The following is a 133,434-nucleotide window of genomic DNA, read 5'->3' as shown; positions in this document are numbered from 1 at the left end:
GCAGCTTTACCTAGAATCTGTTGTTTAGAAGTTCCTAGTGCTGAGTTTAATCCATTGGACAGGGTGTAAGTGGTATGTTGTAGCTGTCTCACAGTGTTCTCCTTAGTAGTTTCTTGTAGGTGGGGATCAATGCTTAGTGACACTGTCATGTTGAAAGTACCCATCACCATCAGATATGTTGGGCATTGTGGGCATAACCACAATGCCACTAGTCTTAGAAAATGCAAAGGCACATTTTAAGACTATTTTAAAACTAGCAACACCTGAACTGTTTCGTCATGCAACAAAGTCTTTGAAGGTGATATAAAGAACCCCTTTTTAAAACACTAGGCATGTTTCTGGTCAGCCCGAGGGCTTGTTTTGTAAAAAAGACTTCCTGAGTCTCTTCTTTTTCTCACCCGTCTATTTGCACCTTTCACATGCAGACACAATTGTGTGAAAAACCTCAAATGCAAGCGTGGCCGTCACGGGTGAGAGATCCGGACAGGCTCAAATCAAAACAGTGTCAGGCTGGCTGAGAGAGGCAGGCAGAGCAGTGGTGGGCGGCTGTGAGCCAGTGCCATCATCACTGCTTCTGTTGAGGAATGAATAGACAGCTCTCTTCCTGTTGTGAAAGATCTTGACAGCTTTCAGATAACAATTCAGGATGCTTCCACAGCATTTACAGGATGATATTACAAGGACAGGGAAGCGAACAAGACCCCCTCTGCCCATCACGCACATGTATTACAGAATGCAAAGGAAATCTTTGCATAATTAACACTGTTATCATCTCTTATCGGTTTGCAAATTCTGACGTGGGAACCAATACAGATGTGATCATTGTTTCCTGCAAATGTAATTTTAAGCACTGTGTTTTATTTGAATATTTGTCCCAGCATACCGACAGCCAGTTAAATGTGGTAAATGCATAGTATAACAATGGGAAAAGCATGGGAAAATGCAAGCACCCTGTGCTAAACATTTATAAGGGAGAGAAGCTGGTAGGCGTTTGAGCCTGCATGTTACAGCTCCCTTCCTTCCTGGGCCATTCTTCTCACCTTGTCAACTCTCCCAGTGCTGCATGTGTTATGAAACCCTTTGAGTTTCCTCCTAAGTCTTGGGTCCACTTCAGGTCCTGTGTTTGTTTCTCCCCCCATGAGGGGAACAACAGTCCTTATGTACGTTCCGAGTGTGCGTGACGCGCGACTGCATTACTCTTCCTGCAGCCAAAAACCGGAGCTAAACTGCAGTCTGCACTTTGTTTGATTGCCAGTCTAACACTGTTGTCTGCACTGTTTTTTATTGTACTTTTAATTCAGTTGAACTGCACCTGATGTTCTTTAGCCATTTAATTTAAGGAAACATCTGTAAAGTTTAAGCAAGCATGCCGCACCTCTGAGAGTCTTTTGTGCATTTGAATATTTGTGTAATTAAATATCGGTTGCATTTCTTACCACGCCTTGTCCCCGTTCTACACCCCTGGCTAAAGTGACTCTCTCTGGTTGACTGTCTGCTTTTGGAATCCAGGCTATTACACTGTGACTCAGCTTGGCACAGGTTTCAACACACCACTAAACTGCTGTCAAAGTGTCAATGTGTTTCAGGATCTGGATGCAGGACAATAGAGACGATGGGCACTGCTCAGTAATGTTCATTATGAGCTCTGCAGATGGCTTCCTAATGTCTGACTGCCTTGTACAGGGATGGGATGAAGCACGCCCCGAAATGACATTCCACAATTCGTGTTCAATAAACGCACGGTTAGCAGGTGCATGCAGTTTCGTGGCTTTGAGTGTTTATTTCAAGTGTAGAAGAAGATTGTATCCTCACAAACACATCAGTGTCATATGTCCATTTTTTTCTTTGTTTTCTCTGCTTGCCTTGTGCAGTTTTTCCTAGTTTACTTCCTTGCATTCAAAATGACCTGCATAAAGCTTCATTTTATATCCGCTCCAATCAGAATCGTGGTTCCCCTGGATATACAGCTCTGTATTGAGCCTGCAGCCACATTGAGGTGAGACCTTCTACAATGTGCTCTGCACCTTCCTCGCAATAGAAAGAATCATTATCACCCAGTCTGTACATCAAATGAGAAGCGAAATGTAGGAGCAAAACCCAAACAGAACCAGATGTATAACAAAATGAGAGATATACTTTATGTAATAGCAATCTAATATAGATTGGGGCAGCAGTGTGGAGTAGTGGTATAGGGCTCTGGAATCTTGACCGGAGGGTCGTGGGTTCAAATCCCGGTGGGGACACTGCTGCTGTACCCTTGAGCAAGGTACTTTACCTAGATTGCTCCAGTAAAAACCCAACTGTATAAATGGGTAATTGTATGTAAAAATAATGTGATATCTTGTAACAATTGTAAGTTGTCAGCTAAGAAATAAATAATAATAATAATAGATCTTTCAAAGCTCTGTAATATAAGTAAACACAATTAGATATTTTTTTCTTACAGTAATTTAAAAACTGTAGGAATACATTCTATTTTTTCGTCCCCCAACACCAAAATCATGTGATATACAGCAGGTTTAAAGTGTGAGCTACATATGGCAGGGGGTTCTGTTTGAGTTTTGAGATATATATATATATATATATATATATATATATATATATATATATATATGGTAACGTAAGCTCTTCAGGCTGAACTCATGTCTTCCTTTCTTTTCACACATTTCCACAGATCCAGCGCTGTTTTCTAAACACTGCTCATTGTGTGCTTCATCCTGTCGCACTCCTCAGCGATTTAACCATTTAAACACTTAATCCTACCTGCTCCTCTGCGGTCGCCACGGAAACCGGGAGGTGTAAACACAGGCACAGATGGTTGGCTGGATGAAGGTGTTTTAGCCATTGTTCAGTTTCACGCTTTGGGGATATGGAATGCTGCCAGACCTCGTGTTGAAGTGTGTTCCATTTTACCTCTGCACTGTCAGAAAGGACCTGTGCATTTAATAGATAACAACAAGCCCTCAAATGACACGAGGCTTCTGGCTGCTCAGCTAATCAATGCATTTGAAAGTTTTATAATCTGTTTAGAAATGGGTGGGAGTTGCTTGCACACTCGTGAAAATGTGTTGTTATTGACCTGTTTTTTTGTTTTTTTTACTGTGCAGAATCTAGTATGCTGTTTATGGTTATATAATACTTTATTTAGTCTGGAGGCTTAAACTCCTGCATGTAGGGTTCTATTGCATTGATCTAAGTACTGCTGGATCAGAATACTGCTGCTGTGTGAACAATTCAGCAAGTTCCCTTCCTGAGATGCATGTTCTGAAAGACAAAAATACACCAAAGACTCGCATACACTGTCACAGGAGCATGACCCTGCTACACAAAGTGCTGTAAAGTGGCACAAGCATGACTCCTATGGAAAAAAAAGATATGAACTATCATAATTATTTCTCTAAAATATACAAAATGGATGTTTAAAAGCATGTTTATTTATTTATGCATGTATGTATGCATGTATTTATTTATTTATTTAGTAATTTACTGGTCCAGGTCATTCTCTTTGTGCTGTTTTGTTGTTTTTGGGAGTCTTTTATCCATCATCAGTCATTGGCGTCGATGCTAATCTTAATGATTTCTTCCCTGCCTGTGTGATGCATGTTCTTCACGAGACCCCCAGGCTGCAGTCCCTGCTTATCCTCTGAGGGTGGGAGAGGGGTTTGGATCGTTTGCTGGGAAATCACTTTGTGTTTTTAGACAGTTATTACATACCTTGTTTGAATTATTAACGCATTAGTGTAAAACAAACCGGAGCCCATCACAGCCACAAGTTTATTTTTTACTATATTTCAGATATAATTAATGTGTACTTGTTTTGTTTGTCACTGGTTTTAATGAAATGTATATATAATCCACTGCAGGCCACTGCATATAATCAACTGCAGGCTTGTTTTTATACAATGTATATGTATGGAAATCCTTTAGGGGCAAGACTTTAGACAGTCGAGTCTATGGTCTAATAAACCATACAGTATATTCTTCATCTTAGTTTATTTCTACGCTACACCATCACGGTTATTAAAACACAGAGCTTCTTAGTGATTGAACTGCCCAGGCTTGTTTTCATACAATCTGTTGATTTTAAACAGGAGCATCTCTGGTTTTCCCACACACGAGCCATCGATTTCCTGGACAATAAATCTGCTCTGGAACCCTCGCATGCTTGGAATAGGGTTCTGAAGGGTAATGGAACTGTGCTTGTGTATTCTGTACCACCGCTATGCAATAGTGTGTACGTAGAGGTACTGACTAGAACACAGAACACAGAACTCAGAACACAGAACTCCTAATAAAAGAAGAAACTCTTACACTGGGTTCCGTTCAAAACAGCTCTTTTGAACGCAGCCTGCCAAACCTTTCTCTCTGAAAAGCAGTCTGCTGTGTTTAATGCCCTTGACAGTTTGAAGGATATATCTGTGGGCCGTGACAGCTATTTATAGGTTCCTCATCTAAGAATCATTAATGCACAGAGGGTGCATTTAGCTGCTGCAGAAAACAGTTGTACCGTTGGGCAAAAGTTTGCTGTGTTATAACTGGTTAAAATTCTCTGCATGAAAGGAAAATGATATACATGTATATAAAAATGGTTCTATATAATTAGGATTATGGTAAGCTCCAATGTAGTCATGTAATAAATATATCAGAGGTTTGATCTGCACGTGGGTGTGTATCTTGGCAGCGTGGTTGGAGCTGTGATCCAAGAGATCATAGCATCAAACCTCAGACAAGCCACTGGCTCTGTGTGAGTTCCCTTGCAGCCATTCGCTTGATCTCCCTTTGCAAAAAAAACCAAACATTTATTTCAAGTTTTGAAATATACTTGGTCTCTTAGGGGCTCCATCCACAATGATCCTCTGTTAAAAAGTAAACTGAACTACTAACAGTGTAAAACCCCTCCGAGCTCCATTAGCTTGAACAGCTACAACCTCACTGCTGAACATCTAGCTGAGAAAGAACAGCGACACAGCACTGACAAGATAAAGACATCTGCAATTTTGAAAGATCTGACGTTTTAAAAGGCTACGGGTTTCTAATCGCAATCTAATCCACTATTAGCATGAACTAATTGAATTTTCACTTGTTTACACTCTGTCAAAATTAGCGGTGCTGTTATTTCAACTACAGGGAGTTGGAGGGGTAATATACAACTGTTACTGTGGGATCGTTGCTTGGCTACTTTTCCGTGAGGACTTCCAGCGAGTGTCAGCTGTCCAGGGTGCTGAACTCGTCCCTCCTACAGTCCATTTCATTGTGTTGAAAAGTGTGTCTCTGAATATAGAGAGCATGTTCTCTTTGTGTCCACACCAGTGTACTGCACAGTAAACTCCGGTGATGCAGGTGTCTCCCTTTTAAAATCCTTGGAGTCCTGCTTGTTATGTTCTGGTACGATAGAAAATAGTTTTTTGACCCTTGCCTGTATCTGTCTCGCATGAATCGTGTGTTTATGTAAACAAACTTGAGCTTCGTGCAATGTTAGATGACATGTCATTTTATTTATTCATGTTAGTGTGGGCAAATAAAACACTTTCTTAAATAGCATTTCAGCTGCCTGTGTTTTGTGTGTAAATAACAATTTTATTGGCCTGTTTTCTGATGGTAGTTATAGCAACAGCCTCCAAGCACAGGACAACTAGGGGTGTCGTGAGTGAGACCTTCTGCTCCTGGCTTCCTTCTGTAGGCACAGCAGATCTCTAGATAACGATTCCGACATGCCTCTTCCAAACCCCACCTGGGCTTGCTTCCTTCAGAGATGAGTGAGGGATGGCTGAACAGTTAGAGAAAGCCAGATGCACACCCTGTGCTGGGATTATTTACACACGGAGATCCAGCTGCCGAGGGTTTAAATTTAACACACCAATTAGATCCAATCAGCGGCACAATTCTGTTAATTAAGGGTTAATCAAATGCATTTGAAAACAAAGCTGTAAACAAATCCTGTACCTGCTAGCATCCCGTCACAGTTTTATATAAAAAATAAATACAATATGTAATTAAAGATCATGTCACTGGCTGCGAATAAGTTGTATTAGTTACAATGGGCAATGTTGTATTGAAAATGGCAATGTAATTAACATAACCCATTTTTAGGGACATGCAATAGGGTATATGTCATTTAGGAGTAAAATTCAAATATGAAATGGGTGTAATTGCAGAAAGTGTGATTATAACATGTTTCTTTTCACCTTGCTAAATCCTGCCTTCTCATTACAGCACAGTGGTAAATATTTTCAGTTAATTATTAAACATAGACTGCACTGGCACACAGCAGGGACATAATGCACTGAGGTAAGATAGAAGTAGTTGCCTTGCCGATCATTGGACGTATTGTTTATCGAAGGTCAAATACGATACTAGCGATTCGATTAACAATCTGATCTGCTATTGGAAGAGCCTAAAACATGCTTGATGTTTATGTGATTTGATCTGAGGTTAAAGTGAGTTCCCTGCCAGAACCTTCGCTTTGTTTAATCATCGTTGAGAAGAAAGCCCTGGCAGCTCTATAGCTATTACAAAGTATATCTCCGCCAGTGCCGTGAACTTGGATTGCATTGAGGCCTCCGCCAATGCTTTGGCTGATATCCAGGAAACTAATTCCCCATTCCCTGCTTATTTCCAAGGTGTGGTCTCCTGTGATGAACCTGGCTGTCAGGATGAACCCACAGGTGTGTTATTGGTTTCAAGTCCATGATCTTGGCAGTGCTGGGGGTATTTGGTCTGTTGACGGAGTGACAGGTTCAGGAGGTGCTGTACAAAAGCAAGTATAATGTTTAAAAACAAAAGACAGCAGAGTGGAGATGTGTGTCAGCTTGCATTAAACATGGTGTTGATGCACACAGGCTTGGTGAAGGTTGGATTGACCACCAAACCTCAACCGGTGCCTCGCCCACATCAAAGATCTCTTTTCATATCTGTCACCAGCATGGCTGCGGATTGCTGTGATCCACACTTGCTGGATTGCTAAGTTTGTGCAGAACCCACTGGATTTCTGATACAGAAACATCCAGCTGACTTTGTCAACATGCACTGCTTCACAGTGCATACTGGGCTAGCTTCTCAGCATGTACAGTATAGTCAGTGTGAAGCCCTGCATGTTGACAAAGCCTCCTTCCCCAAGTGAAACAGCAATGATGATTCAAGAGGAGCTCTTTTGGTCAGTTCTCAAGGGCTTGGGTCACTTGACACAGCTCTGAAAGGGAACTATCATTGCTCAGGTGATGCTCTTAACAAACGTGCTAATACTATACTAGCACAGGTAAATTATCACACTGGAGAATACAGAGGGTTAACACGTGGGGTGGAGGAGGGTCGGGAGGCTGTTGTGCCTTTATCAGCATCACAGGATTATCTGAAGAGAAGAGAACTAGTATAAACAAAAGCTTCAGTGACCTGCAGCGATCATGTAGGTTTTTTATTGTAAATATTTTTTTTATCCTTTTTAAAAAAAAAAAAAAATCTGCTCACAGCAGCTGTCGGCATACTGATCCATTGTATTAAATTCTATGACTCGTGCCAGCTGATACTTCTACTGTATACCGTATATTGTGATTTATCAAATTGTATCATTTCTGCAGAATTGTTTGTAGTATATCGGCACACATTCTGCAGGAGCCTGGATATTGCTCGCTGGGTATCTGTATCCAGAACCCCTGGTCTCATAAAGAGTTAACTGTCCTGCTGAGCCAGCCCCTCAGTCTGCTCCAGATCACAGCCTCTCCAGACAAACCTCAGAACCATCTGTATCCAGAACCCCCGGTCTCATAAAGAGTTAACTGTCCTGCTTAGCCAGCCCCTCAGTCTGCTCCAGATCACAGCCTTTCCAGACAAACCTCAGAACCATCTGTATCCAGAACCCCCGGTCTCATAAAGAGTTAACTGTCTCATAAATGATCAGAACCTCATGAATGATCAGGAAGTCACCCACACTTACATCATTGAAATCGAATTGTGATTTCTGGCTGCATTTGTCACTGCGCTATGTATGACATATAAGGCACTGCTGCAAGCAAAAAAAAAATGCTTTGCTGATGACAAAAACAGTGCTTTTATTACCTTACTATCATGCCTTTAAGAAAAATGACACATTTTGTATGGAAGCTTACAAGCCTTGAATTAAACAAGTAGCAATTCACACGTTTTTAACATTAGCCATGAATACATCAAGCTGCAATTATAAACAATTACGCTTAGGTTAGAATTCAGAGAAACTGTTTATTTTAAGTAATAAAATAGCAGACACAGGTCTATTAGCCAGTGGCCAAAAAGCAAAGCTGGGTGTGCCAGAGCTGGCGAAGTGATTGAAATCGAGGAAGTACTACTGCACAGTATATATCTCTTAAAGGACGCTCTCATTCTGGGCTTGCAATTAAACACTTTCTATACTTGTCCTTCCCGAAGTGAACTGCATCCTGAACATGCTACAGGTGAGCCAGGTCAGGCACACAGAGAGAAGCTCATGGGGCATTAGCCAGCCGCTAAGGGTGTTGAAAGAGAGGGAGAAACCCCTAGAGCTAAAACTGCCTGTGAGGGGACAGGGGACATTAACAAACAAAACCAGCAGAGGAGACCTGCTTCCTGCAAAGACAAGTAAACAGGGACCAATAAAATATACTTCAGCATTGAAATAAACTCGCATGTCTTTTAAATATCTCGTCCTCATCAGTATACAAACTCTTCAGCAGATTAAGCATTAGGAGGAGTTTGCAGCCTCGTGCTTTCTGAGTTTGTGATCATTATGTCAGCAGTGTTAGGCTGAAAGTTGTTGGACTTGAAATGTAATGTAGGTGTTAATTTGTGATTTAGCCTGTGGAATCCAACTGCTATTATAGTCCTAGCGACCCCAATGAATGTCTGAAAAGTAGGGTGGCATGTCTTAGTAACTTGTTTCATTATTCTCAGAGGAGTAATGGCATGTATATGTGCTGTACTTGCATTTTTTATGCATATTTTATAAAATGTTCTCCTTCTTGTAGGTGAACATTTTCACCGTTGCTTTCAAACTTTATTTCCCAGAGCTTCAGTTTTGTATATTTTATTTCATTAATATAATTGAGGATGTTCTCAAAGATCTTTAATCATAAATAATAATCATTAGAAATGGAAAAGGCAGCCAGTGAAGTTACTTAACCAGAAATCTTGACAGCAGTCTTTCTGAAGTTGTTTCTTATTAGTTTTATGTGTTTTTCCATTACAGAAACACAATGCCATCCTACTGAGGCTTTGAAGTGAAGAGGTTTGAAAACACTGGCCAAGGTGTTAAGGGTACGGCAATCTCAATCTGTATTAAACGAGTCACACTTGTAATTGCCTGGCCTTTAAGGATATTTGGTTTAGGATGAAGGGGAGTATGATTTCACATGAACTGGTACAGAGCGCTCCCTGTACACACCTTGGGAACTTCCCTCCAGATGAGACGCTGTGCCTTCATGATACACATGCAGAGTTTTGTTTGCTAAATATTCGTCTTGTTTCTCTGTACTTTAATTGTGTGGCTGATGATAACATGGCAGGGGCGAGTATGATTTACAGCACGAATGATGTGATAATTATAGCCTGGCATGATTCAGGAGCTAGTTAGCCTGTTTTACAGAGCAGACAGGCCTATTCCCTTCGCAAACATCTGTTCAGCTCACTCCGATTGGCTGGAAGGTAGTGAGGGGTGGGGAAAGGAAAGCAATGAATACACCCGAGACAGCTTTACAATCTTGTTAGACTGCTGTTATGAAAACAGGGCTCTGTAAGATAGATATATTTAAGTGTTAGCAATATTACTTTGTTTTTACACATGGTTGATAATGAATTTTATTAACGTGATCAATGTGAAGCTAGGTGGCACGGTAAATGAAAGCACAAATATACATAAAATAACCCAAAATGAGTCAGTGGGAATGTCCTGAAACACCTTTCCCCTTCACAGAGGGAAGTCGTTTTTTGCTGTCCAGTTCACTATGGTGTGTGCGAAGCTGAATCCCAAACACCAGAACAGTAGAAAGTATATGCGTTTACAAGGTCTTTAATGTTTCGAAGGAATGTAATGGAAACAAAAGCTACAGTAAGCTGCCATCTGCAGTCTAAATGCACTCTGCTTTATTTCCCATATGTACCTGCACACAGCATGCTTGTTTGTTTGTTTTGTACGTCATTGTTACACCTGTAACTTGACCTTTTGACCTGTACTATACCCAGTGATCTCTTAATAACTGGTTACTGACCGTTTAACCAGTAAGTGTAGGTCGAGAGCAGCTACATTGTTTTAATGGACCTCCATTCTGAAGTGTATCCAGATTGCTCTGGGTAAAGGTGACCACAATGTTGACAGCTTGCTTATTTGTCTTTATTGTTTTATAAGAGGGAAGGCTTTTTAATTGTGTTGTGTTACATTAATGTGTGATTTTAATTAAGTTGAGTCATGTACCCTCATTGCCCGAGCTGCCTTGTGTCTTTATCAGTTTAAAAATACCGTGGCTATTACAGCATTCTTTATTAAGTCATTATGGTGATTAAACACTGATATGAATCTTGTTTCTGCTGACAACACCTCCTCTTCAGGCTCTGTTCAGTGATTTATTGTACTGCTGTTATTAGCACTCCAGGGATAATGAGAATAAACACTGCCGCGTCTTTCCCTGAGTTATCAAGCCAAGCCTTTCTCTTTTATAGGTACCTGTCTGGCTGGGGTCTGAATGGGATGGTGCACCAAGTTAGCTCCGAGGGGACACATGCAATCGAAGCATTAGCCGGGGAAATGGGCATGTAAATAGCATAGCGACTGGGAAAGGAATATAGCAGTTATATATTTCATTGTATATAAAAAAAAAACAAATATCGAAAACATCCATTGTACTCCCAAAATACTTCACAATTACGCCTTTTGGCAACAATGGCATTTCTCATTTATTCTTCATGCTCCGGAACTGTATCACCCAGTGTAATTACATGGTAAGACCATGGCACAGTGTGACCTTGCCCAATGGCACACCGGTAATCACCTTGTGAGACCATGAGCTCTTGAGTTCCCCAGTGATGGTCATGCATGAGGCTCTAATACGGTGTGGTATTACTACCGTGGTGTGTTTGTCTTTTCTAATGGGTTGCATCTCAGTTTACTTGTGCATGGTCCACATAGAGTCTTGATTTACTTTATATAGTGTTGTTTTGCCTCCCTTGAACCTCAAGTACTTTGATTTATCTTCTTAGTATGTGGACTGTGGGGGGTGTCAGATTTGTAGTGCCATCTCCGTGGCTTTCTTTTCTAAATTCTTGGTTTGTATTATGCTGGTTTCAGCTGCTCTTCCAGTGGCTGTCTAGTCAGGTCTCAGGAGGTGGTTCTTTACCTGGCCCCCTAGACAATATTAAAACAAATCTAAAAAAAAACTCAGCGTAAAGGGAATAAAACGTTTCAGCCGTAAAAAGCTAAAGAAAAAAGAAAGATTGTGTTTTGGGAATCGTTTGCCTTCAGTAGGTATTGGACGTGTGAAGCCCGGAGATCTCGTGTGAAACCCTCTTTAGTATCTATCGCTTGTTCTAGAACTCAAGCTAATTGCTATTTGAAGCTTTCAGAAGAGCTGTCTTTAATCTCAGGCCTGAGGTGTAGCCTGTGTTCCTCGGCGTTGCCAAGCCAAGGGGAGCAGCATTTCTGGCACCTCCTCCTTTCTCTCTTGTTTCTAAATGGTTTCTGTTTACCATGCATTGCCGTGATTGTACTGTACATTCGCAGTGCTTAACTCTGTGCTTTACCATGCTTGCTTACTGCACCTCACCATGCTGCACTGCACCTTGCCATGCCATGCTGCATCTTGCCGTGCTTTTACCACGTATATACTGCAGTAAATATTGAATCCGGTTCGTCTCAAAGCAGGCGTGAGAGTGACTGCAGGGCAGCAGACACACACACACGAAACCTGTTCTTGTGAACACCGCAGATTTCTTTTTTTCTTTTTCTTGAACCTTTAAAGCACTTGTTATAAAATGAATAAAAAATGCCAGCCTACAACAAAAGTAGATTTTGGGAGAAAAAAACAACATACAGTATGCTTGTGTGTATTTCTTCCATATAGACTCACTTATAGCACAGTGGTAATCAATGTATATGGGATAGATTCATAGTTTGCTAAAGAAGAACCTACTCAGTATTAAGCTTGGTACATATTTCGAAAAGCTTCATCGTAAATCAGTTTTAGCGAGTGCAGTTAGGTGAGTCGAGCGAGCCCCCCCCGAAGGATCAGTGAAGCCTAGGGTGTCGCTTTTATTAACAGGGCGCCGAACAGAAGTTGCTTGTCATGTTTATTAACGGACGACGAATTCCAGAACTAAAGCCCCAGCACACAGTCATTTCACCTTTTCTCATTTGAGGTGTCGTCGTTTACTCCAGTGTTAATTAATTTTCCTCTAAACAGGCAGCTTTTTTTATTTAAATGAGATGGAGTCTTCATTAGCACACCTGTGCTTCACTCTCTCGTTAAAAAACTGGAATGCTGTACATTTTAGCATCCGCAGACAACGACTCTGTTACCAAATATTGAACAAGGCAGCACTGTGTTAATTAATGTTATAACAAGAAAGTGATTCAGTCTTGGCTGATTTGCATAACCTGTGCAAAACAAATCTACAGCGCTGGTCTGATTTGCAAGATTTCTCCCAAGCGTGCTTCTGGTGCTCCCAAACTGATACCCCCTGCTGTGCTGCTGCTGCTATTTTTTTTCCTTAAAGGCTTTTTGACACCATGTCAATTGCTGGGTGTATTCACAAAACCCGAAGCACTGCTATGAAGAATGTTTTATGAAGGAACACCTCCGTGTAAATCAAGTTTGAAGTTCATGAAAGCTCTTTTCAATTGTGTAGAATTTTTTTTTTTCAAAGCACTGTTGTTGAACCAAAGAGAATGTTTGCTCTTAGAAACACTCTTTTAAAAAAACAATCCTTCTTTAAACTATGGCCTATTATAACAAGACCACCTTTAGAAACAACACATCCATGTAAAAAAAATATTTTACAAAATTACAAACGCTACTGTTGATTTGAGGGAAACAATGATGTTTGGAATTCCCCAAGTCTCCTCTCTGTCCCTCCCCCCCCCCCCTCTCTCTCTCTCTCTCTCTCTCTCTCTCTCTCTCTTGCTCTCTCACTCTCTTGCTCTCTCTCTCTTGCTCTCTCTCTCCTACACATAAAGAACAGGGGCGGTGTCTGTTTAAAAATAAAATCTTGTTTCTAAATCTTTTTTCTAGATATGCTCTGCTGAATACACAGCTTTTTCCAGGCCTTAGAAGGGGCATCGGGGTATCAGTTGAAGTCTGCCTGATATCTGGTGGCCACTGCTTTTAAAAGCCATTATAGTTAATTACTTCCTCTGATGTGCTTGTTTTGAAAGTGTTTATTTAATGAGGAGGTTTGGCATTCCAGATAAGCCATCCACTGAACATGCCACGCAGAGGGTTTGGATATCCCAAGAGGGGTTCACATGGGTTTCTTATGGGGGCGAGTTCTATACCTGAACAGTACACTGATAATGAACACAGACCCTTTCCAGTCAAGCATCTTCTTTTATGACTCCATTATTGTGTAATTTGCTAATGAGGTCCAGTTCAGTGGTTTGTGCTTTCGGTAATAAGCTCCTAAACAGGACCCAGGTGGAAATAAAGGAGACGGCTTTCCTGGTCTCCTGAGGAAGGGATGTGTCTACCTGGCCCCTGGTGTGCAGGCAAATATAACCACTGTGCTTCTGGCATGGTTTCAGAACATCTGTGCTTGATGAGAGCCTGCCCTGCACTGAATGAGCAGAGAGACCGAGCGGCCCGATGCCAGCTGGGTACTGGAATAGTGGAGTAGTGGAGTGCTGGAGTAGTGGAGTAGTGGAGTACTGGAGTAGTGCAGTACTGCAGCCCTTCAGCAGCAGGGAACGGGACATGCAGTACAGCACAGGACAGGTTGCACTTCCTTCAGGAGTGAAGCTCCACAAGAACATCCAGGCATGACATAGTATCTGTGGTATAGATACAGCAATCCAATTTCAATCTACCCGTAATAGCAACTTTTGCAGTCTGATAGTAACTTTAAGGTTTGATTTTTACGTGTAGGTTTTGGGGTAAAATCGTGCTTTGAAGTCAGCATTAGGTTTGTGCTCAGATGCTCCTGGTGCATTTGACTATCGACAGTGCGCAACTGACTGAACAAGGGACAACAAGGTAATGTGAGGTAAAGGAAAGTAAATGGTGCAGACACATTGTAATGCTGAGAAGATTAAACACGTGAGCCCCCTCTTACTGGCAGGTGGATTGAGACGCAGTCTCTTTAAAGCCAATGCTGCCGATCTCTTAAATAAACTCCCTTTCAGAAAGAGGTGGAAAGCCATGGCTGTTTTGTTTGTTTTTTGACAAAAGGGTGTTGTTTCAGTTCTGATCTTTTCGTGTTCATTTGAAACTAAATTGTCTGTGAGCAATTCGCAGAGCCCTAGGGTAATGGTCTGGAACGGCTAGTTAAAAAAAAAAAAAAAATACGAGTCATACTTAGGAATTTTTAAGGCTAGTTTCTTTCCAGACTGTATATTATTGACTCTAATTTAGGTTTTATGTATTTCCTAATTTGTTAAAAAAAAAAAAAAAAAACACCTTCCTATTGTTTCTTCCCATACTGTGCCTAACTCTGACGTGTCTAGATTGAATTACTCACTGAGTGTTTCTGCAGCAAATACCAGAAGGCTGAATTCCATCCTGCTGGTATGTCCTTTATTCTGAATGCACGAATCAAGGCAGTAGCAGGAATCAAGTAATGACCTTTTAGATTAGTACAAAAGATCCTGATGCTGTTAACAAACACCTGACCAGAACATCCAGCCCTTTCAAACACCTGACCAGAAAATCCAGCCCTTTCAAACACTCTGACTAGCCTGGGGTCACGACCTTTCACCTCATTCTGAAAATGACTGAAAGTTTGTTGTGTAGGAGTAAAACAGACGTTTGTAACGTCATTCAAAAAATAAAAAGTTAGGAGCACACTAACTGCACAAATAAAAAAGTGAAACTTTGCATTCCTTGCTTTTACCGTGGCCTGTGACCATCTCCAATACTTGATATATAAATAAGGAAACCGTGAAAGACTACAATACAATAAAACAGCCATTTAGCCACCATACAAATACATATACAATGTTTGTCCATCCACATGAGTTTTTGCCAACGACAATTTGCTCATTTGTATTTGTTTAGATTAGTTTTCAGAAATGGATAGTGCCTCTTCATGCTCAGTGAAATGCTCACTGAACCAAGGGGATGACTGGCGCTTCATCCACAAACCATGCACGTCAAGCAAGGTAATAGTTCTGACATTCTGCAAATTAGCAGGACAATTTACATCAGAGTGTTTAGACATCCTGTGTGCCGTCCTGTCCTCACTGAGGGGTGAGGAGGTTGCTGTGATAAAGCAGGCTGAGCCGGTAGGCAGGTATTCCAAACAAGTCCTCCACTTTCCTTCCCATTCAAAACAAGCAGTCAACATATCATAAACTGAATTATGCAAAGCCTCCCCTTACGCTCCACTCGTCCATACAGTGGTCATCCATCAGTGACACTACCATTGAATAGGTAAAAGAGTTTGTTGCTGATACATCAAGTGCGCTCCATGTTAGACATTTCTAAATACATGCCATTTCTCTCTTAAAGAGCGAGTAGCTTGGAATTGCAGTGTCTCATTTTTACTGTTCTCTCGCCTTTTGATAACGGGTGGAATCATTCAGAGTGGCTGTTACTGTAATTTCTCAAATCCAAGCTTGTATTAAAGGTGGGATCAGCAGATGCTCTGTACTTCTTTTTGCCTGCTATATATATATGAAATCAGAAAGTCCTACAGGAGTAAGCAGCAGCACCATCTAGTGCACAGCAGGGTATTGACAGAAACATGTAAATAAACTTGAGCCATCCATTCATGTTACAGGGGTTTAGAACAGACAGTAGGAAGCACTTCTTTGCACAGAGTTAAACGTGCATGGGATAGTCTGCCAGGTGACGTAGTAGGATCTCAAACACTCGCTCAGGAGGGGAGAATGGGGTTCTAAAAAGAGACAAGTCTTCTCGTTCCGAAACCTTTCTTATGTTTGTATACTAGAAGTGAAGAGCCGCCCCAGTACTGAAATCACAGACTTCAAAAACCAATCAAATAAGCCATTGCAATAAGAACCACTAGCAATGATTGCAAACTTCTCCATGCAAGGGAACATTTAAAAAACTACTGTGTGTACAGGATTGCATTGTTAAATGAATCATTCCCAGGGTTTAGCGTGATCATTCTTCTTCAATGCTTATATTAAACCGCTCTGTGATTTACTGTGCTTGCCTATGCTGTACCATGCTTTCACTACACTGTGCCTTGTCAGGGACTCGGTGACGTCACAAAGAGTAGCATAACAGTACAATCCTTGCTGGATGAATGTGTGAGAGGTTATAAAGGAAAACAGAGCGGAAATGAGCTGTGAACGTGTAGAACTGGGTGCTCTGTTATTCCAAAGCACATGAAACATTCATCTCATAAAAAAAAAAAAAACATACATTCAGAATGTCGGCAGGAACGATTTAACAGTTCATAATTCATGAGCACCCTCTCATCTCACCCAAGGAGGCTAATTAACGCATAATTAAAAGCATAATTCTGATGATTTATAATTTTAAATGAGAGCGAGGTAAAGAGAGAGTTCATCTACAGAGCTCATGTGGTGATGCAAGCAGGTATGGGAGACGAGCGCTTTTTTTCACTGCTGCTGCTGCTGTTGTTGCCTCTACTCTCCTGTTTTCAACTTGCCCCAGATCTGCTCATCATGTAGGTTGCTGGAAATATGATAACCCCTTTATCTGTTAATAGCATTTCCAATGTAATCACTAGGTCCCCTCGTGTTGATGTTCTTTTTACATTGATCAAAGATCTGCAGTTGAAAATGCTGTTAAAAAGATCTGTACCACACAAATGATTCATTGAGTTAAAACTGCTTCCTGGCTCCCTGGCACTTCCAATGTCCCTTGCTCCGATGTTCTTGGACAATGGGAGCCGGATTGTTTAAACCGTATAAATCTGTAGTGTGACACGACAAAACATGTGGTTGAAGGTCATAATACAACCATCATAACATGTCAAACACCAGACAATTTGACATGGGAGCATTGTACTATGATACATGAAATAAATAAATAAAATACGATATCGCATTCTAACCTTCTACCAATCTCTCCTGACCCCGGACACAATAAATCAAAGAGAATGAAAGAGAAGCTGCACTTTGTAACTTTAAGTACAGAAACAGAGACTTCAGGGTCTGAAGGAAGGTCCTCTCTTGCTTGTTCCACCAGCAGAAGGTGTGCTGATGCAATTCTCAGCCCAGCACATGTTCCGAGCGTGGCAGTCTTCCAAATCAATTATTTCACCCTCGCTATGATTTCAATTCTACTGCACTCTCTCTGGAGCTGTGAAGAGATACACATCATTTGCATCCCGTTTTTGCTTCACAGGATTTTTAAATGTGCAAAATCGAAATGAATTTGCATCAAACTCACAGCTTTGCGCTTATAGGATGAATTTGCCTTTTTTTTCTCTGAAAGTATCCTTTGTATAAGAATTAAAGAAGCCTGTCTTTAAATTGTACTGATTCCCACAGAAACCATGTCTGCATAGAGACACATGCATGAAGGCAAACACACTCCTGCCTTCGGGAATAGAGTGAGAATACGAGAGATTTTCTTCTTGTGAAGGCGGCACTAAAAATAGGATGCAGGATCTTTATTAACACTCTGGTTCACAGCTACAGTCTGTACTAACAATACTGGGACGGTGTACTTGGTAAAGTGCTGCGACATTTCTGAGAAGACACAACCTGGCTGCAGCACAGGAGCTGTCTAATATAAACGATGAGCATTGTCAATGGCTGGTGTGGTAAGGCTGTGTAATTAGCACACGTTCATTTTGTATTTGTGTATCAGTTTATTTATGCAAGGTCTTCTTCTGATTGGAGGGTCTGTTACCGGACTGTCCTGGCCTTCCTGAGTTTACACCAAACCACCCACTTTCCACGACGCAGCCACAAGCCCACCACCCCACCACCCACAGGTGCCTTCATGTCACCTGCCCATCCCAATGCATTTACCAGAACCCCGAGATGTAGTTAGTTATAACCTAATGAAATTCACTCCAGCCCCATTTCTTATTATCATTTTATTTTTTATAATGTAAGGATTCCTTGACTTTGTGTAAAATGCTCTTGGACGTTTCAGTGGTGGTGGGGTGGTTAAAGATTTGTGCTTGAATGATTCTCTGGCGTCTGGCATGGGAATCTCAAAATGAGCCGACATTTTCAATGCCTGGATTTTTTATAAAAAAGACAGCCAGCTGTTTAAAAGATGTACAGAGAATTCCAAGAAAAAAAAAACTGTTGGGAAAGCTATAATTTGGTGAGGTTTTCGTCACATTGCTTAATTGTTACTCTTTGAACTAGAACACGTATGACTTTTTTTTTTCATATGGGCTGAGATGCTATTCTAGTACTTATCCATATATTATAAAACAATAACTAATGAGATAAACATAAATAATGTTGTTTTTTTTTTTTTTTTTTTACATTTTATGCAGTGTTGTCTTTAAATAAATGCAATCCTTTAATTTCCTTTCCTCATTTTTTATGGGTTTACACGTTGAAGAAAATTGCAGAAAGCTATAACAAAAACAAAGTGTGAGTGTGCGGTTAGAGGGGCTTTGCACATGGGCAACAGCTGGCACAGAAGCCCTCTGGTTTAATCATTGCCCTCGGTGGAAACTGCGTAATGGTGGAGCCCATAGAGCTCCAGAAAGCTGGGGAGAAAGACAAGCTGGCCTGGGCCCTCGCCCAATCCACCCTGCCTTCCTCTCTCCTGAAGAAGGATTTCTTTGGGCTGGTCACGCCTCCTGCCCTCCATGGCTCGGAGGTTTTGCAGCCGCTTTGGTAGGGTGGGAATGTGGAAGATGCTTGCGCCGCTGACTTGGGGCTGTTTCCTGTGGCTGCCTTGGCTTCTTCCTCCCTGCATCGGCTCTGCTCAGTCTCATGGGCTGGATTCCTAGAGCCATGGCTTCCAAGGTCACATGACACCTGGCTGCCTCCCCCACTAGTAGAAGGAGAGTTTCCACTTTCATGAGAATCTGTAGAAGTAAGTAAATAACATGAATAATGTGAAAGACTATTCATTTAAAAAGAAAAAAAATCTACCAAAAATATTTATTAAAATGATTTAATTTACCGCTCTTCGTGTGTTGATTATTGGAACTGGTCCCAGCTCCAGAGTCACAGGAACTGCTAGGTGACGGATTTTCTAAGTTTGTGAATGTATGTGATGATCTAGCAATACTGGAAATCGCTGAGGATGATGCAGTACGTTTAAGTTTCTGTTATACAAAAACCCCACACAAGCAAGTTATTTTACAAAAGTCTTATGCAATATCATGATTTCTATAGTAGTTCTATAGCACTTGTGAGTACGTTTCAGATATTCCACGAAAAATTTCCCTGAATTTTGAACATCACAAATTTAAGATACTCATTTCTACAATCATTTGTTTTAAATACATGAATACCCGCGCTGGTGTCTAGCCTGTAGGAAATCCCTAAACACCGAACTGCTCCCTTGCCTCGACCAGCATTTGCACACCATCCCAGACAAAGCTTCTACTTACAGAATGTGGGCAGCAGGGCTCTGATAAAGCACCGTATTTCATCCAGGAAGCTTTAATATTCAGGTTGGCAGAGAGTGGATGCGGCTGTTTTTGCTGTAAAGGCTCCTGCTGGTTCCCTGTCATGCCAATAAAGAGGAAAGCAAGCTGGAGCTGTCCTCTGTCTTTGGCCTTCTTGTTGGGCATTGAACAGAGTGGGAACCACCTGGTGAACCAACAAAGAGCAACTAAAGGTCAGCAAGGTCAAACAAGGTGCTCTGCAGCAAGCACACCCCCTGTTCTTTATAGCCAAAAGAACCTCCTAATAAATCACCATGCATCCTTTCAGCAGGTCTGAGCCAATGGTTCCATATCAGCCCCTGCCATTCGTTCACTAAACTATATCAATCACAAGACCCATGGTAGGCTTTGAACCCAACTGTGGATCTTGTGGACATAGGTCAGCCTAAAACCAGCCATCAGTAAACAACAGTTCCCTACTTATTTCTTCTTGTAAGTTTATCCTCAAAGAGCCCGGCAATGGGGAATACCACTCTTCCCAGGAACTTATCCGGTATTCCCAGTCTGTTTGAGTGGTGCATGACAGTCAGCTTTAAGGTGTTTTTCCTGGAGTTGTCCAGGACAGGGGGCAGGCGGATGGTACACTCCTCGTTCCACTTGGGCTCAACGGTCTTCTCTGCCACAGTGGTCCTGTATTTCTCTTTGCCCAGCTGGATGATGGTGTAGGGATTGCTGTACCCGTTTTTGCCCTTCGCCCTGAGTCCCTTAGCTCTCAGCACAGTAACATTAATGTGAGTCGGTGACCACCGCTGCTCCTCCTCCAAAACATCCAGCCCAGTGTCAGTGCGAGCACGAGTCTCGTGTTCCATGCTGCACGCCCTGGCGGAAACCGTCTGCTGACACAGGAAGTGAATGGGGACAGTACTTCCTTCAAACTTTGTGGTTGGATAAATGGGCTTCTCCCGAGTCAAAGAAAAATGAAGGTCTGCAAAGCAAAAAGATCAACAGGAAAATCTAAGGTACTTTGTTGTGACATCAACAACAATCACGATCTTAGTCCAGAAATGCTGATGTCATAAATATGTCATAATGACAAAGAGAGAATTACATCATATACTCATCACAGAAGGAATGATAACCAGTGATTTATGTGAAGCATTTTTATAAACAAATGCTCCCTATATTACTTTCATAATTTACTCGGGTTTTCCATCAACTCCTGTTGTTTTGAAAGGTGACAAACCCACGTTAATAAACTAGAACCCTATTTAAAATAAACATAGAAGCTAAGTCAAGCAGACTAACATTTCAGTGTTGAAGACTGTAGCTGCAGTGTTTGTGTCCTTGATCTCAGAATGTATGCTGCCACTCTGAAAAATGCATATTGACATAGTAGAAGGTTAAGCGTGCTTTAATAGATCTGCATCGATATCAGATATGATTGCCTGTATATCAACCTGGCTGAAAAGCTGTGGGCTCGGTGTGCTAAATAAAGGAAGCAGGGTATAGAAAGGGGTCTGTGATGCCGTATATAAGCTAGAGGGCTGGCAGGCTTGCTGAGGAAGGTGTCTTCCTCTCAGTCTTGGGAGTGTGATCGGCTCTGGATCTTGAACACTTGGTGTTGCAGCTTCTTATCCGAGTGGGCTTCTGACACCGGAACAACGCTGTTGTGATGGATGATGATACACAAGTTTCAGGCAGAAGAGAAGCAAAATGAGCGTTTAGCTGTGAGTGTGAATTGCCTTTCGCACCAGACAGATTTTCTGATCCCATTACAGCTCCAGCTAGCAAAATTTCAGCGCAAGTTTCTCGGCGCTTGTGTCGACTGCACATGCTCCCCGTGCCTAATGAGCGTGCATTAGCCAAGGGAGTAGCAGTAATTAGAGGAAGCGTCAGAATGCAGGACAGATGGCGTGTAAACGCAAGTGTTTGGGGCTCACGCATTATCCCGTGCTTCCAGATCCTTCAGACTTCTCAAAGGAAAGAAGAACTAATTAGAAGTTTACAGAAGTTCCACATGAATGAAAATCACTAGGATGGTCGGCCATCCAACTGTAGTTCTCATATCCTTTATAGATACATACATAATGGGATATAATATATTGGCTTATTAATCGTTTATTTGTCTATATTAATACATTACGTTAATAGGCAGGCCTAGTGCTGAAACTGGTGTGGTGTTTTTGTTGTGTCATATGATGGCATCGTAAGAAAGAGAAAGAAAAACTACATCCTCAAACTCAATCTGTCTCAATTTCTTCTCTAAAAGCACAGGCACTTTTGTCCACATGGGGCAACACACCTTAACATCAGCCCTTCCAGCACATCCTATAAATAAAATCCTGTAGTGTTGCTCATAGTTAGTTAGTTTCCGCAATGCCTCCAGCAGAGGGAAGGCGCTCTGTGAAGCCGGGAGGGGGTCTGACACGCAGACAGGCAGCAGGGCAATGTGCAGCTTTCTGACAGACTGTGCAATGAGTCCGCGAGGCCCTTGTGAGAAGCTAATCCGAGTTGCTTCAATAGGTTCTGCTTCAACACCTTCACACTCTCCTCAGGGTTGAGTGGAGAAAAGTATCCCAAGACCGTGTCCCTACCGTACTTCCCTTGCACTTCTCTCCAAGCAGCAAAGAGTTTGCAAAGTGATAACTATTTAAGTACATGGAAGAAAGAGACGCAAGTCTAATTGTATTTTGTATCATTGTTCTTGTTATTGCCTATGTGCCTGGAGTGTCTTTCTCTCTCTCACACACATAAAAGACACACACACCTGTAGTGCCCCAGGCCAGGTACATCCTCTCTCTCTCTCTCTCTCTCTCTCTCTCTCTCTCTCTCTCTCTCTCTCTCTCTCTCTCTCTCTCTCTCTCCTCCCTCCCCCCCCCCCCCCCCCCCCCTCTCTCTCTCTCTCTCTCTCTCTCTCTCTCTCTCTCTCTCTCTCTCTCTCTCTCTCTCTCTCTCTCTCTCACACACACATACACACCTGTAGTGCCCCAGGCCAGATACATCCTCTCTCTCTCTCTCTCTCTCTCTCTCTCTCTCTCTCTCTCTCTCCTTCCCCCCCCCTCTCTCTCTCTCTCTCTCTCTCTCTCTCTCTCTCTCTCTCTCTCTCTCCAGGTACATCCTACCCTCCATCCTGAGAGGCTCAATGGCCGGGGTTATAAAGGTGAGGCTGATCTCTTTATTTAGTCCTCTTTCCTCGCATCAAAGCACTTGGCTGATCCCCGCTTGTCAGGGGCGCTAATCCAGCTAATGTGCTGGGAGGGAAGGACAATGTGGGTCTTTCTTCAGGGTTCCTCCGTCATTGTTCAGCCTGGCAGGGTTTGGGGGAAAAGTCTGTTTACTGTCTGAACATTCTCAGCGCAGCTTTTAACAACTCAATGCCCCCTCAAAGCAATCCAAAGAAGATGTTGCTGCATGTATGCATCACCTAGCTTCTACAAGAGCAAAAAATACAAGAAAATGGCAGCGACAACAGCAAATGAAAATACTAAGAAATATAACATTCAGGATTTAGGTGGCAAACACAGTCACTATGTGCAAAGGCAAAAACATGAGCTTTAAGAGCAATCAAACTGTTAATAAATCTAAAAACGTTACTCCATAAACACTTCACTGAATATCTCACGCGCGCATGCATTTATGGATATAATGATCATTAGACGTATTTGATGTTGTCAAAGAAAAAAATAACAGAGCCTAATCTTTTCAAATTTGCATTTGAGAGAGATATTTGTGAGCTGGTGACAAGCTAAGCCCAGAGGTATAGAGGCGTTCGAGTGGAAGGAATCAAAGGAACCGCAATGTGTCATCGCTTCTGTCAGTAACCTACTGATTGCACGGTTACAATTCACTTTCACATCAGAAACGTGTCTCAGGAGGTTCATTTAAAAAAAAAACTAAAGTGAAGAATGCTGAGCCTTAAAATAATTAAATCCCACAAGATATAAAAACAGTTTTGTAGTCAAGATATCGAGGTCGCTTTTCCAAGCTTCTGTCCAGCATCATGTTGCAAAGTGTATTGAGAAATGTATTGTATTGAGAAATGTAATGAATTGAGAAATGTAATGAATTGAGAAATGTATTGTATTGAGAAATGACGATTTCTTTGTTCGTTTTAGAGAACTGGAATGATGTAAGTAGAGCACTGGTGCTTTTTAGGCCATGGCAAAATATTTTTAGTCCATTTTTACACGTTTGCGAGAATTAAAAACAGTCAATTGGCTTGATTTCGAATGTAGGCCAACACTGCAACCTCCCATTCCACTGAGACATGAAAGCCCACAGCCCTAACTCTATCCCTAACCATTTCCCTGACTGACAATATGAATGCTGTACACTGCTGTAATACTACCATAGAATCAACCTGCTTTAATACTGCCATAGAATCAACCTGCTTTAATACTGCCATAGAATCAACCTGCTTTAATACTACCATAGAATCAAACTGCTTTAATACTACCACAGAATCAAACTGCTTTAATACTGCCATAGAATCAACCTGCTTTAATACTACCACAGAATCAACCTGCTTTAATACTACCATAGAATCAACCTGCTTTAATACTGCCATAGAATCAACCTGCTTTAATACTGCCATAGAATCAACCTGCTTTAATACTACCATAGAATCAACCTGCTTTAATACTACCATAGAATCAACCTGCTTTAATACTGCCATAGAATCAACCTGCTTTAATACTGCCATAGAATCAACCTGCTTTAATACTACCATAGAATCAACCTGCTTTAATACTGCCATAGAATCAACCTGCTTTAATACTACCATAGAATCAACCTGCTTTAATACTACCATAGAATCAACCTGCTTTAATACTGCCATAGAATCAACCTGCTTTAATACTACCATAGAATCAACCTGCTTTAATACTACCATAGAATCAACCTGCTTTAATACTACCATAGAGTCAACCTGCTTTAATACTGCCATAGAATCAACCTGCTTTAATACTGCCATAGAATCAACCTGCTTTAATACTACCATAGAATCAACCTGCTTTAATACTACCATAGAATCAACCTGCTTTAATACTGCCATAGAATCAACCTGCTTTAATACTACCATAGAATCAACCCCACCATCTACACGACGTCATGTCACATAAACATTAAAAAAAAAAAAAAAAAAAAGTTTTACTTTTTTTTTTTTTTTTTTTGGACACTTCTCGCACCCCCCCCCCCCTTTGGATTGCTTCACGCCCCCCCTGTTGAGAACCACTATGTAAATGTGATGGATTAGCTACTACAACACTTCATATTAGCTGCTCATGTATAGTTTACTTTGAGTTGTTGTGATCACACGTTTTTGAAGATTCTGATCAATGTGAATTAAAAATTGCTAAATGACAAGCTTGGTTTCTTCTCACCCAAACTAAGCTGTATTAATAACAGTCAAAGTTGTTATAATAGTGGAACACACTAGTGGAGGCTTTGAGTACATTGTTGCTGCTCATAACATCGATATATATGGTAACTCCTGAATGTGTCCAAGACTTTTGCACAGCAGTGTATCTCTAGCTATACAATCCCTGACAGATGTTCTACTTCCCCTGTTTTCACTACTGAGTCCCATATTAGAGCTGAGCTTTTCCACTTTTCTCTCCAGACTACCCAGCTCAGTACCAGCACCTGCGCGGCCAGGGGGAGCAGCCAGCTTCCAGAGCTGGGGTCTCAGAGCTCCGACAGTGCTGCCCTGGCACCTCAGCTGCCAGCCAGCCTCTCGGAAGAGAAGGTGTGGGCAGAAACTGATAATGAAGGTTCTGAGGTGGTCCTCGCGACAGATTGTTTGCTTTGGGCCTTCCGAGACACTGTAGAGAGGCATGCTGAATACAGCCCCCCTCCCCACACACACACACACCGCACCCCCCTCACAAACACTCCCGCCTCGGGGTCTGCCTCCACAGCTCAGTACAAGGAGGTATTTTCACGCCACGCTCACCCCAATCAGCACACGAGCTTCGTTTGGTAAAGCTCGTTAGTATTGGTCGTATTGTGCCTGGTGAGAGATCCTGATTAGTTTAGATTTTTTTTAAGGTTTTTTTTTTTTGTTCTCTCAAGCGTTTTTAAAAGGTGTCTGTAAGTGAAAAGGCCGGGACATAACCCTGTTCAGAGTACGAGATTAAAATGACTTGTCTGTTTAGTTTGTAGTTATTTTTTTTAATGTTTTTTCACTACTTTAGATTTCAACCCATTGAATAAAAGATACAGAGAAAGCTGAAAAAAAGTTTTACACAATTATCCTATTGGAATTATTATTTCTTAAAAGTCAGCTGTACTTTAGCTGATTTTTAAATAATAATAATAATAATAATAATAATAATAATAATAATAATAATAATAATAATAATAATAATAATAATAATAATCATCATCATCTTGATGGAGTAGTATGATTTTTCTCATCTTTTGAAAACACACACACCCATTGAACCATCAATTAAGGTTAGATGACAACATCCCAGGTCATGGAGGTGGTAGTCAAATCTCATAATGACATTCAGTAAAATATCCCTGTAGCTCTGCAGCAGCTCTGGTCATGCTGCAATTTAACCAAATAAACAACTCAACTGGAGTCTATTTGGTTAGTCCCAACTAACCACATTCCAACTCTGAATTCCAGTGCAGCCTGCAGATTTCTACAGGGGTTGAATGTCCTTGTATCTGGAAGTCATGGATTAAACAGAACAAAAGCTTTTTAAAGCAGGAAGTTTACATGGCTTTGGCTCTGATTTCCAGACAGGGGTCTGTGCAGAAAGGCAATCCTTTCAGAGTAATAGCAGGGCTCAGCTGAAGACCAGTTAAAGTGGGCTGCACATTGTTTCACGCTCAAGGACTCTGGACTGGATTGGGTGAGCCGTGCTCCAGTAAACAGCTAGCACATTGCTACCGAACCAGAGGGGAGCACCACCTTAGTGCTTGTATGAGAGGAAGTGCTGGGGCTCTACCTCCTGTTATTACTGCTTGTGCAGATTCAGTTACAGTGTTAGCCCACTAAGCAAACAGCACGGTGGGTCAAGCTATATCCTCCGTCTTTATGACTGTGTCCTATTGAATTAAGTGCCAGCTTTTTCAGGGCTAATTACGTAATTAATGGCCAATCTGTTTATACAGTCATTTTCATCTTAAATAATTTGCTGTTTTAAATTATTTATCTTTAAAACAAAAGAAAAACAAAAATAATGTTTTTTAAAAAACCTTCGCAATTGACCCCATGAACCCTGAAAGAATAATAATTTTTTTAAAAATCCTTAAAAGTAATTGATTCCAATCAGCGTATCATCATGCTGCTTCATTTGCTGAAAACCATATGCAGGGGCATCTGTCTCGGCTGACTCTGGGAGCTGCTTCCCAGTCTACACAAACAGGCATATCTAATGAAAACCGTCCAGTTTGAAATTGCACAGCCATCTGTTAGCCTCTACTTCGATGGCCCACAAAGCGTCTTTGGCAGTTTCGTCACTGTGTACCTCTCCCTCCCTCACTGGCGAGTCATGCAAAAGTTAACAACTGGCAGCCAAATACTTGACACATTTCACTTTACTGCACTGGATCGCATGAAGTAAGCAGCTTTCTTTAAAACAGTTCATTAAACGAGAAGTGTCCTTGCAGCACCCGATCCAAACCAGAGAATGGGGGAGCTCCTCTCTGAAAATGAGAAGATCGAAAGTATTCCGTGACGGAAGACGTATCGGTAATGATGCCCGGTTGCTACGCATGGCCTCCGTGTTTTATGGATCTAGAGTGCAGCTCATCATGCAGGCAGAATAGCTGGTGGGCCTGCAGTGCATTGGTCATCATTTTATAGAACAGCTTGTAGCAAGGATTACACTGTGATAATACCAGAGGAGGAGAGATCTGGGGTAGGGGGTTTCAGGGACTCAATCACAGCAGGGGTGGCAGTAGGAGTTCCTCACACATTTCGTCTTTAACCCTTTCTTTACCGTAGACCCGTGCATAAAGGGATACTGCTGCTACAGAATTGAGACAAAAGCTTTGCTCTGGTCACAACCCCTTGCCTATATCTGTTCAATTGAACACAGGATTAGTGATTTGATCACTGAATCAGCATTTGCCCTATGGATCGAAGAGTTTCTAATTTCCTTAAGACTTTTGCCTCCAGATAGACCATGAATTGAACTGGGAGCTAACAGGTACTGATGGGATTGCCAAAGTTAGCTGCAGAGAGAGAATATATACATACATACATACATACATACATGGATGGAGAGCTCAAGCATCACATTTTGGACTCAATTTCATTCATAACCAATCTCAGTTCCCCAAACTATGCTGAGCTGCTTAAATTAATAGCAGTGAAGGTTAATACCACCACTGGAATAAGAGCTGACTGGTGGGGTGTTTACAGGGCATTAGTTTGACACGTATTTAATCCACTAGTTTATTAAAATGTCCTATCGATGCCCAGTTAGCGTGTCCCTTTGAAATGGAAGGAGAAACCATGAGAGCACGCTAATTGAAGGAGGTAATGTGTCCCACTTGGTCTCATTAAAAGATAAAGATGCCACCCTTTATTTGAAGGCCTCCACATTAGCAGTGTGTTCCTGGGATTTCCTGCAGGCCCCTATTGTGTGCAGTCCTCATGAAAGAGCTGCTGTGGGGCTGAAGACCTCTAATCTGGATGCCAGCACTGAAAAGGGACTGGGCTGCTTTATACTGTTCCCATCAGTATGGGGCTATTCACCAGCTAACACCATTAGACACAGAGCGGTTCACTCTACCAATTATCAGTCTTTTTCTTTCCTTTTGGGGGATTAGTCAGGAGCACCAGTAGCAGTGTCATCTTTAAAGAGAAAAGAAAAGTGCTTTACAAACATTTACTGAGTAAATCGATTTTTGTATTTTTGAATACTGCTGTGAGGCAATAGGCTGATGGATTCTGGAGCACAATCAGATTGCCTTAGGTAAGGGATAGTCATATATTACATCATCACTGGAGGCCAATGGTGCGTGTGCGTGTGCGTGTGCGTGTGTGTGTGCATGTGCGTGTGCGTGCGTGTGCACGTGTGTGTGTCATCGCCCAGAAAAACAATTACATTTTGTAAAGAACGTTTTGAATAAATAACCTTATTTAAAAATTGATACATTATTACTTTCAGTCGCACACCCCTTCACTTTCCTCCCATCACCTGATTAGAACCCTGGACTCCAAAATGAATAGAAAGGCCCTGAGCCCACCAGACTTCATCCCTCCCCCCTCAAAGGCTGGCTAATCTGCTAGAGTTTGCACATCAGAGGTTTTCACGGCTAATTTTCAGTTTGTTTTTCCATGGCTCTAAAGGAGCCTTCTTGGGAGTACAGAATCCTGTACTTCATCTCTCAGTACTGGGGTGTAATTAAAAAGCGATTAAGTAGCTCTGTCTGATGAATGCATTCTTAAGAGCCACATGCTGAGGTGGTGTTGGGCCCGGCATGGAGTTTTTAATTGATTCGGATTAATTAGTGGGCAGATTTAAAAACAGTCACAGTTGTTAAAAACTTGTCACCAGAAGGCCTAAATCTTTATAACACGTTTTTTTTTTCTTTTTCCTCTCAACATGAAGAATTAACTATTGATGAAGATATTTTATTAGAAGGAGCCTCTTATAACCTGGGTGTACAATATAAAGAATAGTTCTCTTCTAGTATTAGCATTAACAAACCCATTAAAATAATAAATAAATAAAATGGCTGGAGCTGGAGTGCTTTGCTGTCATTTGCAATGAGTTTAAGGTGCTGTTGTGGACGGCCCAAAGGTTTGAGTTTAACCAGTTCTAGTCACATAAGGTAACTACAGTGGTGTTGAAGTATAGGAGCTCATTGTGAGATGCCCTGTGTTGCTCACTGCACCACTCTCTTACCTATTTTAGCAGGGTTTGCTTTCTTCAGCAGTGCTTGTAGACCGGGGCATCTTGTTCACTTGTCTTGAAAGGGTACGTCTCATAAGTGATGGAATTGTATTGTGCACTGTTCCATTGCTGTCTGGATAACCGGGTGAAAACAATGCTCTTCAGTGACATGCTGCGATCCAAATAAATCATGCAATTATCATTCAGAACTGCTTTTACTGCACTGGCTGGCGTCCAACTTATTTAGCTTCTCAGTGATTAACACGCTGTGACCAATAAGAGTCTCTGCACGCTTTTAATAAAGTCTTCATTATCAACATCACACAATCCTGGATGGAATATGCGTACGTGTTTGAGTGAGAGGAATGGGAGGAAAAGCAAAAGATAAAGTTCAATTAGAAGAGTGCATAACCTAATTACCATGTACTTTAACCATGTCTACACCTCTGATGATTAATTAACAGGTGCTTAACAGACACCAACCAGGGACATAGTTAAAGTGCCCTTTGGTGTCCATTCCCTGTTAGGATTACAGATACCCGACGCTTGTGCGTCAGTTTTCTATCTCGCTGTGCTACAGCTCACCCTACTAGCCAGGCAACTACAGGACTGGCCTTTGTCCTCCAAAATTTTAATACTAAAATCCACAGTTCTGAGTGCTACCACAGCAGCCGTGCAAAGTGGCCGCATACCTTCCTGTGTAGAATACTGTATGAGATGCATAGTAAGTTCTGATACTACCGGTGAATAGCAATCCATTTCCTCTGGAGAATCCTTTTTCAGTTTTCACGGAAGGGTTTTAATTAACTACCTAATTGTTCAATAACAACCTACGAGTTGTGCGGGGTGTTAATTAACCTTTCGAGCTCTTAGTTGGAAGTGTTAGCCCGCCGAGCTTCACCCTGTTCTCCCACTACAAGATTTAAAACCAACCTGGCAGGTAGCTTCGTTCCTGTGTGGCAGCACCCAATAGCCCCGGGGCAAGGAAGCCATAACACTCTCAGTGAAAGAAGTGCTGGCAGTAAGAGGCTCTGTCAGATTCTAGAGAACGGGGTAGGCTTGCAAAATCTGTTCAATACAGAACGCAATGCATAACGCAATTCATGAACCTTTTGCATCCGTTTGGAATGGGTAGGAATGCAACTTTGATTGGGCTAGTGTCCATAAGGGTGTATTTAACAAACTATTTTAAGAGTAGGGCTAACCCTTTGAAATACTGGATTGTCAAGTCAGGCATTTTTCTGAGCTGTAAGCGCCTTCTTGCTTGCATTTGCTTCAGAGCTGGAATTAGCAGCATAATGAAGCAGCAACTGTGTAATTCATTTATGCCTGTTCGGAACTCAGGATGCCTGTGCAGCTGCTTGAGTCATTACACCTGTGCTGTGACCTCTGACTGCAGGGCGTGCAATGTGCAAGGAGCCGCCTCACCCCTGACAGATGAGAAAGGAATTCTTTATAATGCGTGGATTTACTTAGTCAGTCGTTTCTGACTTGGTTAATACCTGTGGAGTTTATAATCCCCTCTTTATAATCTTTTCATTGTGTTATTCTGCATGCAATCTTCACAAAACCACCGCACAATTCTGCCACTGTATGATGAGTTGTCAGTCTCTGCTTGGGAGAGGCCCGAGACTGAATGGCAGCAGTGCTATGTATGAGTCAGGATTGAGGTTTGCATTGGCAAAAACAATTCCTAGCTGAAAGTCACCTCTATCATCAATTTGACTGAGAATTGCCCACTTTAAAAACAAACACCTAAATACAAAAGACATGACAAGGAAAATACCCAGCTGGTCTAATGAAGTCACACACACACAAGAAGTAGCTCACTATTGTTTTTATTTACAAAAGTTGAAACACTTCAACGTGTCTAATATTTACATTACCCAGACAGTTCTTTATATGAATGATCACATTTGAAATGTTCAGTGTCATTTCTCAATGACGTAGGTACTGTCTTTTTTAGATTTGATTTGGGCACAGGAAAGACTGATAAATAGATGGATGGTTTGCAGAAAGAGGGTTGCATTGCCAGTGGTACTTATACATGAGAGTGACATGTACAGGATAAATTACGGTAACAATGTACCAGCACTGAAGAGCTTATCCATCATGAATAATGCAATTGATAACATTGTAAAACAGCTGAGCAATAGTTTTACATTGACAGGTAGCTTCACTATTAACAGTGTCATGTCAGATCTTATATATATATATATATATATATATATATATATATATATATATATATATATATATTATATACAGTGTATTTTGATTCATTGCACCGCTCAAGTAGAATAGCTTACAATATACTGTACATATAAAGCTTCTAAGTAATATTTAACAAGATAACAGGACTACAGTGTTATTTTTTCACAGGCGTGGATTTTGTTTGCTCTCTGTTAACCACATGAACAGACAGGTACTTTCCACTTTTCCCAAAGCCTCTAAATTCTCACTGGGTTTGAAGATGAAGGAGCCGGACAGGGAGCTACCTGCATTCCCTCTGCCCAGTCCCACCTGGGAAATGCAAACACAGCGTCTCTGCCACAGGCACGTTAAACAAGCCAGCGCTGAGCAGAGCAGGCAATGGCCCAGCTGGTAGACCCAGAGCAGCAGGATGGGAGTCTCGGGACTCCGTGTGACAAGGGCAAGGAGCTCCACCAGCAGCGGGAGCTTGCACGCTAAGAGAGGGGCGAGCGCCAGCGCCGGAAACAAGGCAAAGGAATGCTTGCGAGGCCTCCTGGTGAAGACAGGGCTTTCCTGAGAGGCCTGGGTCCTGGCTGGGCCAGTCTGATACTTCTGATATAAAAACATGTGGATACAGAGGCAGAACATGTAGGTGAAGAACAGGGTTCCAAAATAGAGCACGAGGACATATCCCGGGCGTTCCAGAATGGAGCTGGAGGAGAGCCTGGGAGTGAAGTAAAGGACACGGAACTCCAAGTAGCAGGCTGTGTATTCACAGGACGTGAGCACCAGGAAGAGAGAGAACAGAAACCCCACGGCCTTTTGCTGTTTCCAGACTGGCTCTGCCCCCTCCAGCGAGCTAAGCATCATGGGCAGGAAGTAGTTCAGATGGGAGAGGATGCTGGTGAGACTGGAGGACTCTGGGGAGACAGGGAGTGACGTCAGCCCAGCACTGTGGTTGTTGCCTTCTGATGATGCGCTCCACACCGTGTCTGGAATTACAGAATTGACAAAACATGTTTATTGCCCCTGACCTTACCTATGGCCTTCCCTAGCTCATTTGCACACCTACATGTGAAAGAAAGAGTCATTTTAATAATAGGACGTTTCAGGACCCAGTTTTGGCAAGATGTGCTTTTTATTATTTTGAATCTAAATGTGATCTTTTGGAACTGGAACTCTTAAGGAATGAAACTAGAAATCCATAAACTTCTCTTAAGACCTTCTGCAGTGTTTGTTTCTAGTTCTGTATAATTAACAGTGGCGCACACTTGGAACTGGAGCAATAGGGGTTGCAAACTAGCCAGAGCTTTATTGGCCAATTAAACAAGTTATACTCCACCCCTCTGGCAGAAGGAAGCTGTTCTCTAATGCTCAGTCCAGGTGGTGTCGCACTAGAAGGTGCAGACAGAATAGTTAAACGTTCGGTGTCTGGACTCCTAATGATATACCCGCTCCAGTACAGAGGCACACCTGCTGCGGTGGCTGGGGTGGGGGTAGAGCGATGCTTGACTCACGGTTATGTGTTGTAGCCATCGTGTTGCTGTACACTCCCACGGAGGATGCATTCAGGAACAGGGAATTGAGCAGAAGCAGCAAGGCAGCCAATCCCTGCAGAGGATACTGCTGTGCTGCCATCAGCTGGTGCAGCCTTCCCATGAGCCCCCTGTCCCTGTCTGAGGCCCAGGCCAGTCCGAGGAAGAACGAGGCGGTGAACAGCGCCATGGCGACCGAAGAGAGAGCCAGCAGTGCCAGAGACACTGGAAACCAAGAGGAAACATGTCTTTCATTATTATTTACTGTGTTGTTATAGCAACAGGCTTCAGGGCCTCCAGACTATTTCAAGGGGTGATTATATTCAAATTATTATTTATTTCTTAGCAGACGCCCTTGTCCAGGGCGACTTACAATTGTTACAAGATATCTCATTATTTTTACATACAGTTACCCATTTATACAGTTGGGTTTTTACTGGAGCAATCTAGGTAAAGTACCTTGCTCAAGGGTACAGCAGCAGTGTCCCCTACCAGGGATTGAACCCACAACCCTCCGGTCAAGAGCCCAGAGCCCTAACCACTTCTTAGTCCACAAAACACTTTGACTACATAGCTGTTCAGACTTAGAAGTCCCTTCAGTTTTACTCTGATCTCATGACTGAGCTGTGAAGGTATTGAAGTCAAAATTAGGCCACCGGAGGGACTGAGTGAAGAGTGAGCTGATATTCCACAAGGGTGATTTTTCAGCATGTAATATCCGTGCATGTAACACAGTTTTGCAGCGAAACCCCATTGTAATTCATACAGTTATTTGGTAAGAGAGTTACAGTGTTTTTGGTCTTTATTGTCCTGTGTATTATCTGAGCATGAGTTTACTTACGTGCTTTAAATCCCAGCGTGTTTTGCTCCATAATAGAATGATGCTCTAGGTAGAGGTGCACAGTCCAGGAAACCAAAAGGTACCACAAGAGCCCTGAAACACAACGCAGAACGCAGTCAGGGCAGAAAGAACAAGAACCAGGAAGTATGAGGCTACCATATTTATGACCGATAATACACTGAATAGCTCTGTTTATTTTCTGTTATCCTTCTCTAGTAAATTCAGCTCTGTGTGAAGCATGTCGTTCACACCACCAACAGAGAACTGGAAGATTAACTTTATGTAACGGCCAAAGTCTCAAGCCAGCCGCTGCAATTTTTAGACTGCAAAGAGCCAAGGCTGGCTGGAAGGAGAAGGCTGTTCATTGAAGTTTGCATTTGAGGGCTTCATTAGTTCAGTTTAGTTTGCTGTGGCTGGCATTGCAGCAGGTGCAGTGGTGTGCTGGCCCCCCTCAGATATTGTGATAATACAGAGATCAGACAGTGAAAGGATTCTCACCAACAGAAGGCGCTGTCCTCTTTAGAGTGACACGGAGGCGTTGGCGAGTGCTCTCGTTTAGGTGAGCTTCGGAGGCCAAAGCCAGCAGCTTGTCAGATACCTGTGGAAAGGGATTGCAGTGTTACTAGAGGGGAGATGCAAGACCAACCACTATCTTCTGTGTATACAGCAGGCATTTATCTGAGCACCACGTCCCGGGATCTGTGAGCAAGTAATGTAACGTTCTCTCTACGATTCTGTCTTCAACACATGGGATCACTTACACGTCTGAATATTAAAAACACAATTCGAAATTCGCATTGCTGTCATTTCAATGATTGCAGTTACATTGCACAAAAGATAACGCAAATTGTCATTCGTGTTATTTTTGTCTAAAAGGAAAAAAAAAATACCATTTGCAAATCAGAAAAACAAATAAACACCTTCAGACTACTCTTGACCCCCAGATTGTTTATTTCCCATTTCAAATTTGAATGTCTAAAAAAGAAAAACCCTTTCAAATGACATTTTGGAGGAAATGTTTTTTTTGTTTTCATTTTACAAATCTTCTTTACAGGTTTAGTTTCGTTTAGTTTATTCACTTTGTGCCCGTAGGCAGGGCCAGCACAGGTACGTTTAAATAGTGCAGCTCTAATACAAAGAGAGACCTGAACACTTCACACTCAATAAATTAACAATAAATAATTCCAAACAGTTACTATGCATGAAAACAAGAAAATATTTACCAAATGAACCAAGTTTTTCCCTGGCATCGACGCTCCCATTGGCTTATAAATAGGATCTCTCATTTTCCACAGGCAGAATCTCCCACAGGCTTCGTACGACTCAAAGAAAGCTTAAAGGCAGGAGTGATGCAAAGGGCCCTGATCCTGAGGACCCTGAAGCTGCTCAAGATGTGCTGGTGCTGTGAAACTCTGAAGTGATGCCTCTCCAGTCCGGGGAGTGAATTCATACTGCTGCTGCTGCTGCTGCTGCTGCCCCTAATCATTGCCTCTGATCATCATTATTTTCCAGTTAGTGAACAATCAGCAAGTGTTAAGTGGATCAGATTGCTCAATGCGTACCCTTTATTATAGGCTGTAATACATTGATAAAGGCAATGAGGAGTTTTGAGATTGTAAATCAATCCTGCCTTTGTGTTTTTCATGTAGGGATGAAAGTGATTTGATTGGGTAGAAGGTGAAAGACACTCTCTGATCGAATCTATTACAGCAGAACCAGTGATACTATTCGTGTAAATGTGTTTCTGGAATCTCCTTTCATGAAATCCACATTGTGCTTCCAAAATAATGAAACAATAATCTGTTTGGTTTTTTTTTAAACATATTTATTCATTTTTACATATTGTTTAATATACAGATTGGGACACAAACACAAGAAGTTGTAATAATGCATTCCAATATATATATATATATATATATATTACTAAAAAAATGCTTTTACTGTACTTTATAACTGCTCTTATCTGTAATGTGATACTGTGCACTGGGATATTTTGCAATGTGATACTTCATATTGTGATAGTTTGTAACTGTAAGTCGCCCTGGATAAGGGTGTCTGCTAAGACATAAATACTAATATATATGTATAACTATTATAAAGATGGAACTGAACATCAACAAATAGGTGATTTACATAGCAATGAAATACTAATTTACCATGCAGAATAAAGCAGAATAAATGGTCTATAAAATCTCAAATTGGAAGTATTATCTTTGAAAGGTGCTTGTGACAGGATGACTCTAATCCTTTCACAGGCACTAACAGGCAGTGCTAGCCAGATGATTGAAGGTCAGCTTTGAAGGGCCCGCAGTTAGTGTGATTGGCAGCAGGGCCCATGCAGATCAAAGGACCCTGCTCTAGTTGAGAGAGGGCGTCTCTGTCTTGTATCTGATCATGTAGGAAGGACTCTAATCCTCTCCAGTCCACTCCACTCTGCTTCTTCCACTGTGCCTGTTGAAAGAACTCTTCCTCTGATGAGCTGCTGTTCTGCATCCTCCGTTAATGAATTACAAGCTGAAACATCTACTCCCCTTTCACTGCCTGACTTCCAGAGTTTCTGTGCTGATCCGTTCTGTGCACTATTCTTGCTGTTAGAATGACTGATAATATGTACTACAGTATGTCTTATTACATTTAAACAGTGTTGTGTACAATACAATGTAAAGAGCTGTTAACTGTGGTGTGTAACTTTGCAGCCTGTTTTATTATGATACCGTGTTACCCTGTACAGTAAGTGACAGGGGGATAGTTCAGCTATAACAGGATATCTTGGTAACGTACCTCGATGCATATCCAGCATGCATAGCTCGGTTTGCTTTGGAACGCTAGTTTTACAGCCTGCTGTTACACAATTAGCCGATAATGTCTTGAAATGAGAGCGCTGGGTTTGTTTTGGCACACGTCACAGAAAGCACAGTAATTAAACAGGCCGTAGTTGCAATTTCACGGCCCTTCATTTTTCTTTGTATTTTTGTTTGTTAGAGGAATTCCTTCTTGCCCTCTTGCTAACGCATGTCAGCTTTGCGAGCTCTTAATTACAGGAGTGGTCTTGTTACTTGGGGGAGTTGTTTGTTTTTTTATATCTCACTGACTGCCCTTACTGTACCTCTGTTACCTGGATAATGGGAGGCTATTAAAAATGCACATTGTGGTAAACTTGTACTTGTAGGAGTAGTGTGTCCTGATTCAGGGCATTTAAAATATGGTAACACTGCCAGCTACGCAAAGAGAGAGATTTCTCAGAGGACCTTCCTCAGTATGTAGAAGCACAACTACAGTTTGACTGCCAGGCAGGCAATGCCCATAAGATTACTGTCGGATTTCTGCAGGGTAAATTTGCATCCCCCCACATGCTTTTCCTATGGTTATACTATGCATTTACCATAGTTTACTGCGGTTTGCCAGTATGAGACAGTCAGTAAACCACGACACAGTGCTGATGTTGATTGCCTCGTGTTCATGGAAAGCAATGACTGGTGATGATGTGGGACCATGTTCTGACACTCTGCGGGAGTGTTAGACATGGAAAGCAATGCCTGGTGATGATGTGGGACCATGTTCTGACACAGCGGGAGAGTTAGACATGGAAAGCAATGACTGGTGATGATGTGGGACCATGTTCTGACACAGCGGGAGAGTTAGACATGGAAAGCAATGACTGGTGATGATGTGGGACCATGTTCTGACACAGCGGGAGAGTTAGACATGGAAAGCAATGACTGGTGATGATGTGGGATCATGTTCTGACACAGCGGGAGAGTTAGACATGGAAAGCAATGACTGCTGATGATGTGGGATCATGTTCTGACACTCTGTGGGAGAGTTAGACATGGAAAGCAATGACTGGTGATGATGTGGGACCATGTTCTGACACTGCGGGAGAGTTAGACATGGAAAGCAATGCCTGGTGATGATGTGGGACCATGTTCTGACACAGCGGGAGAGTTAGACATGGAAAGCAATGACTGGTGATGATGTGGGACCATGTTCTGACACTCTGCGGGAGAGTTAGACATGGAAAGCAATGACTGCTGATGATGTGGGACCATGTTCTGACACAGCAGGAGAGTTAGACATGGAAAGCAATGACTGCTGATGATGTGGGACCATGTTCTGACACAGTGGGAGAGTTAGACATGGAAAGCAATACCTGGTGATGATGTGGGACCATGTTCTGACACTCTGCGGGAGAGTTAGACATGGAAAGCAATGACTGCTGATGATGTGGGACCATGTTCTGACACTCTGCAGGAGAGTTAGACATGGAAAGCAATGCCTGGTGATGATGTGGGACCATGTTCTGACACTCTGCAGGAGAGTTAGACATGGAAAGCAATGACTGCTGATGATGTGGGACCATGTTCTGACACTCTGCAGGAATGTTAGACATGGAAAGCAATGACTGCTGATGATGTGGGACCATGTTCTGACACTCTGCAGGAATGTTAGACATGGAAAGCAATGACTGCTGATGATGTGGGACCATGTTCTGACACTCTGCAGGAGAGTTAGACATGGATTTGCTGTGTTGCCAGTGTGTACCTGGCATGGTCTGGGAATGAAGAGTGAAATTAGGGTTGACTGTGTTAGCTTAAGCTTAACCACCATTAGAAAAAAAAAAAAAAAGCAATCGCTGTTCTCCTACCACTGCTACAACCATCTGAAAACAGATAACATTAGCATTGCTTTAAAATCGTTAGCAGATCTAATAGCAGCACATTCAAGGCAAGGCGTGCTGAATCCATTTATTAGCTTGATGCCTGCGAGAGTCAATGGTTTTGTTTTTTTGTGCAGGTTTGGGAAATTGGCCTCCTGGTTGTGAATCTGTGAGAGTCGACGGGTCTTTGTGCCTTTTGAATCACTGCAGGCAACCGACAAGACTTCTTAAAAACCAAAAAAAACTCCAGATGATATGAGCAGCGTTCAGATTGACAGCCTGCCTAATCTGATCAACACAAAGGCCTGTCACTATTGAACACTGACATGCTTTGATAGCATTTAATTACTGTAACTGCCTCCAGTATGCAATTTAAAAAAGTATCCGATTTTCAAGCTGTGATATCGCTACGACAATTATCTCCGGTGTAATTATTATTATTATATAGTAAACTGCTGCCTGACAAGGTGGTAAAGGATTGAAAATACATCACTTTACACGGCAGCAATAGTGACAAATATTTTCCTTAGTTCAGACTTCAAATGCATGTTCGTCCACGTGTTAAGTTCCATTGCTGAAGTGTGTTTAAAATAAATGTGTTTAGCTTTATGTTACACATTCAGAAAGAAGAAACGTAATGCACTGAACTGAAATGAAGTGTTTCCCAGTGTCTTCACTGAAGCATTTGTCATGGGCTCTTTCAGTATCGCTACGTGCTCTACCCATAAAATAAAACACGAGGAGCGTTTTTGAAAATCAGCATCAAGCTTTTCATTCCTTTTATTCTATTCTTTTGAAAGAGCAGCTTCTCATGTACTAACACTGAGGCGGTTTATTGCAGTCCTGTCGCTGCTAGGTCAATAGCCCCAGGTATTTGAGGGCTGCAGATTTATGGCAAGGTGTCTGTTAAATATATCCTAATAGCCGCACTCACTTCCTGCTGCAGCCGCGCTGTACAGGCCTGAAGCCTGGGCAGTGAGCCGCTCCTGTCTGGCTCAGGACACTAAGGGGAGACGGGTGTGGAGTTCTGGGCAGTGTATTACAGCCAGGGAGCCATAAAAGAGAACCATTTACTACCTGGAGAGAACAGCATAAACATTGACAAGAAGAGCCCTAGAAAGACTGGGCTTGTACTTATGTATTGTTGTGTTATTTTGACTGAAAGCAAGCGCTGGGTGAGCCAGAGAGAAGCTGAGGAGCTGGGGTTGAGACACTGGCCTGGGCTTGGGCTGGCTCTAATGATCTATTCCAGATAGCTGCCTCCTCATTTAGAGTCCCAGTGTTTGTTATTGTAGTAGAGTAGCTACCTCCTTATCACCCTGAGCTATTGCCTCTTTAATGAACTATCAGACCTGGGTAACGAGCACTGAGTCTCCTAATGTGTTTATACTCTCTCTCTCCCTCTCTCTCTCCCCCTCTCTCTCTCTCTCTGTGGCCTGTAGTCCTGGTAAAGGGGGTACTGGGACCACTCAAGGTGCTGAATAAAGAGGACCCCTTCCGTTATCTCCCTGAGAAACAGGGCTGACCACCCCATTGTCCAGCCAGCTTTGATCCCTCTAGTTTACCTGCCCGCTGAGCCCAAAGCTGGTTTGTCTGACACCTAATGTGTTGACAGGTGTCAGGTAGGGGGCTCTCTTACTGTTTACAGGAACAAGGAGAGAGCCCCCCCACCCCCACCCCCCTGCCTTCAGCCCCTGGGGTCTTCCTGAGATGGCATATGTTTACAGCATGGTTATGAAGGGGATCGGCTCAGGGTTTCAGCCCTCATGAGTATTTTTTTTAAAATAAGTTTATTTTTGTTTCCGGTCCATTCATTGGTATGTCCAGAGAAGAAATGTCCCGCTGGTAATTGATGAGAAAATTATAAAAAAAAAAGTTTTATCAGAATCTGGGGAGCTGAGCTTCAAGCTTGGAGGAAATATAGGACCTGTATTAAATGCTTGCTTCACTTTTCTTTTGTAGATGCTTTTATAGAGGTCTTCATTTCTGCATCTGAGAATAATCACACTTTGTATTCCAATTCGCACTGCAGCAAACATTTTATCCTGTTATTTTATTAGCATACTTTCTTTCCTCTTTGATAAAAGACGCAATCAGAACCATTGAGCTGCACTCTGCATGTTTCACCACCTCCAGTTTACAATGTTGTCTTTCTCTGGTCCTAAGATAGTCGTCTGTGTGTGTATTGATGTGTACCTCAGAAGAGGGACCCACTGAAATGTATCTCTGAGAATGGTGACTCCCCTGGAAACTAGACTCTCTCTGTAAATATTGAAAGAAAGAACGACAACACTGAGTGTGAGGGAGGAGGGGAGGGAGGTGGAGAGGAACAACAAACAAACACAAGCTCGGAGAGGCTCTTGGGATCTAAAGTGCTTTTACAGATTGGATTTGGGAAAGGCGCACACATGTCAGTTTTGCCGCTGTGCCCTAACACTTCCATTGCATCGCCGCCGCTGGAGCAGCTGGGGAGGGTGGGTTTCACAAGCCTCTTCTCTGGAAGCTGTGCCAAGCAGAGAGGCTGGCATCCAAATAAGCAGCTATGTGCAGTAAACAGTAGGGAGATGGATCTCTAGCAAGGGGAGGCTTGGTCTCCACAATGCCGCTCGACGATGCTGGGGTTTAATGCCACTGAGTTTCCAGACTGTCCTGGCTCAAAAACACTAGGGCACGCCAGGGGCCATGTTCACAAAGCATTTACCTCTGTGCTAACTTAACACCATTCCGCTTCGAAAAAGAAAACTAATCACTGATGCTGGAATGCTTCAAAACTCAAGGGCTTACATGGTGATGTCATTATGACCCTGAGTTGTTTCTTGTTCAGCAGTTGTTTGTTTGTTTTTTCTCATTTTTACAAAAAGGGGTGCAAACTTCTCATGGTGCTAAATTCTTTTTGAATATGGACCTTGACCAGTGAAACCATTCAGTTGTGCAGAACGCTGAGGATTGTAAATATACAAGCTCACATCCACCCAGCCTGGGGAGCTTTGCTTTGTCAGATCTCTTCACCTTGTCAGATCCCTTCACCTTGTCAGATCCCTTCACCTTGTCAGATCCCTTCGCCTTGTCAGATCCCTTCACCTTGTCAGATCCCTTCACCTTGTCAGATCCCTTCACCTTGTCACGCTGCTTGTCTGAAAGGACAGCCCTTTTCCAAACTCATTTGTGTGATATTATGATCCTGTAAATCCAGCACATGCGCATGTTCCAATAAAGGCAGGGATTGCTGTCAAAAGAGACCGACCCAACCGCACACCTGACATGCTGCTCTCCGCTGCTGAAGAGGCACGTGGTGCAAAGTGTTACAAGTCCAATTTCTGATTAGAAACCTCCAAGCGACTCGAGTGACCAATCGGCCGGACCCTCTCTCGGGATCCTGAGACCACATCTATTCTGTGCTTGGAAGCTGAAGCAGGATCTCGTCTAGCTGAGCCCAGCAGGGATGCTGTTTGAACTCTCAAGCTGGCTCTTCCTTTAATGGGAGGCTCACTTGTTGCTCCTTCTTCTCTTGGGTTTTTACTTTGCAGGCTGGGATGTACAGGGTTAACAGCAGCAGTGATCTCACCTGCACCTGAGATATTCTAGCAATGTCAGCTCTGTCCATTGCCTTGGGCACAAGAAAACATCCAGTATGGGGCAACTCCAATGTTTCATCGCTCTAAAGATCTCCCTCATTGTCATTTTCACGCAGTCAAAGCGCAGGAGTGCTGGCAGATTAATGCACAATGTGTTTCTTTTTAATATTTACATGTTATTTAAGAGGATTTAGCTCGGGGCATTGTGTGACACATAAGTGGAAGTATGCTCATTATTTTCTTCAATTCTTAAATTGTCAAGTTTAAATCTGACAAGCAGCTCTTTTGAGCCCTTAATTTTTTGCTATGAGTTTAATAAGACATACCTGAGCTTGTTACCCATAGGCTGGCACTAATCCAGCGCATATTAAAACCTGCAATGGGTGAAACTGCTATGCAATAAGAGTTTTATTTGCATCCCTGTTGCACTTATAAAATACTGCATAAAGTGCTGCAGAAAAGGGCCAATCTGGTTCATGTAGGCTCTTCATGGCAGGTAGTGTCCATTACAAATAACACTACTAATAATAAAATCCAAAACGTTTCCACCAGTCGTTAACTAACTCTTCTATCTACGCCTGTTCGTTTTGCAAAGCTTTTTCCAGCTCAACAGCTACGTTTTATATTTCAAGTGCGCTCATTTTGTAACGTTAACATGATTTTTAGGTCCTTTTAAAAAAAAAACAGGAATCCGTTAAAGAATGCAAGAAACGCTTTGAAAATAAGACCCCTTCTATCTATAGGAAAAAAATCATGAGTCTTCCCAAAGTCTAACAGTGTACACTGCTCTCTAGTGGATGCGATCAGAACTGTAGCCATTCAGGTTAACACGCAGTTCTAACCCTGTTCCGCAGCCTGTAACTCGACTGCTCTGCTGGCCGCATGGGACGTTACCAACGCGACGTGATTCTGTCGAGCTTGTCTGTTGTTCTGGCCTGGCGGAGCGGGGCGCTGTCAGACATGGGGATCGGGTTTGACAGCAATCGTTTCCTGCAGGCTATGTTTTAACATTATCACCTTTCACCTCCGACCCCAACAGGAAAAAGGTCTCGCTTCCATCAGTGATCATTTAACTTCTTTCTAAACGCCCGGTCGTAGTGCCGCTCAGTCTAAACCCATTTGCAAAGTAAACGTTTGTTTTTCAAGGTGGCACGCTGCTTATGTAAGGTAGACACTTGTGTGAATGAAGACTGTAAAACACAAAGAGACGAGCAGGATGTGCCCAGATGGAGCACTAACACATTAATAAAGGCACTATTCGAGCATATGCATCAACTACAAAGAGCAGTATCAAGTTAGGAAAACCCAATCAGACATGTGGGTCTGCTGCGGGACTGTTAACACACCAGGGAGTGAAAGTTTAATGTGCTGTGTTGTTTAAAACATGCCCTCCTATAATCACACACATACTTACTGTGGTATTCTCACAGTGTTCTTATCACTGTGATCTAAACCCTGCATTAGCAGTGTACAGTACTACACTTCATGCACACTGCTGCTGTTCAATGCCATTGCCTGCTATAGGGCTTTTTTATTTTCCTTTGGCCACTGGCATTCTCTTTAAATCAATGCAAGACAGGTGAATCCAGTTTGCACATATTTGTAAAATGCATGCAGAACCATATTTCTATAAGTGCTGTTAAAATAGAGCTGCTTTGAACTCCTATAACTTATAATTACCATTTCATAATCCCAGCTCCAGTGTAATTCAGAGCAGTCAAGTCTGTGTTATTTAGTGTGAGGCTCAAGGATTTAGGATCAGTCCGTCTCACCAGTAAAAGAAATGCGGTGTTCAGGAATCTCCCTCATTCTGAGGTTTTGGGCACGATCTGTGCCAGTTAACTTCTTCCGAGTTTGTAACGTCATTCGACAGTTTCAGTTCACTGCGGAAAATGCTGCAAGACGATCCACCCCACCCACCCCACCCACCCCACCCACCCCATGAGCGAGGCCTCAGCCTGGTTAACTCTGCTCCCAGCCGGCCCCTCTTTTCCTGCTGACTGGTAAAGCTGAGCCCTCCTCTGGAAGGAGGTGTGATGGGAAGGTGCTCCCAGGTGGCTGCTAAGTGCCATGGGAACCTGGTGACATCATGGCGAGGGTGGCGACCCTCGGCACACATTAGGCCAGGGCAGGTATTGTTCCCGCTTGTCAAACAACCATTTAATAAATGATCCCTTTAAGCCGGCTCAGTGACTCCTTTTGGAAAGACACCACTTTCACCTCCCGGCTCCCAGATTAAACAGGGCGAGGGGCAGGGGGGGAAACGGAATGGGAAGCGAGTCATTAATATCGGATCAGGTGCTGGTCATCCTGCAGGTGGGGGGAGGGGGGTCTCTTAATTGCCCTTGAAATCTTTTCCTTCTGTTCATTTGCAGATGTTTCTTTCACCAGCGCTCCCTTCATCTTCACCCGCATGGAACAGGCGGGTCTCGGAACTAGCCTGTGTGTGTGTGTGTGTCAGTGTTGTGTGTGTGTGTGTGTCAGTGTGTGTGTATGTGTGTGTGTGTGTCAGTGTGTGTGTGTGTGTCAGTGTGTGTGTGTGTGTGTGTGTGTGTGTGTCAGTGTGTGTGTCAGTGTGTGTGTCAGTGTGTGTGTGTGTGTGTGTGTGTGTGTGTGTCAGTGTGTGTGTGTGTGTGTGTGTGTGTGTGTGTGTGTGTCAGTGTGTGTGTGTGTGTGTGTGTCAGTGTGTGTGTCAGTGTTAGTGTGTGTGTGTGTCTGTGTGTGTCAGTGTCAGTGTGTGTGTGTGTGTGTGTGTGTGTCAGTGTGTGTGTGTCAGTGTGTGTGTCAGTGTGTGTGTGTGTGTGTGTGTCAGTGTGTGTGTGTGTGTGTCAGTGTGTGTGTGTGTGTGTGTGTGTCAGTGTGTGTGTGTGTGTGTGTCAGTGTGTGTGTGTGTGTGTGTGTGTGCGTGTGTGTGTCAGTGTGTGTGTGTGTGTGTGTGTGTGCGTGTGTGTGTTTGTGTGTCAGTGTGTGTGTGTGAGATGTCTTTGGATGAACAGCAGCATCAGGCTCCTCGGTGCTCCCTCGCTGTTTTTCTGCCTGGCTCTCCAGAGCCCCTCCACTGGGTGCTAGCTAGTCCCTGACCTCCCTCAGTCTGTAATTAAGCCCCCTTGTAAAGCAGAGGGGGGATAACAGCACAAATAGACGAAGCTCCATTAAGGCTCTCCCTTTAAGAGAGTTCTGCTGTCCGGAGGCTTGACCTGCGCTGTTCAACACTGTTTTGTGTTTGACTTCCCTGAATTGTTCCCACGCGGTCTGGAATACAGCCCTGGAGCCCTGGAGTCGTCGTGGTTGAGCAGTGCTCCATTGTTATGTGACAACCTCAAGACAAATCGCTCCTGTTGCAGTTTGATTTGCACGCGGTTTAAAAGAATCGTTCTCAGCATTCAGCCACTTCTTCTGACCCTGTGTCCTGTATCCTGTATAACTTCTGTTCTGACAAGCCTGCTCTTTGCCAGCTGTGGAAAGCAGTGATGCGCTCTCCTCCCCATGTGTGGATCTCTGCTGCCCTCTACTGGACAGGTGCATTAGCTATAAAAAAATACCCAATGAAAAAAAATATATAAATATGGATTATTGACTGGTGTTTTTCATCGTGGGCAGTACTGTGATGCTTGTTTGAATCAGCTGTGGGATATTTCTTTCTTACTAACCTGTCTGGGCTATGCATGGACTGGGAGCATTTCCGTTACCACCCGCATGTAATTCAAATCAGTATTTATTGCACGAATCCCAGTGAAATGAATAGTGGGTTGATGCTCACTGTAATAAAGCAGGGTGTGTACCATCTGGGTTGATTATCACCTTAAATACTTTATTCTACTGAGAACACTTTACTTGCAGTGCAGCGTGGTAGTATTAATATTATAATGATTATTATAATTATTATGATTATGTATGTTCAGAAGAGGCAGCTACAGAATTCAGTTCCGTTATCAATAACTATTACATTATTATTATTATTATTATTATTATTATTATTATTATTATTATTATTATTATACACATTTACAACCAGTACCGCTTTATACCACAAGGTGGCAGGTCAGTCCAACAATGTCACTGTCTACTGTGTTTAGACCTTGTGCAATTTGCACCAGCTGTTTCACACGTAATGGAAACGATCCAGCCCTGAATAAGGCAATCGTCTATGGAGATGATGATTTAAAAAACTGACTGGGCATCAGAAAACATCTGTTAACATTAATAAGTAATTGTTGTACTATTTAAAAGAATATATATATATATTTTTAAAAGTTTTATAATAAAGTATTAACACGGTACTACAGTTTTTTAGACTCTAAAGTGTAAAATAAAGCTGCTTACTATTGTGATTCAAAGGCTAGGACCTTGATTCAATGGCTTGTTGGTAAGCCTCCCCTGTTAATTCATATGGGTATAGAATTATGCATGCGAGTGTTGAGCAGCAAAGTGGAATTCATATTGATCTCACCCTAGGGACAGGATTAGGATTGAATGTCCATCGTGTGTGGCACATGTGCTTTGAATATTATACTCTCCTGGCTGTGCCCAATGAAAACAGCAGCTCCCACAGGGCAAACAGCAGCATCGCCAGTCCCAGGACTGCCGGGAGACACAGAGCTCCGGGCGTGCTCTTGAAAAGTTCTTCAGAAAAGCAGGTCTAAGATCCTTTTGAAGTTTGTACTTAAAAGATCAGAAGATCTTGAGAGCATTTTAAGAGCCTCACTTCACAAGGCGCTTCAGGAGATCCTAAATACCCTTTCTGGAACTTTCTGGAAGGCTTGAACGTGTAGCCCAGCTCCTGGATTGAAAGGATGGGACTCTTCATCGGCTGTACTTTTTTAAGCATGATTGAAATCTCCATTTCCACACAGGGTAAAGGTCAGTTTAAAGGAACGCTGTGGATCGCTGGTTCGGTGTGAAAGTATCCACCGAGACGCTGCTCAGAGGGGTTCACACACACAGAACCAGCTAAAACACGGACTACTCACTGTGTCCCTTCCAGACTGTTCAGCTGAATGAACAGATCCACTTGTAGTCTGCACATGGAGGCAGCACTGACCTTGCACTGTAGAGGCATTGCTTCAGACAGTCTAGCACAATAATGGCACAGAGAGGGGAACAACAGCAGAGTGCTGGAGGAGGCTACTGGGCAGTCAGTTAGCACCACACTAATGTCTCGCCCACACCATGCTGTGGCAGCTAGTTTCCTTAAGCAATGCCAGTTTAATGAGAGGGAGAGGCAGTGCTGTTTCATTGCATGTTTTCTAACATCACAGGGTGTGTTTCTCCTTTCTGAAGTAACTGGAACATAATGACACTTCAGTTAAACGCAGGCTCAAACCCTGCATTTCCCCCGATAGTTTTTGCATAGGTGACTAAGGTAGTTATTTTGACCTTGCGTGTTGAAACATCAGCTCTGCTTCTATACCTCAAGGCTTTTCCTGTAAAATATTATCAGTGAAACAGACACGCCAAGCTGAGGCAGGACGGTTCTAATTGGCCATTGTGACATTTAAATATGCAAATGAGTGTTCCGTTTCATTACTGAGGCTATGGAAACAAGATTCCATGATGTCACCGTTGTGAGGACGTCTGTTCTCATTTAACACCATGCTCCCCCTAACTCCCCTCCCTTTTTATTTAGAGGCTCAGTGCTTCTGTACCTGGGATCAGCCCATGCAGCAGCCCACAGTGAATCATGCCGTCTCGACTTGCAGACTGTGGGAATGCAATTCAGAAAGAGGTCTCCTCTGAATATTAAAACACACTGCAGTCTAACTGCCCCACGGATTCCATTAGAATGTTATTACAGTGATCTCAAATTGAACAGACCACTTAGTGCTTGTGCAGCCACCCTTCAGTGCTGTATTACCTTCCCTAACTGTACGCTTCGGTTATTCTTTTTCTGCTTTGCTATCCAACAGCTAGTCTGTGTCTGTGATACCATCTGATAAAGCCTACAGCTCTGGAACAATGCGTTACACAAAGCCCACTAGATAAGGAAGCTATGTGTGAACTACTGTACAGTATTATAGGGTTTGTCTACAGGCATTGGGGCTATATCTGCACGCTGGACATCCCAGAATGTGGGTGGCACAGTTTCACACAAATTCCTAAAAAATCCTTCATACCTCATCTAAACTTGATTCACAGGGAGAGGCGCTTATTGTAAGGTCTCGCCTACAGATGAACTGAAATCGAAACTGCAACAAAAAAGGAAACTGCCCTTTGCTGTGCTTTTATATTATTATTATTATTATTATTTATTTCTTAGCAGACGCCCTTATCCAGGGCGACTTACAATCGTAGGCAAAAACATTTCAAGCGTTACAATACAAGTAATACAAGAAGAGCAAGTAAAGTACAAGTTTGACAAACCACAATTCAATAATACAGCAGGTAATAGTGATAGTTACATCAGGATATGATTAAATAGTGATAGTTACATCAGGATGTGATTAAATACAAAGTACTACAGGTTAAAAACTTGGCAGATTACAGTATTCTGAAGTACAGGATTAAATGTAGTAAAATAGGGGCTGATAAGAGCAAAATAAAGAGCAAAATAAAGCACATTTACATGAAGGGTGATAGTGTCCCAGGATACAAACAGAGGAGTTCTACAGGTGCTCATTGAAGAGGTGAGTCTTAAGGAGGCGCCGGAATGTGGTCAGGGACTGGGCAGTCCTGACCACATTCCGGCGCCTCCTTAAGACTCACCTCTTCAAAGAGCACTTTGCTGTGCTTGTATAGGGTATATTACTGTCTGTGTGACCTTGGGGGAGTCATGCAGCTTGGCTTGTGGGGTTAGAAACCAGACCCCGGAAGGAAATTACATTTTAAAATCCAGATTCTTTTTTTCCCACACGTGGGATTTCAAGATATGTTTGCAGACACATTTTTGAGAAGTCTCAAATTTCACGATGCAGTATCTGTGAAACCTAGTTGATTTTAGAGGTCTCAGATTCCATGATGCAGTATCTGTGAAACCTAGTTGTTGTCTTTTTTTTTTTTTTTAATATAACCAGTTTACAGTCAGTAGATGATTTTGATAGAGCTTTGATCAATACAAGACTGTTTTTGAGGCACTTATGAATAGGATTACAAGGGAGTTGTGTTACTCTCAATCACAAACTCAACGGTAAAAGCATCAAGTCGAGTAAATGAATATTTTGTCTTATGCATTTACGAGAGAGAGAGAGAGAGAGAGAGAGAGAGAGAGAGAGAGAGAGAGAGAGAGAGAGAGAGAGAGAGAGAGAGAGAGAGAGAGAGAGAGAGAGAGAGAGAGATTGAGATTCTACAATAGCTATTGAACAGACCTGCCCTCAAAGCCCTGCCTCTTGTCTCCATCAATTCTGGGCATGTTTGAGGGTGAGTTCAGATTCAATAACACTGATCCTGTTTTGAAAGAGCATTCTGAACTGTCTGAAACGATAAGCCTGGGGCCCGTGTAACAGAAGAAAACAATGTGATTTAAAAAGCTGAAGTTTCTAATAATAATAATAATAATAATAATAATAATAATAATAATAATAATAATAATAATAATAATAAGGGCTCTAAACTAGGTTTTGTAATTGTTTGCATGTTTCTGTCCAAGCCATTGATGTCTCATCGTTTCAACCCATTTGATTACAATTAGAATGTTTAAACAAAGTTATAGTTTCTGGTAAAACCAGGTGCCCCGTCTCTGCAGTGAAGGCAAAATCCGATCCTGGTTTTTCCGTTTAAGCAGTTGGGTGGCGCTCCAGTTCTTCCTTAGAAAATGTCCAAGTCCTGGTTTTGCAACTCTCCCAGCCGCTGTTAGCATGAGAATGGGGAGCTTAGAGGGACCGGCGCTTGGAAAGCCAGTTCGTTGTAGGAACACGCACACTGTGTGACCGAGTCAGAGAAAGGAGTTTAAATCGCAGAGAGGGAATCGAGAAAATCTACACAGCAGTGACTCGCTCCGAAAAAAAAAGAAAAACTCTCCTGTCTTTTATACCAGGAATACATTTTAGGAAGGTAGCAGATTTCTAAATCTGCAGAATACAGGAATACACAGCGGCACAGCGATCTGCAATTTAACATGGTACGTGTAACGTTATTTTAAATTAATTGAATTTATATAAATAGTTTGAGCGCTGTGCATCAGCAATGACAATGGTACAGCACTACAGTCTTGCACGGCACCCGCGATTAGCAGATATATTCGTTAATTTAAGTCTTAAGATGTTTTTTGTTGTAGTAGTAATAAAGTTTTTTTTTTTTAAGTGGATAGGAGAAAATACTACTTTAAACTGATCGCTATTTACTTCGATTCGCTACAGTCGACCGGTCAGCGTGTGAAGAAGTGATTGTACATTATATACAGCAGGTATTAATAATTGTATTTAAAATGGAATTTGCACACAGTTTCATTCCTGGCCGTGTTTTCTTGCTAAATACTTTCCATTGGTTCCCGGGATATACACTTCATTCATGCCATGTTTGTGAATACCCTACATAAATCAACCACGGTGCGTATTGATACTCACAAGCCCGTCATTTCAAACTTTTTCAGAAGTACATTATGGGTAACTAACTGTACACTAATTCCCGTCAAACGAAGCCTGAAATAATAATAGTAATAATCATACTTTGGGAAAATGAACACTTTTGAAATTGGACTACTTGTTTTTAATGTAATTCTTGACTTATAACAAACAGTACCGCTACCTTTCTTTTGACCGTTTAGTTTGCTGGTGACGACACGACCCACCACCGTCCAAAGCAGCGCTGCGTTTTTGAATCTGTTCTGGAGTTCTGGTCCAGTATTCGACTGGCGCTCGATTTGCACAGAGTGGTTAGCTGGTCAGCTGTGTCCAACTTTAAAACAAAGCCCAAGTTCTGCTCAGTCGATTGCATGGCTTTCTCCACGGTGACGCTGATTCACGATGATCCAGTCTGGTTAATAAAAGATAAAACTACAGTACAGTACCAAGTGCTGCATGCAGCGCGCAGATTGAGGGGAATTACACTGCAACTAATGTGATTATCTCCGAATCGATCTATTTCTGTGTATCGGGTAGTACAGTAGCACCCTGCTTTTGAGTAATGACTGCAGGTATGCACCAGATCGGCACTGTGCTGTAGGAAGTATACCCAGCGCACAGATTATGTGTGTTCACCAGATGTGATGATGCAAGTCCAAACTCTGTGGATGAGGAAGCAGTGCTGTGTTGTACAGTACTACAGCACAGGGCTTTGGGTTAGGCTGTATCTGGAACAGGGTGCTTGTGTGGGTTTCATTCCCTTTGTTCGTCTTGCTTTGTAATTCAAAGGGGCTGCTCCAACCCCCTCTCGGAAGAAGCAGCAGCAGCAGAGATTTTGTCAGAACTGGATGAAAAGCCTCAGCCTGCGTTTCAGACAGCTGGGACAGTGCTTCATATCTCCTGTGTGAGTTCTGGGGTGGCTGGGTTCAAGCCCAGTTCAGATTCTGAAGAGTCTTGTCTTTAGAGAAGATAAAGAAGTGTAGCACACCACCACGAGGGGCTCTGTGTTAATGTGAGGGGCTTTCTAAACATTAACCAAGCCATTCACTCCCAGGACTGCCTCTTATTACAGTCTCTACAGCTTCCATTGTGAATCACTGTTAACCGAAAGGTATTGTGCCTGTGCTCTGTGCAGAGGGCTCTCACTGCAATAGAAATGCACATTTCAGATGAACTCAGTACGGTATCTAATCAAGTGAAAGAAAGGGAACATAGTCCAGTAACTCTGACTCGGAGGAGGTCTCTTGCTTACATGTGATTGTTTCTCAAAGCAGGGTGCAGTTTGTCTTTTCAGTTGCATCCAGGGGGTGAGGGGGGGAGCACACCCTGCCCATTGCCCCCCACCCCCTCCTGGAGTGCACGCTGACAGCATGCCACTCACAGCACATTGAAGGGTGTGAGTAAACCCTGTCAGAGCAGCTGAGGTGTGTGAATGAGTAATCTGAATGATACACGGGCCCCGGGGCCCCTCCTGAGACCTCTCTGGAGACTCAATCTGCTGCAATCAGGAGCCGTCAGTCTTTAGACAGGTGAGCTCCCTGGCCCTGCAGTCCTGAAGACTGACACATTGAAACCCATTTGAAATGACTGAATTCCATGACAGGCAATCATAGCTGGGATGGGCAAGAAGCGCCCACTGTAGTGTATGTCCTTCCAGCTCCCCTTCCCAGGGAGGAGGATGGGCTTCATTACCAGCTTGGGCAGCATGGGTTACATTGAGCCCCTGTGTTTGGTGCTGATGTCTGACCAGCTTGGGCAGCATGGGTTACATTGAGCCCCTGTGTTTGGTGCTGATGTCTGAGCAGCTTGGGCAGCATGGGTTACAGTGAGCCCCTGTGTTTGGTGCTGATGTCTGAGCAGCTTGGGTAGCATGGGTTACATTGAGCCCCTGTGTTTGGTGCTGATGTCTGAGCAGCTTGGGCAGCATGGGTTACAGTGAGCCCCTGTGTTTGGTGCTGATGTCTGAGCAGCTTGGGTAGCATGGGTTACATTGAGCCCCTGTGTTTGGTGCTGATGTCTGAGCAGCTTGGGCAGCATGGGTTACAGTGAGCCCCTGTGTTTGGTGCTGATGTCTGAGCAGCTTGGGTAGCATGGGTTACAGTGAGCCCCTGTGTTTGTTTAACTTTTTCAATATGAACTGATATGAATCACCGTGCTGTTGTGGGATTTGTTTTGACTCATTGATCCCGTTCAGTGTGTTGCGTCAGTTCCTAGCGGATTATTCAGTATGTGCATGGTGTAGCACAGTTATTAAAAGCACTCGATTTGCTCTGTGCGACCCCTGACTTTTATTTCCCCTGCATAATAAATCTAGAACACGAGTGTGTTATGATGTGGTGGAACTCAAAGGCTTTGGAGTGTTGCAATCCACAGGCGCTAGCAGTGTCTGTGAGGACAGAATTAAAAGCAGATCTCTGAATCTCTGAAGAGAATTGCAGTTAGAGCCTACAGTCCAGCTTCCTGCTCTCGCTGGCCGTTCAGCCTTTCTTTATTGTGACTAATGACTGCATCTGCCCTGCCTTCTGCTGAAGGTACTGTGCAAGCTACCATATGAGAAACTTCCAAACAGAAATCCAGACCTGCATAGCCCTAGAGCCTACAGGGACGGAAATAAGACTCCCATTGCATAGCAGTTTGATCCATTGCTGGATTTACTATGAGTTTAATAACAAGTGCCTGAGCTTGTTGCCTATACACTGTGGCTAATCAAGCTAGTAGTAAAACCCGGAGTGGGTGAAAGTGCTATGCAATAGGAGTCTTGTTGCCATCCCTGGCCTAATATTGAGCCTTTATTTACAAAAAAAAAAGCAAAATTCAATTGAATTTGTGTTCCGAGCGTCTTATGATTGTTCCCACGGAAACTGCATGTAAAAACTATTCAGTTCAGGGTGTGTACTTGGCTTTATTTCGTGGGATTCCAGGTAAACTGTGTGTTTGCTGGATTGAGGAGGCCTTTGCTTTTATTTTCTTTGTAAGGGTTGGAGGAGGGCGGTGTAGCTCCTTTATCCATAGGCATTGCTCTATTTCTTACACTTGCCGTTGTATTGTAGTCTTCCTGTGCAGTACCCCAAGCCGTGCAATTACTGGGACAAAAGACAACAAGTTGTTTACACCCAACGGCCATTGAGATTGTTCAGTGGAGCTGCTGACAGTAAATGTGTTGTGTGCCTGGGCTGGACAGACCCTTTTGGGTTACACCATGTCATGTGTTCTAACCTGGGCAGATGGTAGGTAAGAATGACGTGACATTTTACTAAGAGGCAATGATAACTTGCTAAGTTTTGCAAAGTCTCCAGGCTGCAGGTGCAGAGTGAGCAGCGTGCTTGGTGGCCCTTGCCTGTGCAGTGCTGCAGTAGCCGGTGTGCACGCTTCTGTGTCCAGGCCTCTCTCAGACTAGGTGGTCTCCAGCCAGCCGCTACACAGAGCGCCCGCACTGTCCTTTGTACATTTCAGACACAACCATGTGCCGTTTTTCTTTAGATATTCCAGAACGTGGAACAAAACAAGACGGCAGCATTCTCCCCCGGCGCCCGTCGGTAACCATAGAGACAGGAGGCCCCTTTAACATTGCTGACCCTACAGATTACACGCTGGTCCAGCGCGGACACTGGCAGCTCTGGGGAAGCAGTGTTGAGACCCCCCCACCCCCAGGGGATCAGAGACCCTGTCAGCCCCCCAGTGATGGAGTGGTTTGTGGAGCAGGCTGCCTGCAGGTTCCATTTGTCCTGTATTGATGGAATGAGATCCCTGATAACTGTGTGAGGAGACGTGCTTCTCTAGTCCTCACTTTCTCAGAGCTGTGTCAGTCCACAAAGCCCTGGTTTCTCTACTTCAGTAAGCACCTCGGTGGGATCTCACTCCTGTTCTGACCTGAGCTAATTAAGGAATGATTGATGAGTGAAATGCTCTACAGCTTAATTCGCTTGTTCTTTACAGTACACCTGCTCATTCCCATACACCAGCGTTGGTTCATGCCATTGTATTTGTGTGGCTGAAACTGTGCATTCAGAGCCGTCTCTTATAAAAGTTTCCCATTGTAAAAGCATAGGAAAGTGTAATGAAGCACAGTGAAAGCATGGTAAAACATTGGTAAGCATATTAATAAACATGGCAAACCAGGGTAAACTATGGTAAATGCAGAGAGTAGCCATGAGGATAGTATGTATAAATAGCCCTACTCTGTTGCAGTCAAATGCTGTTCCGTGAAAGAAACGCTCCCGATTGTTTGAGTGAGAACTGTTCTCGCTGGATATCTATATCCCCCAGTCTTCCTGTTTTACTATACAGTATTCAAACTCAATATAGTCTCACACATACAGTGTTGTATTAACCAGTGCCAGTTTCTCATTGAATACTCAGCAAAACCTGACTTTAATTTAACTTGAAGTCTAAACCCGTGGCTCCAAGACTGAAACTGTTGCCATTACATAACTGATATCAAAAACACCATTGGGACGTTGAGTCCTACAATACATTTGTATGAGTCGTTTGTGATTTGTTTGGTCTGATTAACAGATCTATTTAACTTTGATTCATTTTAGTGCAAAATCCATTCTAAACCAGTCCTGATGTGTTCCCTTTTATTACATGTTTTCAATAAACCAACAAGAAACCATGAATTTTCCAGAACAAAGTAAGTGTGCTTCTGTAAAGCCTCTTTCTCCTCTGTGGCGTTCGTGACCCCTCTTTAGTGCTGTGCAGACGTGTTGGATACAAAGCTGCGTGGATCCCCTTTTTAACATTCTGACCACTAAACAGTCTCCCTGGAGAGCTGCGGCTAATTGAGCTCTAATCTTGCATCCCCCCCCCTCCCAGGACCACAAAATAAGACACAGCTGATGCCGTCCCGAGCTTTATTTATCTGTCACTGGTGCTGCTTGGGGTGTGGGCTCAATCGATCGCTCTGATGTTTCCTATAGATTAATCCGATCCATTACTCTGTTCAGCTGCTTCCTGCATTCTGCCTTCCTGTTTGTGAGCGGCCTCTATACCCATTGTACAAGCTGTTTAGACCCTGCTAGCACTGGTGCAGTATTAGGGTTGCTGCTCAGCTTTGAAGTGTGTCACGTCTGTTCTGCGTCTCGCAATCTTTTTATCTGCTGCAGTAGAGTAAATGCCTTTTTAGTACTGATTTGTGGTCACTTTGAACTTTTGATGTCTGAACTTTTTTACAGTTTTTTTTTACCTGCGATAATGCAGTTCGCTTCAAGGAGACTTTAATGTCATTTAATAAGTCTGAAGTGTTTCTGCCTAGTTTGCACCACTGTGCTGCAGGGATTCAGAAAGAGCCTCCTCGCTCTGCTCAGAGTCCATGGCTTCCTAACAGAAATCTCACTTTGATTCGGAGAGGCTGGCCGCACCAGCTGACTTTATTCAGAACAGCCGGGAGATGATACACGGGTTAATTGGTGTGATAAATGGAGCCTGCAAAGCAACAGGAGGATGACTGGCTCTGATACACAGCTGCACCAGAAGAGAGGCGCCAAGCTTCATTCATTCGTCATGCAATTATTTAAAACATTCGGAAGTACAGTATGGAACTCTGTCCTGAGCTGAAGGCTGGTGACTGCAGAAGCAATGCTGCTGTGAGATGGAGCAGTTCATAAACGTGTGGGAAAACACAAGCAAAGAAAGCACTGCTCCTTTTTAAGTTTACAAAACAATACAATGTAAAACATATTGGTTGCCTGCCAGCAACGGGAGAGAATTCCAGGAATGTGGGTGTGGGGGCAAAACCAGAAGAGAGTCTGAAAGTTTACTGACATAGGCCTACAGTACGTGTGCTATTGTACAGTGCTTCCCCTTTAAGGGAACGTCCATCAGAAAATGAGGTGGTTTTAGAAGACTTTGTGCATTTAAGTGCTAATACTGTACACGGCAGGGCGTGCGTTGTCTTGTGAACGCTGGTGGATTTTGGGGCAGTGTTTATTGCTATTGGAATTGCAATTCCAGTTGTAAAGGCTGGTGACTGGGCAGTGAATGTGTTTGAAAAGCCCCCGTTTTGTATCTCACTGTAGCCTTCTAGAGCAGCAGCACCCTGGACACTATCCTGAGTTTAATCAGGTGTCTTTACTGTAGGTAGTTTGCCATGTGAAGATGTTTAAGCAGTGTGGTAAGAGTTTGTCTCTTGATGTTTTGCCACTGCTCTTCATGGCGGTGTCGTGAGTAATCGTCAGCCTCTAATCCTGCAGACTGGGAGGCCTGTCTGAACCCTGGGCACGTCTGTCTCTCTGTCTCTGGCTGCTCACTTGCTTTCTCCCACAGGAACCGGTCCCTGTTTCACACATGGGCAGGGCCGTGCTTTGACAGATGAGAGCGTGCATCAGGCGATCTCATGAGAAACGAGAGGGTCAGACGTGAACAATAGCAGTTTTCTGAATATACAGTAATAACAGAGGTGGGAAGCAGGGCAGCACTATACTGGAGCCATTGTCACCGCCTGGGTCTGGAGAGACAATGGAAAGAAAGGAAATGGACTATGCATCTGTGTACTACAGTATACTGCACGCTGCCCAGCGAACTGGCTTGCATTGCAGTGTAGTGTAAAGTGAATCAGGTGCGGGTTAAAGAGGGTTTTATGCTTGACTTAATTTATAAAAAATAAAATAGCTCACACGTTTCATTTTGTACGTTGAAAACTTCCCAATGTATACTGTACTGTACTACCCAATACAGCCTAATGTTACTGAAATAACACCCCAAATTAAAGTCTTTAAGGGTAGAAAGCTTTTCTCCAGTGCAGAAATCACACGTTGCTTTCTATCTAAAAAATAAAAATAAAAGTATGATGCAAACTACATGGCCACCGCTGTGGTACACTTCCAGTAGCTGCTCCTCCAGTGTATCGTGTCTTCGCAGTTGTTTGCTGGGTTTAGAATGTCATTGTTTTGATGTATTTTCGAAAGCTGACCCCGCAGTGCATGCCCTTGACTGTTGGCAGACTGACAGGTCTGTTAAAGAACATGGAATTGAAAGGCACTGATGCATCCCGTTCTTAATCCTGTCTGAAACATTCAACCAGGAAACGTCATTTCCAAGACGCTCCGCATTCACAGCGTTAACAAAATCAAACCTTACAAACCTAATGAGGCGCACAAAGAAATACAAGGACTACTACAGTGCTACTTACAGGAGACACAGTTCCTAAGAGAGCCCCAGACAAAAAATACAAGGACTACTACAGTGCAACTTACAGGAGACACAGCTCCTAAGAGAGCCCCAGACAAAAAATACAAGGACTACTACAGTGCTGCTTACAGGAGACACAGCTCCTAAGAGAGTCCCAGATAAAAAATACAAGGACTACTACAGTGCAACTTACAGGAGACACAGCTCCTAAGAGAGCCCCAGACAAAAAATACAAGGACTACTACAGTGCTACTTACAGGAGACACAGCTCCTAAGAGAGCCCCAGACAAAAAATACAAGGACTACTACAGTGCTACTTACAGGAGACACAGCTCCTAAGAGAGCCCCAGACAAAAAATACAGGGACTACTACAGTGCTACTTACAGGAGACACAGCTCCTAAGAGAGCCCCAGACAAAAAATACAAGGACTACTACAGTGCTACTTACAGGAGACAAAGAATCACAGAAACACTTTGATAAAGATTGTAACTCGTGACCCAAAAAGATCAATTGACCAGATGTGCAGTGCTGTAAACACTACGGGGCACAGTGTCTGTCACAGGAAGGAGTTGGGGTTAAAGTCCCAATAACCGTGTACGCTTTAAAGAAGTCTAATGAACCTCGCTCTGTACAAAGAGCATACTGATGCTACACTGTCATCAGGAAGGAGGAAGACCATAGTAAACGTCTTTATTTTTATCCTTGTCGAAAGTGGTAGTCAGTGAGTGTTACTGATGATTAATATTTCATGGTAATTTTAAAATACCATTTGAATTCACGTGACACATGTGCGTGTCATGTTTGCTATGCCCTCGTGAACAACATGCACCCAACCCTTCCCTGATAATGTAGTGTATTTGAAATGCTAAGTCAAGGGAATGCACCGACTTGAATAATAGACTAGCTATCTTGTGCAACCCATTCTCCTTATTTACTGTAACATCTCCTCACAGCAGAAAAATGTAGATGACATCATCGTTTTGGAGAGTTTTTCTATTTAATTGTTCGTACGAAGCTGCAGGCATTTTGCAAACAGGAACGTGCTTGTGTAGTATCACAGAAGCCCTTGCATTGCGTCCCAATAGGGACTGAGTCAATGAGATTCCTGCATGTGGTGTAGCATCCAGCTGAATATAACCCAGTGCTTCTGCTCAAGTCCAGAAATAGTATTTCTAAATGCATATTCTCTATAACGCTGGCGTGATGGTATTGAGAGGTGCCAGAGAAGAAGCAGGGCTGCTCACTGTGCTGACGCAGTGTGAGTCACTGCATAGATTCATTTCCTAATGCATTGATCCTAACTGACCTGTACCACGCAACACTAAATTAACAGGACATAGATCATTCCCTGGACTAGTGGATAGCAAACCATACTTGCAAATAATTGTTGAAGGTTTGAGAGAGTTTTGGTTGTGGGCACTTAAGGAAGTCTCTAGTTTAGCATGTATGCTCGGGATAGCTGGTATAAGGCCCGTCATTGTGTCTGTCCTCATTCATGTGAAGTGGACAGGACGCCTGTGATTACAGTTCAGTTCATGACAGAGCCCTGATATTGGCCAGTGCATGTCTACTCCCAGCCTGCAAACATCTCATCGATGACCACACAAAGATTCACTGCCCGGGTGCTCGAGCTGAAATCCTTCCATTGTTGACGGAACCTCTTGAGATGAAGCATCTCGCCGTGGTGACTTCCTTCCATTGTTGACGGAACCTCTTGAGATGAAGCATCTCGCCGTGGTGACTTCCTTCTCGTGCCTCAAGGTGGATTGTGCACAGTAACCCTCTCTACGATGCAGTACTTTGAGGCAGCTTGGGAAGGCGCTACATACAGGATTTCTGTTACAGTACAAAGTGAGGTGAACATTTTCCAATGTAAGTATTGGGGGTCTGGTCTCTTGGCCTCGTCTTGGCTTTAGGACAGGGCTAGCGCAGATGAAGTTATTCGCCCCTCTCCTTCAATTAGAGGAAGGGTTGAAGGGGGAGGATTGATGTGTCTCAAGCAGGCCGCTGCCACAGTGTTTTTTTAGAAGTCAATACTTCGATCCTGGAGCAGGGGTGATGTACGCTGAAGCATCCTCATACCCGACCCTCCGTGGCGTGATAAATAACTCGAACGAGGCACGGGTCCGTGGGTTTGTTTGCACAGCAAGCTGACACAATTTATTGCATGCTTAGCAGCCCAGGGTTCATTCTAAGTCTGCTGCTTTTTTATTTTATGGGTTTTAGTGATTGGGTTTGCTGGATTTTTCCAGATTGATAGCTAGGTCACGGCAGGAGTTTTCCACTTGGGAGGGATGCGGTTCACCAGCACAGTTTGAATCAAATTATCCTCAGTTCTTTTGTGTGTGTGCTATAGACTCAGGCTGGAGGTCAGGAGATTTATCTAAGTTCAGCCACTGTCATTTCACCCATTGTTCTGATTTTGGCACCCAGCTGTGTGCAAGTAAGACCCTGTACTGTAAGTTGTGTGCAGTCCATTTCATTAAAGAAATGAAAAGCTTTCAGGTTAATGACACAGATTGCAGCACTGGCAGTTCCCGCCACTGTTGTCTTGTCAGGGTTCTGCAACACTGTGAATTGCACACCACAGTGTTCAGTCTGTTTCCTGTGTCCGTGTGCAGAGTGAAGGCAAACCGAGACTAAAGAAATTCAACACTCCAGTCAGTTAGGGGGGCTGTACTACACAGTGACCCTATTGCAAAGTACTAAAATGGAAGTACAACACATCTTTCACTTATTGTTCAATGTGAAACTGATAAAAAATATCCATCTTTAATGGTGAGGATTCATGCTGTACTGTAGCTGGCAGTGTGCTGAGTTACTGCTGCAGGTTTGACACACTGTAGAGGGGATTTGCCATCTTGAGAGGAAGCTTCAGGTCCTGTAAGGTATTCAGTGGTTTTGTTTAACAGGCTGGGACTTGCCCACTAACCCCACTCCTGTGTATACTGCCTGCATGAATACCTGTATTCCAGAAACCTGTCTCCTTCCAGCAATTGCGAGGTGGCATGGGGAGGGCAGGCCCACCTTTGCCTCTGGGCAATGCTAAACCCAGTTTAATGGCATATTCAGGTGGCTGTTCATTCTATAAATAGCCTCAGCAGCACTCACTGTAAACGCTTTCCTTTGATCTTCTCTCTCGGTTTACTCACTTAGTACCAAGGAGCTTGACCCCCAGTGACCTGGGTGTTCGTCTGTACTGAGACACTAAATGTGGAAATAGGCCTAAGTGATTGTTTCCACTTGATGGTCTCTCCCGACAGGACATGGCTGAGATGAGCAGGTGGCAGGGATGTGATGTTTCAGAGCGCTGCTCAGCCCGTGCTCAAGCTGTTCCTCCTGTGATGAGGAAGGTTAGCTGAGAGCACATGGGCCTGCTTCCTGCACTCCAGCCTCCAGCCCGTTTGAACAGCGTGCTTAAATTATTATTATTATTATTTATTTCTTAGCAGACGCCCTTATCCAGGGCGACTTACAATTGTTACAAGATATCACATTATTTTTACATACAATTACATTAATTTTTACACATTATTTTTACATACAATTACCCATTTATACAGCTGGGTTTTTACTGGAGCAATCTAGGTAAAGTACCTTGCTCAAGGGTACAGCAGCAGTATCTCCCACCGGGGATTGAACCCACGACCCTCCGGTCAAGAGTCCAGAGCCCTAACCACTACTCCACACTGCTGCCCAAATCATCGAGGTAGAGGAAGGATGGGCTTCTTCACAACCATTTGGAAATCCCCTGTCCGATTATATATCTACAACAGAATGTATTATTAGAATAATAACATGTCTGTGATGTACTGTTTATTGAAATTGGGAGCAGACACGCATACTCTTTCATTGGAATTTGACTTGGAGTTCAAGAAAGGTTCAAAGACATGCAGTGTGTATATAATGTAAAGGACTTGGCAAGCAGGAGACAATATACTCTTTGTCAGACAACCAGGAAACTTGTTACACTGCCTTCTCTGCTTAGACATGCATTAAAACGTAATTCAAAAAAGAGGAAGAGAGAAAAGTAATCAGAAACCTTCTTCCTTGTGGTTCCAAGAACTGTCCATGGCACTCGAGAGTGTTTTAATCACAGTCTCATTATCTGAGATGCGTGCAGGACAGCAGTAACGCATTCTCCTGCTCTCATTATCTGAGATGCATGCAGGACAGCAGTAACGCATTCTCCTGCTCTCATTATCTGAGATGCGTGCAGGACAGCAGTAACACATTCTCCTGCTCTCATTATCTGAGATGCATGCAGGACAGCAGTAACGCATTCTCCTGCTCTCATTATCTGAGATGCATGCAGGACAGCAGTAACGCATTCTCCTGCTCTCATTATCTGAGATGCATGCAGGACAGCAGTAACGCATTCTCCTGCTCTCATTATCTGAGATGCATGCAGGACAGCAGTAACGCATTCTCCTGCTCTCATTATCTGAGATGCGTGCAGGACAGCAGTAACGCATTCTCCTGCTCTCATTATCTGAGATGCGTGCAGGACAGCAGTAACGCATTCTCCTTCTCATTATCTGAGATGCATGCAGGACAGCAGTAATGCATTCTCCTGCTCTGTGCTGATTCAGTGGATTATTCTTCACTCCTCACCCCTCCTCCTTGCTTCCCACAGCATTTCAATACAAAGCACTAAAGATTGATATTTCAAAGCACTAAAGATTGATTTGCTCAGCCGCTGACCTGTGTTCGCTGTCACAGGTGCTGCTTGGGGACAGGAAATTGTTTTGAACCATCAAATACTGGTGCAGCCCAGTTCTTCAACAGCTGCCTAACAGTAATAGTTTTCAGCAGGGGGTTCAGAGGCTGAATAAATAAGTGGGCGAGTGACCCTGGGTGCTGATGCAGACACTCTCTCTTAACCTTTGGAGTCAACTGGTAAAGTTTTCCAGTTCAATTCTCTTGTGATCTCTACACTACCAGGGATATTTCTAATACCTCTTTTCCACTGTACAACCAAGCCGGGGCAGCAGCGAGCCAGCTTGGCATGGCTTAGCAGGAGCCTGGTTGTGTTTCCACGGCAGAGCTGCTGACATCACCCACACTGAGCCGCATGTAGGTGATGCAGTGTTAAGAGGCGCTGGATATGAGTTGAGAATGGCGGATTCAGATCAGCAGAAATTCTGGCAGAAACGCTCTCGTTTGTGACCGATGATCCCAGCTCTGCCTGAACACTTCTCTCTGCCTTCAGAGAAACTAGAGTCTGTGCTTCATCAGAGAGCAGTGGCTGTACTTGTCTTTCCTCCGACTCGCTGCACACCTTGTTGTTCGTCTTCCTCGAGTGTACTGACTGACCCAACATAATGAAGAAAATCCTTAACCCTGCCCCTGGCCCTTCTCGGCTCCCAGACACATTCAGATGAGTTGATGCCAGAGTTTCATGGTTTGGGTCTCGCTCAGCCAGTGGAGAACCACCCGCACAGGGCTCGGATGTGCCAGTGGAGAAGAGGTATACAGTAATGGTCCCTTCCATTTGAAATGAGCATATTTCCAATGTGGCAGACATGTTCAGCAGGGTTGTGTTACTCATTTCAGTAAGTGTAATCTAATATTGAAACTTGTTGGTTCTGTTTTTGTTAAGTTAGAACATTAGATTAAAACAGTAGCCTGTGTCGTGCCAACACAAGCTGGCTTGGTAATGTTTTGTTTTTTTTTCTAGTACAGTAAAGGGAAAAATACACAAATGCAGACAATGGCGCAGAAACCTGTGGTTTTGCAGTTTGAACTCGGGAGCGTTATCACAGAATCAGACAGGTTTCTGTTTGCTAGTTGTTTTGTAGTCTCCAGAGACTTCACTGTTTTTTATTGGTTTGGATTCTGTTCCTAACAGAGCACCTTTTTGTTTTGCACAGGCAGTAGCTGGCTGGCACACCGGCCAGGAATTCTGCCCGGGAGATTGGATCAGGTAGTGGCAGATAACAAGATGTCTGGATCGCCTCTTTGTGCATTGAAGTTTTGTGTCTCTGTGTTTAATGTCCAAGTGCCAGTGCTAGTTTGTGTGTGTGTGTATGGGGGTGTTGAGAGCAGGGTGGTTGATCTATGTACCCCCGGAGAGATGAAGTCTTGAAGATGTTGTCCTCTGACCTGTTCTGTGGGCGTGGCTTTGGTGAGCACAGTTGTGGGAGGAGATTGTTAATTGTGCTTATTTATTAATTTTTTTGATTGCCTGCCCCATTACTGTACAATGTAATTCTGGTGTAAGCTGCTCCTGTACCTCCGTGCTGTTACTCGGAGTGCTGCGCTCCCTGCTCCAGTACCTCCGTGCTGTTACTCGGAGCGCTGCGCTCCCTGCTCCAGTACCTCCGTGCTGTTACTCGGAGCGCTGCGCTCCCTGCTCCAGTACCTCCGTGCTGTTACTCGGAGCGCTGTGCTCCCTGCTCCAGTACCTCCGTGCAGTTACTCGGAGCGCTGTGCTCCCTGCTCCAGTACCTCCCTGCAGTTACTCAGAGCGCTGTGCTCCCTGCTCCAGGGGGTGGAGTTAGTGCTGTTCAGGTCTGCACACAGCTGGGAACACGTCTGCTTTAACTGATAGGATTCTCATTTTAATAACCAGTGCTTTTAGTAACAAGGAAGCCCTAGTGGCCTCAATGAGGGAACTTTTCCAGGCAGGAAGGCTCTGTTGCTTTATCCCAATCTGCTTCTGAATTTTCATTAAACTAGGTAAGTAGCCTGTCCTTTTTTATTGTTTGGAAAGTTTTATATGGGTTACAGTATGTAGAGATCACTGTACTACAGGTCTGATCGCCGCAGCTTCTGAGCAAATGTTCTGTGATGAAATATTTCAGATGGAAGGAGCTGAGGGCTTGGAGGGTTCCTGGGACAGTCTGCTTTCGGAGGAGGGGGTGGGGTGGTGTTCAAGCTTGTATAATTCATCACATTTCACCTGAGGCACTAAGTCTTGAGCACATGCCACTTTGTACTGAGAACCACAGGAATTAACCCAAACTACAGATTCCAGAGTGGGTTTGTTTGTGTTGCTGTATTAGATACAATTGTATTTTTATCACTACTGTCTTTAGGGTAATAGTAATAGTTCCTGAAGAATAACTTCCGTCAGTGTGAGTGTATTAGAGAGTACAGTATTTCTTTTTAAAATTATAAAATCACCAGTTATATGGCAATCGAATGAACGTTTCTCCACATTCATCTGTTTACGGCATTTGTTGTAATGCTTTCTTAAAACATTTTTTTTTATCAATAATTAGACATGGCTGATCATGCCCTTAGTAGGATCTGCATATTTTATAGAATAAAACATAAAACACAACGTATTGACAAAGAAGTAAGCGTGGGTTGACCTGAGCAGTTTTCTATGAGCTGGGTGCTGGAGGGCTTACTCTACCTGTAATGCACGTGGCTTCTTGTGAACCGCACTGTGTGTGGATGTACTGTATAGGGGTTTAGAGGCTCACATTGAAAGCACTGACAGTAACAACAGCCGTCCTATTCTTTACCCACCTGCCTGTGGTTTCCATTCTCATAAAGCAGTGCGTGTCTGCAGGAGTGCTGTGCATTCAGGGTCAGCCTTCGAGAGATAGTGATTACTGCACAGAAGCAGTGCGTGTCTGCAGGAGTGCTGTGCATTCAGGGTCAGCCTTCGAGAGATAGTGATTACTGCACAGAAGCAGTGCGTGTCTGCAGGAGTGCTGTGCATTCAGGGTCAGCCTTCGAGAGATAGTGATTACTGCACAGAAGCAGTGCGTGTCTGCAGGAGTGCTGTGCATTCAGGGTCAGCCTTCGAGAGATAGTGATTACTGCACAGAAGCAGTGCGTGTCTGCAGGAGTGCTGTGCATTCAGGGTCAGCCTTCGAGAGATAGTGATTACTGCACAGAAGCAGTGCGTGTCTGCAGGAGTGCTGTGCATTCAGGGTCAGCCTTCGAGAGATGGTGATTACTGCACAGAAGCAGTGCGTGTCTGCAGGAGTGCTGTGCATTCAGGGTCAGCCTTCGAGAGATAGTGATTACTGCACAGAAGCAGTGCGTGTCTGCAGGAGTGCTGTGCATTCAGGGTCAGCCTTCGAGAGATAGTGATTACTGCACAGAAGCAGTGCGTGTCTGCAGGAGTGCTGTGCATTCCGGGTCAGCCTTCGAGAGATAGTGATTACTGCACAGAAGCAGTGCGTGTCTGCAGGAGTGCTGTGCATTCAGGGTCAGCCTTCGAGAGATAGTGATTACTGCACAGAAGGGCATTGTTTTTAAAGCACTCCCTCTTCCCTTTTTTCTTTTCTTTTCTTATTAAAATAAACACAGCGAAAAGAACCTAAAGGGTTTTCTTATTTGAAAACTGCATTATTATGACGGCAGGCCCTTTTTTAAATATTGTTTGTTGTAAGATAAGTACCTTAAAGGAAAACGCCCTGCAGTCCGTACTTGCATACATCACACTTTTAACTTGAAATATATCTATTGGAGGACATTCTCTAACAGCTGTTTTACTTCTCTATAGCTGCTTCCAATTGAGACAAGACATTCAACAGTGATATGCTTCTGAGTCTTTATCCAGTCATCTGTGGTACAGTAACTCCTTGCTGTGCTACGTTTCAGATCTCCCGAGCCCAAGCATGTGGTGCAGTCCATGCTAACACCTTCCTAATGCATGCAGAGTCCGCCCTGGCCCTGATGCACAGATAAACATGCCATGTGCATCTCGGACATATATCGCTGTGAAATGAAGTGATGTGGGTTTGTTTCCTGTACTTTGTGATTTGTTTAATTCACCGCTGAGTAATGAACCCTCGTAGACTGAGGTTCAATGAAAGCTTCAGCATGAAAATGAGAAGCCGTGAAACTTTTTGCCATTCAAGGACTAGATCCTTCTGATATTTTTGTCTTCTGTTCAAAAGGTAGATTAAAATGTGTTATTTTTCTGGCTGCAAGAGAAACGGTTCTTTCTGTATCAGCCTAAAGTAACGGGTACTTCATAGCTTTAAGAGCACCCTAAGCTGTTTCCATTCCCAGGGTCTGTTTGACCCAGACACCTCTACATCCTTTAAAAACCGACCCAGCAAACAGCACAGGTTTGTCAACAGGCAGGTCTGTCAACAGAAACTGGCAGCTCTAACCTTGACAAGTTTGTCTCAGAGCCGCTGACCTGCATGAGAGGCTCAGCACAGGAAAGATCAAATTAATAATTTCCAGAGCAAGAATGCATGGAATGGAATTGTTTACAGAAAAGAAAAAAACCTGCTCAGGGTACACAAGTTTCTCCTAAGCGAATGCAGGAACCCGGATATGGCAAAGGTACAAGACTGACAAGAGTGTTAAAAATAGTACCCAAAACAAATAAAGCAAAGTTGTTTACCCAGTAATACTGTTTTACTGGTGCTTGTGTGGTTACTGTAACATGCCAGAGTATCGTGTATTGTGTTGTGGTGAAGCTGGTTTCACAAGAGCTACTCAAGGAAAATGAAATTCAGTTTTAGAGTGTTGGAGTCCTACGAAAAACTCAACACAGAGACTGAAAAGGGCACTTTGTGCAAATGAGAATTGACCAATTAATATACCTCCCCAAATTACAATAGAAGGGCTGTAGGCCTACTGCGCAGGAGGGTGCCCATCCTTCATAATCTCAGCATGCTCATTTATTTGCTTAAAGGGTTAAAGCCGTGCAGAAATAATTAAACTGGCTATGTTTCCATGGACACGGTTTCTAATCTGAAGGACCGGGAACTCTCAAACCAAGACCCACTCTCCTGTTTCCATTTTCAAAAGCTGCAGAGTGCTGTACAGTAGGTGGTGAAAAGACCTGGTTTGCTACAACGAGCTTGGCTGCACAAGCAAGGATCTCCTGCATCCCAGTTAGAATCAAATAAACTAGCAGGAGAGACACGTGTGTAGCGATGCATATGTGTCCAATATTGTGGGGCCCTTTTGATATATATATATATTTTGGTAGTATTGATGATTCCTGCTTGCTGATAATCTTTCACTTGGAACACATTTGCATGTGATTGCATCTGTTGTTGTAACTATGGCTCCTGACTACAGCTTCATAATTGATGTCACACACTGCGTACTGCTGACCCTTCAGCTTCTGAACGATCCCAGCCATGCATGCACAGATCTGTAGTGCTGTGGATTATTTTGCACTGTGCTTCCTGGCCAGTTCTAGTCTCTGTATGTTGGGCTGAATCAGCAGCAAGTGTCCATTTCCAAAAGGCCTGCTTGTGAATGGTGTCTGGCTGCTGGTGTGCAGGATCAGGGAGGCATGATGATGTGTTGCAGGGGGTGGGTCTGGGGTTATCTCACCAGACTGTAGAGGGATTTCAATAGCGCCATGGGTTAGAGCTTGATAACCAGACTGTATCATTTCTACAGCGTTTCACGACGAGTGTGGATTTTGTCAGGTCACAGTTTGGATGATTTGGTTTGAAGTTTAGATGCAAGCGCTGAATGCGCAGCACAGGGTTTTTAAAGCTCAGTTCTCTGTCCTCGATTCTCTGCCCGAGGACGTATTTTGCAATGGAAGTTTTACACTGCTCTTCGTTTCCCATCACAGTAATCGTGTGTCTTGGCAGATTAGCCCAAAAGGTTATGCAGTAAGGAATGCGGAAACTAATGAAAAATGTCTTAAAGACAAACGCCTGAACCTGCCCTGACTCTGTGGCTGAACGCAGAGCTTGGTTTTCAGTTCGAAACAGAAGACCCTGACTCGTGACTACAGGGGTCCGCAGGCGGGTGTGTGGTGGCTTATCCTGGAGGTCAGAGGGCAGTAACTGGATCCAGAGTGTATTGTGAAGTGCGGTCAGCTGCAGTGTCCATATCAAAGAGGGGAAACGTCTGTGAAATCACTCCTCCTATCACCCTCGGGGCAACCTCTCTGTAACCATATTCTCCTGTTTTTGTTCTGATTTGCAGTACTGTAATTGAATGCTTGGGGTAGCGCTTCCAGATGCAAAGTTGTGCCTAGTGATTAAACTAATGGTTCTTTGTGTTTTTTGTTCCTTTTGGTTTGCTTGTATATTTGCATTGAAATTGTATTCCACACAAGATCCCCAAGGCTTCATACTGTATCAAAAGGCTAGCGAGCGCACAGCTAGTTATTTAGTTGGTCAGTTAAACGTTTGCATTGTATCTCTTTGCTCCTGGGTTATCTTCTGTACTGAGGCTATAAAACGTACAGACTGCACACAGGAAGAGGCGCAGCGGTGGGGAGAGATTAGATGGAAGATTTGTGTGATGCACTTAGCTAATGAACATGTGCTTACTGTGGGAGGAGGATGAAGCACTGGCTCGCTCTTCCTCCTCCCTTGCTGCTGTGGTTTCCAGAGTCTGTAGCTGCTTCCTAATTGCATGCTGTGCTTCCCTACCAGACCCTGCTCAATCCTGGGCTCCTGGCAATTAGAACGGAGTTTGTGATGATGACCCGTAATGGTCTTAATAAGCTTTGAGACTAGGATGGGGTCTAAATGGTACTTGCCATTCATTATGTATTTCCTTTTCTTTTAACATGAAGGCCTTTTTGCACACATGCTAATTTTCCAGCTGTAGTTTTCAACTCTTCCGTGCCGTGGAAACACAAGGTCCTACAGTGCAGTAGTAAAACAAAAACTTGTTCTGGGTTGAACGCAGAAACACTCTGAGAGGATGTGCTGAGATTGGGCCCCTCATTTCCTCCTCTTCAGAAGTAAACTGCACCTGTTTCTTATTTACTGTCCAGGCACTGCATGAAGCCCTGTAGTAACTGGCTGGGTCTGGATTTCAGTGCTTTATACCCTCCCCCCGCAGTCTTAACTGCCCCAGCGGGCACGGAGGTGTGAGCCTTTTGAAACCCCAGCCACCCTGGGTCACTGACCCTCAATGAAGACAGGAAGGTCTTTTAAAATTTTCTTTTGCACTACTGTTTTTATGAATGGAGGGGGGAGGGTGGTACTCCTGAGAGATTAGCCTATCCACAGCTCTGCAGAAGGGACTTTAAACTGCTCTCTTCAACCCCACCAGCATAAAAACCTAACCTTAGAATTATTTTAAACCAAAGCCAAGGCTTCTCCTGCTCTCTCTGGCATAGCGGCTTTCCGCTTACGATAAGGTGTTTTCAAAGAGGAGTTTTTTCCGCCTGTGCTGTAGTTGCTACTATAGCAGATGGCATTATTATGCCTGTTTTTCTTGGTTCCTACTAAATGTTTGGTTAGCTGTCCTGCCGTGGATTGACGCTGTCTGCAAGCTGTCCGTACGATATAGTAAGCACAGACCTTTATACATCGCAGCTGCTGTGAGAGAGAGAGAGACTCTAAAGCAGTGTGGAATGTATTCTGCATTAGCAGTTAATCACGTTAACTGTATCCAGACCGCAGATCAATACTGCCCTAGGAGGGGGGCCTCCCATCATCCACTGGGGATCTCTGAGGTGCTGCTGACGGCTTGCAGTTTTTAATCTGTTATTAGAAGAAAGAAGCTTTACAGAAGCGATGAAGCGTGTGTGCCTCCTCCACTGGGCGGTGTGCAAGTACCCAGCGCCCCAGAGCAGCAAAACAGGGAGGAAGGGTTTGATTCATCTCTTCAATCCCTGTGCCAGAGCACATCCAGTATCATGAGGTGCACGAGGGAAGCAAGGAAGGGGGCTTGTGTGTTTGTCAGCCTTGCAGTATATGATTAATTACCTGGGGTTTTAATACTAGGGAGCAGGAGAGACTGAACACAGTAAAACAGCCATATGTTTTAAAAGCACATGTTTCTTCCCATGTATTAGACTGTACTGTATTGTATTACGTGGAAGTATCTGACACCTGGTTATAAAAACTAAACATGCAGACATTACTTTGTCTACTGTACTGCATCGAGTTCGCTAGAAACTGTATTAGTTACCAGCCATTTGCAGAACTGGTTTATTTTTGTTTTTGTCACCGAATTCCAGCGGCTTCATCTGTTGCAACCAGATCCCTGGTATTTTTTTAATTTATTGCAATCAATAGAAATCTGACACCCAAACATTAGTAATGCGCATCTCAAAACAGGGGGGCGGGCGGGGGAGGGGGAGTACTCTGGTACATGCAGCTGGCTGCTCAAGCAGAAAATGAATCTCTTACTTCAGTGGGAGTCCTGGGATATTTCATTAAATGAAACCGTAGCTGCTGAATGGATTTCAACTCTTTCAAAGGCTGAGTGAAAAAGGAGCTTGTTTTAAAACTACTAAACAAAACTTTATAGGATTCAATGGGAAATGTCCGACTAACTTCTTCGGTGCCTGTAATATTGAAAACAGCTGGAAAAAGTAGCTTAGGACAGCAGTAATAAATCGATTTTCAATTGAGAATTCTTTCCATTTTTTTCTATTCCTTTTATATGTAGGGGAAAATGGTCTTCCATGTGTCCCCATATGAGGTCGCCGTGCATGAAAGGATCAACATCCTCCATGTATTACTGAGAGAAGTGAACGATACATTCTATGACTAACGTTTCGGCAGGAAGCCTTTCTCAGTGTCTTCAGTTGAAACGGTCGTCATTTCATTTGTTTGAGTATTTCTTGGCTGTGTTTCTTTGAAGGAACTCTTTCACCTCTTACACCGGAAAGCATAAATAGGTTTTTGTTTAAAAAGTAAGTTCACTTTGTTTTTCAAAGGTATTTATACAAACCATCTCTTCTTGTCAAGGGCATTCCAAAGCACTAGCAATTCAACATCAGTGCCCAATGAATGAAATGACACTAAACTTTGTTAGAAGTTCAAAGAGTTGAATAGCGCAGGTAAAGAGTACAACCGCAAGGTCCGAGGGTTAAATCTACAGAGAGAGAGAGACATTTTATTGGCTTGGTCTGGACATGGTGATTAATTAACCCTAACAAAGACTCAATCTCTGTTTTAGTGCACCTGCCACAGGCTGTAGCCTTTTAAATAAATACAGTATTGATCGTCTGTAACCTTGGCAAGCGCGAGAGAAATGTTTTCAGCAAATTCTTTTAGCGATATTAAATTGTGGTGTTTCCAATCAGTTACCAAGGACTGAGTGCTAAAGAAAATCAAATAAACAGAGCCAAGATCTTCTGTGCTGGAGTTAAGTGCAGGAGCCTGGCTGGGGCGCTGTATTCAGTGTAGCCTTGTATACAGGGAGAGTAACTGGGCCGAGCAGTGAATTCATCTCTGCCTGTCTCTTGCAGTTTCGTTCCGTGAATTTGTGCTTGCTTTGAAATGCAGAGCAGTGCAACAAAAGAGCCTTTGTAGTTAACTGCCATGGTTAATATATAAATCAGTTCAGTAACAAACTACAACAAGTAAACAACACTGCTGTATTTGGTTTCAACCCCCTGAATGTAATGAAGGACTGATCACGATGATACTGTGCTGCTTCCAGCTCCAGACTCTCACCGGCCCGGGGGCTGGGGGATACGCAAGCTGCCTGAATTCCACGTCACATTAAACCCCGAGCGCTCTGTTAACACTGTGGACATGATTTCAGCTGGGCTGCTGAGAGAGGGAGAGGGAGAGAGAGAGAGAGCCCCATGTCCTGGGGGTCAGCTCCCCCTGCAGGAGCAATGCTCGCACTGGGCTGCACCTCGGGAGGACCAGGCCAGGATCTCTGATCTACAGCCTGCCGCAGTGGAGAGGACCCCAAGAAAAACAGCCTTCCTTTTAATTGACTTCCTATAAACCAACCAGCCTCTTGTTCATCATGCAGCACTGGCAGAAACCAGGGGCTGGTTTCACAAAGCTGTTCTAGGGAGCTGTCTGCTAAATCCAATTCCATAAAAATTTATAAATATTTAGACTTGATGAGTAGATTTCTTTAAATGATCTTTTTTTTAAACAGCTAAGCTTGTTAGCTAGCAGCCTGCTAAGTGCTGGCAGTGCTTCGTGAAACTGGCCCCAGGAGTCTGAGGGACTAACACATTCTCAAGACTCAAGCTTGCATACAGCTCTTCAGTTCTCTAGCCTGCTGTACAGCACATGTGAACAACATTGTATTAATAGCACCAGTCTTAATAGCCTTTAAATGCCAAACTAACTATCAGATTGCCATAAATAAATGCAGAGTGGCAGGAGGGCGATCTTTCTGCACCTGCAGTAAGCTGCACCTACACTACCCTGCTTTGGTTCTCGGCTGCACATGACTTCAGTTGGAGTTGCTGAACGGCTTGACCGTTGGCTTTTATTATTTTCAGAAAGCCTCTTTTGTTCGTATGCTGTAATTATTTTCAATCAGCCCCATTGTGCTGTACACACAATGATCACTGTGCAGTGTTGAGCTCAGAATTCATTGCTGTTACAATGGGCCACTGTATCGCAGGCCGCAGGAGTTCCCCTTCCCAAGCTTTGCCATCACAGGCCATGTGTTTACACATTCCACAGCATTCTGTCTGGTAGTTAATGGGTTAATCAGTGGTGCTTCTCAAATTAACAGTATGTGGTTCTACGCCAATAGAATACCTTTTAGCATGTCCTTATTACTAATAATACAATTCATTACCATAGTCGGGATGGAAGTAAAGCCGAGGGAACACGAAGCCACTTTGTGGCTTGGAACTTGGTTTCAGGAGACTCGGTTTCAGGCCACTGCGCGGTGCACCAGGGGAGACTTAGCAAAGTAGCAACAAACGATATCTCCTGGTCTCCTGGAACCAGGTTTCAAGCCACTGTTACTGAAAAAAGTGGCTTCATGTTCCTCAGCTTTGGACTCCATAGCATAGCAATTTGATCCATTCCTGGTTTTACTACGAGGTTAATAAAACACATCTGAGCTTGTTGGAAACTCTGGATGTGTCCTGGGCACAGAAGTGTTGTTTACACTCTCAGGCACCTTCTTATCCGTATCAGTGCTGTTGGGTTCAGTCATCCCTCACGTGCCTCCTGGCTGTTTCTGGTGTTTGATACGGGCCTCTTCATGCAACAAGCAGGGTCTGCGTTAGAGCCAAGGTTACAGCTTTGTATGGATTGCTGTTGAATCATCTTGTCTGAAGAACAGCAGGCAGCGGAGCTGACATAAATCTAGACACATCATATTAAACCGTTCTCACAAACAGCTACATGTTGGAATGTGTAAAGGCTGCTTGTTGCACAACATGTGAATAGAATGTTTCTGAGTTCAATGCTGTACAGTGCAGTATGCAGTATGTACTCCATAACGTTGGAGGCATTTTGCACTGTATTTGTATTCTCAATATGGCTACATACAGTATTGGAATATTTTACAAAAATGATACATCCTGTATGTTTAACCCTTTCTCTTTTTATTCTTCTCTTCCAGATCTCCCCGTGCGCTTTCCCTTCCTAATCATCCATGGCGACAGCACAGACCTTGCCCCTGACCAGCGAATCCAGCACCCACTTCAGTGACCTCTACCCCCTCCCCTCCCAGCGCGGCCAGTACAGGAGCACCATGGGAAGTGTGGGCAGCCTGATCGAGAAGCCAAACCTGTCCTCAGAGCCCCTGCACAGCAGCAGGGCCGTGCCCCAGGCGGGACCCAGGCAGCCCGACGGCCTGCTCAAGAAGGGCCTCGCCCAGAGGGAGCTGCTCAACTATCTCAACATCACCAAGAAGGAGCCCAAACCAGGCAAGAGGACCGTCTCCTCCATCAAGAGGGAGCACGGCTCCGAGGAAGGAGAGAACCTCTACAGCAAGATGCATCACAAGCACGGCAAGGAGATTGACCTGACCAAGAACTCCCTGCCGCTGGAAAAGGTGAGATCCTTCAGTTCTCTGGCTGGGTCCCTCTGCTGAGAAATCCAGTGAATTCCTCCTCCAAGCCTGTGCCCTCAAGCAGTGTGTGTTTGCACATTCTGAAGAGTGGTAGTTTAAGCAGTGGTGCTTTAACCAGCAGGAATTCATCAATGGTTAGCGCTGTGGGGTTCTTGGAAAGTGCAATGCCTTTTAGCAGTTTCTTACCATTAATACAATGCATTACCATGGGTTACATTTAAAAGTGTAGTGGTTACTGGCAGCAGGATTTTGTAGGGGCATCTTGCATTCCAAGTTTTTTTTATTTTTTTATAAGAACAGTCTCTGTCTGGAATCCCAGTAGAGACGGTTGTCTTTGTCTGCATCTTGAATGTGACTCTACATTAGAAACATGTTCACACAGGAATTTAAAGACTGGAAGGGGATTTGTGCAGAAGGGTTTAGCGCAGGAAGGCATAGAGGAGCCAGGGCCATTCATTTAGTGTTTTTTTGTTGATATAAATGTATAAATAGCAGGTATGTAAGAATCCCATGAGCTGTCGAGCGAGCTCTTATTTATAGGAAGGTAATCCTCAGCTGCCTTTGCAGGAGGTGTAAATCATCCATTCATCAATGTTGTTTTTTAGTAGGCAGGTTTCAATAGCTGGAGGCTTTGGATGGAATTATAAATGTATGAAAAATGTATCCTCCCCCATCCCACCAAAAAAAAAAAAATCCATGGCTGTTAAAGTATTACTGATAACGCTTAAAAAAAAAAAAAAAAAAAAAAAAACCCTATAATCTTCGATTCCTCAGTGGCTACATACCACACATTCCACAAGTCCGTGATGGAAAGCACACTTGCAGACCAATTGAAAATGTCTTTATTTCTTTATTTCATGTCTTTTAGTCCCGGTGTCGACCCTCTGCGTTCAAACCAGTCACCCCCAAGAACTTCAGCTCAATGCAGAACCTGTACCCCTCCAGACACGAGGACCCAGAGAAGGGGCTCCCCAACGGGCTTCATCACATCTCCTACACCAAGGCCTCCCCCTCCAGGAGCGGCCCCACCAGACCCCCTCCGCCACGAGCCCTCAGCCAGCAGGACGAGGAGAACATGTCTGACTCAGGACACCACTCCCTGAACAGCCTCCCGCCCTACCGGCCCCACTTCAAGGCTCACCTGGGCCAGATCAGCGCCTCCATGAGCCACATCAACCACATCGGCTCGCTGGAGCGTGGCTCGGCGGGCTCCCGAGGGGGGCGGTCCACGGCCACGGAGCTGTCGTGTCGCAGCATGGCCACGCTGCACCGGCTGCATGGCTGCGACGGGGAGGCACCCCCACCCTACCAGGCCTCGCTCTCCATGGAGGACATGGTGAAGGACCTGGAGGAGAGGCTCCTGGAGAAGGAGCACGAGCTGAAACATGTGAGGAGGAACCTGGACGAGAGCGAGGACGCCATCGCTCAGGTGGGGATCTCCTTCCAGAATGTGTGTTTGTCTGGCTGTCTGTCTGTTCGGTGGCTTGCTTTGTGTGTGTTGAATTGTTTTCCTTGGCTTTGTTCTTCTTAAGTAACCCTTTGGTTCTCGCAACAAAACTGGTGTTTGGAAGTGCTGTCAGTAAGAAGAAAGGAGAGCGAACCTGTTTCTTTAAGAAAAATAAAATGTTTTGTAAGGGGGGGGGGGACTCACGACTCTCTCACTCCCACTCACCTCAACCTGTGTTCCTTCACAGCCTCCGTTCACCTTCCCTCCACTTCTGAAACTCGTAGATCAAGTAATACGTTGTCATGGGTCTGTCTGTACCTGACCGCAGCGCTCTTTAGTGTTGGAGCCAGTATCTCAATGCCGTTAAAGTTGAGGCTCAAACACAACCTCTCGCAATCACAATCCTTATTGACATGAAACTGTAGAAATGTGTGCACAGGGACTGCTGAAGATTAGCAGGAGACCAAGGCTGAAGTAGTCATTCCTGTAGACCAGCATCAGTGCAGTGCACACATGGAAGACCTTCAGGGTAGAGACAGGCATGCTTTGAGTTTACTTTCTGGGTTGTTTAGTCTCGTGTTTCAAAATACTTTTGTGTGCCAGTGTGTTTGTTTTTTTAATAAGTCAGTCTTGCTTTGACTGGACCGTGCAACATGCAAGGCTGGATGCATTGATTTGAGGCATTTCTGCACCATGCAACATGCATTGATTTGAGGCATTTCCTGCTTGTTTAGCTGAAAAATACCTTGTGACACCTGGTATGTCTGTGAAACCCAGAACATAAGCAAAGCTACTGCTGGGGTATTCAGGGGCTGTTCTGAGAGTTATGTACGTAAGCACTGTTTGATCAGTGGTTATGGGGAAGGTTAGACTGTATAACATTCCTATTCCAAATGACCCATAACTATTAAACACTCAATAGTGGTGAGTTTTGAAATTGTAAAAGAACATTCCAAATGCATGGTGTGTAAGGAGCTCGCTGTGACTGCGGTGCAGTGTGAAGAGGAAGGTGTGACGCTCCTCTCTCCCCGGCAGGTGTTTGAAGAGAGGCAGCGGCTGTGGGAGAAGGAGATCGAGGAGCTCAAGCAGCTCTACGCCACCAAGCTGCGGCAGATCTCCCAGCAGGCCCAGCGCTCGCAGCGCACGCTGCAGCTGCAGCTGTACAAGGTGCAGCAGGAGAAGCGCAGGCTGCAGGAGGACCTGGGCGCGCTGCAGCGGGAGTGCGAGGGGTTAAAGACTGTCGAGCAGGGACAGGATCACCCCAGACTGGAGGAGACTAAGTGGGAGGTAAGTCTGCAAACACAGAGGGCTGGCGGGCGGGGGGGGTGCATGCAAGAGAGAGGATTGAGGATAAGCAGCTCAGAATATTATTGCTTTTTTTAGAAAGGGTTTTCTATGCAACGGAAAAGAAATGGAGATCACAATAATACCTACACAATAATGACTATGGAATCTGTTTTTGAATTCCTGAGAACATGCTCGATGGATAGGGACATGCATATACTGTAGAGACAGCTTAGATTGTTAAACTTGTACAGTACGTGCCTAATAACCAATTCAATTTGGTTACACATTATTCAAATATTGTCATTTTCGATATGATATCTGCACCTGCACGCCCCCTTCTTTTGAGTTTGACTTATAAATTCCTGGGTAATTCATTGCTGGCTGTACATTACTTTGGCTGTACATTATTAAATAACTGACTAGCTTGTGTTGCAGGAATACTAAACGAGATTAGCTTGTGCGCGGTGCGGACCGTTTTGAAGTTGAGATCTCCTTAGGAAGCACAGCGCTGTTCATATGCCCTATCGGTATCAATACATTGCTAGCTTTGTATAGCAGACTATAAGTTCACACTCTCTGCCCTCCCGTTTCAGGTGTGCCAGAAATCAGGGGAGATCTCCCTCCTGAAGCAGCAGCTGAGGGACTCACAGGCAGAGGTGGCTCAGAAGCTGGGTGACATCTTCAGCCTGAAGACGCAGCTGAGAGAGACGAGGGGGGAGCTGCGAAGCAAGGACAACGAGATCGAGCTGCTCCGAGACTCCCTGCAACGCACCCTGCAGGACGGAGAGGAGGATGGAGAGGGAGAGGGAGAGGGCCAGGAGGGGAGGGGGCAGCAGCAGGGCTCCACAGAGGAGAGGCTCAGGGCGGAGCTGCTCCTGGAGAGACGACAGAACGAAGCCCAGACCTCCCTCTTCGAGTCGGAGCGACGCACCTGGCAGAACGAGAAGGAGAAGGTGATCCGGTACCAGAAGGAGCTGCAGACGGGCTACCTGGAGATGTACCACAAAAACCAAGCCTTGGAGAAGGAACTGCAGGAGCTGCGAGGAGCTGGAGGAGGAGGGGGGGAGAGTGGCAGCAGCAGCACAGGGGCCAGCGACCCACAGCAGCCCACAGGCCTGCCCTGGATAGAGAGGATCGAGTCCTCTGAAATATGACTGCCCCTGGTGGCAGGAGGGGCAAAGGACAGAGGAAATAGGAGGGCCAGAAATAAAAAATGAACGCAACAATCTGTGGGCAAAAGAGACTAAAGCCGAAAGAAGCCAGTGCTTGTGTGGCTGTTTGTTATTGGATGACGTGCCCTTCAATCCAGGAAGCTGCTGCAGAAGGTGCTGCTCTTGGGAGTCCGGGACTGCAGGAAAATGTACGAGACGTCAACGCTGCATGCTGTCTTGCAAAGTGCCAGATTATTTATTTTATTTTTTTTTTCACTTTTGAAAAATAAAGGGATTTTTTTTTTTTTTTTTAAACGTAACAATTCATCGACATCTCTGTGAGGGGGAAAAAAAATTCTGGAATGTTACCTGTAGTTTTTAATGTAATAGTTTTTTTTAATTATACTTATTATTATTATTATTATTATTATTGTTGTTGTTGTTGTTGTTGTTGTTGTTATTTATTTCATTTATGTTTCTTTTTTTATATTGGGAACAATAACCCAGCTTTGTAGTTTTCACATGCAACACATTTTTTGTGTAGTTCTGAGTCAGTGTGATACATGAGCCCCCTTGGTCTGATTGGAGGATTGTGCTGATAAAGGCGGGTCCTAATGCATGACTGACATCTAACTTGCATGCTCTCAGCAGTGTTTCCACCCCCCCACTCCCTTCGGCAGCTGATCAGAAACAAGAACATTGGAAGTCAGCACATCAAGGGGCGGAGCTTCAGAAACTTGTTGTGCAACTCAAAACTTTCAAAGAATTCAAAGTAATCCAGCAGTAGTCCATATTTCAGTGCAGAGCTGTATTGAAAACTCACTTCTCAGCCGCAGGACTACAGTATACTGCTGCACCTTGGGCATTTGCAAGCTGGCTCTGGTGTTTTCCAGTTCGCTTCCTTCTCTACCCACCTGTCGTTGCCTGTGGTGTTGATGCAATAAAATCTGAAAGATTCATGAGCAGGCGTTTTCTCATGGCTTGTTAGTTATTAGGATCTTGTTGTTTGTTCACACACACATACACAGAGACTCTGTTATTCAGTAACTCCCTAAGTTACAGTCTCACCAGAGGCACAAGCATAAAGAACCCAGACTTCCCTGCATATCCACCACGCCTTCCTTTTCTTTAGAAACTTCCACGCCAGCATGTTCCGGGGTCAGACTAAGGTAACTGAACCTGGGCCTGGATGTAAAGGCATGTCAGGACATTTGGTCCTTTACAAATCAGAGCTTCCTGAATTTAAGGCACGCTGTAATAAATAAGTGAGCTGGGTCTGCTGCTGTGGGTCAGACGCAGAATTTAAAATGGACCTGTGTTTCACATGAAGAACGGCTCCCTAGATTTCCGAAAGGTTTTCTCAGATAATACCAGACCCTGAAGAGTCCAGACACTGAAGCCCAAGGAGAGAAGCAGCCCATGTAGAATGTCATTCTAAATGAAGAAACCTCTCTGTACAGAACATAAACCAGCAGTGCTGGAACTCTGCTTTCCAGTACAAAAGAGCCAGGCTGTGCAATGATCTTCTCAACAGAACACAGCTGTGTGTAGTTTCCCCAGCGGAGGAAATGGGCTAAATAAAGACATGAATGGACTGGCACCACCCTGGGATTATGAGACTGTGATGCTGGTAGGACTTTCCTGGTCCAGCAACGACCACTCCCTGTGCATGGATACGGGGCTGTGAGACATGGAATAAGGACAATGGACAACTTGTGTTACAGAAAATAAATAATAATAATAATAATAATAATAATAATAATAATAATTTAAAAAGAAGGAATATGAAGAAATCCTGTGTAAATTCTGTGATCCCCAATTCAAATCACGTAATCTCTGTGTGTATGTGTGTGAATGTGAATATATATATATATATATATATATATATATATATATATATATATATATATATATATATATATATATATATATATATATTTACAAGTGTTAAGTGGAGTACAGGAGACATGAGTTTGTTTCTGCCTTATCTGAATACATTTTCTATTTGTTACCTGTGTGTCCCTGTGTGTGTTTTCTGTACGTAACACAGGTGTGGTGTTGAACTCTCCTTTCACTCCAGCGTGTTCTGTGTTCTGCCCTTTTGGCCCACAGGACCTCGAATCCGGGGCAGGAGTTCTGCAGACTGATTGAGCTGTTATTGTCCCAGCTTGGTCCTGTGAGGAGAAATAGAAGGAGACCACTGTCTGTAGTGAACACTGGCATTAGAAACCCCTGTGGAACCCATTCTTGCAACCCTTCATTGATTGCACCAGGGAGTACAAGTGGAAGCATTTTTGTAAAACGTACACAGTGGTGTGTGGCTTCAGTATATATGTGACGCCTTTGATAACAGGATAATAAATAGCTTTAGATCTGTTTTCAGTGCACAGGTCATTTACTGTGGTGTTGACATTGGTTTTTCAATTTAGAAGCCTGTCCTCTCCCTCTCCTCCCCACAGCCAGGATCTGCGGGGAGCAGCAGCAGTGCATTGTGGGAGGCTGACCACCCTGCCGGCCCCTTTCAGAGCGAGGTCAGCGCTCGGATTCCAAAGACGTGCATTACATCACTGTGACAGTGCAAATCTACCTGCATTACTTACACTTCAGTCTTCCGCTTCAACTCCAGCATTACATCCAAAGGCTTGCCTTGTGCATAAACAAGGCATTGTTTGACCCCCCTCACACCCCTATACTGTACAAACAACCTGCAGATCGGTCTCAGAGCCGGCACTCGCTGGCTTTAATCTGGTTGGGTGGGTATTCCACTAGTTATGCAGGTTCAAGAACAAAACATTTGACAGTCCAGGCTCTAAAACGTTTTCTTAAATATGCTCGTATTTATTGTCCTGGGATTAGTACTGTAATGAAAACAAATTCTTGGTTTTAATATGTGGCTAGCCAGACATTTAAAAGCCTTGAATCAGAGATCTTTTCAGAATCTGTGCATTTTGCATGTTTCCAGGTGGAGTATTTAACTTGTACAGTGATAGTAACCGCTACAGATGTTTATGAAATGATTGAGAATAACTTCCGACTTGTGGCAGCAGGGACAGGATGTATAAACATAGTTTAACTTCAGATTGAGCTGCCTTGTGTGCTTGTTAAGGGAAATACTGAGCAACACAAAATGTAACCTGTAGTGTTCGCTGTGGGAAACTCTGCGAAGACAGACTGTTTCAGTGCACTGACTGTACTGCGATAAAGACATTGCTGTAGCACTTCATCTTTATGAAGCTAAATTTGTTGATTCTATAGGGTGATGCCAAAGCTGTATGTATCTATTGTATAATAAATATATGTTTCTTTTAAGTTTTGGCAACTTCTCGAACGCCATTGAGTTCACACAAACTGCTTTAAAATGTCTAAAAAAATTTAATTAAAAAATCGAGAGAGAGAGAGAGAGATGCTCCAAACGAGATGTTTTTTCTAAATTCCATGAGGTTTCTATTGCGTAATCACAGGTATTTGGGTTATTTTGCATACTCCTGCAAGCGATGATTGGAGCTCTCCACAGAGGCCTGTTGTCAGACTCCCTTATCTTAACCTGTTCCATTAACTGCTTGATCTCTACAGGTTCCCACCGATTTCACAGCCTGCGGGGTCAGGGGTCGTTGACACTGCACTGCATGAAGGCTTGTGTTGGAAGCAGTGTTGCCGTGGAAACACATGTGAAGACATGGCTATGTAACCCTTTCAGTCCTGAATTCTTTTTGTCGAGCTGAAAAATAAACTTTGTTCCAGCCATGTTATAAATTTGAATGGGGAAAAAGAACATTTGCCAACGTAGCAAGCAGGTTGTTATCATTAGTAAGTGGGTACCTGAAGACCAGCACTAGGGTAGAATTGGACAGAACCTGCCTTTCTAATGCTGCACTTGTGCTGGGTCTGAAGGACTTGCTTAGCGTCCAGAGTACCAGCTGCACTACAGCGTGTGTGTGGATACACAGCACCGTGGTAAAGTGGTAACAGCTTTGCATTCTGGCAGTGCTGCTGCCCATTGCCGGCACAAGTACAGTGAGGTGAAGAAGTGACAGCTCTGGGTTGTAAATCACTGCTGCCTTGCAGGACCTTGTCAGAATAGCACAGAAATTTTCCGGCATTTCTCCACAGACACTGTAAAGCACTTCCTATGAAATTCACACTTTGGACCACGTTCACAAAGTTTACTCTTTTTTTTCCAAATGATAAAACACAGCTTGATATCACCCAGCTTAAAATAAATAACCAGTGAGGTTCCTGTAGGAGCTGCTGCATACACCTTAGTTGTGTCTTTTCATTTTTCTTTTTAACTTCATCCCACCAACATGTTTGTTTTTTTAACGCCTCATTTCGAGCTTCGGCTTCTCACTAAAACATTACAGACTGCTGTAACATAAGAAGGAGAAACCATTACAGTCACAGAACAAGCACACGAGGAATGCACCTTACCCTCAAAACAACGCTACACCGCCATCTCCTGTCCAAATAGAGAAACTGCAGCCATTCTTTCAGCTCTGACTTTCTGGGGCTTTGTTTTTTATTTGTAATAACGTGCAATGTTTCCATCATATTAATGAACTCTGGTACTGATACAAAATGATAATAAAAAAAAAGAAAATTGCTGGTGGTAATAATCCACTGGTGGCCTTGATTAACTTTTCAGTGTAAGCAAGCTTTTCTTCTGTCTGTGAAGAAACGGATTCTTTCATCAAGGAAATGGAAAGCCTCCTGGTATCAGTGAATGCAGTTCTGTCAGAATGCAAGGGACCTGCTGTGCTGGGTACAGCCTGCACAGTGTAAGAGAGGAGGGGGGGGGGGGGGGCTAAGTGAACTTCCCCTCAAAGATATACCAATGCACAGCCTCAGCAATTCAATGCCCTGCTTCTATCAGGAGCGGACTCCCAATAGCTGGGGGGTTGTGACATGCATTTCTGTCCACAGAGGTCTAAGTGGAGACCGCTGGAATGTGCTGTGGAAGGGGAAGGGGTCAGAGTGGAGTCGGCTATGGAACAGGTGCTGGCAGCCTGGGAGCTCTCTTGTCATCTCTTACTAACTGACCTCTGTGATTCTGCCGTTCTCAAACTATGACCACCTCAGTCAGATTTTTTTTTTATTCTGGTGAATATTTCTGTATCATCAATATGCCCTTTGTGTTTTACCCTCAACCCATGGGCTAGAATTACAATTGGGAAATAACTGCTTTATTACATTTCCTGCACACTAGTATAAATTAAAGCCCACAGCCACTGGTTCTTTCCACAGCAGCTGAGCTAAGTAGCCAAGCGACATTATGCCACACCGAATGTGCTTGGAAAAAATCCCAACTGATCCTATTTTCATTTTAAACAGATAAGGTACCTGATTTTATGCTCAGACTTATATTTGAATTTTCTCTGAGTAAGACAATGCCGATGCGTTAATATCCTAGTAAAAATAAATACATACATACATAAATGTAAGCTACATTATTTAAGTTAATAATAATAATAATAATAATAATAATAATAATAATAATAATAATAGGTCACACACAACACATTTCTGCAGCGTCGCTTGTCACAGTACGGTCATTTCCATTTTCCCGAAAGAATGGGGGGGAGCTTAACGATCACGAGGAGGATTTTTAACCACGTATGTTTATATTTATTACCCAAATCATATTCTCTGATTATATGTGACATATTCACGATGTACTGATGGCTCGTTTCATGTTGTGTTTGTGCCTCACTCCATCCACTTTGGTATCAGTTGGTATCTTCCAGCGTGTCTCTCTGTGGACTAAACCATGTTGAACAAATATTGAGGGAGTCACTTATTACAATGGCAAGCACTTTTCCCCCCCGAAAATGCATATAATCACTTATACAGACAACTGGGAGGTCTCAGTAACAATTTAATATAATATTCGAACGGTAGTTCCTGTGAAATAAAGAGCAGCGGCTAAATTTAAGCACCTTATCTCACTTCTAGATAATGGAAACGACCAACGTATGTATCGATGTATATTTATACAGGAAGTGGTATTAAAGGGGCAGCCGGTGGTCGAGTCTGTTCTGTGTTGTGACGGCAGGTATGTAAAGAAAAAAGAAAAAGCAATGTTTGTGTTGCTGTTTATTGTTCATAGATGTAATGCTTGTGTTTAGTGAGGAATTACCTTGTGGGTTCTTGGCTGTCGCGTCTGGTTAGTATCCGCATAACCGGTGTAATTCTGTAGTGTACTAGTCTGCGGCTGAGCTCGTCTGTGTGTGTTTGTTGTGCTGCCTCTGTCGATCACACTTTGCTTTGTTTGTGTACGTCTGTGTTCACGTTTTGTGTGCACTCGATTCATAATCATACCGTGGTGTGTGCAGCACAGGTGACATCGCTGCGGTATTGTTTTGTTTACATGACGTACAGCAGTGGATGGTTAGCGCCGCAGTTTCCTGTGTGGAAACATTCTGCGTACAGCACTGTGAATGTAAATAGCATTCTAATGATGCGGTGGAAAATGTACAAACTAGCAGTACTGCTAAGTCTTGGCGTTAGCGGAGCCTGCTGTACAGATCTCTCTAGTATACATCTAGCTCGGGCTGGTTGCATAAAAACCGACTGGTTTCACAGATTGCAATTAGCACTGATCTTGGACTACCTACTGTTATCTTAGAGAAAGTAGTCCAAGACTAGTGCTACTGTGGGTCTGTGAAACCAACCCCTTAAGTGATAAGTTTAAGTATAGTACTTAAGGGTGCATTCTCCCTTAACTAGGGTATTGACTTAAATGTGTTAATACAGTGTCTCGGAGGCTCAGTCTGGGAGTCAGTCAGTACAGTGTCTCGGAGGCTCAGTCTAACATGAGGAGTCGGTCAGTACAGTGTCTCGGAGGCTCAGTGTAACATGAGGAGTCGGTCAGTACAGTGTCTCGGAGGCTCAGTCTAACATGAGGAGTCGGTCAGTACAGTGTCTCGGAGACTCAGTCTAACATGAGGAGTCGGTCAGTACAGTGTCTCGGAGGCTCAGTCTAACATGAGGAGTCGGTCAGTACGGTGTCTCGGTGGCTCAGTCTAACATGAGGAGTCGGTCAGTACAGTGTCTCGGAGGCTCAGTCTAACATGAGGAGTCGGTCAGTACAGTGTCTCGGAGGCTCAGTCTAACATGAGGAGTCAGTCAGTACAGTGTCTCGGAGGCTCAGTCTAACGTGAGGAGTCGGTCAGTACAGTGTCTCGGAGGCTCAGTGTAACATGAGGAGTCGGTCAGTACAGTGTCTCGGAGGCTCAGTGTAACATGAGGAGTCGGTCAGTACAGTGTCTCGGAGGCTCAGTGTAACATGAGGAGTCGGTCAGTACAGTGTCTCGGAGGCTCAGTCTAACATGAGGAGTCGGTCAGTACAGTGTCTCGGAGGCTCAGTCTAACATGAGGAGTCGGTCAGTACAGTGTCTCGGAGGCTCAGTCTAACATGAGGAGTCGGTCAGTACAGTGTCTCGGAGGCTCAGTCTAACATGAGGAGTCGGTCAGTAGTGTCTCGGAGGCTCAGTCTCACGCTGTGGTTTTCCTGCAGGTGCTGTGCGTGTAGCTGGTGCCGCAGTGATGGAGCAGTGTGCCTGTGTGGAGCGGGAGCTGGAAAAGGTCCTCCACAGGTTTGTGATGTACGGACACCTCTCGGAGGAAAGCCTGGACGAGCTGCTCCGATACGTGTCCGAGCTCCGAGGGCAGCTGGTCAGCTCAGGTAGGATTACAGGATCACATCATCGCCTCTCTCACACAGTGCTGTAGAGCAGCAGATATTTTAATTGGGTGTTTGTCTTGAAGATCAGTTCTTCTATAACACTGAACGATAGAAAGTGTTACATGGTTTCTTTTATGTTTCTGTGTAAAAAAAAAAAAACCTTTATTTTTCACTGGAACAAATTAATAATCTGGACCTATATATATATATATATATATATATATATATATATATATTACTCAAAGTATTATCAGCCAAGGTGATTTTAAAGTAATTCCAGTAATACAATGTACTGTATGCTTTTGATTCACAGGCATTGTGAGTGTTCGCTTTGACTCCGCAGGGCAAGCTCATTTCTGTGTGTGCTCTAATAGGTCTGAAAGATTCTGACTTGGACGGTCAGTTCTCCCAGGCGATGGGCCGCTGCTGTAAGAATATTAAGGATACAGTGCAGAGGTTGGCTTCCAGCCACAAAGACATCCATGGCAGCGTTTCTAAAGTGGGGAAAGCCATTGACCGGGTAAGTGGCGTCCAGCAATTCATGCATACATGCCTACAGTGCAGATCAGCTGTGCGCATATTGGACTGTAACACGCAATGTACTGAACTGTAACTTTTGAAGAGACAAGGGACCCATTTTTATTTATTTATTTTAAACCAGTGGTGATAAAATATTTCGTGCAGCAAGTGAAGGTGGCACTGGTTATTGTGAACGACACGTTTAACACTGATGGAGTTTGACCCTGTCAGCTGACAGATGGGTTCTTCGGTGATACTCTTGGTTCCTGTATCTCCTGCTCAGCCTCTGCTGCCACTGTGTGTTTTTATCAGAATTTCGACGCAGAGGTGAGTGCGGTGGTGGCAGAAAACATGTGGGAGTCCCGCGAGAGGCAGAAGTGCCTGAGTGAATCCATCGTGGAGCACCTGTACCGACAGGGCATGCTGAGTGTGGCTGAGGACCTGTGTCAGGTACGCCGTCAAATCTTAAGCCTCAAAGAGTTAAGACAGCGGAGTCCACCAGCTCCTTTTCCTGTTTAATTTTCTATTTTAGTATGTCTGTTCTTCAGGCCTTGCTTCTGATTTATTAATATCTGTACAACTCTGTGTCTCTCCTCCATTCCAGGAGTCTGGGGTAGTCATTGATAGGAGTATGAAGCAGCCCTTTCTGGAACTGAACCGAATTTTAGAGGCTTTGAGAATGCAGGACCTCAGACCAGCCCTAGAGTGAGTTTCACAGCTATACTGCTGACAATTAACAAAAAAAAATACCTTGGTGAAAGCCTAAATGATTGCTGTGTGGTTTCCGTGTAGATGGGCGATTGCAAACAGACAGCGCCTCTTGGACCTGAACAGCACCTTGGAGTTCAAGCTGCACCGGCTCTACTTCATCAGCCTGCTGAACGGGGGGATCGGGAACCAAGTGGAGGCTCTGCGATACGCACGCCACTTCCAGCCCTTCGCTGCACACCACCAGAGAGGTCAGGCCAGCCTGTCTGCACACACGCAAACACCTCTTTTTATTTTTAGCGTCTCTCTTCTCAAGTGTCTCGTTGTTTTCTGTGCGAGCTCCATAGCTTGTCTGTAAGAGACTGTGGGTTGCTGTATTAATAAAACATTAGCAGACCATTGAATGCATTGCAATCCTGTGCATTGACTGCATTGCTTGGGAAAGCAGCCTTGTCCGTGTGATCGCACTGCAGTGCCGTTACCGGAATGATCATGGCTTATGAATACAGTCTGTATCACGCTTTGTCCAGTAACATGCACGGTACAGGAAGGAGTACAGTTCACAGTTGAGACGCTCTGGGATGATAACACATTCACTCGGGATCCAGTACAGAGTGCTTAACAATTTCCATGTCAAAGAGTACCTAAAATTGCACCCAACAATGATTTGCTTTTTGAAAGAAGGTAGCAGTAAAGCTATTGAATGCTGGTAATGCGTAGCTTATCTCCTCAGATATCCAGATTCTGATGGGCAGCCTGGTGTACCTGCGTCACGGCATTGAGAACTCGCCCTACCGCAACCTGCTGGAAACCAACCAGTGGACAGAGATCTGCAACATCTTCACCAGAGACGCCTGCGCGCTCCTGGGGCTCTCTGTAGAGTCGCCTCTTAGCGTCAGGTAAATGTGATCTTAACCTCTGAGAGCTGTTATGTGTTTGTGAACAATGCTCTGATGCTGTTGAACAATCTGTCTGCCTGTTGGTGCTGGTTGTTTTTCATTGTTTTTTTGGTTTGTTTTTTTAAATCAGATTTATGCAGTGCCAGTATAGACTGACGCATTCCCACATACCCTGGGCGTGTAAATCTGTTAGCCATGTGTCTCTGTTAACAGGATGAGAAGGTCTAGCGTTATCTTGTAGCAGTGACTGATCTTGTCTTTATCTTACTTTAGCAGCGGTATATTTTCCTTAACATTTTTTTCAGCAGATGGTGCGGCAGGCACGTAACTAGTCACTGCTGCTGTGGTGGGCTGGAGCCTCGCTCCTCATGGTCTTTCCCGATTGAGCTGCTAATTTGGTTTCTTCTCAAAAGTTTTGCTTCAGGTTGCATGGCGCTGCCTGTCCTGATGAACATCAAGCAGGTGATTGAGCAGAGACAGTGCACAGGAGTCTGGACACACAAAGATGAGCTTCCGGTAAAAGCAAATCCCAGGTTTTAATTGTGTGACGTTTCTGTGTCCCAGACCCAGTTTAAAAATGGCACATCGCTGGACTACAGGGGAGTTGGGTGTGAGATTCGGAATGGTATCTCTAGGCTTGTTCTTATACAAGAAAGTATTGTAAGAGTAAAAAAATAATAATAATAATACAAATGAAATAATCCTATGTTAGATGTCCAGTAATTCAATGTATGTCTCCTGTATTAGTTTTAGATTATAGTGGTAAAAAAAAAAATTATAATTTGTCAAATCATGCAATCATTCAGATTGTATAGACGACAAGGTTAATGTTGATCAGGCGTTCTATGTGAATTTCAGAAGTTGTTCACAGAAAATGTGCCGTTAGCAAGTGGGCACACAGTAGCTACAAAACAACAAGAAACATTAGCTTTAGTAAGCCAACTTCTGTAATGATATTTATTTGTCAGGCTAATTGTTATTTGAAAGCTTACTTTTAAAATGAAATGTCTTGACAGTAATTGAGGGTAGTTGGGGGTTTGAATAGCAGCGTTTGTTGTGGATTGTTTGCAGATCGAGGTCGACCTTGGTAAGAACTGCTGGTATCACTCTGTGTTCGCGTGCCCCATCCTCCGCCAGCAGACCTCCGAGACCAACCCCCCCATGAAACTGCTGTGCGGACACGTCATCTCCCGAGACGCACTCAACAAACTCATGAGCGCCGGAAAGTGAGGAACAGCAGCACTGCACTGTTAAACTTACCCAACGCCTAAACGGGACCCTCATTGATTCTCATGATAAAAATCATTACCGATTTATTTAAATTTTTTTCCCAGAAAATGTGTTTTAAGGGAAATTTCTCAAATCTGTGGAATTCTGTATGCTTACATACAAACACATGATTGCTATTTATTATTATTATTATTATTATTATTATTATTATTAGTAGTAGTAGTAGTAGTAGTAGTAGTAGCAGTAGTAGTATTAGATGTAAGTGTCACGTTGTTAAGTATTTGATGTATTTATTTTGTTTTGCATTGCCAGTATTCAGTGCATGCAGTTACAGTGGTCGTCCTTTTCCTCGTCTCTCCGCAGGTTGAAATGCCCATACTGCCCAATGGAGCAGAACCCTTCGGACGCTAAACGGATCATCTTTTGAAGATGCAGGGTGGCGCAGTGAGATAGGATTCAGGTTGTAATTTACTGGAGATTCAGGGCCCACCTTTGCCGGCACAAGTGTTGCCTTTTGCAGCGGTCAGAGGCCATGCCTTGAGAGTGGCCTGCACCTTCCTGTCTCCTAGATCGAATTAGTTTTATAAGAGTTAGTGTTGTATGCTAGGGTTGAACCAATAGGCAGAGTTTGATGATGTAATGCATTAATCAATATATTAATCGGTGTAAAAACATTGAAAGAAGTATAACCGTTCAAGCTGTACTTTCTATATTTCAGGGAAAATAAAAATGAAATAGCAGTTGCTTTGTCAGGTACCCCTGTATGTAAAACCTAGCTGTCCTAACATAACCCCCTCGCTTCTTAAACTGGTCTGAGTGCTCCACCTCCCCCATTGTTTTATTGAGATTGGCATGAAGAGATTTTGAGAGGCACGCATGCACTCTGGTGGTCACTGCACATAGAAGGGTCTCCATCACTGAACCACATAAAAGGGGCGGCTCATTTTAGACAGGCTGCAAGTCATTAAGCTGTCAAATAGTGCATTTCTGTGTTGGCACCAGATATGTGTATACTGTTAACGGCACAGTTGTTTGCCATGTTTCAACAGATCATTCAAAAGTCTCACACACAAGAAGGCATCAAACACCCACAAACCGCTGTGTGTTTCAGTTTGATTTGTTCTTGGGATCACTCATAGCGTTCATGTATTTTCCAGCAAGTTCATTATCAGTTTGTGAAATGAAACTAGAGTTTAGAGTTAAAGGTTTGATTCTATCAGACCAAAGTGGACCAGAGGGGAGAGGAGGCTATGCTCGTTCTTATACAAGCAAGTATTAAAAAAACATTTAAAAATAAAAAAATATGTTAGATGTCCAGTAATTTCAGTCTCCAGTTTTTAAGTTATAGATTATAGTAGATTTTTTTTTTTTTAATTGTCAAATTCCCATTCTGTGAGGACAAGGCACTCGCAGTCCAGAAGTCCTGCACATGGTTATGCTGTATCATTATCCCCATTCTTATTTGTATGGGCATGCCGTGGTACTTACACGTGTAGTTCAGCACTGTGGTGTACAACCTTCCACGCAGTGGTGGCTCGTGCTGTTCCTGTGGGTGAGGTGATGCTCCCTGCACTTTACAATAGAAGGGTCACTGTTCTTTATGAACTGGACTTCCGTGACTATTTTCTCTGTATGTTTTGATCTTAGCAGTCAATATAAATTTTTTTTTTTCTGTAAATCATCTGCATTTTAATATTATTACCCCAATAAACATCTACATAAGTGCTTTATAAACGCATACAAAGAATTGCAAAAACTCTTCTTTCATGCTTGACAGGCAGCAGATCTGTTCTTGCCTCACAAGCTGTTCTGACAGTAGCTGTGTATGCTGGTGCAATGGGGTCGTTCAGCATTGTGTAGGTTTGCATGTGTCTGTCACTGTTAAATTCTTAATGTCCAGCCTTCCTGGCATAGTAAACGCTGACTCTGAATCAGACTCCGTCGTCTGCAGGACCACACACAGGTCTTCAAGGACCAGTGTGCAGTTTGTGGACAGAGAGGACTCCAGTGTTAGAATGGTTAAGGGTGCTCCTATTTATGGAGTGATTTCTATGTAGAATAATGGTTGTATGTAAGCTGCTGTTCTTCACTTGCCACCACTGTTTACATGCATGTTTCACACATGACCACAGTCATCATGCGCATTGTTCTTCGTGGGCTGTAGAAAGCACCACAAGCCCCTGCTGTTCCAAGTCTAAGCACATGTTCCTGCTTAACAGGAGGCAACTAGAAAAGCATGGATCTCACAATTGCATTGGAGTGGGTCTGTATTTCCCTTGTTTGTGTCTAGTCTTTGGTTTTGCTGCTTGCTATATTTAAGTGTTGCAAAATATAGGCAGCCTAATGTAACCAAAGCCTTTTGTGTGTGTGTGTGTGTGTTTCTGTTATCTCTGTAGCTGCTGTAAAGCAAGACGCTCCATGCAATCAACACTTGCCTTTGTGCTGTCGCTTGGTGCCACCTGGGCTGAAAAAACAGAAACCTGTTAAAGTCTACGAGCATTTTATATCAGCATTAATATGTAGCAACTGTGCATTGTAGGACAAAAATTAGCATTTTGTTCTGGTTATGTTTATGTTCATGCAATTTTTATTGTAAATAGTTAACCTTTAATAGTCTGTTTCATATTATACATGCATATTAAATACAAATAAAACACAAATCTTTCTACTCTATCCCCACCTCTGACGTTTGATTCTTTGAAACTTTTAAAATCTAAAGATCATTCTGTTCTGCTCACCACAAAGTTTCTTGTAGTAGTTTTTTTAATTTTTTTATTTAGTAGTCACCAGTTATTTTTTGTATTTTCTCCCAATTTAGAATATCCCTTGTAGTAGTTTGAAGCTCTTCCCTAGACGAATGGTGGGTACATTTAACAGCTTGTGTGATAACATCTGTGCTGTGGGCCATGCTGATCAGTCCTAGATTAGAATAACTAGCTGCCTGATCTGATGCCAAATATTCCATTAAATCAGCCAAGGGAAATGCTGTACCAATTCATGCAAATAAGGCCATTGCTAGCACCCTGACTCCAGTTTTCTTCAATGAGGAAATGGGGGGGAAAAAATGAGATTGGCACAAACAAAACACATTTGATTTGCTTTTATTTGAAGTGCTGCATTCAGCCCAGGAGGTCAGGACACACACTAGCAAGGTTTATCATGTCTTACATTTAACTTTTAACAGTGAGGCTTCATAATTTCTCAGGACTGTATACCAGTCTATATATTAGATTTTTTTTTTTTAGGCCCGGAGTAGCAATTTTGTATTAATATATACCAGTATATATTCATTTTTTTATTTTATTCTGGGTGACCCTATGTAAAGCAATTACAGCTATTTAATTACTTGATGTTTAAATTATACTTATTTTCAGATTCTTTCGTGGTCCAACACCAGCAATACCCAGCAGATAGAGAAACTTGCACCGATGGTACATTCGAATCCTTATGTAGCATTCAGCTACTGTCTTTATCAGACGGAAAACATGGTTGCTGTCCGGTGTGGAGTCAAACATGTGCTCCTGCAGTGTTGGAAAGATGGTCTTCTCTCCCACGTCACACAGCACAACGCTGCCTATTGTACTGACAATTATAGGGGCCTGTGGCAGGTCGCTCCCTCGGGTTGTGTACAGAAATCGTTTGAAGTGTGTTTCGGCAGCTTGGCACACGATGATAACGCCATCTGACACCCCAATCCAGTCTTTCGGTGGCAAGCATTTCTGCGATGAATTGTCTGGAGCGTCAGTGGTCAAGGCAGAGAGGCAGTCTCTGCACTTCGTACGTTTCAGGACCATTTTTACCACGTGATCAGCCAGGAACGCGATGGCTCTCCCTGCGTAAGATGAAAACGAAACGATGTCGGGTATCTCGGCAATGTCCTGCTCGCTGTGTACTGGTGGCATCTCTTCCAGATTGAAGCGGCGCGAGCGTGACATGTCCAGCGTGTCCACCGATCCTTCATGAATAACGTAAGAGTCGCAAATCACATACAGTATTGCCGCTGCATCGTGCTCTCTGCAGTTCTCAGCTGGCCTCCTTGTGTCATGAAGTTGCAGCAGTCTCTTATACGCTGCCACAAATTCCCCAGCCGACGGATTGTAATTATTCCAGAAGCTTTGAATCCGTACTGCACTGAAGAAGAGCTCAAGGTTATCCTGGCTGAACTTGTACATCAGAAGGTTTTTCAAAGGGGGGGTCTTCGGAGCAACCAGGGAATCGTACAGAGCCAACGCAGCCTTGGTGACTGCCAAGAAACCGATAAAGGGCATACTCAGTCTAGACTGGTGCATGGGAGTCCCAGCCTGGGATTTCAACTGGAAAATGTAATTCTGAGCCTTATAGAGGAAGGGTCTCCACAGAGCCTCATTAGCTATGCGCATGGGTGCTTTGAAGTTTTTGGCCAGGGGGTTTCTGGAGTTGAGCAGGTCAAAGAGTGCGTCGAACCTGCGTATGAACTGGACTGTGGCCTCGCACCCCTGGAACTGCGGTAGTTTTAAGACCACGCAGCAGAACTCCAGGCTGTCCGCAATCCTTGCGCTGATCATTTCAGAAACCAGATTCCTGTGCAGCTTCTGATTCCACCCCGGGGGGTTGGGCGTTGCTGGCAGTTTGCATCCAGCTGACAAGCCCTCCTTCTCCTGCAGCTTGTGGAGCTCCTCAATATACGTCCATTTGATGAGTTTGCCGTCTCCGTTCAGAAGCGTTCCCTCCATGGCCAGCGCGACCCCTAGGAGCCTCGACATGTGGCAGAGATCTGGAATTAAAAACACTTTTTTGGAAACATCCGACGGATGAGGAAACCAAGTTGCAGGATCGGGCAGCTCAAGCTCAGCTCCCAGCTTTGCAGCCATGTCAAAATGACAGCTTGGCCCATCGCAAGACAGGGAGACCACGGTCACCCCAACATCATGCAGCTTTCGCAGGCAATCTGCCACCAGGTTTGCACGCTCCTCTCCAGATAGTCCACGTATCAGAAAGTAGCCGCATGGCACTTTCCAACTGGAGGTCAGCGACACAACCATGAACACCAACGCCTTTGTGGCTACCGGCGTGGATTCATTGTCAATCCCTGTGCCAATGTCCACGAATCCGCGATATTTCATCCCGTCCCACTCAATCTCCTTGCACAGGGACATCTCGTTAATTAGAAGTGCACATATCACCTCCTTCTGTCTTGACCTGGCTTCGTTCACCTGGAATCTCAGAGCGGAGAAGACCTCCTGGCTGAATCCAGGCTCACCACCCACTCCAGCATACCAGCTCCGGATTACGGCCAGAGGAGGGAATGGCAGATCGAAAGTGTTCACCACGTAGCTGTACGCCTTGGCGTCCGAGTAAAACTGAAGCGTGAGGGCAAAAGCCTGCAGCTCTGGCGGGTAACTGTCCCTCGGATCCTTCTGCTGGGCTTTGCTCTCCAGGAGGCTACGCAGATCAGCCGGCGCCAGGTAGGAGAACGTGATTTCGAGCATCTCCACCCCCTCGGCTGAAATCATGCGTTTTCGTTTCAAATCATCGACCACCGTAGCCAGAGACAGAACTTTCTTCCTCCGCTTCTTTAGCTGCTGTGGGCTCTCCGGAACGCAGAAGCAGACCTGTGAGGAGGCACCGCTAGGGGGGAGGTGCTGTGAGTCTGTCGGCTCCACTTCAGGACTTTCCATCACTGATAGTTACGATGGCTGTTCTTGTGCTCGAGGGCTGGGGGTTCACAGTATCTCCGCTTTACAACCTAGAAAGCAAAAGCCAAGAAGTGGACTTTAGCAGATCAAACAGTGGACAGGGGTTCATGGTACTGCAAGTGGCGTTTGGGCTACAAAACAAGCAACACAGACAGACAGCAGCATCTTGTACTCTCAGCAAACGGCACAACAACACTGAAGCCATAGCTTTCCTCAGGTGAGGGTGACCGCCCTGTAGCATTGAAACGGGCTAATACTGTACTAAAGCAATCAATATGACGTGGGAGAATGTCTTTGTTTATTTGCAAAGGCTAAGAAGTAAGCCATAAATAATTCTTAATCATTTGATCACTTATCAGGTAAACATAGAAACAAATGAGCACAGGAAGTTTGTAATCGCAAAGCGCTGTATGCCATTAAAACCCGTTTACAACGATACGTTCATATCATTCAATTGAATCCCCCACAAGAAAAGTATAGCAAAGCGCATCGCTCTATAGAAGCCGTGGGGAAAATACACTGTGCTTTAGCTGGATCTATTTTCTGCTTGGATCTATTTTTTGAAATCTGTACAGAAAACAGATGTTGCAGAAAACGACGTGGTGTCTTGATCAAACTAAATAAATAAATAAATAAAATTAAGAAACATTAAAAATGTAAAATAGGAATGTGACTTTAGAAATTCAAAATGCACTCCGTCTTTGTTTTAGCAGAGTCTTGCTCCAACACGTGAGTAAAACGTGGGCAAATCCGGTTTATTTTACACGCATTCATTAACTAAATATTTTAACTTACTTTAAAAAAAAAACATCAAAACAATCGGTGACCTGAGAAAAACAGCACATGATGCCAAAGACATTATTACAGGTAAATTCGTATTCTTTAAATTACCAGCAAAGGCACAGCACAAGACTAGTCCTCTCCCCGTTCGACTGTCGCGCTTGACTCGGACAAACCAATCATTTGTCGCCGGGATCAGGGGTCATAATTAAATACATTTATACCCGCAGATCGCGATGGCAAAATCTTAGGTCATAGTTGGGACACACGAACAGTGGCAGCCGGTATACTGTTTTGCTTCGCTCGGCGTTTTTAAAGGGGTCGATTTACGTTTCCAAGGAAACGCATTTTTCCTGTAAACGCCAGACATTATCCACGTTTTGTTACACTAAAATACGCCCCACCTCTTCCGCTCTACCCTGATCCTTGAATATTTGAGTTCCGCTTTCTGTTGTGGAGAGAGCTACTAGTGCTGATCAGCATAATAATATCGCATCAACAATAACCACAAGGGATCCATCCTTCTTAACTGAACGTTTCGTGTATAGTGAAGCCGGTATTGGTCGTGATCGTAAGTCGTGTATTCTGGGAGATTTCTGAAAGATATTTAACCTCTGTTGGTGCTGCACTGTGTTTGTGGTGGGACTGACAAGCTGTGCGGACACTGTTTACTGAAGACTCGGGCTGGGATTGTGAAAGAGAGATTTTGCAACATTTTGCAACAGCTCAATCTCTTTATTAAAAATTAAATGCCAGTTAATACTGCAGACAATGCACACGCCAAGCACCCGTTTTTAAAGGTAAGACCAGTACGTTTATTTCTACATTCTGTTTCGTTTTGTGCTGCGTGTTTTACTTTCACAATGAAGATGCGATTGCCTAGTCATAAATAGATTTGGGTGTCGTTACCAATTGACCGTGTTGATCTTCATTTAAACTAGAATTAGGTGTGCTGTTCTCTAGAATCGACCATCAGTGTATGATTATTACATATGCATTTGTTACGGCATTAATTGTATTTGTTGGTATTTGAGCTGGGGGGAGGTTGACGGATCAGGGCTTAAAATGACAGTTCTGTGATTCAGAAGAACAACGTACAGAACTGTATTTAATAGACATCTGAGTAATTCAATTGTATTGCTGATTTGGTATGTTGAATGTTGGATTATTTTTTGTATGTCGATATGTATTTAGAACGACACACACGTGTTTATGTGTTCTTTATTAATTGATTCATGTTGTGGTGTTTTTTTTAATGAAGTATAATATATGCAAGACCGTGTAATTGCAAAGCTGATGCAGCGAGTGCGTGTATATGACGTGCTAAAGTTTCGTTTTGAGAGAGTGAAATGTGTTTTTTTATCAGATCGTATAAAGGTTCGGGGTGTGAGCGTTTAGGATTGAGAATGCAGCTGAATACTGTCCACGCATGCGCGCGTATATAGGGTGGTAATTTGAAAGGTATAGATAAAGCCCCTTTATTTAATTGCTCCTCCCCCAATACCTCTACATGATGAAGTAACCAGATTGTTCCATTTGTTCCCCAGGCCGTTCTGTGAACCACACCCAGCCTCCACCTGTGCTGCTATGCCTCTGGTTCACGGTCAGTACAGCTATAAACACAGATACCTTGTAATGTTATTCCGTGCATTTACACAGATATTGTATTACTAAACGCGTTTCATAAATGTGTATTATCAAAAATAAAACCAAGAAATACAAACAGTTTGAGGTTTTCAGATTTAATATACTGTAAAAATGCTATGATTTATGTAGCTTGATCTGTGTCTCTGATTAACTTTATTTCTGTGTATTAATTTTAGTCTGTGGTTGATAAATTGAGAGCCGTGTTCCTGTATGGAGATTGGGTTTCATTAGTTTAAATCAGGGTTTCCCCCTTTATAACGCCTGTTATGCTGCAGAACCAGTTATAAGGCTGCATGGTCGTGGCTTCCGTTTGCTCCATAATACCATTTCACTCGCTAGCACTTTCATTGCCGTTATAATGTGGAAAACAAATAGCACAGTCTCGTAACTCTGGCTCCTCACTGGATCATTATAAAGGGGGAGCACTGTACTGTGTAAGGCCTGATAAAGACAAATACAAATACAAAGCCCTTGCTTTCTCTCCCCAGAACGAGCTCTGGATTGAGAAGGACCCCCTGCCTTAAGGAAGTCACCCCAAGCCCCCTCCTCCCCTCCCGGACCCCAGAATGAGTGGCCAGCGCGTGGATGCCAAGGTGGTGATGCTGGGGAAAGAGTACGTGGGCAAGACCAGCCTGGTGGAGAGATACGTCCACAAACGCTTCCTCGTGGGGCCCTACCAGAACGTGAGTCCCCTCTGCGCTGTTCTTTCTCGTTTGCAATTAGCCTTTTCCTCAGTCTGCAGCTCTGGTGGATAACTGTCCTGTTCTAATATGTGAAATTGTTTTCAAAAAGAGTTCTTCCAAACAACTAAGTTTGAGAACCTCTGCTGTAAGCTCCGGGCATACTGGCACACTGTGGCACTGCTGGGTCAGTAGCTAGAGCCCTCTTCTCAGTGCTTGGAGATTGTGTTGCGTCAGACCCTGCTTGCTTTCTGTTGCAGACTATCGGAGCAGCATTCGTTGCCAAACCAATCCAAGTAGGAGAGAGAGTGGTGACCCTGGGGATCTGGGTAAGTGGCAGCCTGGGAACCCTGTGCTTCCGTTGTTTGTACAATTTGGGATCTTGTGTCACAGAGAGAAGGCTCCCACTGCAATGTTAACTCAGGGATGAAAGTGTTCAGTGTTTATACAGCACTGGTGCACTGCACATTGTACTGTTATTACTGTCAGCAGTAACGTTTGGCCACAGAGCAAGTTAAGAAACATATTAGAATCAAAGGGAAACAATAGATACCTAAAGGGTGGGGCTTTGTCTAGTATGCAGAAATGAATAGCTGGTGTGTGTGCTTGTGTTTTTCTGTGTTGTAAACCTGTTGCATTCCCAAACAGCCCTGGTGTTACACTGCACATACAGGTGCCTGTTTTCTAACTGAACAGAGTTTACATTCAGGTCATGCGTATAACGTCAGTGTTTCCCAAGTCTCAGAAGAGAGTCACCGGAGCCAGCCACATAGCTGTGCTGGATGTGTGTCCACCCTGCTAAAGCAGTGGTGTTCTAGTACTTCTCAAACCCCTCTACACAGTATGTAGGCTTCAGAACGCCACCACCAGGAGCTGCTGTATTAACCTTGCATCTCTCTGTGCTCTCCCAGGACACGGCCGGATCAGAGCGCTATGAGGCCATGAGCCGGATCTACTACCGAGGAGCCAAAGCAGCCATCGTGTGCTACGGTACGGGCTCACATCCGGCACAGTTCAGACCCGGGTGCTGTATCTGAGGCCCCGATATGGGAGCCTTGTGCAGACTCTCTCCAGCTTGCTGTTAGTGCTATGACAGCGGGGCAGCTGGGATTCAGTTTCCAGAGATGAGACTGCGATTGCATAGCAGTTTGATCCATTCCTGGTTTTACTATGAATTCAATAAGACACACCTGAGCTTGTTACCTATACACTGTGGCTAATCAAGCAGGTAGTAAAACCTGGAATGGGTGACACTGCTATGCAATAGGAGTCTGATTTCCATCCTTGAGTTTTCACCCAGTACTGTTGTACTGAAGATGGCTCAGTATTTAGCAAGTAGAGCAGGAGATACAACCAGTCTCGTGAGTACAGTGGACAGGAGCAGATAACCGTTGGATCAGAGTGCGTTTCCTTATTGCCTTTCTCCAAGAGGATGTCCCTGATAATAGCTGGAATAGCCAGGCTGTACAGTACAGGGTTGGGTATCCAGGAAGGCTAGCAACCAGGTAGTTCACTCGACCACTACCTGTTGTCTTGCAAAACCTTTAATTCCCATGTCTCTCCACCAGGTGGCAGCTGTGATAGCTTCTTGTCAAACGGTTTGGCAGGAGCTCTCAGGATGTGAGAGTTGAGGAAAGCAATTCCCTGAAACCTCACCTAAATCCACAGCATCACGGCATCAGTAACTTTTACCTTTTACCTTTAACGCACGGGTTTGTTTTTTTCTTTGCTGCTTTAGATCTGACGGACAGTAGCAGTTTTCAGAGGGTCCAGTTCTGGGTGAAGGAATTGCAGAGCTGTGAAGAAGTGAGTGTGTTAACCAGCTCTCTGCCCAATGAGTTCATTGCCATTAGTGATAGGTGTTTATCTACTCAATGCCATGTCTGTGATTCTGCAAACATACACATCTATTATTTGACTTAGTTATGAAGTGGTTCCTGTACTTTAGATTGTGTACCTTTAGCGTGGTTCGCTGTCGTGTTAGATGTGTTTTAACAGCCCTATTCTTCCCTGTTTTATAGCTTTAGCGTGGTTCACTGTCGTGTTAGATGTGTTTTAGATGAGGTTCTACACTGTTCCCCAGCTCCAGGTACAAAGCAAAGCCAAAACACAGTCCTATGCATCTTCTCCTTAGTGTTGAAATCGTTGATTTTTCAGCTGTGCAGAATCTACTTGTGCGGCACCAAGAGTGACCTCGTTGGGAATGACCGCAGCACGAGGAAGGTGGATTACCACGATGTCCAGGACTACGCTGACGGTACGGACCAGCCAACACCAACCAATCATTAAGACAGGCAGGAATTGCGACAAAGCACAGTGAAGGGGTACAGTTCAGGTTCCACCCCTGCTTTCACTAAGAGTTAAGGTGACACACCTGAGCTTGTTACCTGTACACTGTGGCTCATCAAGCGCGTAGTAAAGCTGCTATGCAGCAGGAGTCTCATGTCCATCCCTGGTATAAGGCCCTTCACTGATTCTGTATTTAATCTGCAGAACGTTCTTAACTGAGGAGTAAACCTTGTTTGAATCCATCGTCTAGAGGTGTCTCTGGGGTGGTGTTATATACAAACATGCACGCATGCTCTTCTCTCTGTGATTGCATTGAAAACTAGCTGTGACCATGCTGTTCCTGTGATGGTATTTAAAACGAGCTGTGACCATGCTGTTCCTTTGTCTCTTCTCTCCTGCAGAGATTAAAGCTCAGCTGTTTGAAACGTCGAGTAAAGAGGGTCGGAATATAGGTGAGTGACCCCTTTGCGTTCCTATGAGGTTTATTCTGCAGGAGTGCCAGCAAGGTCCCTGTGGGGATTGTGTTGCCTGTCCATTCCTCTCTAGCGGCGCGTCTAAACATTGAAGCGAATTGATACAGTATTACAGTACCTGCTAAGGGCATGTTGCACTTGAGAGTCGGGGTGACCCAGTCGGCTGCTGGTCAGAATGACTCTTACCCTTTCTACCCCTATGCCTTGTCCTTTTCAGATGAGCTGTTCCAGAAAGTAGCCGAGGATTATCACAACAGCACCTCCTTCCAACTGATGACAGGTAAGGAGTTCCGGGGCTCCGCCCTGTGCACTGTGATACACGGACTGTGTGTTTGTACATGTGCCTCCTGTAAGAGAACACCACTGAGCATGCCCAACACCCTCGCTTCTAGTAAAGGAATTGTGTTGGAATAGAGAACGGGGTGCTGTCAGAATGCTGGAGTACAGGCTGCATGGAAACGCACTGAATCTCTCCTTCTCCTGTTTGCAGAGGAGAAGGGGGTCGACCTGGGACAGAAGAGGGACTCCTATTTCTATTCCTGCTGCCACTGATCCGGGACCGAGGCATGCTGGGGGAGGGGGAGGGGTCCGTGTCCCATCCCAAAACATTTGTTGCTTTTAAATAAAAAAAAAAAAAAAAAAACATCAATTAAGCCAATAAGAAGCGGGATTCGGTTTGGAACCAGCGAAGGACTGATGCTGACCCGTGATTGGCTTAATAATCCCCTCTTTGTAAATATTATGAGCTAGCCTAGTTATTTAAATGCATTGTGACCATTCTGTTCAATGTTTTTTTTGTTAATTATTTTTTTATTGCAGTGCTTGCTCACCCTGGCTGCACCCCTAACTGGACTGCTGCAGACAGGTCTTGCACTTCCACACTCGAATCTTGCCTTGCAATAGGTTTATTTTTCTCATTGAAACTTTTAGCCTAAAAAGTAGGAATTTAAGATACATGCTTACTGCGTTTTGACAGCGTTGACAAAGCAAGTCCTGGGGTTACAGCATGCAACTTATTATTTTTTTTTTTTTTAAAGCAACATTTCTGTCTAGGTTTCTGAATTCTAGTTTATCAACCTACTGTACAATTAAAAACACACACATCACTACATATTGCAGCATGATGTGGCGAGATGGGAGTTCTGTAACAACACAGTGAACAAAAATAAGCTATGCTGTGAGGGATGTTGTGTTTGCAGTTTTATAAACAAATCTGCCGATTTTAGAGCGTGCCTAAATCCAGCATGCAAAGCATGTACGTTATATTTTATCTGTTTATTTATTGAGGCAGCTCGTTCAAACAAAAGCACCGTGCAGCTGAGAAATGTAAAGCTGACAAAAGCTACTCCTGCAGCACAAAGCTGGAGGCGTCCGCACTGCAGCGATTCACTAAAAAAACGTGGCTGTATCGATCTAGTGCTAAATATCAAAGCTCTCGGGCAGCCTGAAGCAGCGACTCCTCTCTCTGCGAGTGGCAGTGTTCCTGAGGGCATCCCCGGCGATGGTCTGAAACCGGAGTGCTTTCTCTGTAGCTGCTTCCAGGCTTGGTTCCTGGAACAGTAACAACCAGCACGTTTCCAGCGGTGGCTAGCGAGTCGTTTGGTTCGTTCCATTGCTGCTGATGTGGAAGCTAAGAAATGAAACCCTGTTGGTGAAGGAGTCTCCACACTCGCGATCAGGACAAGAAGCTTTCGTTGTGATGGATGGGGACCACACTGACTGGACAGACACTGGCTAGAGAGAGCGCCTGTGATCCATGCTCATACTCTGCTGAGTGTTTTTTTTTTTTTTTTTGGTCTGCACTTTACTAGTGTTTTCACGGCAGCATTGTTGGGCCTGTACTGTTTCACCCTGAACACATCTGTCTCTCTGTGCTTTGACAGTGGCACTGATTGTTCCGTTTTAAATCACACTACAAATAAAACCATTAAATATGGTATTTTTAAGACATGGTTAAAAACTGAAATCAATAAGATACTTTGGTTTCAACTGTAGCTGGATATAGATACCTTAATGTTTTTTTTTTTTTATTTTAAATGAGTTTAATTTCATGTCTTATTAAATGGCTGTGGATTCAAGCATCTGATCTCATGCTTAACTTGTTTTTATTGTTTTAATACAGTAGATGAATATTTATTTGATCTAGTATTTTCAGGTAGCCAAAGTTTGACTTATGTGAAAGCTTATGAAAAAACGTTACTGTTGTATTTTGTTCCTTTAACATTGCATTTTTAAATCGTTTTTCTTAATGCAAGAGAGTCAGACGCAGGTTCTGTAAACTTACCTGGTTTATATGGTCTGGTCAGCTTAGGCCTGCTGTCTCTATGGCAACAGCGTGACATCACTTGACCAGCAGAACAGCCAGACTTCACAACCGAGTCTCCTGTGGGACTGGCAGTAAATAAAACATGTAATATAATCAAAAGTGTGAAGGTTGCAACGGAATTTTGTGGAGTGTTATCTGTAAACAATAAAAAATATATAAATCAAAAAAATATATTTTTTCTTCTTTTTAAATCAAATACAAATGAAGTTCCTCCCCCCCTTAATAAAAAGTACCTTGACGTGATTTGAAAAGTTGCTTGCAGGAAATCTCTACAATTTGAATTGCATGTTGTTTGTAAGCAGGGGTTAGCAGCAGCTATTGTTTTTTAAAATCCATTTTCAGACACTGATGTAGAGAAGACTGTATTCCCCACTGTTACTGGGAGCAGTGAAGACAGTTCCACACTGGGGTCATTTACTTGCAGCTTTACCAATTTAAAAGGGCACTTCAGTACCACTGTGCATCCCATCAGTCTTAGCAGAGGTCAAGTGAACGAGAGGCAAACACATGCAACACAGGGCAGGCTGGGTGAAGTTATGAGTAAAGTAAAACTTTACTTACAGTATTCTTTATTATATACAAATGACTACAGTACAGTTCCAGATTCCCTTCACAAGGCAGCGTACTCTCTTTATCAGCGATTTCTTTACTAAACATACAGACAGTTAACCACAAGGAAGAGGGGGTGATGCTAAGATACTGAGGGTAAGAGGCACAGATCTCTGAACTCCAGCAGGCTAATATAGTTACATACATTAATATATATATATATATATTATATATATATATATATATATATATGTATCACACACACACACGGTATATAAAACAAAATATCAACAGTAATGATTTTCACTGCAGTGTCAGTGTTACATCTGCTTTTTCGAGACTTCGATTGTATAAAATACTGAAACACCAGACAAACTACCAAAGGACATGGATCTACAAAAGGAATCAAACAATACCAAAAAAATAATGAAATCATAATAAAAATGGTCAAAAAAAAGACCGGTTTAATGATGCTTGAACTCTGATGCCAATTTCCACCAAAAAAACTGAAAAAAATGCTGCATGATCAACATAACCTGACATCAGAAAATCTGAACATGTGTATCTAGGACTCGCCAGTATCCCTTAAATCACAGCTATTTTATTTGTTTATTTATTTACTTTTAAAACGATTCATCGTCTTCGGTCTGTAAAAAACAGCATGCTGATAGCTTTAGTACAGATCAGACTACAAATGATATCTTAAACTACTGTGTATGCATGAACATGTTCTTTGAGAAATGCATGCTACACACCAGTTGAAAAAATCCTGTAGTTTTAAGACCTTCCGGGATAAATTGGTGTGCACACCAGTGCAAATCTAATCCCATACAATTGCAATACTCTTAACGGTGTTTTATGATTAGTGTATTTATTATTCACATTACGCAGCTGTTAGAACTAGAGGTCCGAAAAGTCGTATGCCACAGAATACTCACGTCAAGTAATGTCCAGCAGTCACCACAGATGGCGCCACTGCCATTCACAAAATAAGTAATTACAAACAGCACCAAGTTAATATTTTACCGGTTACAAAATGCAGCTGTTTATGTATGTATGTATGTATCAATGATCGGGGCCCCTCTCAGACAGTGTTTTGGTTTTACTCCACACTCCTCTCTTTACATGTACTATACTCGATTTATCATTTGGTTCTGCAAATAGTAGAGATACTTCCCATTTCACATTCTCTATTCAAAAGGGCACCTTTCGATTATTATTATTAAACATAAATAAAATCCAGAGGCTCACACAGTCATTATTTCTTGCAGCAATCTCCACAATGTATTTTAAAAGGGGAAGCTAGAGAGTTTATTACAAAGAGACAGGCAGCTAAAGCACACAGCAACCAGGCACCAAACACATAGCACTGTGTCCTGTCTCTAACTTACACTGCAGAGACTCTGAAAGCAGCACAGTAACACACGCATTGCGACGTACAACGCAAAAGGGATTTTTTGCAACTTGGCCTAATTGGATTCACTGCTCTCCTCTATTAATATGTATATATATATATATATATATATATATATATATATATATATATATATATATATATATATATATATATATATATATATATATATATATATTTTAATCAATGTGCTTGAAAAATCATAAAATGTAATTATACTAAAAAAAAAAAAAAAAAAAAAAATTAAAAAAATGGGCTTCCAGGAGCAGTAACAAAAACAGCAAACCTTCGCCAGGAGGCAAAACAGATTTGTGGCTTGCCACAATCTCGACTACTTAAAAAAAAAAAAAAAAAAAAAATACACAGATGGTTTTTCATGATTCCATTTGTTCATTAAGTTACATTCAGAGTGCATTAACTACCATAGAAACATATTCTGGGTACATTACCACTGCGTGTCCTACAGAATAAAATGATAGCATTTCTGCGTGGCCTCCTGCGCGCTCGGGAGTAGAAGTCACATGTGGCTCTAGAGCCTGAGCTCAGAAAGAACAGCTTTGTGCAGCAGAATGCTGCTAATTTCAACAGGGGTTGTACGGGCACAACAGCAGCCATCACCAGCTTTCTCAAGAACTGAATTGGTTACGGAGGTGAGAATACTGAACTTGACGTTCTACCAAATCCACCTTCGTTTACAAGTGCAATGGGTGCATGACACTGTGATGGACTCTGATGAACTGTATTACTGATGTGACGAGGTGCTTGGCACAAGCTACTAATTACAAACAGGTGCATCCCACAGACTACAAACACTGCTCAATGGGGAGGACCTGGGCTTTCATTCAAACGTAAAATCAGCAATGATTGCAATATTGAACACAGTAATGTGTTCCTCATCCCCAGACACAGACACTCCCAGACCCTGCCACACACCCTTCTCACATAGATCCGCAACTCCAAGTCACATAGCAGTAGCTGGAGAATAAAGTTTCAATGTTACTGTCGGCAATGTTCATTAGGAGTGAACTACCCAATCATTGTCCTTGGTCTGGTCATCCAATGAGAAGAACCGTTATTCCAATCACATGCAAGATCCAATCACGACACAATCCAAGTGTACTCCAAAACAAAGCAAAAATGACAACAAAATATTTGAAAAATCCTGTGCCCTGGAACCCGAGCCGCACTTGAGCTCTTTCGTAGTCCAGTCAAGATTCAGGGCTTCGTCTAATAGAGATGGTTCTGTAGCACCAGGTAACACAACCCTTAGATCAGCTGATCAACAAATCCAAAAAATGACACCACTGCCACATCTAGAACTGTGTGTAAATTATATATATATATATAACATGTGACTGTGGGAAGAGCCCAGGTTGGCCGTTGCCCTTCTACTGAACTTAACCCACAGCAGTACAGAGAAGAAAAATGTAAAAAATATCCAGGCATTTCGATCTGATGGTACAGCAGCACTACGGAAAAGCCCACACTTGTCATTTACCAGTCGCTCAGTTTTAATAAGAGCCCACAGTTCTAATACGTCGCATGACTGAAACAGTGCTCTCTCTCGTGTCCCAGTGTATTTCTAACCTCTCTCCCCATCTGTCTGCTTGCTGCCTGTACGAGTGCTGTAGAGTTTCAGGACACACCTATTCCACTCCGAGGTGCAAGGGGTGAGGGCAGGGTCAGGCGACCAACGGCTCTCAAACAGCAACTGGGGTCTAAAGTCAGAAAGCAGGGCACGCGCCGACATTTCACCCTCAAACGTTTCCAAAATCCCAGTTTACACGGGACATCATTTTTTATATATTTATATATATTGTTTAAGTTTGTTGGTTTATGTTTTATGTGCGTGTTTCTGTGTGTATGTGTTCCTGGGGGAACTAGCAGCCACGTTGTATCCAGCGCAAACCCCACGGTCTTTCCCATCCAGCTGAGAGCAGCAGATTGTCCAAACCAAGCTCTCTCTGCATTCTCCCCTTCCCTCTCCTGATTTGAGCTGGGTCAGTAGTCAGGAGAGTTGCAGGAGCTCCACTGAAGCAGGGATGGAGCTGTAAGGCCAGGGGGTGTAGTCACTTCTGCTCCCCCTGACCCTCACCCTTTCCTTCCTCCTCAGCCGTGGCTGTGATGGGGGTGGTGGTGGAGGTGACAGGAGGGGTAGAGGGGGATGTGGTGGCTGCAGCAGTGCTCTTGGGGGTGGTGGGAGCAGGGGTTGTGACTGCGAGGTCTTTGCTGGCTGCAGCAGTGCTCTTGGGGGTGGTGGAGGGGGAGGGGGTGGTGGGAGCAGGGGTTGTGTCTGCAAGGTCTTTGCTGGCTGCAGCAGTGCTCTTGAGGGTGGTGGGAGCAGGGGTTGTGTCTGCGAGGTCTTTGCTGGCTGCAGCAGTGCTCTTGGGGGTGGTGGGAGCAGGGGTTGTGTCTGCAAGGTCTTTGCTGGCTGTAACAGTGCTCTTGAGGGTGGTGGGAGCAGGGGTTGTGTCTGCAAGGTCTTTGCTGGCTGCAGCAGTGCTCTTGGGGGTGGTGGAGGGGGAGGGGGTGGTGGGAGCAGGGGTTGTGTCTGCGAGGTCTTTGCTGGCTGTAGCAGTGCTCTTGAGGGTGGTGGGAGCAGGGGTTGTGTCTGCGAGGTCTTTGCTGGCTGCAGCAGTGCTCTTGGGGGTGGTGGGAGCAGGGGTTGTGTCTGCAAGGTCTTTGCTGGCTGCAGCAGTGCTCTTGGGGGTGGTGGGAGCAGGGGTTGTGTCTGCAAGGTCTTTGCTGGCTGCAGCAGTGCTCTTGGGGGTGGTGGGAGCAGGGGTTGTGTCTGCAAGGTCTTTGCTGGCTGCAGCAGTGCTCTTGGGGGTGGTGGGAGCAGGGGTTGTGTCTGCAAGGTCTTTGCTGGCTGCAGCAGTGCTCTTGGGGGTGGTGGGAGCAGGGGTTGTGTCCGCGATGTCCTTGCTGGCTGCAGTGGAGCTCTTTGGGGTCTTTTCCCCAGCCACCCCTGGCCCCGGGTCCTTGTCAGGGGACTCGGGAACGTACTCGCGGATCTCTCCGGGCTCCAGGGGGTCCGGCCCGCAGGGGTCGTGCTCGCAGCAGGACAGCCGTCCGTCCAGCTTGGAGATGAAGAGCATTCCCTCACGGTGCCGCTTGCAGAAGGAGCTCGGACACATCTCACAGAACGAGGCGGCGTCCTCCGCGCACACGTCACACTGGTGCCACGGGCACTCCCAGCGACCTGCAGCAACCAATCAGAGACCCAGAAAACACATTCAACGTGACTGCAGGTCCCCCATGGGGATGGGAACACGACTCCTATCGGGTAACAGTTTCACCCGTGCCAGGTTTTATTATTACGAGCTTGATGAGCCGCAGCATATAGTTAACAACCTCCTGAGCATCTTACTAAAAGGCACAGTAAAACCGGCAATGGATGAAACTACTATGCAACGGGAGACTTATTTCCATCCCAGCAATTCACAGTGGTCTGTATGAGAGGCATGACCCAAATCCTTCAGAAGGAAGTTCTGAACCACGGAAGCACCTGATTGAGATGTGCCTGCTGCAAGCCTTCTCCCTCAGTCTGTCTGCCTTTACAAAGTTTGAAGACCCCAGCTTATTCAATTTTTGGGGAGTTAAAATTGCAGTTTCTTTTTTTGTACAGAAATGAAAGGGCCGAAAGGGCCGAGTAGGCGTGCATGGCTATAGTCGGTGCTGTCAGCGCTGTGCTCACGCGCAGGTACGTACCGGCTGGCCTCTTTGTGAGGTTCAGGCAGTCTGCGTGGTACACCTTTGGGCAGCCTGGCTTCTTGCAGGACACAATCTGCCCCCCGTCCCCGCAGCTGAAGCACTCGTCCTCACGCTCCTTCGGCACCTCTGACCTGGACCGACGCTTCACCTGCACCTTCTTCTTTAGCTTGCGCCCCTTCTCCTCCGAGGAGGTGCTGGGCTGGTTCTGAGACGCACAGGGAGCGAAGCACAAAGTTACAACCTCTGCCCAGCACTGGCACAAACTGGACTCCCCAAAAAAATAAAAAAAAATAAAAAAAAAAACTACCTTTGGTCTCACTCCCAGGAAGCCGCTGCAGTTGGGGGAGCCACACTTACACACAGTCTTGCCGTTCCCCAGGCACTCCAGGTTGTAGTTGAAGGTGAGCTCCGTGCCTTGTGAAGGAAAGGACACGCATTACCAGCAGGTTATGAGATGTAGGATGTGCGTGCATGTTTCAACTGTAACTGCACGTCTTCAATGTTGAAACCAGTTTAGTTTCGTATACCTACAGCACAGTGAAGGATGATGTCTTGAAGTGTGAAGCATGCAATGTGTGCATTTGCAAGCATTAGACCCTAACCTGGCACAGGTGTGAACGGCACTGGTTACAGAAGGTTGAAGTGGGAATATTGGTTTTAAAAAGAGGTGGTGGTAGAGGACAGTAAGAGAGAGACGGGAGAGGACAGTAGGTTTGTGTTCGTGTCTCTCACCAGAGGGAATCTCTGCGAGAGCGAAGAGGCCGACCCTGGTGTCCCCGTTCACGGTCCATTTCTGCGTTTCGCAGTTGGGCTGGCAGCTGTGGTTCATGAAGCGGGAGTGGTTTCCTTTCGGGCCAGCGTCGATGACACGATCCTGAGGGGAGAGGAGAACACACTCACTACAGCAAAAAAATACTATCCGGGACAAACCTTGGGGTACAAGATTGGTGTCAAGGTCTTTACTCAGATTTGCAATCTGCATTATTTTTTTTAATGGTTTTTTTGGGGGGTGGGGGGGGGGGGGGGGGGTAAAAAGAAAATAATCTTAATGTTACAATACTAGTAAACAAAAAAATAAGGTATATAAATGATGGTCATTGGCAAAATGTTTTTGGTTTCTTTTTAATCACTTGATCATTCATCCTTGACCATGAAACACACTTGAGTGACTATGACTGAAGCATATGCACTTAATCACCTAATTAGTGAGACAGTTGATTGGACACTGGATATGGAGTGATTTCAGCTGTTGAATTGCAAGCTTGAATAAAAGCAATAAAGAAAACCAAAGAAAAAACAAAAACAATATGCCACGTCTGTCAAGAGAGCAGTGCCTTCGGGCAATTGGCATGTTGGAGGCTGGTCTAGGGCAGCGTACTGCGGCTCGCCATCTTGGGTGCTCACAGCCAGCAATTTCAAACATGGCGAGACAGTATAACCAGACACTGACAGGCCACGAACTGGGAGACCAAGAGTCACCACACCTGCCCAAGATCAACAGATCATTTTGCAGCACTTTCGTGATGTCAATTGTTAATTAGCACAATACAAAGTCACTGTACCTGCATTTTTCATCTAGTGAATTTTATCCAAATATAAGTGATACTTTTCTTTTGATGCTCAGTATATAAAAAGATAATTCAAATATCTTACATGAATGCTACATACCTAAGTGAAACAGAACTCCGAGCTATATTAAAAGTAGATATTGACAGAACTCCTCCTCTAAGGAAAGCACAGCATGCGAGAGGCACTGAGAGCAACACAGAGCAGCACAGAGAGCAGCAGTGAGAGCAGCACAGAGCAGCAGCAGTGAGAGCAGCACAGAGCAGCAGTGAGAGCTGTGAATGAGCCGGGCGACGGCAGGGCTCTCACCTTGTCCAGGGTGAGCATGTAGAAGTTGAAGATGTCAAGCTCCTGAGCGTGTTTGATTCTCGCTCGGCACTCCTCTTCATCGATCACCTCCCCCACATACTCGTTCACAAACTCACCCTGGGGATTGAAAAGGGTCTCGTTACAGAACACAATCAAAAAAAAAGAATTGCACAAACAACCTATTTTAAACACTGCATGTGCCCCAACCCCCCCCCTGCCAAGCTCTCATTTACCAACCCACTGCAGTGTTTTGGCAAGAATGGATCTGTGCTGGTATTTGGAGTTTAAAAAAATAAACTATACACAGACACAGGTCTGCAGATTACCTTTTTGAGGTCGCTCTTGCAGCGCAAGCCCCAGCCCCTGGCCAGGGTCCTGAAGATCTCCAGCTCTGGGTAGAGGCGCTTGGTGAAGCTCTGGTTTTGGCACCGGTCCCCGGCCTGGCACACCTGGGGGTGGCACTCGTACATCAGCATGCGGTTGATGCACTCCGAGTCCAGGCTGCAGGGATTCTCATCCGTCGCCTTGCAGTTACAGCGCGGGACCTCCGACATGTCTGCCGTGAAGATCTGCACCTTCCCCATCGGCCGGTTCACCTGCGACACAGAGCAGCACACAACTTAAAATCTCTAATAAGAAAACAGCAGCAATCCCCTAATCTAACTGATAAACCATCACACTTATTTACTGAACAAAACCTGGTGACCCCCAGTGCAGACAAATATATACCAGCTCAGTGCATGAGACTTGTTCAAGTCTATACATTCTACTGGAAACTGGCTAAGGCTTGTAGACATTAAACCAATGTGATCCTCAGCAAATTCAGTAGTATAAAAACACATGTGCAACAAAAGCCCGAGAAGATAGTAAGAGAGAGACAGCAATGCTAAACACAGGAAACTGCTGTGCACAAAACACCTTGTGGATAACATTATTTAATATTGGCTGCTTGTATGTTTTTAACCCAGTGAGAGAACAGGACAATGAGTGTAATAAACCTGTGTAGAGGCTGGTCATTGTAACTGGACACTGCTGAAAACAAGAAGAGCATGATCAATCATCATGAACACCAGCACACGATACACAACACAGGCATTCACTGATGCAGCCCAGTCATCCACACCAAGTCCACTGTGCCGACCTTGATGTGTCTGTAAGGAGGGGGTTTCTTGTCGTTTCTCCGGTCCTCCTGTAGCTGCCTCATCTCCTTCTCAGCCTGCAGCTCGTGGAACCTCTTTGCAGCCTCTTGCAGAGCTGGGGAGAGGAACAAACTGTAACACCAAGGACAGGGCATGCTGGGAACTGGAGTCCTGCCACGTCTGTGCAAATGCGTGGGAGCAGAGAAATTACCAAAAGAACAAACATTTATTTATTTTTCACAGAACTCATTTAAAAGAATTCTTTGTAAACTGTGAAGTTTCAAGAGGAATGAATACACTTGCATTTTTATTATTTGACAAAAAAAAAATCTCTTTATAAAGTGTGTTCACCTTTAAAAGAACAGATCATAAGATAATAATGTCAGTATAGGGCAGAGATGGGCAACTCTGGGCCTTTCCAGTCCGGGGCTTTGTTACAAACATGATCTTTGTAATTGTTAAGGGGACCAGTTAACCCTCCATTCAGGTCCTAAGGAGTAAACTGCTCCATCACTGCTTGGATTCACTAACCACTGTTAAGATTACTCTTGGACTATCCCATGTTACTTTAGATAAGGCAGTCCGAGACTAGTGCTAATCGTGTTCTATGAAACCAGCCGCATACCCGTTAAACCCGCAGAATGCTCCTCCCACCCCTGGTACGGTGGGGATTTCAGCGCTCTGACCCGTACCTTTCTTGTAGGTGGGGTCCACGCCCTTGCCCATCTTGTCCTTGTTGCTGGCGTCCCCCTCCATGTACGGGAAGACACGTGCCTGGTAGGTCCACAGGTAGTCGTCGGATCCGAAGAAGTGCACCGGGAACTCGCCGATGTCGTGCTTCATGCGCTGGATGTTGGCTGGGATGTTCCGGGGCTGGCTCACCTCAGCAGGCCACCACCTTGGATTATTATTATTATTATTATGATTATTATTATTAATGTGATCCATTCAAAAACGCACAAAGCTAAGCAATAGGACACTGCGCAGTTCAGTGCTGGTTATACAGGGATGGAAATAAGACTCATTGCCTAGCAGTTGGATCCATTCCTGACTAACACAGATTTAGACACTCTTTTATACCCTGTGGATGAAACTGCCATGCAATAGGGAGTCTCATTTCTATGCCTGTTGTGCTTTCCCAGTCTGGTGAAGAGGAGCTTGCTGACCTGTAGCGCCCCACTTTGACCCACACCACCTCCTTGTAGTGCGGCTTCTTCCCAGCCCGGCAGTCGTTACAGAACCAGCTGCCCTCGGGCATGTCGATGTTGAGACACTCCCGGTGGAAAGCAGCAGGACATGACTCGCAGCACAGCAGACTGCCCCCTGTAGGGAGGGAGGAAGAAGAGCAGGTGAGGAGAGGGAATCAAACTGAGCAGCCAGCGCTGGGAGCATGAGAGAACTGCTTTAACAAAAACACAAAGTACCACCAAACACACAGACACACAGCTAGACAAACACTGCAAGAAAAATACGCTGGAATAGACGTTAGCATAGCAAACCCCTCCCCCAACATACCCCACCCCTACACACAAGCTGAGAAAATACCAGCAAGCAAGGACCCCAGTTTCAAACACCCCCCCAAGCTGAATAATAATAATAATAATAATAATAATAATAATAATAATAATAATAATAATAAATAAAAATCACACACTCACTAACAATTAAGCAATCCCTACAAAACCAGAAAACTGGTTTAACAAAATGTGTGTCCGCACACTTACAGAGAGACCCAGCAAGGAAGAACAAAAAGCATGCAATATTATTTCTCGGGATACATGCATGAATGTCCCTCCAAAGTGCCTGCACTCGCACTCACCTTCGGAGCAGACGAAGCACCAGCTGACGTTGACGTGCTCGTGGTTGCGGCAGCCCTTGCGTGGGGTGAAGTGGTTGGGACACAGGAAGCTGTTGTTGGCCAGGATCACGCTCCCGGCAGCCATACAGTAATCGTTGGCGTGGTACGCAACGGGACAGCGCACGCAGCGGGTCAAGCGTCCTGCGGAACAGAGACACTGGGACTGAGACTGCTGACTCCAGCTGCTGTGAACCAGCAGGCTGCACAAACAATCAGAGGCTCAGCAAACACAAGAAAACATTGTCACACAGCTACAGAGCATGGTCTTTATTTCATTTGCTTAACATGTTAGTACTCCTTTTAATATTACTTTTTTTTTTTTTTTTTTTTTACCATTAACCATAAAAGCAACAGTACTAGAACACACTCTATGTCCCTACAGACTGAGCTCTCCTACACAGCTACCAGGGCCAATTAAGATCCTTCTCGTCTCCTATCCAGGCACTGGCCCTACATCAAAGTTTAAGACCGTATATCTACAAACAATGTCTAGGCTAGATTCCAAGCCAGTTCCCTTTGCAGCTGAGAGACAGGCATGCTACCTATCAGGGCTGGAAATAAGACTCCCACTGCACAGCAGTTTGATCCATCCCTGTTTTTCCTATGAGTTTAATAAGACACATGTGAGCTTGTTACCTATACACTGTGACTAATCAAGCTTGTATTAAACCCTTGAATGGGTGTAACTGCTATGCAGTGGGTCTTCTTTCCACCCTGCCTGCAGACACTCCTGGGGGTCTTACCTTTGGAGACGGTGGGGTTGGCAGGGTTGGTGATGTAGCAGGACAGGCAGACGTGCAGCGAGCAGCGGAAGCCATGGTTCTGGGGCACGGTCGGGGCGTGCTTGGTGATGCAGTCCATGTGGTAGAACTTGCCGCACACTGGAATCATGCACCGCTTCACGTCCGGCCCAGGCTTCTTGCACACGAAGCAGGTGTGTATCCCTGCACAGATACAAAGCACACAGGACCGTTCGGACAGGACTATGCAAAAGTATACAAAACATTATCTTTCAACAGCGTGCACACAAAAAAAAAAAACAGTATTAAATTTGTATCCGGCATGTGGAAATGGAGCATGTATAAAAATATATAAAACAAATCAATACTCAATCTATCAGCAATATGGAATTCAGAAGCAGGTATATTTCAAGTAATATTTTTTTTTTGGTGTTCACGGTATCATCACAATGGGTAACTAAGTGTAAAGTGTAAAAGCAAAGCGTCAGACAGATGAAGTGTTTAAAGGGCAAAGCCTGACCGGAGGTGCATTCGTTGCAGATGAACCTCCCCTTGGGCATCTCCGACAGGCCGATGCACTGCAGGTGGAACGCTCCGCAGCACTGACTCTCACACAGCAGCAGCTCCCCGGGCTTCTCACACACCTGCCAGGGGAATTACACAATCAGCTATTCAAGTCTTCCTGACCGACCCGTTCTTTCAAACCACTTCTTTCTTCTCGAGCCTACTGTGCAGCTTCTGCCTCCCCCTCAACTGAATGAAGATGTGGGAGGAGCTATAACCTGCCGCGTTCTATACAGCCGCCCCCTTCATTCAGCCCATTCCTTCTAACCACACCCACTACCCTCCAGTCCCCGCCTCCTCACCTGGCAAACATTCTCCTTCATGGAGGCGGCCCCGCCTTTCTCTCCTGGAGATTTCTTATTGGTCGGGACCTCCAGCTCGCACTGGAAGACCTCCTCTTTCACTGTCACAGGGCTGTCCTCCTGGCCAGAGGGGCAGGCCTGGGGAAACAGATAGAGGAGAGGGGCGTTAGTGGGGAGCAGGGAAGCTTCAGTCATATTCCTAGGATCGGAGGGATAGATGCAAATTGTGGAGAGAGAGAGAGAGAGAGAGAGAGAGAGAGAGAGAGAGAGAGAGAGAGAGAGAGAGAGAGAGAGAGAGAGAGAGAGAGAGAGAGAGAGAGAGAGAGAGAGAGAGAGAGAGAGAGAGAGAGAGAGAGAGAGAGAGAGAGAGAGAGAGCGGAGAGTTACCTGGGGCTCGGGAGCTGCCTCACTGGATTCCTCGAGACTCCCCTCTTCCTCGGAGGCGCTGGGGACGCTTTTCTTGTGCAACACCGGGGAGGAAACCCGCCTCCTCCTCTTCTTGTTTCGGTCGGGGTGCAGTGCTGAGGATGTGGAGGTACAGGACAGCTGTTAATGGAATCCCTTTTTTATAAATTACATCTATTTGTCCACTGCACACTGACTACCATGTAGAAACTAAGGCTAACACCTTATTTTTGAGAATAGTTAAATGTTTAAGCAAAACTCATTAATAATGGATAATGTTTAAACTCTAATCCACCAACACTCTTGACAACTGCTGCCCTGTAAATTGATTTGGTATTGAATGTACACAGAACAGCACAGCAGTGGAGTCTTACTCACCTGAACAGAGTCCTGGAGACGAGGAAACGCTCTTCTTCGTGGACTCGTCCTTTAAAAACACAGCAAGAGATTAATAGCAGGCTCCGCATCAAGCTTCAGCACTGGCAGCAGTTTCACAATGCTGTGTTCAGCGTCACACACATAGCCTTTTGATTGCGCCGCGTGTGTAATTGTACTTGCTTTACCCTCCTGTGTAGGGTGTTGCACTCCTGCCCTCACCTCTTGCTGTTTTTCATGACTGTCCTGCCCCCCTGCCTCCGCCTCCTCCTCCTCCTCCTCCTCCTCCTCCTCCTCCTCCTCCTCCTCCTCCTCCTCCTCCCTGGTACCTTGTTCACTACACTCCTGACCACCCAGGGCAAAAGTGGAAGGAATGGGACAAAATAACAAAAACAATAAAAATGGGATGTATTTTCTTATGGAGCAGAATTTCTTAAAAAAAAAAAAAAAAAAAGACAAACAACATTGCATGTGAACCCAAACTAACCATCCTCAGGGAGCAGATTGGAAGTGGTTGTCTGCTTGAATAGCTTGTAAACACCCTTAGAAAAGTTTCCCACAGTAAATCTGTATGCTAACTCTGCCGTTTCCTCCCCATGCTTTTTATATCTACCTTGGTTTGCCATGTTTTTCAATATGCTTTACCATAGCTTACCTATGCTTTATTACACTTTGCTATGCTTTCACTGTGGGAAACTTTTATAAGGGTATTGAGTAAATTGGATAGGATGTACCTGTAAAGAAACTATATTTCAAACCGTGGGTCTGTATCACTGGATGGCCGGTGGTTTATCAGTGTGTTAATGAAGCACCACGGCAGGTCAGTGCCACCAGCACGTGCAAATATGAAGTCAGTATCTCAAATGGTCTCAGAGATAGGAGGCTCTGCCAGGCTAGAAGCATCGGTTTTGACTTGCTGAATGCCAGAACAGGAAGTTACCTTTTGGGAGCTGCGACGATCCTCCCTTGGCTTTTTCTTTGGAATTAAGATCGACTCCACGTCGATGGTCCACTCCAGAATCTTTTTAGTGGGTTTCCGAAGCCTCTTCCTCTCTTGGCACTCTATATATATATATATATAAAAAAAAAAAAAAAAAAAGTGTTTAACTATTTCAAAAGGCTTCCACTGTACCTTTCCTTACTGCGTTAACATTAAGAGGGCTATTCTTCCAGTGCACTGCAGCCAACAACAGCCCACAGGCACTTTATAAAACTGATGGGACAACACCAAATCAAATTTATATGAAAGAACGCTACTGGGATAATGCAACAAAAGTACTTCCCATGTCAAGGTGAAGAGGAGATGCACTTCATTAAAAGCCTACCATGTAGAGAGAGCACATTCCTAGTGTTAAAATCTGCTGACTGTACCTGGAGCGGTTTGACGGTACATTCAGCTTTAAAAGCTCGGTGGGGGTTAAATAAATCCTGCATTGGAACCCATGCATGCTTACATCAGGTACAGCTGTTCCAGCCTATCACAAGCTCCCACCTGTATGTAAATGAACCCATGCTTACATCAGGTACAGCTGTTCCAGCCTATCACAAGCTCTCACCTGTATGTAAATGAACCCATGCTTACATCAGGTACAGCTGTTCCAGCCTTTCACAAGCTCTCACCTGTATGTAAATGAACCCATGCTTACATCAGGTACAGCTGTTCCAGCCTTTCACAAGCTCTCACCTGTATGTAAATGAACCCATGCTTACATCAGGTACAGCTGTTCCAGCCTATCACAAGCTCTCACCTGTATGTAAATGAACCCATGCTTACATCAGGTACAGCTGTTCCAGCCTATCACAAGCTCTCACCTGTATGTAAATGAACCCATGCTTACATCAGGTACAGCTGTTCCAGCCTATCACAAGCTCTCACCTGTATATAAATGAACCCATGCTTGCTTACATCAGGTACAGCTGTTCCAGCCTTTCACAAGCTCTCACCTGGATGTAAATGAACCCATGCTTACATCAGGTACGGCTATTCCAGCCTTTCACAAGCTCTCACCTGTATGTAAATGAACCCATGCTTGCTTACATCAGGTATGGCTGTTCCAGCCTTTCACAAGCTCTCACCTGACTCTGGAGACTGCTGCCCGGGTTCCAGGGGGCAGGGCTCAGGAGAGGCAGGGTCCAGCTCTGTTTTCTGGGTCTCTTTTGCAGGTGACAGGGCCTCTGGGGGTGGAGTCAGTGTATCTAGGGGCGGGACATGCCCATCCTGGGGCGGAGCCTGTTCCTCTATGCCACCTGGCCCCTGTGTGGACAGTGCATGGTGCTCTGGGGTTGCAGTGTGCAGCTCTTCTTGCGTAGACGTCACCAGTGAAAGCGGCTCGCTTGCTGCTTCCCTGCTGTTCTCTTCCTCTCCAGCCTAATGAATGTAATCGTACAGGTGAGTACAAGACTTCTTCACCATCGCTGCTTTTATACCCATCGCTGACGCCAATAGCAACGAAACTAAACTACCCCCCCCCTCATTATCATCATTATCATCATCATCATCATCAGTTTCTACTTTTATATCCCTTTCGGTCACACTTTTTTTTTTAATTACATGTTTTGAAATTTGAATAGTTTGTGTAAACTCTTGGAGTTGGAGAAGTTTCCCTGCCATAACTGAAAAAAAAACAACATAACTGCATTAAAAAAAAAAAGATATAGATAAGAAACTTCACATGGTACAACCACACAAACAGTGACTGAGGGGGATATGAACACATGATTCATCCAATACTTGCATAAGACAGATAAGACCAGTGAACAAGAATTCAGGTAAAATGACAAGAACATTTCTATCTATCTATCTACAATCGCTCTAACCTTGCCGCTCTGCTCAGACCCTTTTCTCTGCTTCTTCTTCGCTCCAGTCTCGCTCTCCTCAGTCCACTCCAGGAGTCTCTTGCTGGGTTTCCTACGTCGCTTGCTTTCTGAGTGTGCTGCGTGGTTACAGTATGCGAGACAAATCTCTTAAAATCCACTTCAATCCAGCAGATTCTACATTTCCTCTTACCAGTAGAACGAAGTGCTGTCTTCGTTTCAGAATTATTCTACTAAGAAAGCCTATCCTAGTTACTCTTCAAGTACCCAAAACCTCTGGTTCTCAAATGGAGTGTACTACTAGTTTAGATGTTTAAAAAGTGGATGTGAAATGCAGATCTTGGTCCTGGTGTTTATACAGTAGTAACTATACACCGTGTTTAGTATTCAGTATTTATTCCAGACACACATTACTGTTGTAACACATGAAGTCTCATAAACATTCATATAAATATTGTACGTCTTCATTTTATACTCTATTGAAGTGCTTCCTGTTACAGGTTATCGGAGTGGTTACCAACATGCCAAATAGGATTTTTAATTTAATTCTTAAACGGGATCTAACAGGGCTTGTTCTCATCATACATTGTTTATAATAGAGAAGGCCCCGTTACCTGATAGCGAGACATCCTTCTCCTCTCCACTAGCCGGAGGTGTCTTATTGGTGTGCGTCCGAGCGCCTGCCAGCTTGCCATCCCCTTTCTTTGGTTGGGAAGCCTTGGCAGGTCCCAGGATGTGACCCGGACCCCCCTTACAGCCCCCGCTCAGCTCGAAAGGCACCGCCGTCTCTCCGCCCTCAAGCTCCTGCCCCCCACACTCTCCCTCCGTCCCGACTGCTTTATCAGAGCCCTGGTCAAAATTCTGCCAGTGCTTCTTAGGGGCCACGCAGTCCTCGGGGGTCCCAGCTGGAGACTGGGTCCAGGAGCGTCCCCAGAGGAGAGAGGAGCCCCCGCCTGGTTTCACGTCGCTGTGCGCTCGCGCGCAGTCTTTCCCATAAGCGTGCTCGGCCAATTCCAAAGGCACGTTGTTGTGACTCCGCCTCCTGGCTGCTGCTGTCGCTGAGCCTTTTCTGAAGCGCCCGTATTCATCGCGGACTTTCATAACGCTGCTGCTGCTCCTACCAGCGTCGCCCGAGCCGCCTTCCCCACCCTTGGGGTTCGCCCGTTTCTGTGAAGGAGGCCTGGGTCGGGCTCGCTTGATGTTGGCGCTGGAGCTGTTTCCCTGGGCTGGTAATGCATCACTGGGAAGCTGCATCGGTACCGGCCCCTGCAGGCTACTCTTGCTGTTTCTCACCCTGGTTGTCATTTTCGTCCCCCAGATAGCTGGGGTGATCTTCTCCGATCTCCCTTCATGCTTTTTATTTCCTCCAGCGTCGGAGAAGAGAGACAGCCCAGCGGGAGGTGCGTTATGTTTTGGAGGGGTGTTGGGAGGGGTAGTCTGAGGGATGATGGGAGGTGTACTGGGAGAGGTTCCAACGCTCTGCCCCACGACCATTGGAGACCCTTCCCTCGCCCGGCTGTCATGCATGCCCTTCCACAGCATCAACCAGGTGCTGTACTTGTAGTTGGAGTCTGGGTTAAAGGTAGCAGGCTTGCCTGACCTGCAGTCCTCGTTCTTCAGAGAGTGGAACGAGAGGACGTGCTTGACCACAGCGCTCTGAATGTCTGCAGGGATGGAGGAGGGAGAGGGGGAAGAGGATGAGGAAGGGGAGGTGCAGGAGGAAGAGCTTTCCTGGAGGCCGTTTTGCCTCTTCACCAGGGCAGCCACCCGGGCCATTGTGTCCTCCGACAGTGGCGCCCAGTCACAAGGCTCTTTGAAATCCAGCCAGCTCTCTCTCTCTGGTTTTGTGAGGGGCCCATTCGGGAGCGCAGTGTTGTTTCTCTCTGATAAAGCGGCGTGCATTCCCCCCGGGGTGCTCTGCTGCGTCAGGTCTTTGCAGAGTGTCTGTGAAGTGTCGACTTTGCCCGCTTGTTTGCAGCTATTTGCGGAAGCCAAGCTTTCCGTAGGACCTTCAGCGGATGCAAAGTTCTTCTCCGTCTCCCCCTTTGACAATTCAGAGTTTCTACAGCCAATAATGTGCTTGTCGGCTCCTGCCTCCTCCATAGCCTTCAGCGCCCTCGTCGTTAGTCTATTGCTGGCTGGGAGGCACCTGGCCCGCTGGCTGCTGATCTTCTCAGACAAATCACACAGTCCTGCGCTCGCGGGACACAAGAGCGAGCCCCCGTACAAGCTGTTTTCCGAGTCTGAGCCTGTGCTGGCGGCATCGCCGGCCAACCCTCTCGGCAGCCTCCTCACCGAAACGCGCTTGCGTCTTTGCCGTGAGGCAAGCTTCCTGATCTCCGGCGTGGGGGTGTCCAGCGGGATCGGGGGCGGCTGGACCGGCTCAAGTTTAGGGGTGAGTTCTGAAACCTTTGGACAAAGGATCCTCGGTACAGAATCAATATCCGAATAGGGGCAGTCAGCAGGGGGGGGGTCATCGGGTCCAGTGGAGACTGCCTCGGCCACAGCTGTTGCCTGCTTCCTCGATGTCTCTGCTTCTTTAGAGGCTTTGCAGGAGTCAGCAGGCTTCTTTTGGACCCGCGGGGTCTTGGTGCCGCCCTCCTTCTTCCGATTGGGCCTTTTGGGTGGATGTGATTTTCCATTGGGCAGTTGCGCTGACGACGAGGGTTCGGGGGGCCCGGCAGGGCTCTGGGGGCTTGTTAGAGTTGTTTCCTCTTCTTTCACAGATGTAGGATGGAGGTCAGTAGTCTTTGCAGAGGAGCTGCCGATTAATTTCCTCTGTGGTTCAGGAAGAGTGGCCTCTGCTTCGACCACACTGGCCTCCCAAACTGGCAAGAACCGAGTCGGGATCTGAAGCGGGAAGGAAGACAGACAGACCTTAGTAACCAGGTAAGCTTTAACTAACGAGATGAGCAAATTATATGATCAAACCTCCCAATATATATTCTTTATAAAAACCTTTTATTCTCAGCAATAATTTTTCACCCTTAATTTAAAATTACCATGCATTTAAAATAAAAATAAAATAAAAACACACATGCAACAAACATAAAGCAAGATTAAGATTATTTGAATAACAATCGCAGGAGTGGGCTTTTCTTGAAAGAGAGAGAGCATGTATTATCTTCGTATTGTAATTAATACTATATTCATTACTGTGTATTTGTAGTTCTCTTCCTTCTGCTTGCCCCTCCTGCGCAGCACGGGCAGATCTTCGAACTGGTGGCGCCCCTCGAAGGGGAAGGTGGCTCTCCCCACCACCCAGGCCTGGTCCAGGATCTCCCCGTACGTGCGAACGAAGTACTGGCGGCAGGGTCTGCGACTGGGCTCTGCAAGCACAGGGAACACAGCGCGGATTAGCCTACAGGGCGCGGGTACAATCACTGTGATACAGGGCTGCAAGTGAACAGCGTGACGCAGACAAGCAGGGGGGATTTTAAAGACTAGAGGTTCATGAGAATACTTTCAGATTGGACATCTGCATCATTGCATGCACAGCATAGCATGAATGTACAGTACAGATTAAGTAATTTTAAATGCTCAAGTGAAATGTGGTCTTGGTCTTGACCATTTCCCAATGTGTATCAGCTGGAGTTACTCCAGTTTCACGACAGGCCATACACTTCTTCTAAACAGAGAATTTACAATTACAGCTCACCAGAAATCCTGAAGTGGTTCATAATGCTACGCAATGGGAGTCTTAAATTCTTTCCTGGACAAGTACAGTATGAAACAATTCTGCAATCATTTGTGTTGCTCCTGGGTGAGGCTGGTTGGCCTTGCACACACACTGGCACGCATGCACACACACCATTTCAAACTCCCAGCAGCACCCAGACACAGAAGAAAGAAGGGTTCACAACCAAAGCTCATCGCCAATCTGCACAGCTGTTTTGCTCTACCTACATATTGCACGTAGCAGTACAGTCCTTTCCAGGTTTTACTATGAGACTTTGTGTGTAAGTAACTTTTGCGGAATCCCCCATCGGGACTGTAGGAGCTGGTTCTCGTGACTGGCATGGCAGCCCCTGCTGTGTTCACTGTAGCGAGGAGCCCTACCTTTCATCCTGAAGTAGGTGTTGAGCAGCGGGTCACAGCAGATCCTGCATGGCCACCAGGGCCGGCGGTTGAACTTGGCCCACACCAGGTCTCCAAGCTCGTACGCCACTGGAGTGGGCTTCTTCTTCGGACTGCAGCCCTGAAAGCCAACGAGAGGGAGAGGGGGGGGAAGCCGTCAGCAGCTCCACAAGTCCTCTTACAGCAGCTCTAGCCCTGCGGCACCAGCTTATTGCAATAGCACCAAAAACTATTACCAAATAAACATGCAACTGCATTTCCACCACATCCAGATACCAATGACTGCATTGCACGAAACACCCTACAAAGTGCACACTACAACATGTATTCAGGGCTTGAGAGATATCTCTACGTGATCATTTGGCTTGCCATAGAGTTTATGTGTGCTTTTAACCCCGGAAAGCAAAACAGACCCCATCAGAAACTTGTATTTTTTTTTTTTTTTAATACACCATTAACATAAAATAAAATATTTTGTTTGTTACTTTTTTCTTCACCAAATGATAAACTACACCTTCGAATGTTCCAAACATTTTACCTGCAAATCTGTCTGATTCAACCAACACATTTCTTCTGACATAATAAAAGCCAGAGCTGTCTCACGCTGCAAAAGAAGGGGTGTGCCTACTGCCTTATAGAAGCACTCACGACCGTCTGAGGATACGCAATCGTCTGGATTTGGTGGGGGTTGACCTTTAACCAGGGGTGCAAATTGTTTTGAAAACTGGTGCTAAACGGTTTTGAAAGTTTAGCACCAGAGCCTGAAATTACTTGAAACCCAAATGAGGCCAGTCTTTTTCTGCCACCACATTGTCATTTCATAATTAAAAATAGACTCATGTCATCTGGTACCTGCAGTCCATCACTCTACAAAGACATCATCATCATCATCATCATCATCATCGCATAGCTGCACCATTACTTGCAAAAAACCAAAAACATAACTTAAAATGTGTGGTTTTGATGGATTTCCATGAAAATCAGCAGAAACCAAGCTCATGGCGAACTTTGTAATCCTGCAAAATCTGATCCAAACTGGATCATCAGATCAACCGAGTTCATCCCCATCTCTGTACCATGCGAAGGTTTATCCAGTACACCGGGGCAGCAACTGGCAGAAAGTAGGACTGGCCTGGCATTCCGTGACCTTGACCTGGGAGTCGAAGGTTTCCCTGCAATCTTAGTATTGCAGGTCACTGAGGTTACCTTTGTGAGTGTCTTCAATGGTCTACCGGCACAAAGACTGACAGACAATATAATTGAACTGCTCTGTGCACGTTTCCAGAGAACAGACTTGATGTACTTTTTGCACCAAAGCTGTTATAGTTAAAAATAGGAATAATTCTACAGTATATGTAAACACAGTAACACCATCCTAATCTAAAAAGGTGTCATCCTAACACTGTCACTGTTAAATATACAAACTCTTTCCACTTGACAAATGCAAATGTCCAATCTTAACCTGCAGGTGACAACTGGCCTGTTTTTTTTTTTTCACTTCCCAATCCTCACAAGAAAGTCGTATCCTCCACCACTACCTTCTTAACTGAGCAACAAACCACCTCAGCAACTAAACAGCAACTAAATATCACCGCAAATTGCCACCGCAAAGATCTATAGGCCACCCCTGGGAATTTCATTAAGCAGAAGTACCACAGACATGTATACTGGCCAGCACGGCACACCACACAGTCTGCATGCTAGCCTTTGTTATTTGTCTATGGTACTTCTGCTCATAAAGATCCAGAAGGGATGGCCTATTGATTGAGAGGCCAGCTGACTTTTCAGATGTCCTAGAGTGCATTCCAAAGCAAAGAGTTCTCCAGGCTCCACACAAGCTGCTCCAAAATAAATCAATAATAATAATAAACTAAAAAAATAATAATTAAACCCAAAATAAAAAGCTTACAGAATTGGACTGAGGGGTAGCCGATGTGGCCTCTGTCCTGTCCCTCGGCTCTCCTCCCTCACAGCCGTTCCCTAAGTCCCGGGACACTTCCATGTCGCTCCCCGAATCTTCTGCACCACTTCCCAAATAATCTGTGGCGCATGTGGCCATGTCCTTTAATCCCGCAGAATGCGCGTGGATCCCAGCTGAGCTGGGCTCGAGTGTACTGGTTTTACTGGGCACCTCTGGGCGGATGTCCCGATTTTCAGCAACGACTTCTAGAGTTCCGGATTTGCAAGAATTCCCGGCGCTAACCATCGTTTTCTTTTTGTCTGTCTTTGCTTTGTGTTTCAGTACTGCAACAGTGACGCTGTCCCCCTCCTCCTCCTCCTCCTCCTCCTCCACCTCTCGCTCACCACCACCATGTGTTCTCATCCCAAGCGCAGTCGGCTTTAAGGGCAGGCAGCTGTTAGGGATTGCGTCTGCGTTCAAATCTGGAGTCCGAGGAGCGGGGCAATTGTTTTCTAAATCATGATTGGATAAAGTGTCCACCCCACTATTAAGGAGTGAAGAGGAGGCAATATGGCAGGAGACCGACTCGAAATCTGCCCCCTGAGTGTGCAAATCATGGGGCCCCTGCTGCTCTCCATCTTTGAAACCTAGGTCCGGCTGGCTAACCATGGAGGCGAGGTCCTGCAGTCTTCGAAGAGGGATGTAGCACGAGGAAGGCTCCTGTGGATCGAACACGTACGACTCTCCGTTTTTAAAAGCAGTGGCCGTCGACAGCTGCATGGCGCACGCGGTGTCTAATCCAGCTGCCATGCCATACCCTTTTCCACAGGGGGCGCTGTTGCCATCTGGTCTCTGCGGTTTCAGTGGGTCGGAGTAAAGAGTCAAAATATCTCCAACACTCCGTTTGCATGTTTGATCCATTCTCTCATGGCTCCATCCTGTCAGAATAAAATAAAAAATAAACATTGCTTTATTCCAATAGCAATTAAAATAGTTGGCCATCTTTAAAATTAAGAAATATAAAATAGTCGCAATTGTTAACTAAAATACTTTTTATTTTTTGGTGGAAAAAACTAAAACAACATTAGACTAAAAATGTAAGTCTTGGTTGGACGTCTGTAACAGTAATGCAACTACCATCAATTAAAGTTTATTGAAACTATGTATGTGTACTGTTATTGAAACTACAGGTAATTATTTGTATTGGTTAACTACAAAATATACAACGTTAGCTTTAAACAAATTATATATATATATATATATATATATATATATATATATATATATATATATATATATATATATATTGATTACATGTTGTACAGTTTAACTTTAAACCTAACAGATATAACAATTTCTAGATCATTTGGGGGAAAAACAGGATTCTGCACGTTACGTCAAAGCACAGCGACTAGACTGACTGAGCAAAAAAAAAAAAAATGTGTCGGACTAGCCTGTGTTTGATCTAATTATAGTCCCCGTTTCACAAAGAGTTCTTAAATTAATGTTTTAACAGCATTTGAATTACCTTGAAGACCAAACGTCTACCCTGCACTAATATCACAATGTTGACACTCCGCTCCCGTACGAACACGCACAGACAGACAGACAGACAGACACACACAAAAACACGATAGGTTAACAAATAAAAAAAAACACACCCGAGTTTAAAAATTCAACTGAAATCTTACCATTTACACCTCGGACACAATAAAACCAGTTGAAAATCGTTAAAAATGTGCAGTGTAAGGTTATTTTTTCCGGATTTGTGAAAGCGGATCTGTGCGGCAGTGCGACTAGGCCCGGGTGCTGCGCTCATATCTGTACTTAGAGAAGCTCTCCACCGGCAGCCACTGCAAAAAAAAAAAAAAAAAAAGAAAGCGAGCAACTGCCCGGCGAGGACTTTCTGACTCACACTGCCTTCATTACAGCACCCGCGCAGCCTTGCACTGCATGCACAGCTGCTGCTTTTTCTCTTGATAAACCTTTGCACTGCTATTATTATTATTATTACTATATATATATTATTATTTTTTAAATAAATGATTGTTTCGTATCTGCCGACCTGCCCTGATTACACTACAAACCCTGGCCCTGGCTGACTCTCTGCAGCAGCCAATCCGGCTCGCTTTCCCATCCCCCCCCCCTCCCAAAGTCTCGGTATCTATCACTAAATCCCTACAGCTCACAACTGCTGCAAGAAAACGCTGTCAAAATCGGAGACAACCACCTGAACGGGTTGGGTGACACCATAGTCTATTATCTTGAAGCCCCCCGGGTGCCTCTGCTCGTCTCCCTTTCAGTAAAACGCATTTATTGTGTGTGCTTGTCAGATACACCCCCCCTCTTCCTCCTCCTCAAACTAGTATAACCATACCAGCACAAGCGCGCCATTTCCACTTGTCCCCCTGTTCCCAGGCAGGGCGTCACTTCCTCCATTTAAGGTTACAAGTTTGATAAGAAATATTGTCCAAATTTAGGAACCCCACTTGAGAAGTTCAAGAGCATGGCAGGAAACCCGGTGTCTCCCCGTTGCATGGCGTGCTGTGGGCTGCGTGTGTGGAAGGTAGCATTGCCCGCACTTCCCCTGCCCTCTCCGAGTTTTACTCAAAATGGAGTCTGTTCTAGATTTGAGACTGGGGGCCACAGTGCTACCGAAATGTCGAGAAAACTGAATACTCGCGCTGTATTACAATATAACATCGCCTACTTCACAACGCTGCAAAGAACGTCTGTTTTATTACCCGATTTACACAACGCCCTTTTGTGCTGTGTGTGCAAATTATTTCTCCCACAACAAGACCCACAGTTTAATATGATAGATTATTTAGGCATTTCATTCAACGTTTACAAAACGCTGGAGAGGAAACAATAATTGACATTGCAGCTATATTTATTATTATTATTATTATTATTATTATTATTATTATTATTATTATTATTAATAATAATAATAATAATAATAATAATAATAATAATAATAATATGTTTCAAAAGAACAATTCACTGAGGCTGCTGCTATGACGTGCTGTTTCTGTATAGTCTATTTCATCCCTATAGTTTTTAAATATAAATATATAGCCCCACAGACGTCTGCCTCAATAACAACTCGAACCCAACACAGTGGGTAGTAAAGGCGTCCGTTATTTTAAATATTCATGCGCGTTCTTTCTTTTTTTTAACATAGTGTATGCAATTTGTTTAAAATACTTTTTTTTTTTATATATATATCTAACAATCTTCTTCCTTGTTGGGGCCACCTACAGGCTGCAAGATGCCTGGTTTTGTACACAACCAGTTGTAAGTATACACATGCAAATTCAGTTTACCAACACGAAACAACATTTATGCATCGTACTTTTTAAAAAAAAAATGTTGCTGGGTCAAAAACACATGTAAGTTCAATTCCAATTCGGGAGCGTGTCTGTCATTAAAAGCGAACGCAATGCCTTTGTGAACGCGGCGCGTCTGTGTCTGCGCTGCCCGAGTCGCAGATAGCAGGGCCTGTGCACCCTGCTTACCTGCACCCCGTTTCAATGACGGCTCCAAATGCACGGGGAGTAAAACAAATACACACATGTTATTAGTTTCAAATAGTGATTTAGCATTATGCGATGGTATTTAAAACATAAAGTGCTTTTCAAAAAAGAAAAGTCATTAAAATAAACGGTTCATAGTTGAACAGTCGACTCATGTTACAATGAGGGTGATTGTAGCCTCACATACACATAGTATCAATTACACGCCTATCAAATACCATTACTGCAGTCTGCGCTACAGTTTGGGGTTTCATTCGTAGTTTTAAGTAACGTGGCGTGTTACAGAAGGATTATACTATCATATAATTAGTCATTATTGTTATTTAAGCAAGCCAGATTTTACACTGCACTGAGATCAGGCATTTTTTTAATAGTACCGTACCAGGGTAAATGCGTGTTAAATTAAACGATAAAAAAACAAAATAAGCACGATTTACTAAATTTCCATTAACGGCCGCTACCCAGGCACGATGAGTAGACGGTGTTTGTTTCTGTAAATAACGAATTTGTGACGACATTCAGACTGGTTTCACTGTGCGCTCGGAATCTCAATGGCATTGCTAGCGTCCTAACACATTAGGCACAACACGCAGATTAGATTGTTAATGTATATCATTTATACAATTCATATTTCTGTTTATATATATTTTAAATGAAAACGAAGTACCTCTTTGTGGCACAAGGTCGATAGCTGTCGACATATTTAGAGAAATATTCAGAAACGTGAATGTTTTTATTATTAAAATATTTATTGTATTTTATTTTATTATTGTGGAAAATAATGCTCTGTGTTCCCTACAAACATATATGCTTCAATTTTTGGCAACCAAGATTTTTGGCAAGGTTTAGTCATGTGTCTTGCAGTAAAGACTTGGCAAGGGAAAATGCTTGAGTCTCAGCCTTACTTTTTCAATCTTCTTAAGAATCCCATGCCCTGCTGCTTTGCCAGTAGTTAGAGTTCTTAATTCCAGTATATTCGTGTGTGTGTGTGTGTGTGTGTGTTTTAGTCCCACATATTTCAAACTGTATAAGCTAAACAAGATAAGCTAGCTGTCTGAACAGGACAGCCAGTGACCAGGCTTCTCATTGTGAGGTGCTAAGCCCAGTCGGACAGGAATACAAATAAAGTTGAGTTCAAATTGTCACCTGGAAGGTGTATGCCAAACTGTTTTGGTAGGAGCCGTACACGCATACACGCACGCACATGAACACGCGCTGGCATCCGTTTCTCTTGCACACGCATTGACTAGCGTGTGCACACCATCTGCACACAAAGCTGCTGTGCTGCTGGGTTCAGGTGTGGGGGATGGAGGCAGGGGAGAAGACAGAACTGAAGAGAGAGTCAGACCTGACTGACAGAGAATGTCTAGCTGATGAGCGGTGCTGCTGTGGCCTGTTTTCAGGTATCTGCCAAACACTGGACTGGCAGTGACCAGCGTTGTATGTGATCTGAAGCACAGACAGCAAGCAACCCAGGACATGCACATAACCTGCTGGCTACCTGGTGAGCCAAGAGCTTGCTGTGCCAGAGCTGGCCTGCTGGAAGAGATTTTCAACTATCTATCTAGTATAAGCACAACACACACACACACACACACACACAATGAGACTGCATGACATAAGCAAGGTGACTGCATGAACAAATGTGAAGCATTCTCATGATGATAAAATGCCCAGCGATAGCAATGCACACAGTAAGTTTCCGCCATGAGAGCCTAAAGAAGAAAGCGAGTGTTGTGACATGTTGTTTGTGAAGTGAGTTTGTGCATCGCGGGCTGGTGCATGCGTCCACGTTATTGACAGCGCTGTGCGGGCCTCTGCGGGCCGTGTGTTTCAAAGATGAGAAGGTGCTGAAAGTTCCAGCAGGTGGAGGTGAGCTGGTGTCCAGTAAGAGGAAGGGCCCGGAGCACACGTCTCCTGCTTTCTTCAGCACAGCTTTATTAGATTTGTTTTACAGTGCAGGTGGCAATCGAGCACTTTAAAACGAATGTTTCATGCCACCTGCATTGCATAGTCGCTTAAACCGGCATTACCAGCTAAAACCAGAACAGCGCAATAGGGGGCCCGCCAACATTGTGACAGTGTGCTGTACTTACAAAAAAAAAAAAAAAGTTTTGTTTTGTCAAATGCAATAGAAAATGCACAGTGGTGAGAGTAAGCAATGAATATTTCATTTACTTACAGTCCTGGCATTTCCGCTTCCTGGTGGCTTCTGACTGGCTGAACGCTGAGCAGCTCACTCCCAGTGCTTGTGATTCAGGAACTAGGCAGATTGCAATGACTCTGTACAGGCCCACCTCCCCCCTTTACACATTATTAATGAGCTCCCTTTTTCTATTGGCCAGAAGGTGAGAGAAAAGAGGCGGAGTAAGATTAAAATCCCTGCCCACAGACAGGGAAAGAATGCTAAGATGGGCAGTCATGTATAGTATAGCGCAGTCTCTATAGCAAGGCAGTGAAGCTTTTGGGATATTCTGACACAAGATAAACCTGGGCTCACAGTCTGTGCAATCCATGGTAGCACAAGGTTGCACTTTATCAATAGGACACGGTGTGCCCTTTGAGCCTGCGTCTCACGAATCAGGACTGTCATGGGATAACGCATTTTACAGTGTAGCTGCCTGTTTGTTTCTCTGCTTCTTTTCCTCCTCCCTACATGTGTGCAATGCATGGTCTACGAGCCTGGCTCCTCCCCTTTCCCCACCTACCCATGACCGTCATCTGCCTGACACATTGAATCTAAAATAGAATACTGGCGCCCTCCACTGGTCACATGTGATAGAAGCTTGACATGTCTCAGAGCACATGGGAATAAATAGTAAGAGTTAACTGTGGTTAAACTGCAGTACCACAGTCTACTGCCAGGGTGCAGCATAACCCCAATTTATATTCCCTTGTGCTGGTAATTGCATGAATTTTTTCTAAGAGAAATCGTTTCTACTGACAGAGGCGCAAAGTAATGAATATGAAATCAGTACTGAGAAATTGAAACGACGAGCAACGCTGACATGAACAAAAAGGTTATTGCAATACACATGCTAATAATCTCTCCTTTTTAACAGAAGGTTTAGATCTTTGACCCTTAGCACCCATGATGTCTTTTCCTGTTCTGTGCCGTGCTGGGTTGCGAGGATGCTGACCCCATGCTTGCTCCGCCCACTCAGCACATGTGCTTGTTGTTGATCAGCGTGATTGACAGGCGGCACATGCGCATTATACTCTGCTGTTCATCCCATTCAGGGACTTTTGGAAACCCGTGGGATTATTAATGTCGATTCAGGTCCTGCAAGGTGTCGTACTCACGTGGTCGCACACATCTGGACGCCAGCGCTCTTGACCTCTGCTCCCCGAACCTGCTCAGTATTATACTCTCTTCCTGTTGTTTCCAGGCCTGCTTCCTCCCCCACCGCTTTGAAACCGTGAACTCTTACCTTCCGGGTCCCCAGCTGCCATCTCTCTCTCTCTCTCTCTCTCTCTCTCTCTCTCTCTCTCTCTGGAAAATGCCCTTTTCCTGGTTTTCTTAAATTCAAATCTTTGTTCTTTTGAACCAGCATTCACCAGAACAGCCTTTAAATGTTTATTGTGGTATCCCAGCCTACAGGCATAGTAAAGTGTAGTGTTGTTGCTGAATAGTTGCACATGATTCTACCCACCGCTTATAAAGCACTGGTGGATCACAAAAAAAACGCTGCAGCACAATGTTAGTATGACATCAATGGGATGCAGTGACTGGGAAGTGACCACTAGATGGCACTTGTAGTCCTTTATTCATACCACATGTTTTTCGGCCCAGAACACTAGACCATTCAACTTAAGCCCCTTTCACACTGGCATGATCTACCCTGGTCAGAACCTACCCAGGCAGGTACGCAATTTCAGGGTTGATCTGGGTGACAGACGCAAGTAAACCATACACGTACCAAAGCCCTGGAAGCAGCTCGTTACTGACGCTTCCATCCAAGCTTCTCTGCATTGATTAGACCAAATGTTTTCTGTCAACAGCTTTCACTGGTCCCAGTTCAGGATCTATAGTTGGGTCTCTGTATATCAGTACACACAATCCAGGGATATGAGTATAGTCAGTGATGGTAAGTAACCTCCATTCTTTGAGCACTAGATCAAACTGCTTTGCTGCTCAAGACAGACTGGAGCTTTTCCCCTGGCTATTGAACTGTGGTGCAATAAGCATGATACATGCTGTATTGGGTCTGCTAAGTCATCTGTTAGCAGAGAAATCATCTTGCACAGAGTATAAGGATGCTTCATGAGCAGTACAGTCAGGTTCCTGTCGATTTAATTTCAGGATACAGCCTGATTGAGTTCAGATCGGTGTACAGTTCACCTTTAAAATGTTTTGCTAACACATACAACCCAAACACACACACATGCTATCTGTTAGGGTCCTTATCAATTGATGTAAACAGCGGCGAGTCTAATTACCACCCACATTTCAAAATGAATTTGAGATCAAAGCTGTCATTGTACAAAAGAGACTCACTTGTAATGAGTTCAACAAAACGCTTGCATCAATTGCATTTTATTTTGATGTAGCTGGGAAACCAACCTTTTCCTGAGCTATTTTTCCTTAATAAAAAATTCTATTATCCCAAAAGATGGCAAACACATTCCCACAGACAGGCATACTGTACAAACACATGCAATCAAGGGCTGGTCTAATCCTGCAGACGAGATCATTGTCTAAAGACAAAAAACAAATAGACTGCATTTTGAATACCCCCCTCCCCCTCCCCACCTGAGCCCCCTCCCCAC

The 133,434-nt window shown here is 44.2% G+C and overlaps 4 protein-coding genes across 13 annotated transcripts; 3 read left to right on the top strand and 1 right to left on the bottom strand.

The window, feature by feature from the left end:
- Positions 1 to 50,066: 50,066 nt before the first annotated feature.
- Positions 50,067 to 80,348, top strand: LOC117431281 (NEDD4-binding protein 3-A-like). Of its 2 annotated transcripts, none has more exons than XM_034926753.2 (5): positions 50,067 to 50,385; positions 74,155 to 74,589; positions 75,476 to 76,036; positions 77,090 to 77,341; positions 77,935 to 80,348. In XM_034926753.2, exons 2-5 carry the CDS (start codon positions 74,188 to 74,190, stop codon positions 78,493 to 78,495), a joined length of 1,776 nt encoding a protein of 591 aa, XP_034782644.2. In that variant the 5' UTR covers positions 50,067 to 50,385; positions 74,155 to 74,187; the 3' UTR covers positions 78,496 to 80,348. The 2 variants fall into 2 exon arrangements, with proteins under 2 accessions (XP_034782644.2, XP_058852476.1); XM_058996493.1 differs by lacking the exon at positions 50,067 to 50,385 and adding an exon at positions 64,571 to 64,638.
- Positions 80,349 to 84,325: 3,977 nt separating this feature from the next.
- Positions 84,326 to 92,202, top strand: LOC117412825 (E3 ubiquitin-protein transferase RMND5B-like). 3 transcript variants are annotated; one of them, XM_058996489.1, is made up of 11 exons: positions 84,326 to 84,541; positions 86,006 to 86,173; positions 86,548 to 86,693; positions 87,005 to 87,142; positions 87,297 to 87,397; positions 87,485 to 87,651; positions 88,134 to 88,299; positions 88,713 to 88,815; positions 89,371 to 89,525; positions 89,893 to 89,989; positions 91,926 to 92,202. In XM_058996489.1, exons 2-10 carry the CDS (start codon positions 86,035 to 86,037, stop codon positions 89,954 to 89,956), a joined length of 1,179 nt encoding a protein of 392 aa, XP_058852472.1. In that variant the 5' UTR covers positions 84,326 to 84,541; positions 86,006 to 86,034; the 3' UTR covers positions 89,957 to 89,989; positions 91,926 to 92,202. The 3 variants fall into 3 exon arrangements, with proteins under 3 accessions (XP_058852472.1, XP_058852469.1, XP_058852470.1); XM_058996486.1 differs by having other exon boundaries at positions 84,327 to 84,541; positions 89,893 to 92,202; XM_058996487.1 differs by lacking the exon at positions 84,326 to 84,541 and adding an exon at positions 84,549 to 84,568 and having other exon boundaries at positions 89,893 to 92,202.
- A 4,168-nt stretch (positions 92,203 to 96,370) lies between these two features.
- On the top strand, positions 96,371 to 103,159 carry LOC117412803 (ras-related protein Rab-24-like). 3 transcript variants are annotated; one of them, XM_058996490.1, is made up of 10 exons: positions 96,371 to 96,784; positions 97,532 to 97,587; positions 98,120 to 98,314; positions 98,572 to 98,640; positions 99,223 to 99,301; positions 100,050 to 100,117; positions 100,469 to 100,568; positions 101,002 to 101,052; positions 101,291 to 101,353; positions 101,564 to 103,159. In XM_058996490.1, exons 3-10 carry the CDS (start codon positions 98,198 to 98,200, stop codon positions 101,623 to 101,625), a joined length of 609 nt encoding a protein of 202 aa, XP_058852473.1. In that variant the 5' UTR covers positions 96,371 to 96,784; positions 97,532 to 97,587; positions 98,120 to 98,197; the 3' UTR covers positions 101,626 to 103,159. The 3 variants fall into 3 exon arrangements, with proteins under 3 accessions (XP_058852473.1, XP_058852475.1, XP_058852474.1); XM_058996491.1 differs by lacking the exon at positions 96,371 to 96,784 and adding an exon at positions 97,360 to 97,445; XM_058996492.1 differs by lacking the exon at positions 97,532 to 97,587.
- Positions 103,160 to 105,546: 2,387 nt separating this feature from the next.
- Positions 105,547 to 130,910, bottom strand: LOC131696593 (histone-lysine N-methyltransferase, H3 lysine-36 specific-like). 5 transcript variants are annotated; one of them, XM_058996482.1, is made up of 24 exons: positions 127,503 to 127,890; positions 126,817 to 126,978; positions 125,135 to 126,063; positions 123,208 to 123,346; positions 122,305 to 122,477; positions 119,763 to 121,998; positions 119,152 to 119,267; positions 118,411 to 118,702; positions 117,275 to 117,396; positions 116,338 to 116,386; positions 115,942 to 116,075; positions 115,555 to 115,692; positions 115,209 to 115,332; positions 114,692 to 114,892; positions 113,910 to 114,089; positions 113,257 to 113,413; positions 112,783 to 112,988; positions 112,093 to 112,205; positions 111,278 to 111,547; positions 110,952 to 111,068; positions 109,809 to 109,950; positions 109,384 to 109,490; positions 109,074 to 109,281; positions 105,547 to 108,564 (listed from the first exon to the last, which is right to left on the bottom strand). In XM_058996482.1, exons 3-24 carry the CDS (start codon positions 126,044 to 126,046, stop codon positions 107,432 to 107,434), a joined length of 7,269 nt encoding a protein of 2,422 aa, XP_058852465.1. In that variant the 5' UTR covers positions 126,047 to 126,063; positions 126,817 to 126,978; positions 127,503 to 127,890; the 3' UTR covers positions 105,547 to 107,431. The 5 variants fall into 5 exon arrangements, with proteins under 5 accessions (XP_058852465.1, XP_058852468.1, XP_058852467.1 ...); XM_058996485.1 differs by lacking the exons at positions 126,817 to 126,978; positions 127,503 to 127,890 and adding an exon at positions 130,847 to 130,910; XM_058996484.1 differs by lacking the exon at positions 126,817 to 126,978 and having other exon boundaries at positions 127,503 to 127,891.
- Positions 130,911 to 133,434: the final 2,524 nt, after the last annotated feature.

This window comes from Acipenser ruthenus, chromosome 22, assembly GCF_902713425.1.
Source record: "Acipenser ruthenus chromosome 22, fAciRut3.2 maternal haplotype, whole genome shotgun sequence".
In the NCBI taxonomy this organism is placed as follows: Eukaryota; Metazoa; Chordata; class Actinopteri; order Acipenseriformes; family Acipenseridae; genus Acipenser; species Acipenser ruthenus.
The sequence above is the reverse complement of the archived record's forward strand: the minus strand, read 5'-3'. Positions and strand labels throughout refer to the sequence as shown.

What these genes read in the sequence shown, in the direction of transcription:
- LOC117431281 (XM_034926753.2), top strand. Translation starts at nt 74,188, where the DNA reads ATGGCGACAGCACAGACCTTGCCCCTGACCAGCGAATCCAGCACCCAC. An exon ending in ACTCCCTGCCGCTGGAAAAG is followed by an intron (nt 74,590 to 75,475) that starts GTGAGATCCTTC and finishes CATGTCTTTTAG; the next exon opens with TCCCGGTGTCGACCCTCTGC. An exon ending in TGGAGGAGACTAAGTGGGAG is followed by an intron (nt 77,342 to 77,934) that starts GTAAGTCTGCAA and finishes CTCCCGTTTCAG; the next exon opens with GTGTGCCAGAAATCAGGGGA.
- LOC117412825 (XM_058996489.1), top strand. Translation starts at nt 86,035, where the DNA reads ATGGAGCAGTGTGCCTGTGTGGAGCGGGAGCTGGAAAAGGTCCTCCAC. An exon ending in AGGGCAGCTGGTCAGCTCAG is followed by an intron (nt 86,174 to 86,547) that starts GTAGGATTACAG and finishes GTGCTCTAATAG; the next exon opens with GTCTGAAAGATTCTGACTTG. An exon ending in TGGCTGAGGACCTGTGTCAG is followed by an intron (nt 87,143 to 87,296) that starts GTACGCCGTCAA and finishes CCTCCATTCCAG; the next exon opens with GAGTCTGGGGTAGTCATTGA.
- LOC117412803 (XM_058996492.1), top strand. Translation starts at nt 98,198, where the DNA reads ATGAGTGGCCAGCGCGTGGATGCCAAGGTGGTGATGCTGGGGAAAGAG. An exon ending in TCGTGGGGCCCTACCAGAAC is followed by an intron (nt 98,315 to 98,571) that starts GTGAGTCCCCTC and finishes TTTCTGTTGCAG; the next exon opens with ACTATCGGAGCAGCATTCGT. An exon ending in AGCAGCCATCGTGTGCTACG is followed by an intron (nt 99,302 to 100,049) that starts GTACGGGCTCAC and finishes TTGCTGCTTTAG; the next exon opens with ATCTGACGGACAGTAGCAGT.
- LOC131696593 (XM_058996485.1), bottom strand. Translation starts at nt 126,046, where the DNA reads ATGGATCAAACATGCAAACGGAGTGTTGGAGATATTTTGACTCTTTAC. An exon ending in GTCTCCAGGACTCTGTTCAG is followed by an intron (nt 116,076 to 116,337) that starts GTGAGTAAGACT and finishes CCACATCCTCAG; the next exon opens with CACTGCACCCCGACCGAAAC. An exon ending in TGAAGGAGAATGTTTGCCAG is followed by an intron (nt 115,333 to 115,554) that starts GTGAGGAGGCGG and finishes TTCCCCTGGCAG; the next exon opens with GTGTGTGAGAAGCCCGGGGA.